Here is a 121,896-nt window from a genome sequence, read left to right as displayed (position 1 = left end):
CTCCTTCCCTCAAGTCCAGGGGAAGAGGACAGAAGCAAACAAAGGAGTGGCAACAGATGGTCTCGGCAGTCTCAGCTAAGGGAGAAAAGAGGGGTTTTCTGCAGAGCAATCTTTTCCGATGGAACTCCACTCCAGCTCATGAGTGATTTCAGGCACAAATGGAGAGAAGTTATTGGGACTTCGAATTCTCTCCATTCCTGGAGAAGCTAGAGAGCATACAGGCAGGTCCAGGTGCTAGTAAGGCAGGGGGCCCATATTCTGGAACTTGGTTTATTCCAGTCCTAATGTTTTTATTTTTTCCCCCAAGGAGAATGAGGTGGCCTGACCTCCCAGGCACCCTGTTCTCTGGTCCACACATTAGGGGTACATCCACTCTGGGGTTGGATATGGCTAAGAATGGAGGTTAGGCCAGAGTGATGACCTTTTGTCATTTATTCATTCATTCAACAAATATTTACCAAACAGCTGCTTTATGCTAGGCACTGTGCTGGGCACTGGGAGCACACTGGTGAATACAGACAGATGTGGTCACTGTCCTCGTGGAACTTTCCATCTGGTGGAGGAAATAGGATTATTATTCAAATGACTGCACAAATAAGTGTGAAATCACTGTGCTAAGCGCTCTGAAAGAATATATAGTACCATGAAAGTATATAATCAGGGGACTTGGCTGAGCCCAAGGAGTTGAGGATGAGCTTGCAAAGGAGACAGAGAAAGAGCAGCCATAGTGGTAGGAGAATTGGGAGTGAAATCACAGAATCAAAGGAGAAGCTGGTCAACTGTGCTGAAAGATGCTGAGAGATCATGAGACACCTATTCACCCTGACTCCTCACCTGCTAGTTGTGAGTACAGGTATGGAAAGGCTCTGGCATTGTGCCTGGCTCACAGTTGGTGCTCTGTATAATGTTAGCTCCCTTCTCCCCCTCCCCAAGCTGAGCATCCCTCCAGGGACCCCAGATTTCTGGAACAAAGGAGCTGCCTAGTCTCAGCCTCCTCAGTCAATTCAGGCCCCAAACCCCAGCCATCCAGTCCACAGTGAGGGACTCTGTGCGCCCCCCCGCCTCTCCTCTACTAGTCCCTTCACATGGAGCCCTACCATTCCCTAATGTACTTCCTCCTTTGCATTGGTTTTCCATGAAGATGGGCTCGGGTCTAGGTCTCAGAGAAAGATGTCACTCTGGCTCTGCTTCTGGGCTGAGTCTGAGAAGGGAAGAGCATTGGAATCCTCAGCAGCTCCCAAAGCTGCCCGGGGTGAATCTCAGTGTCTTAGGTAGGGAGCGGGAGTAGTGGGGAGATGGGAAGGGGGGCTGCCCACCCAAGGCGGCGTAGAGCCCAGAGCCTTTTCCATCGCAGACACCCCATCTGTCTCCCACAGAAGGCTCGGGTTGGAGGAGGTGCTGAAAAGGGGGGTATGGAGGGTGAAATTGTACAGTCTGTGATCTAGCATGACGACAGTGAAGGTGCTGACTGGGAGGGTCAGGGTGGGGTGTCGGCTGGGAGAACTAGAGGTCAGAATCTGCGATTGGAGGTGGGGAAGATGATAGGGATATTCTGTGCTACTTTCCCTAAAGAGCCCTGTGTTTCTGATTTTGATTTATAGCTCCCCATCTGACTGACCATAGAGCAAAGTATCACACCCCTCTGGCCAAGAAACTATTGGTGTTCCTAGGCCAAGGCAAGGTCTGGATTCATGATGCCCCCCTGCTCCCAGCAGTCAGACCTTTTCCAGACCTTAAAATAATATTTATTTAAATTTGGCAGTTTTCAGAGTGTTTCCTTTCAATATCGCTTTAACTGATCCCACTAAAGTCTAGGGAGGTAAACATTTTCTTGATCTATAGACAAAGCAATGAGCAGTTTTATTTTTATTTTTGTTGGAGAGTATGCGTGTGCACGAGTGGGATGGGGGGCTGGGGGGAGGGTTGGAGGGAGAGGGAGAATCTTAAGTAGGCTCCATGCCCAGTGTCGAGACCAAAGTGGGACAATCTCACGATCCTGAGATCATGTCCTGAGCTGAAATTAAGAGCTGGATGCTTAAGCAACTGAGCCACCAGGTGCCCCAACAAGGAGTTTAAGAGATTAAGTGAATAACTTGGGTCACAGGAGAGTAAGGAGAGGGGGCCCTATTCCAGGTGTTCCGACATGCACCCACTAGGCTATACTTATACCTTCCTTGCTCCTCATTTTTGGTGATACTCTATATCCCCCACTGCTGGGTCAGTTGGGGTTCTCTAGTAGATAACTCAGAAGAATTCCTTCCCTGTGACTGACAAACTTTGGGAGAGACCCGGGCCTGGTGGACATACATTTATACAGCCCTCACTCTTGGAAACCAACTTCTAGACACTAGGAAACTGGACATCTCCAGAGGGATGGGCCTCTCATATAAATATGAGGGGGCTCTAGACAGGAAAAGGGGGCAAGGCAGGGGGTGGGGACTGAAAAGGGCCAGCCCAGTTAGTTCTGTTAGGGTCCACTCCAGGTCCTAAGTGGACACTTGGGAATCCCTGCGGACATCCCCTCCCCACATTCCAAGTTCTAAATACTACCCCCTGCCCCCCACCTATATTTAAGAGAATATGATTCCACAGCTTCCCTACCTACTCCAGTCCTTTCTCCCACTCTTCCCTGTTTGGAAGTTCTTCCTAGGATGTAACTTTTTTTCTTCAGGCTGCAGCTTAATCCCTCTAAAAGCCCTCTAAAACAGGTGCCAAGGGAACCCAAGACAGGGCTTGGGTTATTAAATATAAATAGACAGGGGAGGGGAACTGAATATAGACAGATATTTTATCTCTCAGTCCCTGCAAGTTATTGGGAAGAAGGCACTAGTGGTTGCTAAGCAACAGGTCTCCATAGAGGACAAGGCACAGAGGAAAAAGCCTCTTTTGAATATTGAGGTGAAAGGGTAGGGAAGGTGGGGGTCAAAGGGCTATGGACTGGCAGGCAGGGCTGCGGGAATGATTGGTTCGTCCTCCAAGAACAGCTCTATTCCCTCAGGCCTTGGTAAACTCCGCCTTTACAGCCTTCCGGATTGGTGGAAGGAGGAAGGCCTCAGGCTCTCCTCCCTTCCTGCCAGGAGGAGGGAACCTGGTTTCCATAGCAACCCAGAAACAATCCTGGCCTTGTTTTGCTTGTGGCTTTTCTATAACCCCTCATGGAGCACCAACCCACCGTCATGGACTCCCTTCTCTGACTCCCAACTTCCGATTTGGGGGGGGGGGGCATAGAAATATTAAGGGTGTGAGTGCCGCTGAGCTGGCCTCACTGGGCCCTGAAGTGACCTATTAAGACTCCAAAGAGGGAGTGACTTTTTGGGGAAAGGGCTTTCAAGCGTCCTCTGACCTCTGTATCTTCTAAGGGACTGCAAAAAGCAAGGGCAAATGGTGGCATCAGATGCAAATTCTCTGTCCAGGCTTGCTTTCTAAAGAGCGAGTATAAGCTGGGGTTGAAGGTCAGGAGAGAATGAGAGGGCAAGGTATTTTGTGCCCCTTGGCGACCCAGACTCCTATCCTCTCCTCAACCTAAAGTCCACTGTTGTGAAGACCCGAGAATGGAGATATAGAACATTAACGTATGTCAAGTATAAGTGAGTGGCACCGAGGGGCATAATCTGTTTTTCTAATATGACCACAAGCAGAGTGTTAGGAGAATTAGGCCGACAGCTGCTGGTGCCCCCCCTCCCAACCCCCCCTCCTCGCTCTCCCTCTCCCTTCCTCCTCGGCGTTTGCACACACCAATGGCAGCCGAGCCCTGCTCGAGATTTCTCTTAATCTTCCTCCGCCATCCTGCGCTCTTTCCGCAGGCGGTGCTGCGAAGCCGGCAGAGCCCCGCGTCACACCTTACTGCTCTCTGAGATTGCTCCACAGAGAGCTCAAGGAGATGGCAATTCGGCGCTGATGCCGGCTGGCAGCAGTTGGGAGAGGGGAAGGAGGAGAGAGAGGGAGGAGGGTAGGGGGGAAAAAGTTGGCACGGATACCAAGTTTTTCCCTAGAGAGACATGGTGGGGGGGGGTGGCAAGAGAAGAAGAGAGAAAATGACACAGAGAAAAAGAAACAAGGAAAAAGAGGCAGAGAGGCAGAGAGAGAGAGAGAGAGAGAGAGAGGATTAAAGTTCTCAGACATTCACATGTGGGCAACTCTAGCCTACCTCAACTCAGGACCCTCTAAAGATCACACCACCCAGCTGGAGTTCCCAGACACCCACCACCGCCACACACCAAACACGTGCGCGCGCATACACACGTACACACACGCCCAGCCAACCTGGAAGTCAAAGCGGCCCAGACATGTTGTGTGTATTCGTGCAAGTGTGTGTGTGTGTGTGTGTGTGTGTATACGCCTGTATGTTGTCTCTGTTTTGGATCGCAGTAGAATGCAGTATGTAAATGAGATGGTTATTACCGCAATGTTCATCAAGCTGAGCCGAGAAGACATTAATAGCCTGATGAATATGCATGTGAATTTGTTAATTAAGTTAATTATTCTGCTGAAAATGCATTCGTCTTCCAAGGACATTTTCCCAATGATTTTTACATGCTCTAGCCATTAGTCATGCTATATTTTATCAGGGAAATGAGTTTGCTTAAGTTGTAAAGAAAAAAAAAAAGATGGAGTGAGAAGAGAAATAGAGAAAGAAAGAAAGAGGGAAAAAAATGAAAGAGGAAAGAGGAAAATGTGTTGGAGTTGAGAGTGGGAAGGCATCTGAGGCCGGGCTGAAGTTTGAGGCCCAGCTGGGCTTTTGAAGCCTGCCCTCGATTTTTATGGGTATCTCACTCTACAATTTTTTGCCCTTTTTTTTGATGACAAACTTTTTTTTTCCAGTGCCAAATTTCCAACACATTAATTAATTGTTGTAGCCAATTAACTGTAGTTGTGCAAATGAGTTTAGCACTAATTACCATGCAGTGCCTGTAATCACATAAAAAACTTGCTGAGAAAGAGAGAGAGAGGAGAAGAGAAAGAAGGAATGGGAAGGCAGTGGTGGCAGGAGAGAAGGGGACCTGGAGTAGAGGGGCAGCCAAGGGAAGGAAATAAGCAGGCATTCTGAGATTTCCTGGTTAGAAGCCATCTTGGCTTGGAGAAAAAGGAGCTGTCTCCCAGCCACGTTCAGGACCTCCGACAGTCAGGAAATCTCAGTGGGAGTAAGATTCAGTAAAGAATGATCTCCCTTTGTCTAAGAACTTCCAGCCAAAAGACACAAGTTCAGAATGGTATCTCTGGTTGTTTCAATGATACAGCATAGTTCTTATACATTCTGAAGGCCTCAGTGTTTATCCTCCATGGCTGGAATTACTGGGCAATGGTGGTGGGTGTGACTGGGAGATGTGCCATTTCTGATGGGCCAGGGGAGATGGAGAAGAGTGATATGTGCTCTGAGCCTGGTTCTAGAGCCATGAGTACATAGGGAAAATTGTTATGAGTCCACAGGCACTGGAATAGGCCAACGGAGCAATGATAACATCAGCTATAAAAGAGCCAGTTCCAGCAGGAGGTGGGGAGAGGCAGCCTTTGGCCAGACATAGCTCCCAGGAGAGGAGCCAAACCTTCTCTACCACAAGTTGGCATCTCTACCACCCATCATGTCTGGGCCAACTCTAGGTTTCCACCTGTCAGCTTCAACCAGTGCCCACAGGCTGAGGGACAGACCAAATGATTTCTCCAACTCCTTCTGATTTTGCTGTCCGTGACTTCAGCTAGAGGTAAAGAACAGTTGTAAAGCGAGGACTAAGTGCAGGACTGGCCTTTTGCTTCTACTCTGCTTGCCCCCTGTACCATGTATTAGACACTGGGCCTGCCCAAGAGGTGTGTGCGTGTGTGTGTGTACAAATAACCTGTAGCTCCCCCACCACCTCCCAAAAAAGTGCTATTTGTGCCCTTGCTCCTCTAGAACAGAGCTCACTCATCGTGGCCTGCTTCCTCAGACCTCATCAGAGGCACATTCAGCTTCACACTTCCATGGGGGACCTTAGCCACACATCCTCTCCTAGACACCCAAAGGCTTCCTTTCTGATTCCAGGTCCCAGGTTTGTGGGAAGATTGGTCATGGGCTCTATCCACTTCAGCCTTGTTCTTCCCTGGCACAGGTGAAACAATTTCAAAGGCACATGCCATATTGCTCCCTGCTCTATGACACTGCTATTCTTCTAGTCTATGAGTCAAAGTTAGCTGTGAACACCTGAATTGACCCAAGCTGCTCCAGTGCTCTTTTTGCCTCCAACATCTCTCTTTTGGTTCTGCCCACACCCTATTCCCAGCAATGTTTGTCAAGGTCTGAGAAAGTCTGGTACAGTAGAAAGAGCCCTATTAGCTTGGGTTCCAGGCTCTTCTTTGCCATTTAACATGTAATCATGGGAAAATTATTTACTGTGAGCCTCAATTTTCCTCATCTATGAAATGAAAATAATAATAGTGCCATGCGTGAAGGGTTAAAGAAGCTTAATAATTGTGAGTATAAAACAGCACACAAAGTAAAATGAGCTACTTCATTAATTGGTAGTGAGTACAAAGTGAGAGGACAAAGTGCCCTTTAACAGGTGAATGGTTAAACAAACTGTGGTCCATGTGGTCCATGGTATGCCATGGAATAAACAAAAGGAACAAACTAGGATACATACAAAAACTTGGTTGGTGAGTGAAAAAAGCCAATCCTAAAAACTTACACACTGTATGACTCCATTTTTGAAATGACAACATTTCAAAAAGTGGAGGAGATAAGTGGTTGCTAAGGGTTAAGGAGGATGTGAGGTAGGTGTGATTATAAAAGGGCAACATAAGGAATCTTTGTGGTGTTGGAACTGTTCAGTGCCTTGACTCTAGAGGTAGATATACAAATTAACACATGTAAACACCCCTTTGTAGTATTTCTTAAAACTGCATGTGAATCTATAATTATCTCAATTAAGGAAAAAAAAAAGCTAGATTACTAATGTCTCTCTGCTGGGCCTAGGAGAGAAAAGGGGCTGCCCTTGTGTTTCACTGCAGAATTCCAAAGAGAAAAATTTAAAAAACATTATTCTCATTAGTGTACATCTATAAAGTGACCATAACCATAGGAAAGAGGGGATATTTGTATCTGTTGATCTAATAATTCTACTTTTTAGAATTTACTATAAAAATGCATGAAGGGGGACAACTGGGTGGCTCATTCGGTTAAGTGTCTGCCTTTAGTTCAGGTCATGGTCCCAGGATCCTGGGATTGAGTCCTGCATTGGGCTCCTTGCTTGGCGGGGAGCCTGCTTCTCCCTCTGTTTGTGCTCTCTCTCTCTCTCTCTGACAAATAAATAAATAAAATCTTTTTTAAAATGCATGAAGGTTTATGTGTTAGAATGTTCATTCTGGTATTATTTATAACAGTAAAATACTTAAATGATTAAAAATAGGGGATGAGTCTTCTGAATCATGACATATTTAGGTGATGATACTCCATAGACTTTAAATATGCCTAAAAAAATACATTCAGTACAATGCTTGGCACATAGTAGGCACTCAATAAATGGTAGTTCTCTTCACTTCACTGGGATAGGCTGGGTATTAAAAGAGCTAATGCAGGTAAATGTGCTTGACAAACAGTAAAGTGCCTGGCGAAGGCTAGATGTTGCTATCCTAATGGCTGTCTCTCACAGCTCCATCTTAGATGATGAAGCTGTACTTCTAGGCAGAACACTGCCTAATGTGTTCCTGGTTTGAGGCATGGGAATGGCAGAGTCTGAGTCAAGGGATTGGGGCTATTTCCTTTCCAGGAGACTGCCACCCCTTGCTCCACATCATGAAGACAATCATGGACATTCTTCCCAGCGTACCTACATTCAGTTACTTGGCCTGTAATTTCAGAGGACTCATGGAGTCTTTGAAGCAACGTCAGCCCTGGTGACTCCATAAAAGTAACAATTTATTGTATCAAACACACTGAGTACCTAGTAAGTATCAGGCAGTGTCCTAGGTGTTTTACACACATTACTTCATTAAAATCTCTACAACTTTAAGAGGTTGCTTATCTGAATTTTATAGGCAAGGGAAGTAGGGCTCAGAGAAGTTAACCCAGAACGCTTACAAGGTAGCCCAGTTGTTTTGGCAGTGCTGGTGCTGGAACCCAAGGCTTCCTGCCTCCCAACCTTGTGATCTAACCATCAGCTACTGCATTTAGAAGGACTGGGAAGGGGTGCACTCCCAGAGCTAGTGAAAAAATTGCACTGAGGCCCAAATCTGGAGAAGCCACAGAAAAGTAATCCTGTTTTTTCAATTCCCCTTGGTCGGCACAGACTTAAACCTATTCCAGGCAGGCAAAAAAAAAAAAAAAAAAAAAAACAACTCTGAAGTATCCCCATTCTGAAGTTTCTTATCCCATGAGTAAATTTTTCCGTATGCCTGCCTTCTATCTTTTTTTGCTAAAATCTAATCCCTCTTCAAACTCCCTTATTTCCAGTGGGAAGAGCTGAATATATGACATGGTACCCTTCCATGAAAGGTCCTATACAGGAGGGACTGGAGGAGCTTCTCTTTCCCCAATTCTGCTGAGGCTATGACTAAGATGTTTCAGTTCTCTTGGTCTCTTGGATTTAATCCAAGCTATCAAACCAAAAGATAAGCAGGAGAAAATGGGTCAGGAAGAAGAGCAGAAAGGAGTAGCCTAACCAAACCAAGGAGACCAGCTTGGAGAATGGTGTGGGAATCTCTTGGGACCTGAGTGCTGGCTTGGGTTAAAGATAGAGTAGGTAGTTTCTCCCACCTGACTCAGCAACCAGTTTCATGTTTGACATTTACCTAGTTGGGAAGGTCTGGCCAGCATCCCTCATGCCAGAGTCTCTTGTTAGTCTTGATATGACATCTCTACAGAAAGGAGAGGGCTGGGGATTCTGCCTCTCCACATTTATTCCTGTTTTAATACTACCTCACTGTGCTTGTTCAGGACCAGGCAGACCAACTGGAGGGGCTTAGAGATGCCCAGGGAAGAGAATCATCTTATAAGGATGATGCTGGGGTCCAAAGCTCTTTTCTCTCAACATGAGAGCCAGGAGGGCAACCAGAGCCTGAGTCTGGACACACAGATTGGGGAGGGGCAGTGTCCTCCCTCCCTCCCTTTCTCTGCACACCATTCTACCTTGCTGGGCCCTGAGCATGCCCATTGCTCTCTTTGGCTTCCCTTGCCCACCTACCCTATGGACAGGAGAGGGTTAAAGGCATGGTATGGGCAAGCTATAAATTTCCCATCAGTGTGGGGAGAGTAGGACTGTTGGCAGGGAGGGGGTTGGGCTGGGGGGGAGGGGGAGCTGGGAAAAAGCCAGGAGGTTGTCTCTAGGTAACAATAAACACTGCAAGCAAGGAGCAGCTGTTACACTTACTCTCTCTGCATCACAATGCTGAAATAACACTAATAAACCAGTGTGCCCAATGCACAGGCATACTTGCATTTAGGGCTGGGCCTCATTGCACCCTTGGAGCAGCCCTCTGCCTCAGGTCAGGGGCCTAGTTGTTAGTGGACATACCAGTCTTGGCCTGGTTACCCTGGTGGGGAGGGTGAGCACTAAAGAGTCAGTTTCAGAGTCAGAGTGGCATTCTCAGAGTTGGGGGGTGGCGGCAAAGACTGGGGATTCTGGGTTCAGATCCTGATGGCATTCACTAGTACAAAGAGTTCAAATGGGGTAACTCTTGGTTGGGACTTGGGAGTAGAGGAAGAGAGAGAAAAGTGTAGGGAACAACTATTTACCGTATCTTCTCAGACTCAAAGGGGTGAGGTGGCCAGGAGTGGAGCTAGCTGAAGGGGGGTAGAAAAAGAGGGAGGCCAAGGAGAAAGTTTGAGAAAGAGGAAGAGTGTGTGGTATTGAGGAATGATTCTACTATCTATTCTGGGTCTAAACTCCCCACACTTGCCTATACCCACCTGGGGCACCCAGGCTCCCCTCACAGCACCATTTCTATACCAGAGCCCAGTGATGTGTTGGCTCAGTTCAAGACTGAGCTTTATTATCAGTATTCCAGCGGGGGGCCCTGGGCTCCCAATGTTGCCAGGGAGAGCTGGGGGAGTAGAGAAGGTCTGTCTCCCTAGAGGAAGTGTGAAGAATGAAAAGTGGCTGGTCTATCACTTTCTCCAACCAAAACCATCTCTGGATCTCCAGAAGCAGCCCAGCAGAGAGCACCCCCTCACCCCAAGCTGGAGGGCTGCCAGCAATGAAATAGGCAAATGAAAATGGGCTCTGTCAGATAACTCTCCTCCTGCTTAGCCCATCTTTCACCACACTATTGTCTGGATACACTTGTACCAAAGATCCCTGTTTCCCTTTGCTGAAACAAGGAGGTCCCTTGAACTGTGGTCAGAGGCTTGAATGGCTCTCCTGGTCCACCTTCTGGCCCCTTTCTGCTGATGTGATCTCAAATACAATATCCTCTCATCCCCATGACTCAGAGTAGGGAAGATGTATACTGCCCACCTGGACTGTGAGGGAAGAGGCAATTGGCATCTTTGATGATCTATGGTGTCTGTTTCCAGGGAAGAGAGTAATGAGACCAAGCGGCAATCCTTCCGAGGAGGAGTTGTGTCTGCCTGCACATGTGAATGCCCAGGACCCTCTGTGCAGCCAGTGGATATACAGGGTACTACTGGCCTCGCCTATCCTTTCCTCAATGGGAAGCCTCTTTCTGGGAATGCTCAACCTCCCCTAATCTCTTCTGCCCCATTTCCCTCTATTCTTTCATAGCTGGAGCCTCTCCTTGCCCCACAGTTCAGATGAGAACCTCATCCACATAGCTCAGAGTTGGGGAGAACTGGGGTAAAAAGAGAGCTCTAACAAGCCTGGGCCCCCCTCCCCTCTGATGTTTTCATGAGCTGTCCCCATTGCTATGAGTCACCAGAACCCTGAGCTCAGGGGAGCTGCCAGGAGCCTTCTCCTTCCTTGCCCTCCAGTGAGGCAGATATGCACCCAAAGGACCCCAAGCCCACCATCTTCCTATTCACAGGGCCACAGCTTCCTCTTTCATCCTTAGGAATCTGCAACACAGACAGACTGAGATGAGTGAGCAAAGGAGTGTGAGAGACCCCAGCATGTGCTCTGTGCCAGAGCAGAGAGCCGGATGCCTGCATGGCAGAGCAGGACTGCCAGCAGAAGAGCTGGCACACTTGGGCACACAGCCTTGTCAGCATGTGAGAGGGGGTGCCGGAGAGGATGGGATAAAGAGACTGTTTCAAGAGCAGACATCACCTCCTGGTTCCCTCTCTGGTCACTGTTTCTTCTCCTTGGCCTCCTGGGTGCTGACAGATAGACAGCACAGCACTGCCACCTCTGAGATGCCTTCTTTCCCCTCCTCCCTGGCCTGGGGAACTAGAGAGGGGATATGTATAACAACTTTTGAGGTGTCAGGTGGGAGGTTCAGACACCCAGATCTCTCACCAACCCATGGGATACACTGAGGGAGGAGGAGGAAAGGAGGAGTCCCATCAGAGTAAAAGCTAAACCCTGGGCCAATACAGAGCTCCTTTTTCTCCAAAGTGCAGGGCATAATGGGTGCTGCTACCTCTGCCTGCCACTTACTTCAAGTCTGTTCCTCTTTCCCAGCAAAGGCTCAGCAATCTTTCTGGGCTCCAGGCTCTGACTCCAGGGCTGTAGATCTGGCACCTTGCCTAAACCTTGGGCTTGTGAGGCAGGGCCAGTGGGACTTTGCGGAGGGAAGCCCTGTTCCTTAGAGAAACATCCAGAATCTAGATTGAATGCTTTAAGGGCCTTTTGGACCCTCCAATATGCCTCTGATGTTGGAGCGGGGATGGAGCAGGGGTGGAGAAGGGGTAAGAAAGGGCCTACCGAAAGCCTGACACCCTCTCCCCTTCTTCTTTGCTGCTCTTCTCCACTGCTCCTGCTCTGTATTTCAAAGGAGAAACAGTAGCTCTGTAAACAAGAGCCTCTAATAAATCCTGTGAATAATAGTCAGTATGAACGGCCTACCCTGGGTTAGGCAGCCAGCCCCACAGATAGGACTACAGGCCTCAGCTCCCAAATTTCCCCTCTCCATATTCTCCCCCTTTTCAGGCTCCTCCCAGACCTTCCCAAACAAGAGAATCTTCCTTTTCAATTTCCTGGCACAGTTCTCCTCCCAGTTCCCACTACTATAGGCCCTTGGAAGCAGGGGAAGAGGCAGATGGATTCTTTCCAGACTGTCTTGAGAGGATGTGAGGGGTCCTTCTCATTTATTGTTTGTAGAGAAGGCAAGGAGATGATCCTGAAGGTCTAAACGTAAGACAGGGTGAATGTGGGTCACTTACAGAGGCACATCCTGCTTTTCCTCAGGGACTTTGGGGATATAAAATGGGATACTAGGGGTGCCTGGGTGGCTCAGTGGGTTAAAGCCTCTGCCTTTGGCTTGGGTCACCATCCTAGGGTCCTGGGATCGAGTCCTGCATCAGGCTCTCTGCTCAGCGGGAAGCCTGCTTCTCCGTCTCTCTCTGCCTGCCTCTCTGCCTACTTGTGATCTCTGTCTGTCAAATAAATAAATAAAATCTTTAAAAAAAAAAAGGGATACTAAGAAGACAATTCTGGGAGTAGGGGAAAGGTGTGATGGCTTGGAAAGTGTGATGAAGTTTCTATCCACACTGCTTTCCACGCTCTGTGCCCACCCTTGCCTGACTCCAGCTTAATCTCATGAAGCGCAGAACAAAGAATCTTGAATTTTCTTAAGGAAGGAAGAAAATACCAGGAAATGCCACCTTTGGCAACCTGGTGGGAAAGCCCCTTTTCTCCTTCATTCTTTCCCTCCTTAACCCTCATGTCTGAACAGTGAGTGGGGATGTGGACAGCTGGAAACACTCCTTCCTCTCCATTGTGCACCAACACTGCACAAAGTCAGATAGGGCTTGACTAAGTGCTCTGGGGCCATGGCATCGCATGAATACAGAAGATTTCTGACAGCCTTCAGAGCCTTGAATTTTAACCCTCTCTGTTTTAGGCCTAGACATGGGACAAGAGGTGTAAGACCACTCTTTGGCATCATTTTTTCTAGCAGTTTATACTATGACAGGGAAACCTGTAATAAGATCTCAAAAGAGCTCAATATTTAGTCACCTTTGCGAAACTTATTTCCTAGGTAAGGAACTAAGGCAGTTGATACATTGTGGACTTTACAGAGTATAGTAAAATCCCATTAGAGTGGGGGGATCTCAGGGATCTGTCTACTTGGAAGCAGGGGAACAGATGAGATGACTCTGGAACTAAGTGTATGAGGGAAACGTTCCTCCAACAATGCATCTGCCTGACTCCCCTCACTTGCTTCTGTGTTGGAGGCCAGAGATATGAGACTCCAGTAATAATCCTGCCGATTCTCTTCTCTTGACTTCCCTCCCCAAGCCCTACCTACCTACCTACCTTTCCTTGGGTTCCCAGGAACTCTATGAAGCCAGGAACACAAAGCAACTCCAGGACAGGATTCAATTGATTTTTCCCCTCTGGGTCTCCATTTCCACATCTGTAAAGTGAAGTGATCGGCAAGATGAACTCCAAGTTCTCTCCCTTACAGAAGTAAGCTTCTATGAGTCACACCCCAAAGGCATCAGGCCTTACATGCTTTGCATGTAACCTCCAGGGCACTTCTCCTATGTCTAAACATTCAGAAATATCTTTAAACCCTGCCCTCCTCTTTCCTCTCACACAGTCTCTGGTTCTATGGTCCCTAGCTCTTGCCCTCTCTCTTCAAGGACCTCAAAACTCTGACCCTACTTTCCTTTCAGTTTTACATCATTCATAGCGACAGGCCCAACTGGACAAAATCCTAAGAGCAAGAAAACTGCCTTACCTAATATCCTGGCTGCAATTTTGGGCCTCAGACCCAAGTCAACTAGTATAGTTCTATTCTTTTTTGGAGGTCCTGGCAGTTGGGGGTAAATCCTGGCAACTAACCCCAGCACCACCCCTCCTCCTCCACCTCACTATTCCCCATGCCAGAGCGCAAAGTGGCCAGTGATTGATGGGCCTGGGTTCCCAGTAACCGCACCCAGTGGCCCAATCCTCCTCCCTAACCCAATCCCTCCCCTGTCCCTATTCAGAGATCAGATTGTCTCATGTTGGTCCCTGAGGTCCCATTAATTAAAAATACATCCAATTAAATGGCAGGTGAAAACGTGCTATTGGAGCTCTCCACCCCCCTGCCCCAGCTTGGTCTCCCCCCTTCCTTTTAAGGCTCAGCTGTGCTTTGAGCTGAGAAAAAAAAAAAAGAGAGAGAGAGAGGAAGAAAGAGGGAGAGAGAAGAGGAAGATATCGGGGTGGGAGGATGAAGGGGGGTGGTGTTATTTGAACCTCTGCCAGGGTAGCATGTGCCAGCCTGGGAGGGTGGCACTGTGCCCTGGTGTCTAATTTCTGGAGGTGTGAGTAGGTTCAGTCAGCTGGGTACCCACCTCCATTTCCCTTAAAGGGGCAGAGGGAAGTCAGAGGGTGTGGCTGCTGTGCTGCCCTCCTTCTGGGCTTGGTGAATGAAGGGCAGAAGTGTAAATGATAGAGGGCCCTTAGGACAGGGTATGATGTTTGGAGGTTGGGAGAGTCTGAGGCCTCCATTCTTGGCATTTCCCTGCTCTTCCCCAAACTGCAAAGAAGGTAATGAGAAGCCGGCTGGGACCCAGGTGGCAGGGCATGGCGAAGCTCTCAACCTAGGCTGTGCCTACCCCTACCTACAAGAAAGCTGAGAATAACAGAGGGAATGAGGAAGAACAGAGCCATAATTTGGGTGGAAGCAGATGGGTCAGATAGTATAAAATATACAAGGATGGATGTTTGTGTGGGCACCACAACACCCAGCACCTTAGAGGTAAGAGGGTCTGGGTCTGGAGGACTTGTCCTGTTTGCCCTTTCTCTGGGCAAAAAGCAGCAGCAGGCGTGTGAAGTCACCTCAACCTGGCTGCCTGGCACGCTGTGAGCAGGGTGTCTCCCCTGACAAGCACTGATCGCTCATTTTCTTTCACACTTACAGCGTCCCCAGCATTTTGTCAGGTAAGGCATCTGCTCCACCCTCTGCCCCCAGAAAGTCCTGTGGCCCCAAGCAATGCAAAGCTAGTGGGCACTGAGAGCTGTTGGGAGAGGAGCTAGGAAAGAAGGGATGACTGGGGGGTGGCACTCAGAATCCAGGCACCAGTGGGGGTGTCTGCCGACCCAGGGCCCCCGCCTGGCCTCCTTGGCAGCCTCAGTACCTCCTCACTTCACTTTAACGCTAATTGGAGATTTTAATCTGCGCTGCTGCTCTGCTCAGGGTGCTGGGGGGAGCGCCAGCTGTGCAGTAATTCCAGCAGCACCGACTGTTTAATCAAGCTGTCCTCCTGGGGAGGGGCCCTCGGGCACAGGGGTAGAAGGGAGGAGGAGAACCTCTGTCATCTCCCTTAGCCTGTTCAGCCTGGAAGGGCTTCATGAAGACTGAGGATCAATTGTGGGATACCTCACCCCCAAAAGGGCCCCATACAGGGTCAGTTTAAAGCTCACGGGCCGAGGCATCTCCTTCCCCACCCAGCTTTCTGACACCTTTTTTTGAGGTGTCCTCCAGCCACTCAAGCTGCAAATGTCCACTGGACCATCTTGATTTCTCCAGGTCTGTGATAGGGGAGGTGATGGCACACGGAAGGCTGAACTTTCCCATTCTCAGCCCTCTCTCCAACACTCTCTCACTACGAAAGATACTTCTCTCACAATTGTGAGATTTTTTTTCTCTGGAAACCAAAGTCACCCCTACCCTCTGGACTAGAAAGTGACTGTTTAAGAGGCAGGGAGATAGTCAAGGTGTTGGGGACAGCTGAAACCTACTACACCCTGAGGGAGAAAAGCACCTATGCAAGATGTTTGGTGCCCAGAGCTGGAGGCTTCCTGAGTTCAGATGGAAACATACTGAGATGTCAGGCCACTAGGGCAGACTGTTCAGGGTCTCAGGCCATTTCTAAGGAAGAGAAAGTGGTATTAATCATTCTTCTGGCTTCTTGGAGCCTGGCTCTCAGGCTCTCTCAGATTGTTTCTGATCCCTGTCTTGAGGAAAGGGTGCCCCTGTCACCCAAACTCCTGTCTGCTAAGGGGCAGGAGTTTTAATTGGTCAGCAGCACCCTCGTGTGGCAGAAACCAAGACTGCAACTGTCCAAATGGCCCTGCAGCTTTGAGGGATCAGACACCAAGATTAACATCTGGAAGGACAGAATTATGAATGTTGATGATCTCTGAGTCATGAAAGTACTACCACTCGACCACTTTCAGGGACATCTCCTGCATTCCCATCCATCCTGCATCCCAGGTATGTGTCAACCAGGGAGGGTGTACATTATCCAGGGCTGGCAATTATTAGGGCTGCTGCTTGTGCTGTCCGGCTTGCAGGGGTAAGAGAGAAGCTGCTGAGAGAGGAGGCCTAAAAGCAAAAGGTAAGCTGATGTCACATCCAATGGCAGGAGCGGCTCTGGCATCCCTACCAACTTTTTACAGATACCGGATAAGACCTGCCACGTGAACTATGCCACCTGAACTTCAGACACTATCACCTGGTGGTGGGCTTCTTTTCTTTTCTTTCTTTCTTTCTTTTTTTTTTTAAGATTTTATTTATTTATTTGTCATAGAGAGAGACAAGCAGAGCAGCAGGCAGAGGGAGAAGCAGACTCCCCAATGAACAGCGAGCCTGATGTGGGACTCAATTCCACCTTCGATCCAGGTCCCTGGGATCGTGACCTGAGCCAAAAGCAGATGCTTAACAGACTGAGCCACCCAGGCGCCCCTGGTGGTTGGTTTCTGCTGTACAGTAATCCTTTCTTACTCCCCGGAGAGGTCTGCAAATGAATAAAGACAGATTCTCAGAGCCTGAGATCCTTGTCCTTGGGAATAGACACCGGATAAACACAGCTTTCCCTCGAAAGATCCAGGTATTCTCCAAGTATGCCAGGTCACTGGGCAGAATGGATATCTGGGGCTTTAGACTTTCAGCCCCAAAAGAAGTGTTGCCTGTCATTGGACCCTTACACTCCAGGGTGAAATATCATATTTACTGGTCTCTTATTCCCACACCCACTAAAAGGGGGAAATCGTTCTGAACTATAGGAAAGGGATGGATATTTAATCCAGCTAAAGATTAAAACTGGAAGTCACAAGACAGAGAGATGAGTCACTGAGGTCTTCCCCTTATTGGAAATATTTAACAGAGAAAAATACTTCCAGAGAGAAATACAACCCTGTCTGGGGTTAATGGGTAGACAGAAGAGCCACCTACCTGGCAGCAAGAAGGGTGAGGGTGAGCACTGGAAACTCATGACCTGCCTGGTTCTGGGCAATGAGGCTGTAGAGAAGCAGGCTTGTGTCTTGTATATTGTCTGGACAGGTGGGAGCTCCCATCAAATCTGGAAAGGAGAGTTGATGAGAGGCAGTAAGAAGGGACAGCATGCCCAATCCCACTCAGAAAGGGAGAGAAAATAGCTTCTTGGGGAAGAACGCAAGGCTGTGTGTGTGTGTGTGTGTGGTGGTGGTGGTGGTGGTGGTGGTGGTGTGGTGGTGGTGATGGGTAAGTGGGACGAGTGTTGTAGAGGAGAGGCTAAGAGTAACCAACATCAGTATCCCACCAAAGAGGAATACCCATTAGCAAAGTGGGCCAAGAGGAAAGAAGAGGAATGAAATGACTGTCAATATTAATAAAGAGGGTCACCTACTCTAACCAGGGGGAGAAACTGTTAATGAGAAGGTAGGATACCATAACAGCGTCAAATAAAAGTCAGGGAAACTTTTCTGGAGATCTTGGGAATAAGAAACTTCCTTGGGAATAAGAAACTTCCCTGAGACTAGTTGTATGTGGGGGTGGGGAATTTCTTACAGAAGTGGACATGAAACCTCTGATTGGTCTTAGGTCCCTACCTGGCTTTAGAGTCTATGAAAGACTGAACTTGTCAGAGCTCCAGATGCCAGGTGACTCGTGGATTTCACCAAATTCCTCAAGGGCCATCCTTCCTGCCGCTGCTGCCACCTGTAAAGGAAAATAACAGGTTACTTTAGACATGAGACAAGGGACTAGACACCAAAGAGAAATTTGGTCTTTCACCCAGGGAATATGGCCTTAGTAGGTAACAGTGATGGTAATGGTCACCACTCTTCCAATTGCCTCAAACCTGAATTCACAAAGCCTGGAAGGATTAAGATGAACCTTAAGTATGCTCTCAGAGAGAATTATAACTCCTCTAAGAGTCCTACCTCCTGGGAACCAGCTCCCAGTCTGATAAAGTAAAAACAATGATTCCTATACTTAAGAGATAAATTAGAAATTCAACAGAACCAGAAGCTGTGAAACTCAGAATTATAAAGGGTGATGAAGGTTCAAGGTTAATGCAAAGTTAATGCAAAAGATTACTCAAGAGGAGGCCATCTAGTTTTAGATCAGATCATCATCGCCTTGTCCAAAACAGCTTCTTCAAGAAAGACTGGGAGGCAAAAACAAACAAACAAACAAACAAACAAGAAAATCCTAACAGACAGAAAGGAGGTTTGTGAGGGGACAGCAGACTTGATGCAATTTGGACAAGTCAGTGTAACATACATACTCCCTATGTAGGGAGGAATCTGCATGGGGACCAGTTCAAGTTCCCCCAATATTATCAGTTGGGGTGTGATGGAGAAAATGTAAAGGTTATGTACTAGGATCTGTTTCTTTGTCATCAGCATACAATGTTCTTTTTGCAGACCCACTGCCCCTCTGACCGAGGCTCATAACTCTATCTCTAAGCTGCCAAGTAGTACCTTTCTCTCTCCAAGACTCTGATTCCAGCTTAGAGATTCTTCAGCATTTCCCTCTATACACATCACTGGCTCCCACACTCATATGCTCAGAAAATAAGCACTAGAAGGGATACCTCTCAGAGAGGTCCAAAGAGGGATAATCTCAGCACCAAACTGAGATAACTTCAGAACCTGCTGTGTTTGTCAGTTCACTAAACACACTATTTAAGGCTTAGGTCACTGTGGGGCACCACACCACCTTCCTTCTGCCTCATCAAAGGAGAAAAAACAGATAACTCAAACTTAGTAAGGGAGAGGAGTAGGGGGTCCCTCCTCCAACCTCGTTTCCCAGTAATCTCAGAGAATAACTCATTTTACTCACAGTTCCATAATGCCTTTTCTCATTCAGAGACTCCCCTTAGTTTCATAGAAGGTGAGGCATGTTATTCCTCCCTTCCTTCAGATTTTGCTTTTCTATAGCTATATTGTAATGCAAAGAGCCTGAGTTGAGATTTAGGGTAAATTCCTCACTGGGCCTCAGAGGGTTTTCTTCTTCTGCTTTCCAAACACCAGAGCTGGTGGCAAAGTGCTCCTGGAACTTGGGGGTAACTCTGGAGGCATCAAGATCTTCGGCAGTGGCTGCCACTTGCGTCCCCAATGAACAGAGCTCCTGACTACATAAAAATTACAAGTGTACAATTTGGTCATGGAGAGATGAGTCTTTGAGGTAAAAACACATAAAACTTCTCAGTTTTTCTACTAATGTTTTTCAAATCTACCTTTCCCCCTCAAAACCTCACAGCCCCACCTTCCTTTCCTGAGGAAGGTCAGTGCTCACAGGAGTTGGCAGTCTTAAGGTCAGGGGCTCTATACTCAAGTAGGTTAAGATTCTGGCCTCTTGGACTCCAATCTTGGCTGGCTGCCACCAACTAACTCACTATGAGACAGTGGGCAACACATTACCCTTCCCCAAAGCTGTTTCCCACTCTGTATACTAAAAGAGTGAATTAGGTGATCTCTAGGGTTCCTTTCTAGGTCTGGCCCTCTGTGATTCTGTGGGGAAGGAAACCCCTCCTTTTATCAGGAGGTGAGGGGTTCCTGCCCTTCATACCTTCTCTCTGGGCCACTGCAGAAAGAAGCTCCCCTACAGATGCCTGCTTTTCTCATGCTGGCTTAACCAAAGGGACAAATGAGGGAGTCCCAGTAGGAGGCCTTCCTTTCAGTGCCAGACTCCTTCCATTATGAAGAGATGTTAAGAAGGTGATCTAACTCTAACCCTGAATCTTGACAAGGCAGAGAAGGAACAAGGCAGATGTATGGAGAAAGAGTGTGATAATCATGCTGCCCAACATACAACTGAGACTATCTGAGCACACGCTTGGCTTTCCCCTAGGGAGGACCATGTATCAAATACAACTGCATGTGGATGGAAGAAAAAAGCAAGGACATGTGTAAATACATCCAGAGCACTGACATAAATGTCCCATCAGCACAAATACACTCACTACTGTTTTCTCCTACTGTAGGCCTATACCTGCCTTGTAAGAAGCTATGGTGTGGTTGGGGGGGACCACATCCCAGTCTTGCCCCTCCCCAAAGTCAGAAAGGAAGAAATAGTGAGACAGGAGCTACTTGGCTTCCTATAAATTGTTTTGTCCTTCCTCACAGCTGCAATCAGAAGCTAAGGGCTCCCGCAGGCCTTGTTCTGATCTGCTGCAGGCGATGGAGGGTTTTTGAAACGGAGAGGACTTGGCTGCGGCCCCGTTTCAGCTGCCATTGGGGCTGGCTAATGGGCTCATTCGGGAAGACCCCCGCCTGCTGCACTAAAGAGTCCCCCGTGGACCCCCTCCCCAATCCCAACCCAATTAATAAATGGGGGCTCCCACTTTATGGCTCTGGGAGCAGGAACCAGAGATACAAATGACCCCCAGGGAGGGACAGAAAAAGGCCTTCCAAGAAACAAGCCAGAGAATTGTGCATCCACAGGCACATGCTGCCACAGGCTAGTCATATCCCATTTTCAAAGCATTAAAGGGGAAGAAACTGGCAAAAAACTATTTTCCTTCCTAGATCTGGAGAGGGATAGCATTCTTGAAGTCTGCGGGAACACCCCAGCAATAAACTCTCTTTCACCTGGATCTCCCACCTGCCCAGGGCAGAATGCAGATGATCATCTGGACGCACACCACACGCTTCGCTATTTCCTAGGGGTGCTGACCGCTCCCCACCAGACCTTGAAATACTAAAAAAAGACGTATCCTATCAATTGGTTAATGAAGTAAACACTTCCTAATTCTTGAAAACAAAGCAGCTACCTCCTTCCAAGCTCTCATCACCATCAACAGGATTAATGTCCTGGGGTCATCTCTCCGCTCACATCCAAACTATCATCAAGCCTTTTTAACTCCTATGGACCCCCTTCTTTTCTTCTCATTCTCTTTGTCCCACTCTAGTGCGGGCCCTCAGGGCCTCATATCTGGACATGAACAAAAACATCCTACCAAGATAGCCAGCTTCCTTGACCCAGTACATCTGCGAAAGTCCTCAACATCATATTCATTCCATCATGCTCTGCTTCCTGCTAATGCTTACCAAATCAAATCTGAACTCCTCATTCAGGCCCACAAGACTGCTCCTCCAACTTTATTTCTTAATATTCCTCTCCTTTACCACCCTGAGTAGCTCATTCATAGCCTTCTGCACAAAACACACATAAACATTCTTCTGTAAGTTTTCTTCATCTGAACACCTCATCTGTTCCCCTATCTTCTTTACTTTCAAAGAATCTTTTCTGGTTAACTCTAACTTTTTGAATTATTTCTTGGCTCTGGCTACTTCTGTACTAGGTTACTATTTTATTTTATAGCCTGCATTAATATGCTGACTTATAAATACTGATTCCTTACTTCTCACCCAAGTATAAGACCCAACTCATTTGATCCAGAAGCTTCTTTAAAAACTGAGATCCTCCCTTATCTTCCCCAGAAGTTGTCCTGTACTCAGGACATGACTCAGCTAATGACATTACTGGTCCCTACCGAAGCAGCCTTCATGGTACAACACTTGGGATATCATATCAAACAACTACGAGGAATAAAATCTCATTCTCAATAGCAATGTTCAGGCTGCCACCTGCTCCTATCAACATTGAACTTGACAGAGTCTTTCCAAAATTATAAATTGTTTCATGACTTCAAAGTGTGCTACAGCACAAAAACCCAAAAACAAGCACAGTCACCGAAGACATTTATCTCCTTGATTCTTAGGATATAAACACTATTTTCTTTGAACACCCCACAGGATGAGATGCCCCACTTTGTTCCTTATTTGTAAGATTAATCTATATTCTCAGGTTGTGAACTGATTTTCTAGAATGCAAATCAACCCCAAAGCCAAAAGTAATCTTGTTCTCTACTAGCTCTGCCTCTAGCCTACCTCTGACCATCACATTTTTGGAAGGTCCCCTGAAATAGAGAAGTTAATCATGAGTCTCAACTATTTAGTGAGTACTTCCTTAGATTAACCTCACTCTCAAACACTGACTCTTCAATTCCTGTAGTTTAACCCTATGTAGTTAGACAGGAAAAAGTGATCTGCCACTCCCCTTTATCACCTACTTACTGCTCAGAATAATAAGAGGGATTTGCCTTTTACTCCTTCCATCCTTTGGCCTCAAGGTGCTTGATGATCAAGATAATAAAAGTAAAGCATTTAGCACAGTGCCTGACACATGGTGAGTTCCCGGACAACATTAGTTCCTATTCTCTCCCTCCTTCTTCCCCAAACCATAGGTTCTCAACATTTGTGGGCCTATCTGTTCACTGGCTGAAGACAGCATTGAACTAGACAAACTAATGTCCTTTTGTAGCTCTAACAGTCTGTGACTCTAATTCACATATTCCAGTTTGTTTACTCTTTTATGCACTGCCTTCACCTGGATCTGAAAAAAAGGAGAGAGGAATAACCCTGGTTTCCAGGTTAGCCTAAAATACACAAAACCACTTTCAGGAGTTTTAAAACTCCAAAAATACAAAGAACTTTTCTAAAGTGATGCATCCATATCATCCCTTCCTCATTTCTTAATTATTCTCTTGAACTACATAGGTAGCAGTGGGAGGCAAAATTTCCCAAATGTTATTTGCCTGATATAATCAAGCTTCCCTAAGTGAAAACATCTTCAAAGCACCTCCCAACCTAAGGTTCGAAGGCCCATCCTCCAACCATAAAGGTAACACTACTGTAATCAAGAGGAACTCTTTACTCAAGGTGTTGCTTTAATGGGGCCTCCCTAAAATGAACTGTGAAACTTAAGGCAGTTATCCCTTTTAACTAGCCCAACCATAATTCTTCCTTCCACCCCACATCTCTATGTCTTCTTTAAAAGCAATTATACCCTAAGTGTCTTTCTGCAGCCCAGCTAACAAACTGCTCTACAGATCTCCTTCTTCTCCTTATTTACATCTCCTTCTCATATTGCTTCGTATTGCGTGAGGCCTTTGGCTCCCTAACATAAAATACAAATACTGGTAAAAAAAGGCCACACTCAGAAGTTCCTGAATTTATAAGAGGGATCAGACTCCTAAGTTTTCTCTAAGTCTTTGAATTCAGCTTCTTTTTTCCAGGGCCCCAAAGCATTCAAAATTGCATTACCCTTGGTGGGAGGGTTATCTGTCTACAAGCAGATCCTCACCTCACCTACAAGGTATGTATTGTAGTTCTGAGACACAGGAGGTAAAAGGATCCTCTCCCTGAGATAGCCATCAGAACAGGCTCCTGAAGGTAAAGATAAAAACATCCTCCAAGACCCAAGCTTTGTTTTTCACTTAGCTCTGTTACATTGTAGCCTTTGTGGGGTTTCTCCATGCTGCATCCCTGTACAGACGGTTTGGCTTGGATAAAATGCCCTTCATTCCTTTGGAACTATCAACATTATCTATTGTTTACAACCACACCAGAGCAAAACACCTAAAAATCCATCTATTTCCAAGTCCTAGGAAAACTATGTCTAAGTGAACTTGCTTTATGGCTATATTCTCTTATTCCAGAGAAGTATGCTGTGGCTAAGGGCTACAAATTGAGTAAGTTTCACTAACAAGCACCCATCTAGAGAGTATTAAAGACAAACTTCATATCAGCCCCTTTCTCTCAGCCTTGGACTAACTTTTGAGATAGGTAGGAGAATAATTTCGGTGGCCAAAGCGTTTTGGCACTTTAGTGATTAATCACCAGGGCATCAAAGCAATCCTCATCTGCTTTCTTATGGATAGCAGGGCCCTCTTCTCACTCACCAAGCTTTACTTCCCACAGACACCATCTGCAGCTGAGCTCAGAAATGTCATCACCAAAAGCATGTCTCAGGATATGAGGGAAGAGGATGAATTGAAGTGTTGAGACTCCCTGCCCTTCCTAGACCAGTAAAGGAATCTCTTGTACCCCACACAACATAAATTAAAATCTCCTTAGTAATAAGAAAGCATGGTTATTTTGCTTCTTCCCTCACCTCTTGCCCAGTAAGTTGAGGATCTGGAATAGACATTTGTCTTCGGAGTTGCCTCTATTACCCTTCAAAACTAGGAAGCACAAGTACTCTAAATATCCTGTAGGATTAAGCAATCAATACCTCTGGTAGGCCTAATGCATGCAAGGTGGGCAGTGAGTGAAAAACAGGAAATGAAAAGTGGGTGGACAGGAAATGGAGATGGCTGCACATGGGGAGGAGTGGTAGAGTACCACCACCAATTCCTCTGGGTGGCATACTTCCCCCAAAGTCTTTCAACCCTACCTTGAAGTAAATGTTCACTTGAGAGTATTCTTAAGGTTACAGGAACATTAAAAGTATCCCTATAGATGAGAAATGCCACACCTGGACAGTAAAATTAACCAGCGTGTCCAGAAATGCTCACCTTGCCTCCCAGACAACCAAAAGACTTAGCAGTTTCACCTCTCCCCTGGAATGGTTGAATATTTACTCACTTGAGAAACTCCCCACTTCCATTCCACCTAGCCCTTCAGGATGACTAAGTTGTGAACTGAGAAGTAACTCCATACCTGAAACACAGTCAAACTATGGGGAAATCTTTAATAACAAAGGAAATCCCAGCATGAAGAACATTAACTGTTAACTTCCTTGAGGCATTAACTTTACCATTATAGTTAAGGATACCTGTCTGGGAAAAGACAGTGCTTAAGAAATGTATATACCGAAACAGCATGGTCTTTAATTAGAAATAGCCTTGGCTGTGATAGAGAAAAAAAAAAAAGTCCATGTTAGTTAGGTCCTCAGCCTTTAGGCCCAGAAATAAAAAGACTGCCACTGCTATGAAGTGGAAACAATATTATCTAATAGGTTGAAGTTCATACTCCTAGTCATGAGTCTGAAATTATAATAAAGACCAAAAACAAATTCTTTTTCTCTGGAGGCTAACCAGGAATACAGGATTCCAAGAATTGGAACAATCTTGAGCTCTCCATTCTCATTCTGGGTAAAGACAGCCCACAGGCAAGGGAACATCATAAACTTTGGGGATTCATAAACAGACTGGCAACCCTCATCACCAGTATTTGAATTCATCTTCCTAATTTCCTTGTTCTGGTGTACCCTTTAACCTTATATAATTGCTCACCCCACCAACAACTTCCTGATAACCTATTGCTCCTCTTCCTGTCTTCTAATGGGTTTTATTTGCTGTCTGTCTGCCTACTTAGGTCATAACTAGCAGGACTGCAGCATACACAAGGGAAATTTTAGTTCTCAGTGTCCTAAACCATGAAAGAGATGGGAAAACAATTCTCTCCTCAGGTGGAGACAGGAAAGATTTTGAAGATAATAGGAATTTTACCCTTATAAACAACTTTACTCATTTCCTGGATTGGCAACACATCAGGAAATCTCAACAGAGCTAGGAACACTTATCTCCATGCCTACTCTACTCATGGTCACTTAAGAAGTGGTGGTGGGTCGTTATATTTAAGAGACTATTCTAAACAGCCTCTTACCAACTTCCATTGACAAATTTCATTGACAAGTTGAGCTCAAACCCACTTATCTCTCCTTTCAGGAGTCAGGGTACATGAGGCTCAACTCTTTCAATGGCCTGGCACCATCATTTGTGTAACTATTTCTACTTAAAAAGAAAAAAAATCACCTTACAGTTTCCCCAACTTTTTTTCTTCTCTAGTTCCTAGTTTTGTGTTTTGAAGCACCTCTTCAAACCCTGAGAACTTTTTTTTTTTTTTTAGTATTTTATGAGACTATAGAGATTGAGACAAAGAATTCCTAAGATAAAGTGGAGGAAAAAAACCCTTTACATGCAATTAGATCTGCTCAGAGGCTACAGGTTAAGAAGTAAATGCAATGGAGCAAAAGTGGTATAGTAACAGGAAATATTTAATTTTCCAATCTCCACTTTCCATTTTTATAAACTGAAAGAAAAAAATTTAATATATTACAAAATATCTGTACATAGACAAGGTACACCCGATGTGGGGCAAAAACAAGAGAGAGAAGGAATACAGTGTCAGGAACCTAAATCAGGGAGAATGAGGTGGCAACTGACACTTTTCTGGTGCAGCATTCTCTCTCAAAACCTGCTGGTAACCATTTTAGTACTGTAACTATAAATGCATATTACACACACATACACACACACAGTGGCTGGGTGATGTCTATGGCATAACCTAACAAAAAGTCCTACTTACAAATTTGTGCTACTGCCCTGCTTTGAAAAGTATATATCTGATGTCATTTTATCATTCCTATGGACAGTTGAAGAAAAAACTAAGGAACTGGGTCAAACAAAATTGTTTTCAAAACCACAAAAATGATCATGGTCAAACCAGTTTTGCCTCTCATTCACCAACAGCATCAGATTTCTCATCTGTTCAAAATAATGTTTTTAATGGACTTATATCCCATGGTACAATAATTAAACCAAAACAAAAATCACTTTTGAATATATCTGGGTTTGTAATTTTCTAACAGTCAAGTTGAAATTCTGCCAAAACTTTACTTCTACCACATTTATAGGTAACATAGCTGAAAAATTAACAAATACCTTTTCTTCCTCCACAGATTCCAGGATATTTCTTTTTTCCTCTGCTTTTAGAAATAGTCAAAATTACTGAACTTTTTTCATTGTAAAGTCTACACTCCCCAAATGGGGGTAGGGGGTGAGATGGAATCACACACACACACACACACCCCATACATACACTCAACCCCTTCCCTAGTAGTAGGGATGAGGGAATGGAGACTTAAGTATATTATTTAGAATATTTGGCATAATTAAAAATAAGGGATGGGAAGGGGGAAGGAAAAACATTATTGATGACTGCTGATAACCAAAATGTAATTAAAATATAGAGAATTTTATTCATATTTGATGGGAGACCAATTATTTTCACTGAATAGATACCTCTGAAAGTATCCCAGGCTTAAGTTCTTCAATCAAAAATGGGAGTAGGGCCCAATGCCTCAAATTCAAATATTCTAAAATACAAAGGCCCATGTCTGAGGACTAAGAAGTCAACAGACAAAACGTTTAGGTGAACTGTAATGGAATTTTTCAATAGCATGTCAGTGAGCCTAGCAAATCTAATTGGACACACTGGTATAAAAAGCCATCAATGCCAAAATGGCTAGAAGATTCTTCCTCTAATCAATGTTTGCCCATGAGGGCAAGGCCAGACCAAAACCCAGAGAGTAATAAAGAAATACACACACCGGATATCTACCTATTTCAGTAAACAGGGGAAAATAGTCTTCATGTAAGTATCTGAAGAGGGTTCTTCTTTCTTTAAAGTTTTTTTTTTTTTTATTAGTGCACCTTTCTCTTACAAGTAGTTTTTATTTTTTAATATAAGAACTTGGCATTGAAACACAAAACTTCACTTGAGTTCTGAGAACTATTCTCCAAGATGCTGAAGCATGTTTGCCTTTTCTTTGTAAAAGGGCCCTAATCTACGTTTCACAAAGGTCTAAGTCTGTGCAGATAATTTATATGAATGTGTATGTTTTTAAAACACATTATATGCTGGTATTCACACAGAAATGGAAGCCAGAATGAGAAGTCTCCCAAGTTATCCCACCCTGAAAGCCCTTCCCTTTTTCATTTCCTGTTTATAATAAGGCAAAATTCTTGCCATGAAGTCATAATTTAACCCCTTTTACCAAAAAACAAAACCAAAACCAAAATCAAATCTCTCTAGAAGAAATTCCCCAAAAGAATTGGCAGGATATACATGCTGAGATGTGTATATGTCAATACTGTTTCTTTCTCATGGCCTGTTCTTTTAAAATTATTTTTTAAAAAAGGTCTCAGATATTGACAGATTTTCAGAAAAATATGCACCCTAAACTAAGTTACATTTTCATGTATTTTCAGGATGTATTTCTTTTCTCTTTGACAATAATGCTCTGTTTCAAAGGTTTTTTTGACATAAAAATATACGTGTAAACAGTATGCTAACTGCTCTTACTAGCCCTCTAGTTATGGAGGCATCATCTTAAACCCCAGCTCAACAGCAATGTCCTAGGCTGTCTGCATTTATAAATCAACTTCACCATCAGAACATGGTTTTGAAAAAACAAAAACATTTTAGAATTGAAAAGTTACAGAGAACAATATAGGAGTTTGAATTTCCTTTCCTTTATTTCAAAAAAAGTAAAGAATTATCCCAGGTTCTTGGGCATCTCAACGATTAATTTTTTCCAAACAAATGCCTCAAAAAGAGACACAGAGAGAGAGAGAGAAAGAATGAGAAACTCTATAAAGAGGGGGTAAAAAGGGGAAGAGATGGGGTAAATCTACCTACATGCCCAAGAGTGCCTCTTTCTACCACCTGCTTCATGTGCAGGGAGAGGGGCATGTCTTTTGCCAAAGCAGAGCAAACTTTAAGGATGAGTAATTTATTTGGAAAAAAAGTATGTTCAAGATGCTCAATGGGGAAAAAAAGAGTTCACTTGAAAGCAAAAATGTGAGATGGTGGAGAGGAAGGAAACATTTATTTAAATCAGCCAGTCACTCTCTTTCCCTTATAGCAAAAGCCTAAGAGTAGCTCAAATATTGTGAACACTATTATCTTTAAAGGAAAACAAAACAAAACAAAAACAAAATTCAAAAGAAAGAAATCATTAAAAAATCCCCAAATTTTAAAAACCTAAAGAGAGCCTCTCCTGAGCCATCTCAAAATTAAAACTGTTCTCCTTTTCTTCTGCTCAAGAAGTGCAGGCAAATGAACTAATACAACATTTACTTTTCAATTTAATGACCCTCTCCACATTCTCTACTTGTATCTACTAGGTAGAGTTGAAGTAATTGTTCTGGCTGTAGCCCATCCAGGGGGAACTGGTGCCAACATCATTATTTTATAAGTCGCCTGCTAGTAGCAAGTGAGCAAGGAATACAACAGACAGCTTTGCGGTAGCCAAATGCAGATGATTACCTCGCTCTGGCAAATGATTTCATTAATGTTTCAGAGGACTGGATGGAAGGATGAATAGGGAAGGAATCTTTCAGGACACTGAAGTCTCTGGGTTAGTAAGGAACTCCTCTCCCTCTTCCCCCTCTTGGCGGGACTCTTGTAGGCCCCCGATAGAGTTTTCCATAAGCAGAAGACTGAGCTGGGCCCCCCCAGTTAAGGCCTGCTCCTGAACTGCTGGCTCCAGTGTTTCCTGCCCCCAGCTCCCCATAGTTCTGCAATTTGGTCTCTGCATGTACCACAGAGTTGCTGCTTCCCTCAGCCTTCAGGAATGGTTGCCCGACCACTGAGTGTAATGGTAAGGGGACCCTGGCAAAACGGAGGTCCTGGTCCCCTGGGAACTGCACTGACCCTGTGCCCTGGTAACTGCTGGACTCCCCAAGGTGGCTCACAGAGCCTGAGAAGGTCCTGTTCTTCACCAGGGTCTGGGTCAAGGATTCTGTCAAAGCTGGACCAGAGTTGCGTTCATCAGTGTCAGTGGCACTGAACCCTGTTTCAGGCCCATCAGTGTTTCCGTAAGTCCTGTTGGGATGGGGTCGGGTGGAGTATTCCATTGGTCTCAAGGCCTGGTGCTCATGTGGCAGGTGGCCAGGAGGCTCTGCTTCAGGCTGGGATAAAAGTTGCAGCAAGGCGGCTGTCACGGCTGGGTTCAACTCCTGGGGGGCGCTGGAAAGATCGCCTTCAACCAGAGGGGGTGGAGGTGGCGGCGGTGGAGGTCCGGGGGGCTCAGGGGGCCTCTTCTCTGGTGGAAGAATGTGAGGAGGACATGCTGTGGAAGGGTTACTTCTTTTAAACACCATCTTAAAAATCACATGTGATTATAAACACAAACACACACACACATACACACACATACACTGCCCAACATAAACAAATATCAATACAAGTAACCATATATATATATATATATATATAAAGAATAAAATCTTGGGATCAGGAAATTGCAATTTATAAATAAAATCAAGTGATTAAAATAAAACAGTTGCATTATGAATCTAACAGCTGGTGTAAAAAAGCTCGTATGTTTCAAATGATTGTCCTGATTTTTGTCTGAGATTTCCTCCATTTCCTTCCTTAAGGAACTGTTCTAATATGTAGGCTGTTAGCAGCCTTCCCGCCCCTTTTTGCTGTTGGATCAAAACATTAATGAAAATAACGTAGAAAGAAGGAAGATGAGAGGAAATAATACACATGTTGTGGTCACATTTCTAGCACATAATCTTGCTGTACAATAGAAGACCTTGCACGGACTTAGCTAACACATTTTACAGAACATTTGATGATATAAGGTTAACACCTGAAATAGAACTTAAAAGAATATACAGGAGAGATGAAATAAAGTAAAAACCTTTCATCACCGTCACGTATAAATATACACTTGCTTCTCCAAACTTTAGTCCCCTTTCCCCATAATCACATTCTGAAGAAAGGGATATTAACCACCATTCTGTCATTCAGCTTTCTATGTTACAGTAATTATAAAGACTAATCTATCATATTTTCTATTTTGTTTCCCAACCTCTTGCATTTTTTTCCCATGCTATGAAAAAAATCACTATAGTAATGTCATGCAGAATGAATGGGCTATTGATAAACATCTGTTTATCTTGGAGATGGTGACAAGAACTGAGTATTTAGAAATGTTGAACTTATATACTACACTCTGTCTTTCCAAAGATCTTTGTCTTTCTTGAACCACTCCCCACATTCCCATATCCGCATGCCCCAACCCCCCTGTTGGCTAAATTTACCTAAGCATGGCAATCATTGTCTGGTAACTCCTGCCAAGGCTGGAGAGTAGAGATGTAAAATGGTGTGAGTTTGAGGACATACAAAAGCAAGTACAATCAGAACAGTGTTTTTTTAAAAGAGTTAGGAGTCACCCTGCTGAAGAAAAGGTTTAATGTTTTGGGGTATCTTCCAAAGGATTGATTTTTCTGTTCCCTATGGAACTGTATTATTAAATGCCCATATAGTCAACTCTTTATTATCTGAGCTACTGATATAAAAGTCATTACTCAGACAAGCCAAAAATAGTTTTTAGTTATAAAGTATTTTGGTAGCATATTTACCACAATTATATTTTGCGAAGACAATCAGTAAATTAAGTATGTATTCTTTCAGCATGCAGGTGAAAGTACTCTGAAAACACAATATTGTAACGTTGTACCCTGTAAGGATAAGTTCAGGTGCTATATGTAACATACAAGTAGGGGGGCCAACAGTCCCAAGTTGCCCAGGACTGAGCAGGTTTCTCAGGTTGCTGACTTTCAGTTTTAAAACCACGACAGTTACAGAGATGAGTTGGTCACCCTGTATACCGTACCCACCCAAGTTGCTTGTTGACAGATCGGTTGTTTGACTAGGTGGTAGGTAAAAATGAATTTAAGGACAAAAAATTAGCTATAGAAAACTCACAATTGAAAAGAAGATATACTGAGAAAGGAGAGCTAACTGGACTACAAACATCTATAGATTTCGGAGCTTCTTGCTGCCATACTATAGATCTCACTACATAAGAACATCTTAGTACCACTATATTTAAAAGTATTTTTGGACTATACATAAAACACCAGCTTTTTAAATACCAATGGTAAACAACTTTAAAAATGCCTTACTGCAAAAGTAAGCAAAGCTAAACTTATTCTTCCAACTATACTACTTTTCATACTTAAACTTTGCCTTTTATGTAAATACTCAAGCTGTGTTTCAAGAGAACTAATTCTTGAGTTCAAATTCACATGTATGACAATAGAAACTACCTCAACGTAGAAAAGCAGATTGTAAAGAACTATTAAATAAAACTTCTTAAAAAAATAAAGAGCACATTTTAAAAATCATACTATTATAACATTTAGTGTTAATAATATTTCCAATTCTTAACAGTCTGTACTAATGGAGGGAGTTATTAATGAAATGTATAAATAACTTAAATATTTTGATTGATTTATTAAATTCCAATCTTAACCCTTTCCCCACACAAGTAAAGAGTAGCTAAACATAGCCAAAGTGATAGATTTTCACTCTCTCTGGCTTATTCAGTCTGCCCTCTGGTGGAAATGCTATTGAACAGTAAAACGGCCAAAAGAGAGGCAGGAGGTGAGAAACAAAACAGGAAAGACAGGGAAAACTGAATAATCCACGGGTAATAATGAGTGGTATTTTCACTCTCCTCTGAAAAGTAAACCCAACAATTTCTGGCCTTAGGCCAGGCCTTAATTTTAGCTCAATCTCACCATTTGGCTGACAGCTTGTTAGCTCAATTATTGGGTAAATTTCTTTCAATTCCTGTATTATTTAATTTGAACGAGTTCTTCCAGGTATTTTGATTATAGCTGAATTTTTCTGCTGGGGTGGGGAGAAGGAAGGTGTGGGAGAGGAGGCAAAAAGGCCTGCTTTGATTCTAGATTAGCTTTCTCTGTTATTCCGTGTTCTAGTCTCTTAAAAGCAACTGGAATCAGTATGACAGGAAAACAAAGTGAATTAGAAAACACATTAAAAAAAAAAAACATATTAAGAGAAGTATGCCAGTCCTAATTCTGCCTCTGCCAATAATATGGTTCCAGCAATGGGACCATAGGCAGGCTTCTTGGATTTCAGTTTCCCTATCTGTAAAGGGGTTAATTTTATTTATGTTATCTTCCAGTTTTAAAAAGCTTTGCATGTGTGAAAAATAACTTACATATTTGTATACCAGTTGAAAAAAGGCATATACTTTCTGCACCATCCCTTATGAAATGCGAATGTAGGACAACCTAAAGTTGAAGGTTAGTGTACCTCCTCAGCCCTTGTGCCTCTTCTCATTCCCCAATTCATGGGGTCTTCATGGACAGCGAAAATTTCCAACAAGTTGAAAACACTTTCACATAAGTAAGCATTTTGCAAATAGACTGTGAATGAGAATTAGAAAATTTAAACTTTTTTTTCCTCTAATAAAATTGTGTGTGTGGTGTGGTCATGCCAGACCAAGGTATAATATATTTCCTTTTCTTAGATTTTTCTTTATGTAATGCTCACTTCCTAATTTGGGGTCCATTCAATTGTCTCTTTTAGGAACACAGATTTTTAAAAAGCGTTTTTATACACTCTAATTTTGGGGGAAAGGAAATGTATGATGTTAGTTATCTACTTAGAAATATTTCTATATTACTCCTCAGGAGATTAACAATGGCATTTTATTAGAGGTTTTTTTTTTTTTTTTACTATATCTTTCAGGTAAGACTGGTATCCAGTATTCACTACACTAGAGTAAAATTGACTATTTGTACAATCTGATGATGGTTTATTTGGAAGGCAGATTTTCAAGTGCTAGTACTAGTTGGCCACCATTCTCACAGTGATTCAAGATGTATCACTAGGTATGGTTGTGGTTTCCTTGGGTTAGATACAGAGGCTTTACTTACCTACCTCCTAGGAAATGGAAAAACAATCAGTATATGAAAAGTGCTTTGAGAAGCTCTGAGACTTAAATAGAAGCCAGGCAAGTAATACATCATTGGGTGCTATGTTCTCCTGTAGGCTAGGTTACAGAAAACTGAAACTGAGGCCACTGATGTGAAAAAGAAAATGTTAAAGAGATTTTTAAGAGGATCAACAGCACCTGAGCTCAATGAGATTCATGACCGGTCTGTTTACCTGCTGCCTCCTCCTGTGGCATTGTGGGAGTTCTTCGGGGCCCCTGTGGCCCACTGTTCTTGTCACTGCTGTTTTCCTCCAGGCTGCCTGCTGGCTCCTGGGTTTTCATCAGCTGACTCAAAAGAACTGCCAACATATTCTGCATGTCAGCTGGTGTGCTTGAAGCTTCAGAGCCTGTCTGTTCTGCTGAAGGCTGGACCACTAGGGCAGGAGGTGCCTCCTTCAAAGACTCTTCTGGGGCCAAGGGCTCTGAGTCCTGCTGCTGGGAAGTGGCTTCAGTTAGGGCACTGATGGATTGGTTCAGGGCCTCCAGCTGCTGCTGCATCTCTGGGTTGGAGTGGATGTTAAGCAGCTGAGCCATTTGAGGGATGCTCAGGTCGGTCTGGCTCTGCAGCAGATTCAGTAACACTGCCAATTCACTTTGATTCAACTGCTGTGTGATGTCACCGAGGCCTGTGGACAGACAGTGGAGCCAATATAAGAGGATAAGGCAGGTTAAGAACCTCTGGCTTCTTCAACTGGCAACAGCAACTTACAATATTCAAAGTATGAAGTTTCATTTTGAATATCTCATTTTTCATGCCTCAAAGTGTCATGACAATTTGTTATTCTTTATATTTTCACTTCAAAATACAAGAACAAGCTAAAACATCTCTGTACTGTGAGTAAAAGTGATCTCATTTTATCTATATTCTTCAAGATCAGTGACTTACAACCCTTATTGCACATCAGAATTACTAGGAGAGATTGTAAAATTCAGATGCTTCAGTTTCCACCCCCAGAGATCTGGCAATTGTTCAGGAGTATTTACTTTTCAAGCTTCCCAGATGATCTGAATGTGCAGCCAGCATTAAAAACCAATCTTATAGGTGGACAGGGAAAGGAAAGTGAGCCATGGAAAGAATACCTATAGTTCAGAAAAACTGATGGTACCACAGGACAACCACTTTATCATAATTGTTCACTATTACACAATTTTGGATATATATATATTTTTTAATATTTTATTTATTTATTTGACAGACAAAGATCACAAGTAGGCAGAGAGGCAGGCAGAGAGAGAGGGAGGAAGCAGGCTCCCTGCTGAGCAGAGAGCCCGAAGCGGGGCTCGATCCCAGGACCTTGGGATCATGACCCGAGCCAAGGCAGAGGCTTTAACCCACTGAGCCACCCAGGTGCCCCAGTTTTGGATATATTTAGATCAAATAACCTTCCACAGAACTAACTACATTTAACAGCAATTGTGATTTAAATGAGTAGACTCTAAGAAGGTCTTAGCAAATCTAACATAAACAGGGTTCCAAATTACATGTTAGAAAACCATGGTTAAGGGGCGCCCGGGTGGCTCAGTGGGTTAAAGCCTCTGCCTTCGGCTCAGGTCATGATCCTAGGGTCCTGGGATTGAGCCCCGCATCGGGCTCTCTGCTCAGCAGGGAGCCTGCTTCCCTTCCTCTCTCTTTGCCCGCCTCTGCCTACTTGTGATCTCTGCCTGTCAAATAAATAAATAAATAAATCTTAAAAAAAGGGGGGGGGGAGGAAACCATGGGTAAATGAACCTTAAATTTGGCCTATTTACTGATTTATGCTATACATCTAGTTAAGATATAGCATTCCCACTTTCTTGAAAGGAAAATAATCTACTGTAGACTTTCTAGACCACATGTACAAAACTTGGTTTAGCTCCTTCTCCTCATGAGGTCACTTCTTTATTAATGCTTCAGTTACTAAAAACTAAAACACACACGCACGCACGCATTCTTGCACTTGACCATCAAAACCTGCCCTAATGTCCTTAAAGCACAAAAACTCCATCCTAGAACTGACCTATTGCATCCCCAGTCCCAGGCTCCACCTTGCCAGGAGCAGGCTGAGGTGGTGCTGGGCTGCTATTCTTCACAGGCTCAGCACTTGTCCCTGAGGTAGTTTCTTTCCGAGAGGCTTTGGAAGGAGGTGGCTCTTCTATCACAACACCACTCTGTCGCTGTCGTCGCCGTTTCTTACTCCATAATTCATGGCAATCCTGCCAGTGGGGGAGGCTGCAAAAAGAGAAAGCAAAGGGGAAATGTGTGTGGGACTGAAACAGTGAGTGAATGGAGGAACAAGAGATTAAAATGTGAAGGCAAATGTGAGCAGAGGGTAATGGAAAGAATAACATAAATAAAAATAACTAGAAATATTAGTAAATAGGGGCGCCTGGGTGGCTCAGTGGGTTAAGGCCTCTGCCTTCGGCTCGGGTGGTGATCCCAGCGTCCTGGGATCGAGCCCCGCGTCAGGCTCTCTGCTCAGCGGGGAGCCTGTTTCCTCCCTTCTCTCTCTGCCTGACTCTATGCCTGCTTGTGATCTGTCTGTCAAATAAATAAATAAAATCTTTAAAAAAAAAAAGAAATATTAGTAAATAGTAGCACTGTAAAAGGGATCATGGCATATGGAGATATGGAAATAAAAGTCCAAAAGCCCAAGAGACTTCTACAGTAAGAAATGAAGAGGTGCCTGGGTGGCTCAGTGGGTTAAGCCTCTGCCTTTGGCTCAGGTCATGCTCTCAGGGTCCTGGGATCGAGCCCCGTCAGCGGGGAGCGGGGAGCCTCCTTCTCCCCCCTCTCTCTGCCTACCTCTCTGCCTACTTGTGATCTCTGTCTGTCAAATAAATAAAATATTAAAAAAAAAGACACATTTACAGTGAGATATGAGGATCTTGCTAATATCAGAGACATACCTACTATATAAATGCCCACATTCCAAATAGTTAAGTCTTACAACTGTTCTTGCTTTACATAACAAGAATAAAGGAGAACTTTATTGGTCAAGTTTCAATCGGGAATAAACAGGACAGAAATGACATGACCGGCTTGTTAGTATCTACAAAAAAGTCCAGGCAAGGTGGTGGACCACTAAAGGACAGTATTATTAAATCACCTTTGTGAAAAATCAATTTATGTTTTATTTGATCTGTGAGTACCAAAAAACGGGTTCTTTTCTTCTTTCTACCCAATGAATTTCCATGGCTTGATATTTTGCGGGGTTTATTAGTAAAATTAAATATACATTTCCAGATTTCCTCATATTTGATTATGCAAATCTTATTACAATAAAGATTACCAGAGTCAAAATCTCCCTATAATAAGAGCTCCCAAATTTCAGTAAAAAGCTCATGTATTTCAATCCACATTCAATGTATCAAAATTCTAGTGCAGTAAATAAATATGAATAAATATGGACATTTCTTTGAAACAATTAGATTTATGGTTACTACCCACTCAGTCTTTAAATACTGTGTATTTTGGGGCACCTGGGTGGCTCAGTCATTAAGCATCTGCCTTTGGCTCAGGTCATGATCTCAGGGTTCTGGGATACAACCTTGTGTCAGGCTCCCCATTCTCCCCCTGCTTGTGTTCCCTCTCTCACTGTGTGTCTTTCTGTCAAATAAATAAAATCTTTTGTAAATAAATAAATAAATAATTTATCTCTTTAAGACAGTTTCTTTATGTAAGAAAAAAATACCCAAGGACTCTGACATGAAAGCTATAACACTATCAATGATAAATTCAAAGATATAAGACTTTTTATCTGCCAAATGTGAAACATGAGTATAGAACCTTAGAAGATCCTACAGAATACAGAAAATACAGAAGATTCTGTTGAGAGAGACACACACTCAAACACTATTTTCAACATAAAAATTCAGGTTATATGACCTGACAGTGATGCAAACTATTTAAAATTAGGACTGTCTTTCCAAATATGGGATATACATAGTCACCAGACATAGGAGATTCAAGCAAATGAAAAAGGCAAGAGCAAAAACTAGAAGAATACTGTCAAAGAAGTTGTACAAGGCAAAATGCTGGGGATTCAGGGACAAAAGACAGCTTGAGTCAAATAAGAACAGATATCATAACTAAATCTATTCCTTATTTAAAAAGAAAACACAGAGCAATAAAACAAACCTCTTATCAATCATAATATTCAAGGGTACCTTAGTCATTTGGAGTTCCTTCTAAAAACCTATTATTTTGAGTTTCTCATCTCCTGAGGCTTAGTGAGAGGTTTAGGGTCGCTACTTGGCCAGCAGCACTTACTCTGGAGGATCCATTTTGCTGAGCTCAACATCTTTAAGGAAGTCACTCTGTAAAGTCTGTTCAGCTGTGCAACGTTTGCTAGGATCTAGTGTTAGCATGTGGTCCAGTAAATCAAGTGCTGCTGAAGGAATGCTGTGGAAAGAACAAATTCAAAATGACCCCAGAGTTCTTAAACCTGTAGCCTTCTGCCAAAGGTCTCTGAATTTCCAGCTCCATGTGTAACTGTGGAAAGGGAGCTAGAAGCTGGCTAAACAAGCAAGCAGATTTGCTCCCCACAGGATTCATGCAATGCTGTAATACAGGTAGAAAACATGAAGCCAGCAGTTCCATTCTCTTTTTTATTGTGGGAAGATCAAAAGGACAACAAGAAAACTTACATATTGTTCACAATAAAATGATTTTCTATCACCTAAAGCCTTCAGGGGCACCTGGCTGACTTGATCTTGGGGTCATGAGTACCAGCCCCACGTTGGGTGTAGAGAATACTTAAATAAAATCAAAACTTAAAAAAAAAAAAAAAAAAAAAAGTAGGGCACTGGGTGGCTCAGTTGGTTAAGCAACTGCCTTTGGCTAAGGTCATGATCTCAAGGTCCTGGAATCGAGTCCTACATCAGGCTCCTTGCTCAGCGGGGAATCTGCTTCTCCCTCTCCCTCTGCCCAGCCCAGCTCCCTCTCTGCCCTGCTCATGCTCTCTCTCTCACTCCCTCTCTCCCAAATAAATAAATAAAATCTAAATAAATGAATGAATAAATAGATAAAGCAGGGGCGCCTGCATGGCTCAGATGGTTAACTGTCTGCCTTTGGCTCAGGTCGTTATCTCCAGGTCTTGGGACTGAGCCCCATGTCAGGCTGCTATCCCCCTGCTGTCTGTCTGTCTCTCTCTGAATCTCTCTCAAATCAATAAATAAAAAAATAAAAAATAAAGCCTCCATAAGAGAAAATTACAACAGTACTATGGTAAAATTCATACACTGTTCAAAGATAAAATGTTTTCCTGTGGTGTGCTGCCATAAAAAGTTGGGACAAGGGGCGCCTGGGTGGCTCAGTGGGTTAAAGCCTCTGCCTTTGGCTCAGGTCATGATCCCAGGGTCCTGGGATCGAGCCCCGCATCGGCTCTCTGCTCAGCAGGGAGCCTGCTTCCTCCTCTCTCTGCCTGCTTCTCTGCCTACTTGTGATCTCTCTCTCTGTGTCAAATAAATAAATAAAATCTTAAAAAAAAAAGGTGGGACAACACTAACTCCCTATGCCAGGAGAAAGTCAAGTCTAAACACCAGCTAAACACAGAAACCAGATGTAAATTTTTGCCAAACTTACAAAGAGAATTCTTCTCGTAGACGCCTTCTATATTGCTTCTTCGGTTTCATGGTATTGAAGTAGGGCAGCTTGATAACATCAGGCCACACAGCTGGACAAGGGCTACCACAGAGTCGACTGAAAACAAAGCAAAAAGCCAGAACAAGAAGTGAGTGAGTCAGCATTGTGAATTCTGGAGATTACAGAAGCAGAAATTATTACCTCCTGAAGTCTGGGGGAATCTTGGCTTATTCAATTAGAGGGCATGCAGAAAGATAAAACCTGACCTCACTGCTTTAAGAACAGAAGGAATAGGAAACAACTGGTTACAAGATAGTGAAGAGAAAATCCGGCAAAAAAATCCAAAATTAACCATACACTTGGTTTTGTAAAATGTTTTTTTAAACCTCCATAAAGATTTTCATTATCAATTTTGTTCTGTTCAGACGGTATTAATTTCAAAGTGATAAGGTGATCCTATAACGTCCCTATAGGGAAAACTGGCAGAAGAGAGCCTAAGAAATTTTGATTGAAAACTGAATTTAATGCTTAACGAATAATGAGTTATATGCTACCCTTAATTATCTGTTTACATGCTTTATCACTTACTAAATTCTGAGCTTTTTGAAGGCAAGGACCTATCTTATATATTTCTAAATCCTAAAGTTTAACAGAGAAAGGAATTTGTTATAGAACAGGCACAATAATTATTTGCTAAATAAATCTGATCTTAATCTAACCTAGGAATGAAACAGCCACATTGCAAATGGCATGCTTTAATATGAAGAATTAAAAAAAAAAATGCAAAGATCTAAAAAGTCTATAAAGGGGGAACCTAAGAGGTAACACCTTTAGTAAGACCTAAAAAAGGGGATTACAACTTCTTTACATCTATAGCCCATGACAAAATACATGGTGAATCTGACTAAGAAACTTACTTGGACATAAGAAGCATAAACTTACTTCGTAGAATGAACAAAAAATATTAGAAATTAGAAAATAAGATCACCTATCACACCTGGGCACCCAGAGCACATGCACAGCTGTACCTGATCAGCTCCAGCTGAGCCAGTTCCAGATTGGCTTGAAAAATAGGCTTCTTGGTGAACAATTCCCCAAGGATGCATCTAGAAAGAGTAAAACTGAGAGGTCAAGAGAGATATCCCTGGAGCCTAACCTGTGTCTCAATAGACTTTTATAGTCTATCTGGCTGCATCTGATATACCATGTTGTAAATAAGCTCCAACCTGCAGTGTCTTGAGTTTTGTAAAAGAAAATATTTCTTGAAGTGAGAATAGATAGTATAAAGAATTTATATTTGCCAGGAGATCAAATTTTTGCCACCTATAAAGTCTATAAGCAGAGAAAATGAACAGAATCCTTTTCTATCAATTCCATTGTAAATTAAGGAAGTAAAGACTAAAAAAACTCATACTTCAATTTTACAAGATTGCTCAGCAGTTCCTAAAAAGAAATTAGCTTTTCCATTCATTTGCTCTATAGAATATGCAATATACTATTGCCCTCTTATTGTCATCAGATACCAGTTTCAACAGGACTTTCAAACACATTATGCTTAAATGTCTTTCCCATTTTGAAAATGTCTTCCAAAATAATACCGAAATACTTACAAAGTCCCCAGATATGTCTCCACAAATTACTTAATTACAAAAGGAAAACTAGTAACTATTTAATGGGGAAAAAGACAACACCTTAATTAAGTGTCCAAAATCAGTATCACCAATAAGAGGGAAAAAGGGTTTACATAAATACAAACACGGTAACTTAACACTTACGGAGTATTCCAGCCAAAACTTTATAACCTGAATCTACATAGTAGCTAGAGCTAGTGTGACCTTCAAAAATGTAAATGTCATGGAAGACAAAGGTTAACGACTGTTCCAGAGTAAAGACTGAGATCTAGGGGTGCCTGGGTGGCTCAGCCAGTTGGGTGTCTGCCTTTGGCTCAGGTCCTGATGGTCCCAGGATCAAGCCCCACATCAGGATCTCTGCTCAGCAGGGAACCTGCTTCTCTGCCTACCTGTGATTTCTCTTTCTCTGTGTCAAATAAATAAAATCTTAAAAACAAAACAAAACCCCCCCCTCAAAAATGTGAATATCACGAAAGACAAAGGCTAAGGACTGTTCCAAAGTAAAGAATGAGAACTAGAGGTGCCTTCGTGGCACAGTTAGCATCTGACTCTTGGTTTCAGCTCAGGATCCTAGGATCCAGCCCTGCACTGGGCTCCAGATGCTTACCATGGGAGATTCTATCTCCCACTCATGCACTTTCTCGCTAAGATAAACAAATCTTTAAAAAGTTAAAAAAAAAAAAAAAGAGAACTAAATGTAATACATGATACTGGATTAAATCCTCTATGAGGTGAGGTATTGTTTCTAGCATATTATTAGTGTACTAAAAAAATAAGAACATGGAATGTAAGCTATATGACTTAAAAGATAGTGTATCAATGTTAAATTTCCTGAATTTGATAATGGTACTGTGATTATATATGAGAATATTTTTGTTCTTAAGAAATGTACATTAAGGGCGACTAGATGGTTATTATACGTGCTTCTGAAGTCAGCACAAGGGCAACTAGGTGGTTAAACATCTGCCTTCAACTCAGGTCATGATCCCAGGGTCCTGGGATTAAGCCCCACACTGAGCTCCCTGCTCAGCAGGGAGTCTAATTCTCCCTCTCCCTCTGCCTCCAGCTCCCCCCGCTTACGCTCCCTCTCTGTCAAATAAATGAATAAAATCTTTAAAAGAATGTACATTAGGGGCACCTGGATGGCTCAGTGGGTTAAAGCCTCTGCCTTTGGCTCGGGTCATGATCCCAGGGTCTGGGATGGAGCCCCGCGTCAGGCTCTCTGCTCAGTGGGAAACCTGCTTCCCCCCCGCACTTTCTCTGCCTGCCTCTCTGCCTACTTGTGATCTCTGTCAAATAAATAAAGAAAACCTTAAAAAAAAAAAAAAAGAATGTACATTAAACAGTAAGAAGAGAAAGAGTATGATATATACAACTACTTTCGGACAGTTCTGGAAAAAAGATGGGGTGTGCATACACGAATATAAAAGCAAATGTGGCAAGATGTTAACAATTAGTGAGTCTAACATGAATAAATCTCAAAATAATTACACTGAATAAAAGATACAGAGGGAAAAAGAACATATACTGCGTGATTCCATTTACATAAAATTCTAGAAACGGAAATCAATCTACAGTGATAGAAAGCAGAATAGGGGTTGCCTAGGAATGGGATAGTCCCGACGGGAAAGAGATTACAAAGGAACAGAGGGAAACTTTTAGAAGTCATCATTATCTTGGTTGTGGTGATGGTTTCACTGGTGTGTATGTCAAAACTTAAACTGTACACTTTAAACACATGCAGTTTATTATATACTTCAAAAGGTTAAAAAATTTTAGTGAATATGGATGAAGGCTATACTAAAGTTCTTTGTACTTTTCTAGGAACTTTCTGTGCATATGAAATTATGTAAAAATTAATCCAGTTAAATTTTCATAGTGTTATATAGTTTCAGGTGTACAATATAGTAATTCAACATGTTCATACATCACCCAGTGCTCATCACAAGTGAACTCCTTAATTTCCATCACCTATTTAACCTATCATCCCTATCAATATAAATTCAAAACAAATGAAAAAAACCCCATGAATACTCAACATTTTTCTATTCCTAAAATATTTTTTTTTTGAAAAATGGGAAAACAAAGAAAATGGATAAAAAATCTCTTCTCTGGCCTGTGTTTTGAAATCACATTTACAAATACAAAAGCAGTATTTATCATTTCACTCTGAATTCTTTAGCTTAACTAAATTTGAGAAGCAAAACAAATCTAGTTTTCAAAGTTATTAGCACCTTTCTATTAGCATTTGTTAACCTCAAATGACAAATTCTTTTTTTTAAAGATTTTATTTATTTGCCAGAGAGAGCAAGTGAGACAGTGTAACAGCAGAAGCAGAGGGAGTGGCAGGCAGAGGGAGAAGCAGGCTCTCCACTGAACAGGGAGCCCGATGTGGGACTCGATCCCAGGACCCTGGGATCATGACCTCAGCCAAAGGTAGATGCTTAACTGACTGAGCCACACAGGTGTCCCTCAAATGACAAATTCTTACTTTATATTCACTCAAACCTTATCCAGAAATTAGAAAAGTAAATGCAGAGGTGCCTGGGTGGCTCAGTCAGTTAAGCATCCAACTCTGGATTTCGGCTTGGGTCATGATCTCAGGGTCCTGGGATCGATCCTCACGTCGGACTCCACACTCAGCAGAGTCTGCTTGAGTTTCTCTCCTTATGCCCCTCCCTCTATTTTCTCTTTCTAAGATAATAAATCTTTAAAAATATAAAAAAGTAAAATTTAACTCTATTTCTGACATTAACCACTAAATCAAATTCCAAATAGTGTTATCACAACTGATAACATAAGGAAGAAAAAAAAAAAAACCCAGGTGGGTTTTCAGAATCTAGGCATAATTTGTTGTACTAGTTTTTCTAGTTTCTCCTTCACAGAGACATCCACGGATTACCAAGTAGTAAGCTCACATCTAGCAAATTCTTAATTTAGTGAAGTTACTGGGCTTTAAAGTCTAATCTATAATTTTAATTTCCTTGTGTTTTTGTTTTCTTTTATTTCAGTTTCTAGGTCTTTGGTGGGGAAGACATTATTATGTAATCAACACTCTGCTACTACACTGAAGTGGCAGGCTGCTCACTGAAATAATAATACCAACAGAGCTATGAACTTTCCCTGTGTATCTTAATGGGGCGTTAACTTTAGAGCCTAGTTGTGACAATTTAAATGCTAATACTGTTAAAGCAAATAGTCCAGAACACAAACATACCCAGCTTGAGTTAGTAAAATTTAACTAAAGCTTCATTGGAGTTGGGTAGGCTACCATAGAAATTATGCTCTCCTTATCTATCACCCTTTTGAATTTTGAAATAAAATCCCTGCAGTGATCCTTTTAAAGACTGACATTAATACAGGAGGGAATGAATGGGGAAAAAAAGGATATGCTCCACTTGCAAGTATCTATGTCAGAACCCTAAGATATAGAGGTCAAGGACAGAATGTATATGCATAAATCATACAGTATCAAAAACAATTAACTAACTTCCAGGACACCCAGGTGGCTCAGTTGGTGAAGTGTCTGCTTTTGGCTCAGGTCATGATCTCAGGTTCCTGGGATCAAGCCCCGCATTGGGGTCCCTGCTCAGTGGTGACTCTGCTTCTCTCTCTCCTTCCGTATCTCCCCTTGCTCGTGTGCTTTCTTTCTTTCTTTCTCTCTCTCTCTCTCTCCCTCCCTCACTCAAATAAATAAAATCTTAAAAAAATAAAATGATCACAACCCTGAGATCATGATCTGAGCAGAAATCAAGAGTCGGCTGTTGGGGTGCCTGGGTGGCTCAGGTGGTTAGGCCTCTGTATATCTTCCTACAGTAAAAAAAAAACAAAACCCAACAACTATAATTGCTACCTCCTAGGGCTGGCATTTACGTAAGTGTCAGGAAGAAGTATGTAGGTGCTTGGTCAGTGGTGGCTGGGGTGGAACAGCTGGTGAGGCCATTTAGGTAAGGGGGAAATTGTGTGTGTGTTGGGAGGCTTAAACACTACAGTGACATATAATGAAATCACCCAAAAGGTCTGGGTTCAAATGTGAGCTCTATAATTCCACCACCAGGAGACCCAGGGCAAGCTTTCTTAAGCCTAAAGTCCAGGTTCCCTATCTGTGCATAGAATGGGTCATGTCTGGGTGCCTGGGTGGCTTAGTCAGTTAAGTGTCTGCCTTCGGCTCAGGTCATGATCCCAGGGTCCTGGGATTGAGCCCCATGTCCTGCTCCCTGCTTGGCAGGGAGCCTGCTTCTCCCTCTCCTTCTGCCATTCCCCCTGCTTGTGCGTGCTCTCACTCTCTCCATCAAATGAATAAATAAAGTCATAAAAAAAAAAAGTCAGATGCTTAACTCACTGAGCCATCTAGGCACCCCAAAAATGTCTACGTTCCTAACACAAATTGTGGTCCCTAAATATCATTTTCACAAAAGGAACTAAGACTCTTGAGAGAATGGCTGATTCCAGGTGTGGGGCATGAAATGAACAGGACGAGCTTGGAACCAGAAAACAAGCAAGGCTATTTATCAAGTGCTCAGAGTGTTGGAAGGACCCACTAAACTTCTGTGGGCCAAAGACTAGAAAATGTAAATAGGAATAAGATGATAATCATAAGTTTAAAACACATTAAAAAGTTGGGGCACCTGGGTGGCTCAGTCAGTTGAGCATCCGACTCTTGATTTCGGCTCAGGTCATGGTCTTAGGGTCGTGGGATCAAGCCCTACATCAGGCTCTGCATTCTGTGGGGAGTCCACCTGGAATTCTCTCTCCCTCTGCCTCTACCCCCCAACTCCTGCACATTCTCTCTCTCTCAATAAATAGAAGGATCTTAAAAAAGTTTAACCCCCCCCCCCCAAAAAAGTTTAAATCCTTGGGTCCATAATGAAACTAAAACAAAAACACCCTCTCTTTGGCCATCTGTGAAGGATACTAGGAAACCTCCTCATTATATATTTTTTTTAAAAAGATTTTATTTACTCATTTGAGAGAGAGAGACAGAGCATGAGCAGGGGAGAGGCAGAGAGGAAAGCAGACTCTACAGAGCAGGGACCCCGACACGGAGCTCGATCCCAGGACCCTGGGATCATGACCCGAGCTGAAGGCAGATGCTTAACCACCTGAGCAAGCCACCCAGGCGCCCCACTCATTATCTTTTTAAAACTGATAAATAAAATGAAAGAATTAAAGCTTTATCTCTGTCTACTTTTTCTATAGGATTTGTACCCAGGGTTAGTAAAATAGATGTTCTCTTTATTCCAGGAAGGAATAATATAATTATAATATCACCATCACAAAACAACCACAAATGAATGAGTGATAGTGGATCATTAATAACTGATAACACTTTAAAAAGAGATAATTGTATATTGTATAAAGTGGGGCGTGTGTGTGTGTGTGTGTGTGTGTGTGTGTGTGTGTGTGTAAATCTGCCCTGTTAGGAACGAATATTTTAGCATACATTGTTTAGAACTGCCTCTATAACGTGATAAAAAGCACACTAATTTGTAGTGGATTATTTTATTGCTTTTAAATTCTCTACAGATAATGTATCCAGTTATTGTCTGTACTCTGGGCAGAGGTTCCCAATGCCTCCTACCCCCAACTTTGATGTATCATTGGCTATAATCAGAAGTACACAAAACCACCTATAAAGTAGTTTCAGGGTCAGTGGGTGATTGGAAATCAAACTTGAATTCACCTACAATTTACAGGAAATAAAAAGGGACAGAGACCATGCTAAAATAACAACAAAAAACACAGTGAGGATGCAATCAGCAAAATCCAGCCTGTGGGAAACTCTGTAAGACAAATGATCCAGTTTCTTCTAACAAAATTATAAGATGGGGAGGATCCTCCAAGAGATGGAGGAAGAAGCTATAATTAAAAGACCTGAGATAGGGGTGCCTGGGTGGCTCAGTGGGTTAAGCCTCTGCCTTCAGCTCAGGTCCTGATCTCAGGGTCCTAGAATCAAACTCCACATTGGGCTCTCTGCTCAGCAGGGAGCCTGCTTCCCTCTCTCTCTCTGCCTGCCTCTCTGCCTACTTGTGATCTCTGTCAAATAAATAAATAAAATCTTAAAAAAATTAAATAAATAAAATCTTAAAAAAAAAAAAAAAAGACCTGAAACAATTAATTGTAATCTATGGACCTTAACTGAATGTATTTGGACCTTAATTCAGACTCAGTTAAAAAAAAAAAGAAAAAGACATTTGGGGAAATGTTTTTTAAAAAAAGTATGTCTCTGTTATTAGGAAATACTCAACAGGGGTGCCTGGGTGGCTCAGTGGGTTAAGCCTCTGCCTTCGGCTCAGGTCATGATCTCAGGGTCCTGGGATCTTATCCCACATTGAGCTCTCTGCGTGGTGGAGAGCCTGCTTCCCCCTCTTTGCCTACTTGTGATCTCTCTCTCTGTCAAATAAATAAATAAAATCTTTAAAAAAAGGGAAATATTCAACAGATTTCTCTGAATTCTGGCTAAAAGTTTATCCCCATCATTTCAAGCTTAAGAAAAGCTACAAAAAGCCATTGTAGAGAGAAAACAGATAAAAGTTCAACATGTAGAGGTGCCTGCGTGGCTCAGTGGGTTAAAGCCTCTGCCTTCAGCTCAGGTCATGATCCCAGGGTCCTGAGATCAAGCCTCGAGTCGGGCTCTCTGCTCAGCGGGGAGCCTGCTTCCTCCTCTCTCTCTCTCTCTGCCTGCCTCTCTGCTCAGCGGGGAGCCTGCTTCCTCCTCTCTCTCTCTCTCTGCCTGCCTCTCTGCCTACTTGTGATCTTTGTCTGTCAAATAAATAAATAAAATCTTAAAAAAAAAAAAAAAAGTTCAACATGTAAATTACAACCAAAAGAGAAAGCACAGACTTACCCACAGCTCCAAACATCAATGGCTGGTGTATAACGCTCCTCTCCCAGCAGAAGTTCTGGAGGTCGGTACCACAAAGTGATGACTTTGTTTGTGTAAGGGCGACTGAAATGTAAAAACAACCATGATATAAATTTACAATGGGTTCTGATGAAAAAAAAAAAAAAACTTGTACAAATAAATGCAAATAGAACTGAAAAGGGGATTGTCAAAACAGCTCCATAGAATCTTTAGTTCAAAAGTGAACTGGACAGAAGTAGGAAATGAAAAAATAACTTGCATTCCAATTTGGGTTGATTTATTTCAGTCTAAGGCTGATTCAAGAATTTAGACAGAATTAACACATTTAGAAAATTAGAAAGCTCTGAAAATTATTGCAACTTGCAGAATACTAGAATATCCAAGAATAAAAAGGATTCTTTCTTTTTCACACAGGTAATTCTGAGGAATGCCTCACCTCTCTTCAGAATTATAGAGCCGTGCAAGTCCAAAATCTGCTAGTTTGATTTGCCCACTGTAAAAGAAAAAAAAAATCATTTTTATAAAAGTAACAATAGCAGCCTCCTCATTATACCTAAACAGTAAGGCATGAATTTAGGAGTTAAACGAATTACAACAACGAAATTTTAACCTATGTTCTCTTAGTTCTGTTCTTAATGGTCGGTCACTCTCCCAGATTAAGCCTCTTTTGACTACTTTGGTTTACAAAGCCTTATGGCTTTCTCTTTTGAGTACTACTACTGTTTTTGGATTTGACCCTTAAATATTTCTTTTATTTCTTGGCAAATAAGTCACTAAAACCTGCTAGATTAAATGTTTATTATTGGGGAAAAATGTAATGAACTGTTCTAGATTAAGAAAGATTTAAGAGGCCTAACAACCAAATCCAGTTTATAAACTTTGAACTGAGTGTTAGAAGATAATCAGTAATAATCTTCTGGAGCATTTAGGGTCGAACATAATGATGTCTGTAATTTACTTTAAAATAATTCAAGCAGAAAAACTGAAAGGAAGCAAATATAGTAAAATATTAACTGTACATGTTAATTACTATATTAGTGTCTCAATTTTTCCTTGTAATTTATTTTTTCATAATAAAAAGTAAACCACAACAATACCATGGCTATAGCAGATTTTTTCAGAGAACATGACTCTGAACTGAGCACACAATTTTATGATGAATGAGGCCCCTTTTACCAACATATTGCCATCACTTCCTATACCATAAAGATATACAATTATGATCTTAGATGGGTTCTCAAAAACTTTAATATGAAATAAGAATCACTTGGAAAGCTTACTAAAGGTTTCCTGGGCTTCATTCCCAGAGATGCAATTCAGAAGATCTGGCTCATGAATTTCCATTTTTCTTTTCTTTTTTTTTTTAAAGTAGGCTCCACACCTGGCACAGAGCCCAACATGGGGCTTAAACTCATGACTAAAATCAAGACCTAAACTAATATCAAGAATCAGACCCTTAGGGGTGTCTGGGTGCCTCAGTGGGTTAAGCATCTGTCTTTGACTCAGGTCATGATCTCAGGGTCCTGGGATCAAGTCCCACATCAGGCTCCCTGCTTGGCACGGAGAGCCTGCTTTTCCTTGTCCCTCTGCTGCTCCCCTTGCTTGTGCTCTCTCTCTCTCGCTCTGTCAAATAAATACATAAAATCTTTTTTAAAGATTTTATGTATTTATTTGACAGACAGAGACCACAAGTAGGCAGAGGGGCAGAGAGAGAGGGGGAAGCAGGCTCCCTGCTGAGCAGAGAGCCTGATGTGGGGCTCGATCCCAGGACCCTGAGATCATGACCTGAGCCGAAGGCAGAGGCTTAACCCACTGAGCCACCCAGGCGCCCCCAAAAATCTTTAAAAAAAAAAAAAAAAGGAACTTTTTTTTAAAAAAAGAAAGAAAGAAAAAGTTGTAGCCATTCGGGCACCCCTGAACTTGCATTTCTTTTTTCTTTTTTTTAAAGATTTTATTTATTTATTTGGCAGAGAGAGAGAGAGAGAGATCACAAGTAGGTAGAGAGGCAGGCAGAGGGAGAGGGGGGAAGCGGGTTCCCTGCTGAGCAGAGAGCCCTATGGGGCTCAATCCCAGGACCCTGAGATCATGACCTGAGCTGAAGGCAGAGGCTTAACCCACTGAACCCCCCAGGTGTCCCCCAACTTGCATTTCTAAGAAGCCCACAGATGATGCCAATGCTGCTGGTCTGAGAACCACTTTTTTTTTTTAAAGATTCTATCTATTCATTTGACACAGAGAGAGTGAGTGCACAAGGAGGGGGAGTGGCAGGCAGGAGGAGGAGGAGAACCAGACTCCCTGCCCAGCAGAGAGCCCAATGTGGGGATCCCAGGACCCAGGGATCAAGACCCGAGTTGAATGCAGATACTTAACCGAATGAGCCAGCCAAGTATCCCTGAGAACCACACTTTTGAGAACCATGCCCTTAAAGGGACCATAAGTTTCACTCTCCTAAGCATTCTGTCCTTGACAGTGATGTCAAATAATACTTTAATAAACTATAACGTAAAATGTCAGAAAACTTTTTAAACTATTAACTATTCTGGATTAATCATATTTATCTAAATTTTTCACATTTACTGCTTGTGTAACTTCTTGGGTAATGAAAAGCCAGTTCACTCTTTTTAAGGTAATAGGTATAGCTGAGATCGGATAGAAAAGTGAAACAGTAGGGGGAAAAAAAAAAGGCTATGCTAGGTGCTTTGAGGTGCTCCTCAAATTATGAGCAATGGGACAAAATATTAAAACAAAGTAATTTGGGGCACCTGGTGGCTCAGTTTGTTAAGTGTCTGCCTTCAGCTCGGGTCATAATCTCAGGATCCTGGGATTGAGCCCCACATCGGGCTCCCACTCATCGGAGAGTCTGCTTCTACCTCCCCCTTTCTCCTCCCCTAAGCTCATGTTCTCTCTCTCAAATAAATAAATAAAATCTTAAATAAATAAATAAATAAATACAAAGTAACTACCGGCTATACAAATTTATTTATTTATTTTTCCGGCTATACAATTTTAAATTAAACCAACCCTTATCATTCCTAGTAAAGATCATTGGGCACCTTATTCACTTGCCCCAAATATCACGTCATTTTTAAGTTCAATTTACAAGCAAATTCTAAGAAAAGCAAAAATAAAAGGACTAGCTGACTTGAGCCCTATAATGAGACATAAAGAGTTCCTCAAATTTCTCAGCATCCTCACTCTTAGAACCTGAGATGATCCAAGCCTGAAAGCACATAGGACTAGAAGTTAAAATGGCAAGAGATACATAGTTATGGAAAGTTAGGCTAGACCTAACCATCACCAAGCACCTAGCGTATTTTGTAATCTACCCTCTTATCTCCAGTAAATGACCTCCTTCATTAAAAAGAGAAGTCAAGTCATAGGACATCTGGGTGGCCCAGTCAGTAAAGTATCTGCCTTTGGCTCAGGTCAAGATCCCACGGTTCTGGGATCTGGCTCTGCAACCGGCAGCGAGCCTGCTTCTCTCTCTCCTCCCCATTCAGGCTCTCTTGCTATCTCTGTCTCTCTCTCAAATAAATAAATAGTCTTAAAATTTAAAAAAAAAAAAAAAGGAAATTAAAAAAAAAAACAGAAATCATCAGGTGGGAGCTACTTGACATCCTTTTACCCATATAACCTTAATTCCATCTATAACGTTCCTTTTGGAGGGCCTGGGTGGCTCAGTTAAGTGCATACTCTTGGCTCAGGTGGTGAATTCGGGGTCCTGGGATCAAGCCCAGAGTCAGGCTCTCTGCTCAGCAGGAAGCCTGCTTCCCCCTCTCTCTCTGCCTGCTGGTCTGTCTACTTGTGATCTCTCTCTCTAAAATCTTAAAAAAAAGAGGCTTTATTAAAAAAAAAAAAATATATATATATATATACACACACACACATATAACTTTTCTTCTTTCAATTACAGAAAAAGTGTTTCAATTTCTCTTGTTCAAGGATAATCAATACCTATAATTGTGGCCACTACAAGCTGTGGCCTTGATTCCATCTCCTCTAGAACCTTGATCCTTTAAATTATTTTTGTTCTTTCTTTTTTTTTAAATTAATTAATTAATTTTTTTTGGTTCTTTCTTGAATCTTCAATTTCTCCCTACTGATTTTCTTTTCCCTTAGTATTTAAAATATGCTCAAACCTCTGCATCCTTAAAAAATAGAAAGTAGGGTGCCTAGATGGCTCAGTCATTAAGCATCTGCCTTCAGCTCAGGTCATGATCCCACGGTCCTGGGATGGAGGCCCACACCAGGTTCCCTACTCAGCAAGAAGCCTGCTTCTCCCTTGCCTTCTCCCCCTGCTTGTGTTCCCTCTCTCACTCTCTGTCAAATAAGTGCATATAAACTTTCAAATAAATAAATAAATAGTAAAAATTAAAGACACACCTACCATCACCTTCCCATTAACTGTGCTACCCACCAACTTACCACACAGTGTCAATGCTGACCTTTTAATTTTCAGATTCCTTCTCTGGTCTTATCATCTGGCTGCATCACCTGATACATATGACCATCCCTTCTTAAACCTCTTTTTTTTTTTAAAAAGATTTATTTATTTGGGGGCGCCTGGGTGGCTCAGTGGGTTAAAGCCTCTGCCTTCGGCTCAGGTCATGATCCCAGGGTCTTGGGATCGAGCCCCACATCGGGCTTTCTGCTCGGCAGGAAGCCTGCCTCCCCCCACCTCTGCCTGCCTCTCTGCCTACTTGTGATCTCTGTCAAATAAATAAATAAAATCTTAAAAAAAAAAAAAGATTTATTTATTTGACACAGAGAGAGAGAAAGAGTGAGAGTAAGTGTGACGGGGAGCAAAGGGAGAGACTCTCAACCAGATTCTGCATTGAGTGCCACTGGAGCCAGACACCCGGCTCCATCTCAGGATCCTGAGATCCTGACGTGAGCCAAAACCAAGAGTCAGATGCTCAACCAACTAAGTCACCCAGGTGCGCCTAAACCTGCCTATTTTATGTTCACGATATTTCCTCATTTTCCCTGTATCTTTCTGACCATTCCCTTGGGTTCCATCTTCTGACACCTTTTCTCTGCTGTAACTCCTAAACTATACTGCTAGTCTGGAACTTCAATGTGACCATATGCCTATGAGATATCACTACCCTGGATATGCAACAGCCATATCCAAAAGGGATTTACTCTTCACTCACCTGTCCTGCTTTTCCTTTTACATTACCTATATTGATCATTATGCCATCCATCTAGTTATTTTCTTAAGTCAGAAATCTGTGAGTTCTATTAAAGTACTCTCATTCATTTTCTTTATTTTATTTTATTATTTTTAAAAGATTTTATTTATTTATTTGATAGAGATCACAAGTAGGCAGAGAGGCAGGCAGAGAGAGAGAGAGAGAGGAGGAAGCAGGCTCCCTGCAGAGCAGAGATGTGGGACTCTATCCCAGGACCCTGAGATCATGACCTGAGCTGAAGGCAGAGGCTTAACCCACTGAGACACCCAGGCGCCCCTCTCATTCATTTTCTACCACTCATTTACTCACCAAAGTCTATTGATCCACAAAGTTGATCCTGTCCATCTCTATTAGAAAGGCCTTGGTTAGCTGAAACACTGACAATTTCTTATCATATTCTTAAGAGGTCTCCCTGCCTCTAGTCTATACCATATTAGAATGACCATTTAGTGATTTTTCTAAAAGAAAAGACTAATTGTGTCTCTCCACCACCTAAAATGACTTGGTCTCATTTATATTTGTGTAAGGAAGATGTAATGAACATCATGGAGAGCCAGGAAGAGGAGGAGGAGGAGGCGGCGGCGGCGCCGCTGCTCCCCGTAATGAACATCATGGAGCCCAGCTCTGCTTTCCTCCCTCTCTCATCAACTGCCTTCACTTCCTTGTCCAGGTGAGGGCTCCTTACCATTTTCTCCAGGTCATCTCACCCCAAATTCTCTATGTAAACAGAGCCAAACGGGCAAGAGCAAAGGCTGAATGGATCAGATTAAATCATAAGACTCCTGCATCCTGCTTAGCAACCTGAAGAGGAAGTTCAGTTTAGTCTAGAACCTCATCAGCTTCCTGAATATGGGAAGACAGGGAGGGGGCCTGACCTAACAGAAAGGTCACCAAACAGGACTGCAGTTTATTCCCTGACCTGAGACATCCCCCTTACAGAAGCAAAAGGAACCAAGACAAGTATATGCTATAGTCCAGAATGCTGCAAGGCGATAGCCATCATTACGTTCTTGAAGCATTATTACTATGGATGTAGATTAACCAAACCCAGCTCTAATGAAAATTGTGGGTACAGAGATACTGACAGGATAGTCTTTTACCATCACGTTTTGTCTCACAAAGTATTTTAAGTATGACAATATATAATAATTATATACATCATAGAAAATAATTTAAAATAATGCATTAACTATATCATTTTAAAATACAAATTAACTGTGTAATTTATTTTTTGAGAGAGTGAACAAGCAAGCAGGGAGAAGGCCAGAGGGAGACAATCTCAAGCTGACTCCACCCTGAGCACAGAGCCAGATACAGGGCTCGTTCTCACCACCCTGAGATCATGACCTGAGCTGAAATCAAGAGTCAGATCCCCAACAGACTGAAACACCCAGGTGCCCCTAAGTGTATAATTTAAAAACAAAAAATGAACCAAACCAGCACCACTCAATGGCTTTCATCTACAGATAGTGTAAGCTCCTTAGCAAGATATACAAGATTCTTAAATTGGCTCCTTGCAACTATCCAGCTTCATCTCATCATTATGTGCTTCACTCTTCTTGCTCTAGTAGTATTTACCTGTTTACATTTTTCCCAGATACTACATGTTAATTTTCTTATTTATGTGATTTTGCCCATGTAATTTCTTTTACTTAGAAATTTAACCCTCTGTTGTATGTCTTTCTGATAAATTCCTATTTACTCATCAAAACTGCATCTTCCCAGATGCTCCCAGATTCAAGGAGAAAAAAAAAGGTAGGGATGGGTGGGGCTTAGGGGCACTTGGCTGGCTCAGTGGGTAGAGATGCAACTCTTGATCTTGGGGTTGAGACATTACTTAATTAGACATTACTTAAAAAACATGTGTGTGGGGGGGAGTGCTTAATAAATATTTACTGGATTGAGTGATTTATTTGTTTAGCTCCCCTATTAAACTCTAAGCTTTCTAGTGACCAACTATCCCATGTGGGACCTCCAGTGCTAAAACTAGGACAGGGGCACCCAGCTGGCTAAACTGGCGGAGCATGTAACTTAATCCTGGGGTCCTGGGTTCGAGCCTCACATTGGGTGTTGAGGTTACTTAAAAATAAAAAATCTGGGGTGCCTGCGTGGCTCAGTCATTGAGGGGCTGCCTTCGGCTCGGGTTGCGATCCCAGGGTCCTGGAACTGAGTCCCACATCGGGCTCCTGGCTCAGCAGGAAGCCTGTTTCTCCCTCTCCCACTCCTCCTGCTTGTGTTCCCCTCTCGGTGTGTCTCTGTCAAATAAATAGATGAAATCTTAAAAAAAAAAAAATCTTGGGGTGCCTGGGTGGCTCAGAGGGTTAAGCCTCTGCCTTCAGCTCAGGTCATGGTTTCAGGGTCCTGGGATCAAGCCCCGCATCATGCTCTCTGCTCAGCAGGGAGCCTACTTCCCCTCTCTCTGCCTGCTGCACTGCCTCATGATCTCTCTCTCTGTGCCAAATAAATAAATAAAATCTTTTCTAAAAAATTTTAAAAATAAATAAATAAATAAATAATCTTTAGGGGCGCCTGGGTGGCTCAGTCAGTTAAGTACAAGACTCTTGATTTCAGCTCAGATCCTGATCTCAGTGTGTGAGACTGAGACCCGTATTGGGCTCAGCACTGGGAATGGAGCCTGCTTAAGACTCTCTCTCTGCCCCTCCCTCTCCCTGGTTGCCTGCTCTCTAAAAAAAAAAAAAAAAAAAAAAGAAACTTAAAATAAATAAGTAAAACCAGGACAGTCCCTGGGCAACTCTGTGTAGTTGGTTATATCACTCCACAAAGATGAGAAATAAGTCATAATCATTCTATAACTCTTTGAAGATAGTAGATATTTGTTAAATATAACTGAACGGAAATGTATTTAAAAAAATGGGTGAATCAGACAAAGATGGCTATAAACAGCCCAGTTACCTAAAGAACCAAACACTGGTATAACTTCAATAGTATCAGACTTGGGAGTAAGTGCTTGGCAGAAAGGTCAACCACCAGCTACACCTGTGTTTACTCTGAAATGTGATAACGGAGAAAGTCTCAAGAGCAGCTGTAAGAGCAGGCATGTTTCTCCCCACTTAAACAAGGGAGAATTTCACTGAGAACTCAATGTGTGTTTTAATTTGCCAAGAACCACAATAATATTTACTAACTATGGCAAAAATTTCTCTGAATATTCCTGTAGGATGTGAGTGATTTCATAAAATGTTTGCAATTAAAAAACCTTTACAATCCGGGGCACCTGGGTGGCTCAGTTGGTTAAGCAACTGCCTTCGGCTCAGGTCATGATCCTGGAGTCCTGGGATCGAGTCCCACATCAAGCCCTCTGCTCATCAGCCGGCTTCTCCCTCTGTCCCTCGCCCCTTTCATGCTCTCTCTCTCTCTCTCAAATAAATAAAATCTTTAAAATAAAAAAAAAAACAAAAAAAAAACCCTTTACAATCCTACCTCTGTTAATTCCTTACCAACAAGTCTGAAGACTTCTGCTCATAAGAGTAACCCTATCGTAAGATGTTCCTATAGTACAATCATCAGATGTATATAAATGCAAAAAACTGCATCATTGGGTCTACCTGTAACCCCAACTAACCAGCTGGGTCAGAAGAGAGGGAGAAAATGGTTAACCTTATTTGGTTACTACGTTACCTGTTGTTCAGCAAAATGTTAGAACACTTAATATCCCGATGCAGGAAATTCTTTTTGTGACAGTAATCCAATCCTTCCATTAGCTGTTTCATGAATGACTTGATATGGTCCTCAGAAAAGTGTACCAAACCAGATTCTAGCAGTCCCATTAAGTCGTGGTCCATATACTCAAATACAAGGTAAAAGGCACCTATACAAAAATGAAAAGGAAAATTAAAAACAAGAGGAAAAGGACACTGAAATGACAATGCCTCAAATTTTAATATAATTTTGGAGTGCACCATAGGGTTCTCTGAAACAACCACTTAATTTTATAAATGAAGAAACTCAGAGAACTTGAATAACTTGCCCTTTCTAATAATAAATAACAGAAATACTATTTTAATTAATCTTCTGACTTTTAACCCAATGCTCTTTGAACTATTTACTTGAGGAGAACAACTGCCCTGATCAAATTGTACTACTAGTCTTCTACGATCTAAGTCAGTTGGCAAATTACAGGCCTTAGGCCAAATATAGGCTGCTGTTTGTCACTGTAAAATAAAGTTTTATTTATTATAACTATGCCCATTTGTTACTATGCTAATATTGTCTATGGCTACTTCTGTATGTCTTTACCTCAGTTATATTTAATAGGACTCACATAATATGTCAGGGATAGCACAGTATATATACAGTATAAATTACTGGTGAAATTCATAATATTTAAGAACGGAGTGGTGGGTTAAAGCCTCTGCCTTCGGCTTAGGTCGTGATCCCAGGGTCCTGGGATCAAGCCCTGCATCGGGCTATCAAGCTCCATATTGGCTATCCGGCCCCGCATCAGGCTCTCTGCTCAGCGGAGAGCTTACTTCTTCCTCTCTCTCTGCCTGCGTCTCTGCCTGCATGTGATCTCTGTCTGTCAAATAAATAAATAAAATCTTAAAAAAAAAAGAAAAAGAATTGAAAGAAAGGTGAACCTTCTAATTAAACTCCTTAAATTTAGAAGTAGATAAAAGGGGTGCCTGGGTGGCTCAGTTGGTTAAGCAACTGCCCTTGGCTCAGGTCATGATCCTGGAACCCTGGGACTGAGTCCCGCATTGGGCTCCCAGCTCCACGGGGAGTCTGCTTCTCCCTCTGACCTTCTCCCCTCTCATACTCTCTCTCTCAAATAAATAAAATCTGTATTAAAAAAAAAAGTAGATAAAAGATTAAGTATGCTAAGAGAATTGTAAAAAATCTGAAATCCATCCTGTCTTTCCACTTTAGCAGGGTATATGACAAAGACAAATATTGTAACATAAGCAGTTTTAAACCTAGGTTAGACAATTATCTATCCAGTCTAAAATTCTGTCTCCTACCAGCATAAGGGCAAGGATTCTTAATCTAGAGGGCAGGCTTCAAGGATTCTTTGAACTCCCTGAAAGAGTATGCAATATTTTAAACACATAATATGCAACATTTTGAACTTATTTTTTTAAAGTATGGATCCGTAAGATGTTTAAAGAGGTCCATAACCCCCCAAAACTTAAGAAACACTGCATTAAAGGAATATCTTAGATTTAGTCAAGAGCTCATACAAACTAATAAGAAAAACACCCAACTGCAAAAGATAAGTAGATACAGGACACAAAAGGACAACTCAAAGAAGAGACAATAAGTGAAGCTGATAAACATGGAAACATGTTTAACATGTTTAAGCTGATAAACATGATAAACATGGAAAAGAACTCAGAAGTAACAGAAGGAATGTAATCCAAAATAATGACATCATACTCCACCTACCAAAATGACAATTTACTTTTTTTAATATATTTTATTTTTTGAAAGATTTTATTTATTCATTTGATAGAGGGAGAGAGCACAAGTAGGGGAGCAGCAGCAGAAGAGGGAAAAGCAGGCTCCCCGCTGAGCAGGGAGCCCAATGCAGGGCTCAATCCCAGGACCCTGGGATCATGACCTGAGCCAAAGGCAGACGCTTAACTGACCAAGCCACCCAGGCACCTTTGAAATGACAATTTTTAAAAAAGATGTACTCAATCTTAGGGAGGAAAAAGTGGAATGGGCACTCACAGGTGGGCATAAATAATTACTATCTTAAAAGCAATCTAATATTAAATATAAAAATCCATTCCACCAAGTAATTCTACTTCTAAGAACCTATATTAACAAATCAAAACACAAAGATTTATGACCAAAAATGTTCAATGCAGAACTATTACATTTTTTAAACTAGTAACTAATTGGGGCGTCTGGCTGGCTCAGTCGCTAGAACATGTCACTCTTGACCTTGGTGTCATATGTTCAAGCCACACACTGGGCATAGAGCTTGCTTAAAAAAACAGTAATAATAGCACCAGGGTGGCTCAGTTAAGTGTCTGACTCTTGATTTTGGCTCAGATCATGACCTTGGGGTCATGAGACTGAGACCTGGGTTGGGCTCCACGCTCAGCAAGGAGTCTGCTTGAGATAAAGAATCTCTCTGCCTCTCCCTCTGTCTCTCCCACCACTCACGCAAATGTACTACCCTCTCACTAAAAATAAATCTGGTGGGGAGGGCGCATGGGTGGCTCAGTGGGTTAAGCTTCTGCCTTCGGCTCAGATCATGATCTCAGGGTCCTGGGATCAAGCCCCGCATTGGTCTCTCTGCTCAGCAGGGAACCTGCTTCCCCATCTCTCTCTGCCTGCCTCTCTACCTACTTGTGATTTCTCTTGCTCTGTCGAATAAATAAATAAAATCTTTAAAAAAATCAATCAATCAGTCAATCTTGGGGCACCTGGGTGGCTCAGTGGGTTAAGCCTCTGCCTTCGGCTGAGGTCATGGTCTCAGGGTCCTGGGATCGAGCTCCTCTGCTCAGCAGGGAGCCTGCTTCCCCCTCTCTCTCTGCCTGCCTCTCTGCCTACTTGTGATTTTGCTGTCAAATAAATAAAATCTTAAAAAAATAAACAAATAAATAAATCTTTAAAAAATAATAATAAATAAAATAAATGGGCAACTAACTGCTCAAGAGAGACTGATGAAGTAAATGTAGATTCATCTAGCTTTATGCAGTCATTAAAGCACATTAATGACATGGGAAATGACTTACAACCAGTTATAAAACACTAAATATACTTTGATCTCAGTTATGCTAAAATAAATATAACATATTTAGAGTACTTAGAAAGAAATACATCAAAATGCTAATACTATAGTGGTTTTCTATGATGTTGGTAGACTGGGATGGAGTAGGAGAGAAATGATTGCCATTTTCTTTTTCTTACCCTTCCACATTTTTATTTTATTTATTTATTTTTTTAAAGATTTTATTCATTTATTTGACAGACAGAGGTCACAAGTAGGCAGAGAGGCAGGCACAGAGAGAGGGCGGGGGAGGAAGCAGGCTCCCTGCTGGGCAGAGAGCCCGATGCAGCGCTCGATCCCAGGACCCTGAGATCATGACCTGAGCCGAAGGCAGAGGCTTAACCCACTGAGCCACCCAGGCGCCCCACCCTTCCACATTTTTAATTTTACCACAATGGGTATGCATCACATCCATTTATTCACTCTTTTATTATTTTATGATTTTTTTTAAAAGAATTTAAACAGTACATGGTAAACTATTTAAACAGTATAGAATAGCAAAGGAAAATTAAACTCCACTCCAGAAGAAACCAATTAACATATTCTTGTTTATCCTTAGAGAAACTACCTACACATTTTACTATTCTTGTAATCAGAAGAAGTTAAGACACACCCAGTCTACCAGAATACCAGTATTCTTAATTCTATTCTGGTCTAACATCCATAAATTTATCTAACTACTGTTATATAAGCAGAATTTCTTTTCATTTCCTTACAACTACTTCTACCATTTAATAAAATTAAAAACAAACAAAAACTACTTTTACCAAACTTGAGAAGTGCTACTCTCCTAGTGCTAATATCTTTAAGGGTTTTTAAATAAGCCCAGCTTAACTTTACCTATTACCTCCCTAATTTTATGTATTCAATTGTATTCTCTCTTCACATTCCAGACTACATTCACAGATGTCATTTCTTCATAAAAGAAATCTTCAGATTTGCCTTAATAAATGTAGGTTGAATGACATGTATAGACTACTTCAAACATAAGTATGAATGAACAATTTTATCCCCCAAAGAAATAAAAGTTACAAATCCAGGAAAACAAACCAGTATGTGATCTGAAGATTGTTTTAGAAATATCTGCTTTGAATTCTAAACTGTGTAAGTGCAAAACTATGTAAAAATATGGATGCATTATAAGAAGTAACCAGAAGGGATGATGTAAAAATGAGAGTAACTGTGGGCATCTGGGTGATAGTCGGTTAAGTATCCGACACCTGATCTTAGCTCAGGTCTTGATCTCAGGGTCATGAGTTTTAAGGCCCATGCTGGGCTCCATGCTGGACATGGAGCCTACTTAAAAAAAAAAAAAGAGAGGGGCACCTGGGTAGCTCAGTGGGTTAAGGCCTCTGCCTTCGACTCAGGTCATGATCCCAGGTCCTGGGATGGAGCCCCGCATCGGGCTCTCTGCTCGGCAGGGAGCCTTGCTTCCCCCTCTCTCTGCCTGCGTCTCTGCCTACTTGTGATCTCTGTCTGTCAAATAAATAAATAAAATCTTTAAGAAAAAAAAAAAAGAGAGAGAGAGTAACTGGTAAAGCTGGGTTTAATTTCCATTACTATTATTATAATTTGTTAATAAAAAAAAAGAGAGAGAGGGGTGCCTGGGTGGCTCAGTGGGTTGAGGCCTCTGCCTTCGGCTCAGGTCATGATCCCAGCGTCCTGGGATCGAGCCCCACATCGGGCTCTCTGCTCAGCGGGGAGCCTGCTTCCTCCCCTCTCTCTCTCTGCCTGCCTCTCTGCCTACTTGTGATCTCTGTCTGTCAAATAAATAAATAAAATCTTTAAAAAAAAAAAAAAAAGAGAGAGAGTAACTGGTAAAGCTGGGTTTAATTTCCATTACTATTATTATAATTTGTTAATAAAAAAAAGAGAGAAAGGGGTGCCTGGGTGGCTCAGTGGGTTGAGGCCTCTGCCTTCGGCTCAGGTCATGATCCCAGAGTCCTGGGATCGAGCCCCACATCGGGCTCTCTGCTTGGCGGGGAGCCTGCTTCCTCCTCTCTCTCTCTGCCTGCTTCTCTGCCTACTTGTGATCTCTGTCTGTCAAATAAATAAAATCTTAAAAAAAAAAAAAAAAAAAGAGAGAGAGAGGGACTTCAAAGCTAACATCTTCACTCCAGTATGGATTCAAGAAGTTGGGCAAATAGGCAAACAAGCTAAGAGAAAAAAATAAGATATACCAATCTACCCTATAGAAATATGATTCCTTGCTAGTACCTTTGTCCTTCTTGAAATCCAGGGCATCCTGTTTATCCGTAACAATTTCCTTCATGTTAACAACACTTCGGTGGATTAGCTGACGAAGGATTTTGATCTCACGAATGGCTGTGATTGGGAAGCCCTCCTTCTCATTGTCCAGTCTCACCTTCTTCAGGGCCACTAGCTCTCCTGTTAAAACAAATTCAAACTATTACATTATCAATTAGCATTTTTTGGCCAGCCAGTATATGCCCAGAGTTGCTCTGAAAGACAGATTTAGCTTACTTTTAATGCTATATGCCAGATACTTTTATACCTCAAAAAACAAAACCAAACCCCATGTTCCCTTTCTTGCCTTCTTTTTAAGACTTGTATTTCTTAATTCAGTATTCAGCTAGGCCTAAAAATTTTGAATTATTAAAATATGCCAAAAATCCAACTACTTCATTTTATCTTTAAGGACTAACCCCTACCAAAGAGCAACCTATAAATTTTATTTCTACTCTCTTAAATTCCCAGCACGCTTATTATAAAATATTAACAATGGACAACAGATAAAGAGGAAGGTTTTTAAACAGTAATAATAATACGATTCTTTTGGAAAATTTTAGTTTTTTAGTAATTTTTGGAAACCAAATTAGAACTCGAAATTTACTTTTGCTAAGTCTACTTTAGCATTAGTACTGCAAAATTTTTAGACTTCTGACAGCTAGAATTTTGTGGCAATATTTACCTGTGTCTTTGTCCTTGGCTTTATATACTTGGCCATAGGTTCCCTCTCCAATAATCCCAATAATGTCGAACTTATCTACACAGCGTTTTCCCCAGTCACTTTCTGTTTGTCTTCTTTCTCCATAACGAGGACAACAAATTCTAAAAAAAAGGCAAAAAAAAAAAAAAAAGGAGCCCCCCCCCAAGACAAACCAAAAAAAATTATTTTAAAAACTTAAGTCTATTCAAAGAAGAAAACAGAATTCTTTTATGATGATTCTCTGACCCATGAATCTTGTATGAATTTCTTTATTAAAAAGGCAGGAATCAAATGATATGAAATAAATGGTCTCTCACAGTGGCTAAGACAGGTTTTTGCTTCAGGACTGAGGCATAAGATCAAATAATAGATGTGCTACTTACTTTCTTATCTACTGAATGGGAAAAGAATTCCTATATCATAGGGCTACTATGTGTAAGCCTGATGATTCACAGACCTATACCCCTGGGGCAAATACTACATTATACATTAATAAAAAAAATTTTTTAAAGAATAAAAATATATATATATATAAAACTTTGGCAATAATATGTATTTGATAAATGGTAACTATTTTTATTATTAAGAGAGGAATGCTGGGGTGCCTGGCTGGCTTAATCTCAGGATCATGAGTTTCAGCCCCACGGTGGGTGTGGTGTCTAGTTTTTAAAAAAAAGAGGAATGCTAACAATCAAAAGATCTGAGCTAAAATCAAACCCAGATTCCATTACATTTATGGCATGGCAATTTATGTAGTTTAAGAAAAAAAATCCCACATCTATTAATTTTTTATTTATGTGTATATGGTTGATATACCCTGAATAAAAGAGCTTTCTTTTTTTTTAATATTCTAAGTATCAAACTCAAAAGACACATAGGATCAATGTTAATGGTATACCTGGATTTGAGAAATCGTTGCTTTTCTAAAAACACTAGGTATCTGAGGGTGCAGATGAACAGGTCTCCCAGAAAGGCTTTTATCCATTAATATAAAATTTACACATTAGGGGGGGCGCCTGGGTGGCTCAGTGGGTTAAGCATCTGCCTTCAGCTCAGGTCATGATCACAGGGTCCTGGGATCAAGCCCCGCATCGGACTCTCTGCTCAGCAGGGAACTTGCTCCCCGCCCCCACTCTCTGCCTGCCTCTCTGCCTACTTGTGATCTCTGTCAAATAAATAAAATCTTTAAAAATTTATCTATACACATTAGGCCCAATTTTATATAATCCTACTGGTGTAGGTTGTGGAAGAAAGTATGAGATTTAGGCCCAAAAGGAAGGAAGGAAGCTATAATTAAGAATAGGTCCCTCCAGGGGCACCTGGGTGGCTCGGTTGGTTAAGGGTCAGATTCTGTTTCAGCTCAAGTCGTGATCTCATGTCGTGGAGCCCCGAGTCAGGTTCCACACTCAATGCAGAGTCTACTGGAGGTTCTCTTCCTCTCCTCCCTCTGCCACCCCCACCCCTGTTCATTCTCTCTAAAATAAAATAAAATACCCTCTAAAAACTCACTTTGGTCTCTTTTTATATGGTTGCTGAGGTGGTGTAACTGCCTTTGGTTCTGGAGAGTCTGGGGGAGATGGATCCCCACCAGGAAGTTCTGGAGGGAGAGGGAGGTCCGTGAGTAAGTGACGTGGCCTTTGTTCCTTCTCTTTCTTTACAGGTTTTGAAGGTGGAGTTTCTTTTGGACTAAACAAAAGAGGAAGAGAAGAAAAAGATCATAATGACTTAAAAATTTAAAAATAAAACTTTTTAAAGCTTATAATATCTGGCTATTAAAAAGATTATAAAGATTTTACTTTAAAGGGATAAAACCCTGTAATGTAACATAAGGAGCTGGAGTTTATCACAGTCAAAGATACTTGGATTTCACAAAAAGAAATCCATAGAACATAAAACAATAAAAAATTTGGGATATTACTTGTACATCCTATGACAAACTTTTTAATGTTTTTCTTAAGATTCTACTGGAATTTTACCGAGATGAAATAAAATACAGTAAGTAATCATCTTGAATTCCCAAACTACCAGTGCAAGTCATGGAGTCACCAAACCTACTCTATGTATTTTAACCAGCATAAGGAATCAAAGTCCAACAATGTTGGGGTGCCTGAGTGGCTCAGACGTTAAGTGTCTGCCTTTGGCTCAGGTCATGATCCCAGGGTCCTGGGATCGAGCCCCATGTCAGGCTTCCTGCTTCTCCCTCTCCCACTGCCCTTGCTTGTGTTCCCTCTCTCACTGTGTCTCTCTGTCAAATAATAAATAAAATCATAAAAAAAAAAAAAGGAAATGCAATGGTTTCCCACATTTCCAAGGCAAATTTAAAAAATAAATAAATAGATAGATAAAATAAAAATCTAAGTCAAGAGTCCAGCAAACTATTTCAGAATCATTAAAGCAGCTGGTACAGGCCTCTTATGAAAATCAACAAAATGGTGGGGGTGAGGGGGCAGGAAGAAAGGATGTCTTTTCTGAAATACAGTAGGAAAGTCAGTGCTTAGATCCAAATTTTTAAGCACCAACTTATTTATAAAAAAGGATTTTGTGCTATGTACGTCCTCAAAAAAGATAACATACTAATGCATGCCTACAATAAAACCATGCTACATAATAAGTCTTTTCTAGTCTATCACAGTATCAGAAGCTTGAAAACAAGCTGAGAATACTCCTAACCACAGAAGGCGTTTCCTCCACATTCTTTTACAAGTGGTTAAAAAACATGTATTCTTTCATGAATACTTCCATAGAACCATAAAGATCCATCCATTGCAATGTGTCTTATTAAAGATTGCACGTGAAAACAGTCGCAAAAAGTATAACTTTCTACCAACTTTCATCATTTTAATCTCTTGTAAATTAGGCAGAATAGAATCTAGATTAGTTTGTGCATATCAACCAGAACTAGAGTAGTCAACGGAGTCCAAATGGATCATCTGAAACTTTTTGTTCAGTTACTGTTTTGTATTCATTCAGAGATGAATACAAAACATTATTACAATCTGCACTAAGATTTTTCTACCCTGGAAACAAATCCCGTTCCCAGAAAACCTCCAGGCAGGACACAATATAGATTTTTTAAAATTTCCCCAATTTTTAAGACATTCAGGGAATGAAAATTCCTAATTTTTCAACTACTAGTATCAGAATACCCTTTATAAATTTTAATTCTTCATGCTTCAGAAATAGAATACTTCTTGGTTATGCTTCACTAGAACTGAAATATCCAAATTTTCTCACCATCACTTCATGTAAGTTCAGTCTATGTTTTATATTTAGATCTTATTTTCTCCAAGGTTGGCTTTACAAGTTCATGTTCAGTTTGCTACTGTGAAAATGTACATTGCTTCTGAAAAATTACATGTTTAGCATGTTTATTTCATAAAGCATGAGTATTTGCTATGTACTACCAGTTTAGAGCATATAAATTGAATACAGGTCAAATCCTATTTCAACAAATTTCAATGTACCAAACATCGTGGAATAACGATGACTCATAAAATTGCAATGCTTAACATTACAGCCTTTAGCCTTCGGTATACGGCACTCAGTAAAACATAGCTCTATACAGTGCAGAGGACATATGGTACAGAGGTGATCTAACACTGGAGAGCAGATACTGAACATCTAAGTCATTACTATGAGGATTCAGTACCAAGAAGAGCTGATCTTGCCAATGTCAGTATTTCCTGGTTCCCCATTTATGCTGTTGTTCGGTTCACATATGGTGAGTAGTTGTATAAATGCTCATGTATAATAATTTTCTTTCAAAAAAAGTTGCCAAGCTCCACAACTGCTCAAATTTTAAAATCTGTATAGTCTCTTCGAATTTATGATTATGATCTGTACTACAGTATCAATACCACTAATAAGTCTTTATTGTTAATAAAGAATATGAATTTATATAACAATTTAAAAAGACTGATTTCCTAATATTTTCCACAATAGCATAAACAACTCTAAATACGATCATTTACCCTTTTCCCCTTAAAGCAGGTTGTTTAAAAAGTGGTTTACTTTTTCAAACTTCTATTAAAAATTTGAGTTGCTGGGGTGCAACTCAGTGGCTCAGCGGGTTAAAGCCTCTGCCTTCTGCCTGCTTCCTCCTCTCTCTCTCTCTCTCTCTGCCTGCCTCTCTGCCTACTTGTGATTTCTGTCTGTCAAATAAATAAATAAAAAATCTTAAAAAAAAATTGAGTTGTGGGACACCTGGGTGGCTCAGTTGGTTAAGCAGCTGCCTTCGGCTCAGGTCATGATCCCAGCGTCCTGGGATGGAGTCCCACATCGGGCTCCTTGCCCCGCAGGGAGCCTGCTTCTCCCTCTGCCACTCTGTCTGCCTATGCTCGCTCGCGCTCTCTCTCTGACAAATAAATAAATAAAATCTTTTTAAAAATAAATAAATAAATAAATAAATAAAAATTGAGTTGTATACATTAAAAATGAGAACGAAGCATTCCATTCGCAAAACTCTAAATCAAATCTGAATGGTCACACAGATCCTTTCTCTTCTACAACAGCACAATATTTTAAAGTCTTTTTTTTTTTTTAAGATTTTTAAAAAAATTTATTTGACAGAAATAGCACAAGCAAGGGGAACAGCAGGCAGAGGGAGAGGGAGAAGCAGGCTCCCGGCTGAGCAGAGAACACGACTCGGGGCTCGATCCCACAACCCTGGGATCATGACCTGAGCTGAAGGCAGACACTTAACCAACTGAGCACCCAGGTGCCCCAAGATAAAGCCTTAAAGAATAATATAGACTCTACTAAGTTTGATAAACTCCAAATGAACCAAATCACAAAAAAATGGATCAGAAATGAAGATTTTATTTATTTATTTTTTAAGTAAGCCCTACACCCAAAGTGTGCCTTGAACTCTCAACCCTGAAATCAGAAGTTGCATGCTCTACCAACTGAGCCAGGCAGGTGCCCTGAAAACAAAGATTTTAAAAACCCTGTGTGGTTAACTGAAATTTTGTTTTATTAACTGAAGTAGGCTCCATGCCCAACGTGGGCTTGAACTCATGACCCTGAAATTGAGAGATTGAGAATTGCATGATTTACTCACTGAGCCAGCCAAGAGCCACAGTTAACTGAAATTTTAAAAAAAGAGTATACAGGGGCACCTGGGTGGCTCAGTCGTTAAGCATCTGCCTTCAGCTCAAGTCATGATCCCAGGGTCCTGGAATCTACCCCCACATTGGCTCCCTGCTCAGCAGGAAGCCTGCTTCTCCCTGTCCCACTCCCCCTGCTTGTGTTCCCTGTCTTTCTGTCAAATAAATAAATAAAATCTAAGTATACAGATGATCTCCTTGAGAGCAGGCGATCCCCAGGGCATCTGGGTGGCTCAGTGGCTTAAGCATCTGACTTTGGCTCAGGTCATGATCTCAGGGGTTCTGGGGTATAGCCCCGCTCAGTGGGGAGTCTGTCCCTCTACCTCTGACCTTCCTGCCACTCTTTCTCTCTCAAATAAATAAATAAAATCTTAAAAAAAAAAAAAAAAGCAGGTGATCCCGACGAATAGCTATGTTCATGATAAAAGTACTATATTACGAAGAATGGATAGTTTAGCAGCCTTTATTTCTTGAAACAAAGAACTGCAGACCATGAATTAGAAAGGCTCTGGCAATACCATTAGTTAAATCCACTCCTGCATTTGATACCTGGATTAATACACTCCGGGCCCTATAGATATGTTTGAAGAAAAGTTTCATTCTATTCCTAAAGTGACTTTAAAAGAAGACAAATTCTGATACAAGCTTTACATCATCCATGTGCCGAGTGAATTAACCCCATGCCCAGTGTCATCCACATAAGTCCTGATCCTGTCTTTTTCAGTAGTCTTATTCATTCAAATAAGCAGTATTTACTGATCACATTCTGTGTTCTATGTTTAAAGCACTGTATACAACAAAAAGATGTATAAATCTTTCTTAAAAATTAAGCTGCTGCCATCTCACATAATATGATCAAAAATATAAATGAGGGGCGCCTGGGTGGCTCAGTGGGTTAAAGCCTCTGTCTTCGGCTCAGGTCATGATCCCAGGGTCCTGGGATCCAGCCCCGCATCAGGCTGTCTGCTCAGCAGGGAGCCTGCTTCCTCCTCTCTCTGCCTGCCTCTCTGCCTACTTGTAATCTCTGTCTGTTAAAGAAATAAATAAATAAAATCTTTAAAAAAAAAAAAAAAGAATATAAATGAATTCCACGTGCAACTTTCAGATTTCTTCCTGAAAAGTTTTCTGACATAAAAATTTTTTTTCATGTGAAAAACAGGTGCAGCTGGTATGATACAGGGATAGTGTGGCACCACAAAAAAAAAAAAAAATTTAAAGACAAAAACAAAAACCACCCAGAATTTAAAATACATAGTGAAAAAATAAAATTGACTGTGGAAGATATCTTCATTTCCATTTTTCTACCTTTAATAATTTATTTATATTTATGTGGAAAACTAATAATAATCATACATTTAAAAATTACTACATTGGTACTCACTTGAGCAGCACATATACTAAAACCGAACGATACAGAGAAGATTAGCATGGCTCCTGTGTGAGGAGGACAAGGATATTTGTGAAGCATTCATTATTTTTAAAATATTAAAATTTTGCAGACAAGGTCCTTTACTTTTGATCCTCATCTTAAGTCCCATTCACAGAGATAAATTCACACTTTTTGGTGTGAATTTATATGGATATATATGGATCTATGTCTCCATAGAAACTAGATGTTTTGTTTTTATTGTGTATGAGTTCTTACATAATTATCATACTATTAAAATTAAGTACATTGGACTATGAAAGAGTTATACTTTCACAATCAGAACTGATAATATAACAAAAAATACTTCTGTTCACTTCATTCTCTCATACACATTTTTTTTTTAAAGATTTATTTATTTGAGAGAGAGAGAAAGCATGGATGGGCAGTCAGAGAGAGAAGCAGACTCCCCACTTTGCAAGGAGCCCGATGTGGGACTCGATCCGAGGACCCCAGGATCATGACCTGAGCCAAAGGCAGTTGGCTCAACTGAGCCACCCAAGCACCCTCTCATACACATTCTTAAAGATAGCCACACATACTCAAATAACCACTGGATAGTCCTACTTTACCTTTCATCCCAACCTAAAAGATAGAAATTCCTATGTGCCTATCAAAATTATTACACCTCTGGAAATCTGCATTCTATACTGACACAAGGCAGATAAGTTCAATAATTATTTGGTTAGCCAAGTAAACATTTCAAAATGAAGATTCTCAGCCACACTGATACTATTCTAGCCACTAGGTAAACTAATATTTAAACAGGGTTCCTATAGACAGATCATGGCCCAGAGTCCTATTGGATAATGCTCATCTGATATTTCCTTTTCCAACAAAACCCACAGAAACATGTAGTTTGTATCTGTGAGAAGTATACTTTGTACCTAAACAGATTTTTTAACCTAAATTTCAGGTTTTATCCTTCTCCTTTGCAAATCTTAGGATACGGCAGAACTGACAATTATTAATATTAGAAAGAGCAGGTGGAATTTTTCTTTAAAATAAGATTTACCACTATGAATAGTAACAGACTCATTCTTTAAAAAATTTTTTTAATTGCATTTGCACCTTCTTAAAAGGCACAGAGCATAGTCTGGAAAAATAGAGATGTAAAAAGCTGAAATGTATCATCATTCAAATTACTGATGTCACTTGGAAAATAACGGAAGCTTGGGAATTGGTCTGGGATATAAGATCAGTAGCACTTATTTTTATGATTACAATAAAAGTTTGTTGCAATAAATTAAACTCATACCCATGCTCGCTTCACCAGCACATACTAAAATTAAACTCATATCGTAGAGAAGAAGAGGGGAGGATCTCCTTAGAAAAAAACACTAACACAGACTACCATAGCATATGTCACCACTAAATCATATTTGTTTGATGGTATTTGCCTAGCTAGTCCTGCTAAGATATAAATACATTTCCTAATGCTTTCCATAAAATCAGATTCATGTTTCATAATCATTTCACTTCTCAATATTCAGAGGACTCATCAAAATTAGAGCTCTTTCCATCATCCTATTGTGAATTTGTATTCTAATTGGTAAAGATTCTACATACTGTTCTTTGGTTCTTACAGGATAGCTTTTTTTTTTTAAGCAGTGCCTTTCAAGATAAACCTGGTTTATTCTCTTCCTGAATTAGGAGGAAAAAAACCCAGCTATAAAATTTTGGGGGACCCCTAAGGATATTCGATATCATTATCGATATTATATTATTAAATTAGTAATGTTTTTTTGGTGATTAAGGTATTGTGATTCTTTAGGAAAATGTTCTTAGTTTTAGAAGAGACATGCTAAAGTATTCACAAGTAAAGTGTCATGATATCTTAACGTAAAGCAAATGTGGCAAAAAGTTAACTGGTGAATCTTGGTGAAGAGTATAAAGGAGTTAACTGTATTATTCTTTCAATTTTTCTATGGCTATTAAAATTTCAACATAGAGGTGCCTGGCTGGCTCAGTTAGTGGAGCATATAACTCTTGATCTCTGGGTCATGGGTTTGAGCCCCACACTGGGTGCAGGGATTGCTTAAAAATAACGAAGATCTTGGGGCGCCTGGGTGGCTCAGTCAGTTAAGGTGTTCCTGTTGGCTCAGACCATGATCCCAGGGTCCTGGGATTGAGGCCCCCTTGCTCAGCAGAGTCTGCTTTTCCTTCTCCCTCTGCCCCTCCCTTGCTTGTGGTTTCTTCCTCTCAAATAAATAAAATCTTAAAAAAAGAAAGAAAATAATACAAGAAAAAATTAACAGGAAAAAAGAAAAAAATAATTTTTCAACATAAAACTTTAGGGAGAAAAACTTTAATTTTTAAAAACTTGAACCAAATGTTAGCCTTATCAAATAAACTTATGAACAAAAAGGGTTACTAGGCCTCAAATTATAATTTTCTCCTCCTAAATAATAATGTTATAAATGAGAACTTTTGGGGCACCTGGGTGGCTCAGTGGGTTAAAGCCCCTGCCTTCCGCTCAGGTCATGAATCCAGGGTCCTGGGCTCTCTGCTCAGCGGTGAGCCTGCTTCCCCCCCCACCCCGCCTCTCTGCGTACTTGTGATCTCTGTCAAATAAATAAATAATCTTTTTTTTTTTAAGATTTTATTTATTTATTTGACAGACAGAGATCACAAGTAGGCAGAGAGGCAGGCAGAGAGAGAGGGGGAAGCAGGCTCCCTGCTGAGCAGAGCCCGGTGCGGGACTCGATCTCAGGACCCTGAGATCATGACCTGAGCCGAAGGCAGAGGCTTAACCCACTGAGCCACCCAGGCACCCCTAAATAAATAATCTTTAAAAAAAAAAACAAAACACAAAAACTTTTCCACTGAAAACCAAATACCAAAAGCTTTTCCTACTCATAAAAGCATTTTAAACAGCCATGTATTAGAGCAGTTTTGACAGTTTGAGAAGAGAAAATGCGAAACATTTACATCAAGAGGGTAAAGTTTTCCCAGTTAACTATAGGACTTACCTATCCATGTCATCGTCTCCTGGTAATAAGGGTGGGAGGGGCAAAGGAGGCAACGTTGAAGTTTTTAAGTGTGGAATAGCAGCTGTTAAAGATACTTGAGTCTTCACAGAAACCTGTGCAAGGGGCTGAGAATTTGCCTGAGAGGACAGAGTAGATGTCCTTGGGTGAGTAGAAGGGGGCAAAGTTGAAGTACTAGAAGTAAGAACCTGACTAAATGCTGCTTGGGGAGGAGGCAGAGGTGGTTGCTGTGGAATAGCTGGTAGTGGAGGCAAAGGTGGCAAAGGGGGTGTCTGAGGTGGAGGGGTAGTAGTTGGTAAAGGAGGTGGAGGAGAAGTAACTGTGGGGACAGGTGGAGGAGTCTCCTTTTCTGATGTCTCTGTCTCTTTTGGAGTAACAATGTCCTCTTTCAATGCTATGGGTTTAGAGTCTCTTGATCCCTGCGCTTTCACATCTTTAATAGGATGTTTCTCAGAGTTCTCATCCAGCTTTACTTTCCCTGTATCTAAGGAATTTTTGACTTCTGTATTTAGATGTGGTACATTCATCAGTTCAGTATCTGGGGCAGATTTTTCCAATTTTACACCTCTGGTTAACTTTTTAGACTCCAAGCCTGAATCCTTAGCCTCTACTAAACTATTGTCTTTTCTAGGCAAAAATATAGGTGAACCCTTGGATTCCTTTCCATCCATTTTTGCTGCAGCAGCAGCAGCAGCTCTTTCCTTCTTTTTCCTACTGAGTTCAGCTCCCAAGCTGGAATTCAATGGAAGCCTGACAGGTGAGATGCTGGAATGTCGACTGCGTGACCCGGATCTCTTCTTTTTACTATGAGAAGATGAGTGTCTTGAATATGCAGGACTTCTGCTTCTTGACTTCATGGACTTCCTACTGGAAAAAGAAAAAGGCAGTTTAAAATGGATAGCTGACAACAATATGCAGGAAAATACATCAGTTAAACTATGGAGCACTGTAACTTAAAGAACCTACTTTGAGTAATTTAGCAATCTTAGAAATGAATTAGGTACCATCAGACAAGATCGAGCGCGTTCAGCGTGGTATGGCCGTAGACTTGGGTACCATCAAAAAATAACGATGATGATGACAATAATAATAATATCAATATTGGGGCACCTGGGTGGCTCAGTTGGTTGGACGACTGCCTTTGGCCAGGTCATGATCCTGGAGTCCCTAGATCAAGTCCCACATCGGGCTCCCTGCTTGGTGGGGAGCCTGCTACTCCCTCTGACCCCCCTCTTGTGCTCTCTCTCTCTCTCTATCATTCTCCCTCTCTCAAAAAAATAAAATCTTTAAAATAATAATATCAATACTGTTGTTAACTGTAACAAATGTACCAGTTCAATGTAAAACGTTAATAACAAGAGAAACTGGATGCGAGGACATATAATAATTCTTTGTACTATCTTCACAATTTTTTTATGAACCTAAAACTGGTCTAAAAAATAAAGTTTACTTAGATTACAAGGGGGGTGCCTGGGTGGCTCAATGGGTTAAGCCTCTGACTTCGGCTCAGGTCATGATCTCAGAATCGAGCCCCACATCAGGCTCTCTGCTCAGCAGGGAGCCTGCTTCCCACCCTACCCCCACCTGCCTCTCTGCCAACTTGTGATCTCTCTCTGTCATAAATAAATAAAATCTTTTAAAAAAGTAGATTACAAGGAACAACATATTTCAATCATATAACACTAAAATTATCCATTACTTACTTACTACAAGAAGATGGGTGAGTATTTTTTCCCCATGTTGGAAAACACCCATACTCACAACGATTACTTTTTTGGAATTTCGGTTTAAATCTGATAAAATGAAAACATGATTAAAAAAAAAGTCATACATCATACTAAATGTGGGTTATACCAATCAGAAAGTTAAAAGTAATTAGCATGCTTCACCAAAACCTAACTGTTTCAACTAGGGAGCTATTTAATTGACAGATCACAGGAAAATTTTGTTCCTTGTATCCTCAGTCGATAATTAAGTTGTGCCTATACTAAACAACCCCTAAGATACAAGACTCATTAGGATTTGCAAGATAAATAAGTGAAAAAGTTGTCTTACCAAATAATTTATCAGAAGTTCCCAAAACTGTACTGACTTCTGGTACTTTCAAATATAAAATGATTTCCAATCAACTTTTTTTTTTTTAAAGATTTTATTTATCTATTTGATGGAGATCACAAGTAGGCAGAGAGGCAGGCAGAGAGAGAGAGAGGGAAGCAGGCTCCCTGCTGAGCAGAGCCCGATGTGGGGCTCGATCCCAGGACCCCGGGATCATGACCTGAGCTGAAGGCAGAGGCTTAAGCCACTGAGCCACCCAGGTGCCCCTCCATTAACTTTATAGGAACTCATAAAGCAAAGTACTTTTGCATGTTCAATTTATTTTCTTCATTATTAAGAATGTGGAAATCCATGAGGCAGATTATTCTAAATTGAAACCCAACCCTCATTCTTTTTGTCTTTTCATAAAGCCTAATGTGCTCAGACCTCAATGTGAAGGGAGAAAAAACAGCACTAAAAACCTGACTAAACAAAACATTACTTGCCCAGTAGTCTAAAATAAATTGTTCCCACTCCAGATCTTCAATATCTCCCTTTATCTTTGGTCATTAGTAATACTGACGTATTTCAAAAAATGTTTCAAAACAAATAATATATATGTGTAGGCAAAGTAACTCACATGGTATTAGCCATGGTTTTCTTATACCTACACTGCTTTTTGGAAGTTTGCTCCACAAAGTTAGTTAAAATGCAGGTCATTATTGGAATAGAAGTACTCAAAACAGCAATAACAATATATATATGAACATGAGAATATACAATGCTGAAAATGGTTAAGTGGATTTATCAAACTAATACATCTCTTGTAAATAACTGGATGAAACCAGAGGTTTTCTCTCACTGAATTGGAGCTGGGATAAAACTACCATCTCTACTATCCCAGGATAAGATAAACTTCTAAAGTCCCAAACACTAAGTAACGTCAGAACCACATGCTCTAAAAACTAGTTTCTTTAATCATTCAGCATTACTAAATCTTCCTAAGGAACTCTGCTACAAACCCTTCAATTTCTGAACAGAAGCCTACTGTTAATAGAACATTCTGATGGCCATATACTTATGGCATTTTTAGTGATACAAATGCTATATTGAGGGCAAGATCCACTCTTCAAGCAAAAAAAACCAACGTGGGGGGGGGCGAGGTGGTGAGAGGAGACAACCAATAGGTAAATGCAGACAATAATAAAAACTGTTCTCAAAAACAAGTGTATTTTCCCCTGAATTGAGTTAGGTTCTACCCACCTGAAAAGAAATTGCTACCATTAATCACTATTAATTTGGAGGATGCCAAGACATTGCATTTCTGGCAAGGCATTTTCAGTCTTTTAAAACGATATTGCTTGTTTAATTTTGACGTGTCTCCCAAGGAAAAAACAGATATCACAGAAGGGATCTGTATACTCTACTCTAAGAAATTTTTGTATTTACTGTCTGGAAGTCCAGCGAATGAGAAAAAATCTGTAGTGCACACATACAAACATATAATGCTCTCTAAAACCCAACTAAAAATATGCGTGTTGACTCTAAAATTATGTTTATATATTGTGTCCTATGCTATCATACTGTGTCTCCAATTCTTTCCTGATTTACTTTTTACAATTACTGCACTAGTTCCAATTAACTGAGTAGAGGAAGAGAGAACTTGCGATATGAATCCAAAAGGAATCACTGCAAAGCAAGTTCTTTCTGAAAGTCATTCTAGTGTTTTAGTCTCAAGTGCACTTCCATATTCCCCAAACTCACAATAAAAATTCTCCAAACAGCCTTAATGAAACTACTCCCTCAAGAAAACAAGTATTCTGAGAATATTTCTTATGTTCCCTTAAACGACTAAGCTACTTTACAAATGGTACACTTAAAACATCCATTTCACTGTATATAAATTTTACTCTTACCCCTTCAAAGTCAACTCCAGCTAATGTTATACACAACACACTAAAATGCTTACAGTGAAGTGTACTAATGTTTGCAATTTGAGATGAATCAGAACAAAAGATGGATTAATGGAGAGACGGATGGATATGATAAAATATACAGCACATATTAATTGTAGAATCTAGGTAGTACATATATGGATCCTCACTATAATTCTTTCAACTTTTCTGTTTGAAAAATTGTGATAAAATGGGAGGTTTAGGGGTGAGGGGAAGGACTAAGGAAGTTTTAGACCCTCACAGCTAAGAACTCTGCAGTTTGATTAATTCAAACTAATTTATGAATAATTATCAGTTTAAGTCAGCAAAAATTACTCATACTGACATGTAAAAGACATGCATGGATTTTTACTAATTAGCATAATCTCTCCCCTAGTATTCAACATTTCCTCACTCATAAGACAGAATTTACTGACTTGCACCAGGTAACCAGGAATTGCTATACACTTCTTATTTACTAGCTAATTTAATGCTCACAACTACTCTCAAAGTAGGTAGTTATTATTCCCACTTTACATATGAAGAAACATAGGCAGGGAGAAATTAAATTATTTGCCAAAGTTCACAAATCAAGATTAGGATTCCACTCAGGTATAACTTCAAAACCCATCTTCTTTTGTGGACAAAGGTGAGTCCACAAAGAAACACATCTCATCATCTAGGAATAAGAACAGTTCTCAATAGTAATTAGTCTTAACGATTAAATTTCAAACTAACCTGCCTTTTTTGCTAAAATATGGTAAAGGCACTATTATCATTTTTTTAGAGAAAGATTTTGAAAATTGCCAGTGGTCACAGGGTAGGTAAATGGTGATGCTGTTAAAAAAAATCGAATTCTCCTTAGAACCAATTTCTGCTAAGCTGTATATCAACAAAAGAAAAAAGGACTAAACAGCTGAATTTCCACTAGAAACATCAGTTAAAAGACAGGAGTTACCAAAACATTGTCAATTAGGAAATAAACTTACAGCTTTGAAGACTCAGTGGATAGCACACGCACAAATGATAGATGACCTAGGCAAACAGCTTCAAGATAATGCAAATGAAAATTTATAATTTCTTACATCTCCAGTCAGGTCCAGTGAGGTCTAAAGCACGAATACCAAGGTGATTTTAAAACAGTTAAGATAATGCAACAGAAATTGCTTGATAAGCTCTGGATAAGCTCAGTTATCAACCCTGTGTATTCAATAAGCTGGAGCTTATTTTTCTCACAGGAGCTTACAACTGAAGATCTCACCACTGGAAGTACCTACCTTTTAGCAGTTTTAGGTATGCGAACTCTCCACTTCTCAAATTCTGGGTTAAGAGAAGACCAGATTCACCTACTTGAATAACAAGCCAATAGCAAGGTGTTCCAGTCCATGAGGAAGACTGGGGGCTTCAACAAAACATTAACAAGACTAACTGCCAGTTCCTGATGACCCAGCCTAAGTAAGAAAGGGCTATAGGCAAGTAGCTCACCTGGGGAGCGGACTCCGACTCAAAGACCGTTTGCTCATGAAAGGGCTGCTGGACCGTCTGCGACCATACGGACTGGGTGATCTCCCACTGTAAGAGCCACTCCTTTCATAGCTGGAAGAACGTCTCCGACTATATGGACTCACAGATCTTTGTCGTCTACTGTAGGGACTGGGTGACCGGGTGCTGGATTGGTAGGCCGAAGGCTCCTTGTAAGGAGGGCTAATTGATTGCCTTCTTGAGGTACTTCCAGGACTCTTCTTGTAGGAGTCATAATTACTAGAGGTGTGAGATCTTGGGGGACTAAGGTCATAATCTTGGCCATAAGAAGCTCCTGACGGGCTATCATCTTGCTTGGGGCTGTCAGACCATTTCCTATGAGGACTCCTGGATCTCCGTTTGGGGCTGTCCACTGTTTTGTAGCTTTTGGGTGTTTCCCTTTTCCGATGACTTTTACTCCGGTCTTTGTGCCCAGACTTCAACTCACGTTCTTTCCGGGTCTTCTCCTTATGGAGTTTGGATGACCTGGATTCTTTGTTGCTGCTGCTTTTGGATATCTGTGCCTTCCCATAGTCCTCATTCTCTTCATTTGAACGCTTTGAACTTCCTGATACCCGGTCCTTCATCGATCCCGATTTGCTGGAGACTTCCTGGTTTTTTTCTTTTTCTGTTTGTTTAGTTTTTAGTAAGTCCCGGGAACGTCTGTGCTGGTGGTGACGATGTTTGTGCAGGCGGTCACTCCGATCAGTTCCACGACGTTCATCATTCTCCCTCCTGTCCAGTTTGAAGGCCATGTCATCAGAGAAGGTATCTGAATCAGAGCTGATGTCATCATACTCCACCAAAGGCTTGATAATTGTACCCAAAGGTGCTGCTTCGGGGGTCACTAACCCCATGTCTTTGGAGTGCTTGGATTTATGCCGCTTGTGCTTCGACACCAAGCGGTGACGCTCTCTGCTGTTGGAGCTGCCACCTCCCGATGACGGCTGCAAAGTTCCAGAAGCTCCTCCACTCCCGTCCTTCTTGCCCCCATGTCTCTCTGGATTGGGCATTCCCTTTCCCCTAGCCTCAAAAAGGGGAAAAAGTTCCCCAGCACTCCAAAAAGTAACCCCCACCCTCCCCCCCAACCCCACGCCTACCAAAGCGCCCCTAGAACGGGGTGGGGAGGGAAGGGACGGTAGCCCAGGCTCCTCCTCCCTCCCGACGCCTCAGCACCCTCCTACATGAGGTAGGGGGTGAAGGAGCCAGAAAAGAGATGAGAGTTCCTCAGCAGTGGAGTTGCGAGACAACGGGTAGCTGCTCAAGTCTGTTTCCCCTCCTCCCCTCGCCGAGCCAGTCCTCAGGCCCGGGCGCCGGGGAGGTCGAGGAAGTAGGAAGCCGACGGCCTGGGGCTGTGGGGCCGACTCCGGCTCTGGGGCCCTGTGAAGACTGCGCGGGCCCTTCCCCTACCCGGTAGCCCGGCTCGGGGCGGCTTCCTGTCGCTGGGGTCCCGCGGCCTAGGTACCTCACGCCCCCTTTGTCCCTCGCTCCTGAGGGAGACCCTCTTCTTGCCTCCGCCTCACCTTAATACCTCACACACTCACTCGCTCCCTCACACAGACTCAGTCACACACTAGGTTAAACCGAAACGGCACTTAGAGGAGGGGGGGAGGGGGCAAACCCAGGAAATACCGCGAGAATCTTGAAGACTCTCGCGGTATTTCGTGCTTCCCTTTCACCTCTCACCACGGCTCGTTCAAACAACGCGAGAGTAGGTCCTGAACAAGAAACGCCTTCCGCCAGATTCTCGCGATAAGCTCCCCACTCTCCATTTGAGCAAAGCTTTATTGAAACGGCGGTAGAATTTTTTGTTTATTCAAAACTTTATTGGTAACTCATTGAACAAAAACTCCCAGGCCCCGGCACAAAACTAATTTTGCATACTTTATGACAACTTTTTTAACTACCAGTATGAAAATATTGTCAACGGGACAAAGGGCGAGTGTGGGGACACTTCAACCCAAGTCCTTAAGTATTAACAATGCCTCCTTCCATAGCGTATACTATGCGCCTCATCTCTAATTCTCATACTACCCTGCAAAACGCGATATCCTCTTCCCTATTTTACGTATAAGGAAACTCGGAGTCACAGAAGTTAAGTAACTTACTTACGATAACAAAGCTAGTCCAGCAAGTGCCAAAAACGAGATTCAAATTCATGTCTAACACCAAAGCACAGCTCTTAAATAGTGTGGCACTTGCTCTCTCCACTCTGTTTAAAATCTTAACCTGAAAATCATCACCTCTTCGGATCGTCTGTGGCTTTTCTGGAATCATTTAGCCTTTTATCTTCACACAGAAGATTATAATTATGAACAAGTAGAACATAGTATTCATGAGCAAGAAAAAATAATATCCTGCCCTTCATATTTTACTTTTCAGAACTTTGCACACATTAGATCATTCCATCTCTACAGTCATCTGAATAGGATTGTATATGTGAGGAAACTAAGGCACCAAGGACTCAAATGACTTATCCAAAATTCTTCATTCATTTATTCATCAAATTTATCTATGAGACTTTACGGCCCTCCTCTGTGAAATAGTGTCCTTTCTCTAAGGTCATTAAGCAAGATATAGAGAAAATATTCATACCACAGGATATAAGATGATTAATGTCATAAGAATGATACAGAGCACTGCAAAGGTTCTAAAGGAGGATGAGAGTGTTAAGAAAAAGTTTTATAAATGTAGGGCATTTGAATAGGATCACGAAGATTAAATGGGATATGTATAGCAAAAGTGGGAAGACCAGGGTCACATGGGTGGCTCAGTCAATTAGTGTCTACCTTAGGCTCAGGTCATGATCCCAGGGTCCTGGGATTGATCCCTACATCGGGCTCCTTGCTCAGCAAGGAGCCTGCTTCTCCCTCTGCCTACCGTTCCCCCTGCTTGTGTGATCTCTCTCTCTCTGATAAATAAATAAATAAAATCTTTTTTTTTTTTAATGGGTAGATTAGCCAGTAAATTAGGGCCTAGAAAGTACCCTGAACATAGGCAGAAGAATCTACTCTCGGAATCACTCCTGGAAAATGTTCTTGTTGGGGAGCCTGAGTGGCTCAGTTGTTAAGGGTCTGCCTTCCACTCAGGTCATTATCTCCCTGTCCTGGGATTGATCCCCACATTGGGCTCCCTGTTAGGCGGGAAACCTGCTTCTCCCTCTTCCATTCCTCCTGCTTGTGTTGCCTCCCTTTGTAAAATAAATAAAACTTAAAAAAAAAAAAAAAGGAAACAAGTGCTGACAGTTCAAAAAAAAAAAAAAAAGGAAAGAAGATGTTCTTGTTGCTTTTGGTCACATGGGTACCAAAAAGAAAATTTTTTACCTGCTGTTGGAGCTGCCACCTCCCGATGACAGCTACAAAGTTCCAGAAGCTCCTCCACTCCCATCCTTCTTGCCCCTTTCTGAGTCTATAAACATTTGCTAAAAATGAAAAAGGTAAACTTTTAAATTAACCATGGGAGGAAGTTTAATGCTATCAAGAAAAAAAGGATAGACGTAAGTACTAGAACTCAGGTATAGTAACTCCCCATTCATTGCTGCAAGAGAGCCTGGATATAAAAGTCCAGTGTCTAACATGATGGCCAGTGGGATGACTTAGCAGTCAACTAGATGAAATGACTGAGCCACCTTATCAAACACTGGCATGAGTTTAGCAAAATCACTCTGATTTTTAAAATATTCTAAATGAGATTAAGTTTTTGACCCAGGATACACTCACACCCACGGTAAAATGGAAAAATGGGAACAGCAAAAGGAATTAATGGTAATGTGTCAAATGAAATCTTGAATAAAATTCCTCTAAATTAAACAGTAGTGAAGCTTTCTTAATTATTGGTTACCTATTGAAGACTAGAGACTCCTAATGAATGAATGAATAAATGAAGATTTTACTGAATTTTTCTATTTCTATAGTACTGTTCAATTTTCCACAGAACTCTTTTAAGTCTGTCAGTAGATATCAGTTGAACAAAAAATCCAGTGAGATGGCCAAGATTGGTATTACTACATCCATCTACTAAATGTTAAAACCAAGACTCAGGAGTTGGAATACACTTCCATTAAGTGTAGGAAGGGCCAGGAGCAGAGAAAGATCTTTCTTTAATCTTAAACCAGTACTCTTTTTTTTTTTTTTTTTAAAGGTTTTGATTTATTTATTTATTTGACAGACAGAGATCACAAGTAGGCAGGGAGGCAGGCAGAGAGAGGAGGAAGCAGGCTCCCTGCAGAGCGGAGAGCCTAATGCGGGGCTTGATCCCAGGACCCTGGGATCATGACCTGAGCCAAAGCAGAGGCTTGAACCCACTGAGCCACCAGGTGCCCCAGACCAGTACTCTTTCTATTGCAGTACACTCTCTCTTTTTGGTGTATACATTTCTACTCTAGTCTCAATAATCTCTAAATAAAGCTGGGAAAAAATTTTTACTCTAGGAAATATATTTTGTCCAAGTGTTTAAATACAAAATCAAGTGTAAACTGCAGAAATTTGTCCAACAATTGGTGAAAATAGTGCTTTTTATAAAATAAGGGTTGCTTCACTCTACAGAAAAACTTTGAACTGAGAAATTCCAGGACTGCACGATTTGCTTTATTTGCATGACCTCCTAGGACAGGGAGTCAGGGCAACTTTATGAACCCCAAGGTAATCAGTTAGATGAAGGCTATACTTTCCCTGTAAATCCCTCAAAGCAAGTCAGAAAGCATCTCTTTAGGCTGTACTCAAGAGGAAATATTTAACTAAAGTCAATGACTCCCCATCCCTACCCTGGATCAATTTATTAGTTTGGATTTTAGGTTTAAAGAGTCCTGTGAAATCTCCCTCAAAGCTTAGTCATTGCGGCACCTGGGTGGCTTAGTCGTTAAGCGTCTGCCTTCAGTTCAGGTCATGATCCCAAGATCCTGGGATCAAGCCCTGCATTGGGCTCCCTGCTCAACGGGAAGCCTGCTTCTCCCTCACTCACTCCCCCTGCTTGTGTTACCCCTCTTGCTGTGTCTCTTTCTGTCAAATAAATAAATAAAATCTTTTAAAAAAACTTAGTCATTTAAAATTTGACCAATGTCCCCTTTATGCCATATACAAAGATTGCTCCTATGTGCACCTTGAATTATTTTCTTGTTTAATGACATGTCTCTCCTTTCTTTACTTTTGGAGTACAAATTTTTCAATAATGTCATTTTATCCGCATTTTCAGATGAGAAATAACTTCTTATTCTATTCTGTAACCAAATTTTGGTAAAATATACTTTATTTTCAAGCTTAGAAGCTTTAAAATTACCTAGCTACACTTGGTATAGACATTATTGTGTACAGTTTCCATGAGGAAATGTAGCTGTATATCTAATATTGATATTTTGGGCACAATAATAAATTAACAAAAATTTGGGGGTACTGATTATTGTAACCAATCATATTTTCAGAATTCTAAATCAAATGAGTCCATCTAAGTTTGGGGCTGTGTTTGTATTACCAGCTCCTATCTAATACACAAGTATTAGGATTCCATTGATGCTTGTCAGCATTTTATTTGATTTTATTTGATTTAAAGATTTTATTTATTTATTTGACAGACAGAGATCACAAGTAGGCAGAGAGGCAGGCAGAGGGAGAGGAGGAAGCAGGCTCCCTGCTGAGCAGAGAGCCTGATGCGGGGATCATGACCTGAGCCGAAGGCAGAGGCTTTAACCCACTGAGACACCCAGGTGCCCGCTTGTCAGCATTTTAAATATGAATTATCTTTCAGGGGTGCCTGGGTGGCTCAGTCGGTTGAGCATCTGGCTCTTGGTTTCAGCTCAGGTCACGAACCCAGGGTCGTGGGATTGGGCTGTGAGATGGGCTCCACACTCAGCGGAAAGTTGGCTTGAGAGGATTCCCTCTATCCCTCTCCCTCTGCTCCCCCCCTCCCAATTTGTGCGTTCTTGTTCTCTTTCCCTTAAATAAATAAATAAATCTTTAAAAAAATAAATATAGGGTGCTGGGTGTCTCAGTCCTTAAGCATCTGTCTTTGGCTCAGGTTATGATCCCAGGGTCCTGGGATCGAGCCCCCATATCAGGCTCCCTGCTCAGCAGGAAGCCTGCTTCTCCCTCTCCCACTCTCCCTGTTTGTGTCCTCTCTCTTGCTATCTTTCTCTGTCAAATAAATAAATAAAATCTTTTAAAAAATAAATATGAATTATCTTTGAATATTCTCACTTCGATAAAATGCTTTCTGTACCTCAATTTTAAGGTTGCTAGATTTGTATTATATAATATTCGGAACACACTTTTTAAAAAATATTTTATTCATTTATTTGAGAGGTAGCAAGCAAGAGAGATGGAGAGCTAGTACACACAAGCGGGGTGAGGGGCAGAGGCAGAGGGAGAAGCAGGCAGCCCGATGTGGGGCTCAATCCCAGGACCCCAGGACCGTGATCTGAGCTGAAGGTGGACGCTAAACTGACTGAGCCACTCAAGTGCCCCTGGAACACATTATTATATTAGAAGTATTTATTGATTATCTGAAATTCAAATTTAACCGAGTGTTCTGTATTTTATCCAGCAACCCTATCAATTTATCCCAGCAATATGCACTCTCTGACATGTATCAGGGGCTGGGCTAGGCAATGTTGTTAGATAGTAGTGAAAGAAGTGGACCAGGTTAAAGCTTCCTGGAGGCAGCAATCTTTTTTTTTTTTTTTTTAAGATTTATTTATTTATTTGACAGAGAGAGAGATCACAAGTAGGCAGAGAGACAGGCAGGGGAGGAGGGGAAAGCAGGCTCCCTGCTGAGTCCGATGTGGGGCTCGATCCCAGGACCCTGAGATCGTGACCTGAGCCAAAGGCAGAGGCTTAACCCGCTGAGCCACCCAGGCACCCCTGGAGGTAGCAATCTAACAGGGAAGATAGGCATTGAACCATCATGTACTTAATACATTTAAATGGCGAAAGTGCTATTAAAGAGAAGTTTGAGGCGCACCTGGGTGGCTCAGTCGGTTAAGCGTTGGAGTCTTGATTTAGGCTCAGGTCATGATTTCGGGGTTGTGAGATCCAGCTCTACATTGGGCTCTGCGCTCAGTTTGGGGTCTGCTGGAGATTCTCTTTCTCTCCCTCTATCTCTCCCCACACCTTGCACACGCAGGCACATATACTCTCTCTCTCTCATATAAATAAATACCATCTTTAAAAAAAGAGAGAGAGGCTTGAAATAATGTAACAGAGGACTTAATCAAGTCAGGGGCTAGAGGAAGACAATTAAATTGACATCTGAATAAGAAGGCCTTAGTGAGATGGAGTCAGTTGGAGGTAAGCTTCTCCTAGCACTTAAAAAGTCCTGTTCAAGCACATTGGGAGAGAAAGTAGCGCAGGAATTTTCTTTTCTTTCTTTAAAGATTTTATTTATATGACAGAGAGAGGAAACAGAGAGCACAAGCAGGGGGAGCAGCAGAGGAGAGGGAGATGCAGGGACCCCACTGAGCAGGGAGCCCAATGCAGGGCTTGATCTAAGGACTCTAAGATCATTACCTGGGCCAAGGCAGATGCTGAACCAACTGAGCCACCCAGGTGCCCAGAGTGCAGGAATTTTCTGCATGAGAAAAGAGGCTAGCATGGCTGGGGATTGACAAGGGAAGAGGAGGTGGGTCTAGCAAGGTTTTGTAGGCCCAGGAAAATATTTGTCTACTGGGCCCAAGTATAGTTGTAGGTAGGCAGTGGGGATTCAGAAATGAAGGCCAAATCCTGCCCTAAGAAACCCACTACATGGTGACTAACAGGAATGAGGATTAAGAGGAAAAGGTAAGAAATAAAATTTTCAAATCCTACTTTCAAGGAGCATGGTTATAGATATCTCTGTGGTAGTAAACATGTTCCCAGACACTTAAAAGATTTGCTATTAAATTTACAGTGCTGTGCCTGCTCACCTGATCTGTAGTTATCTGCTGAAATATTTTTGGAAGATATTTGAATAACATTTTTGAAATGTGGCAAGTCTGAGACTGAAAAGTCAGTAGAGATCCACCACTTAGTATCACTGCAGGGAACTAGGTAAAATCCAACTTCATCGCAGCTATTTTCAAAGACGTTTGGAAAAAGAACATTAAAACAAACCAAACAAGACAAAACAAAACAAGCCTTGACTATGTTAAGAACTTTCACCGAATACTAGCTTTGTATTTTAGCCAGCTTCTTCAGTTGCAGTTGTGACAAACTTCTCAGCATTACTCCAGATTTCTCCTTGTGTGGATTTACGGAAAATCGTACTGTGGAGTACAAACTAAACTGCTTCTTTTTACTGTGATTACAAAATAGGGACGCTACCAATTGTGATACACCTTGGTATATAATTAAAACCATCTGATGCCCCTAACTGCTACAAGTTTACCTTAATCCAAATGTAATCCTAATACCAAATCTCCCAGATCTTCAAAAAAATTGGCATTGCGTGAGAAATATTTCTGAAATTTGAGAAAAAAATTAGGAAATGGGAATTAAGTGAATTGGGCTGGCTTGGAACGTCGGGTTACAAAGAGCCAATATCATTTTAGTTTTTCCATCTAGTATCTCAAGAAAGCGTATTATTTTTAATAAAACATATCTGATACCAATAACTAGTCCTTCAGTAAAGAGATGCCGGGATTTTAATTTACAAACTCCTTTGCCATCCCGAAAAAGAGTCAAGCGCCGACAGACAGCGTAAGTATGTACCATACCCAGCGGCACTAAGTCTTGAAACAACCGAGAGCTAAGGAAAGGCGTGATTGGAAAAATCTCGCGAGAAGCACCGCATTCACTATTTTTCGCGATATTTTGGTGCCCAGCCTTTTTCCTATCTCTCTCAGGATCACGGTTAATCTCGCGATATTTGGGAAGTTCCGTTGGGAAGATGGCGGCGGCCGGGAGCACCCTTCTCTTCTTGCCGCCGGGGACTTCAGACTGAGCCTTCCCGGGAAGAGTGGGGACGGCTTGTGCCCTGCGTCCCGGGAGCCCGAACCAACTTGGTTCCCTCGTTAGTGGTGGGGAAGGGCTTATTCTCTTGTGTAGGACTCAGGACCTCCCCACCGTCAGGATGAAGGCTCAGGGGGAAACCGAGGGTGAGTGACTTGAGGGGGAAAGCAGGGGGCGGGACACCGCTTGGGGGAGCCAATCTGTGAGAGGAGCTGGGGGGGCCGATGCTTCCGCGAGGGCAACGCTCCCGAGGTCGTGGAGTCCAGGAGGCGGGATAGCTTCTGACTGTGCCGCCTTTGGTGATTGAGGGCTCTGACTTTGGTGTGATGGGGGCTCTCAAGTTCTGTGAAGGTTTCCTGCTTAGCTAGGGACAATCAGTTGGGCCTCAGGACATTTTTAGCCTAAAGTTGATGGAAGACCAGGCGAGTGAATCTAAAACTTGCTTACACCTCGTGGGTGTCAAGTATTGGAGGATGTTTTGGCATGAGTGAAATGATTAGGACCTCATGGTTTTAAAACCCACTAGTTTCATAGAATGTCACAATGTTCAGATCTTGTATCACACTGTATATTTGTAAAATGCGCTGCTTTTCATCCTTTCAATGGCTGGACTAACTCACAACGGCTGAAAAAACAACTTTTCTGTGGAACCTTACTTAGATTCTCTGAAGTTCTACAATCTTAAATGCTTCCTTAGCATTTTGGATATAGATCTGTTGATAAGGATCACTGTATTAATGTTTACCCATCGGTCTTCTCCACTTTCAGCTTTGTTAGATCAGGGAGCTTGCCTTACTCATCATTGTGTAGTCCCTGGCACAAAAAGTGGTAGAGCATTCGTGTAAAGTAATTATCCTCAGGCTTTTTGAGGAAAAGGGGGGTGGGGAGTGTATTTTAAAGGAGAGGAAAAAGAAAGGTTTACTTCTTGGGTGCACGGGATTGGTGAGTGTAAAATGGAAACTGGATGAGGCAGAAATTTTGTCTAATTTGCCCATTACTATATCTCCAGCATATAAAATAATGCTTGAATGAGCGAGTCTTGAAAGTGGAATTGTCAACAATTTGTCCAGAACTGTAAGCTGGCTGAAATAGCCTCCAAACTTGTTTTCCAGAAGATGAGGACATTGGAGGAAGGAATTTGAATCTTGATTTAGAAAATGTCACTGCCTTGACTGTGATTGCTGATACTCTATTCATCTTTTTTTTTTTTTTAAAGATTTTATTTATTTGACAGACAGAGATCACAAGTAGGCAGAGAGGCAGGCAGAGAGAGATGGAAGCAGGCTCCCCGCTGAGCAGAGAGCCCGATGCAGGGCTCTATCCCAGGGCCCTGGGACCATGACCCGAGCCGAAAGCAGAGGCTTTAACCCACTGAGCCACCCAGGCACCCCTCTATTCATCTTTCAATGCCAACATCACCAGTCACCTTTTCTGTAACATCCCCAGGACTGATACTGAACTTTTCCTTTTTTGCGTTTCAATTGTAATGTGTCTGTTTTTAACACCGTATCTCATTTTTGCTTTCTGTGATGGTTATTTCCACTTTCACTTATGCACACCTCCTCACAGATACCATCTCAGGGGTATTGTGTGTTTTTGTATTGCCAGTGGTCTCTAGAACAGGTTCTCGTTTATACTAAAAAGTATAAGAATTAGATGAAGGATCAACTGTATTTCAAAAGTAAAAATGTTAATTAAAACTAATTCAATAAAGTAATACAAATTCAAAAATAAAAAATCAACTAAATGTCAGTAATGGAAATTATAATTCAGTAATAAAAATTAGGAGGGCTGGAGAGCACAAGAGTTGTTCAGTCCAGGAAACTGAGGACTTTTCTACCTTTCTCTAACCTCTGCTGGAAACTCATCTTTTAGTCATTGACATATTCCGTATCCATATAGTTCTAGTTTGGTTTCAAACTGGAAAAATTAAAATGGCAAATATAGCCTGTTCTCTTTCTTTCTCTCTTTCTTCCTTTCTCTCTCTCTTTCTCTCTTTCTTTCTTAGATTTTATTGATTTATTTGACAGACAGCAAGAGAGGAATACAACCAGGGGGCATGGGAGAAGGAGAAGCAGCTTCCCGCTGAACAGGGAGCTTAATGCGGGGCTCCATCCCAGGACCCTGGGATCTTGACCTGAACCGAAGGCAGACGCTTAACGACTGAGCCACCCAGGCGCCCCTACAGCCTGTTTTCTTGATGATACTTATACACTAATCTCTTAGAATTATGTCAAAAAATTAAGAAAGTCTGTATTTCACATTGAAAGCCAACTGACTATAGTAAGGCCATGGTCTACATATGCTCTGCATATATCATGCAAGGGATTTCATGCATATCATGTAATGATTTTGTCACTAAACGTAGTCTTGATCCTGAAACATAATTAGAGGTGGTTCTTTTTTTTTTTTTTTTTTTGGGCTTTCATTAAAAGACTGAATAGAAATAATTTATATTCTGTGGTGTTCATTTGATTAGACCCCAATTTCTGTGTCTTCTTGTTATTAAAACTGAAGTATTTGTATATTTTGAAGTAAATGGTATTAAAAAATATTTTCACTGAGTTTGTTACCAGGATGAGGTATGTGGGGGTTTTTTGCAAGTAAAATTGTGGAGGGTCTTGAAAGAAGAATTCCTAATGCTGTTTTCTGATTTATATCGTAGAGTCGGAGAAGCTGAGTAAGATGAGTTCTCTCTTGGAACGACTCCATGCAAAATTTAACCAAAATAGACCTTGGAGTGAAACCATTAAGCTTGTGCGTCAAGTCATGGTGAGGATTATGCTGGTGGATAAAGTGTCATACTTAGATAAATATTTAATAAGCTAAGCTCCCTGTGTAGATTTTTTCCAAGTTAGTTATCATAGTATGTCCTCAGTTTTTTATCTATTTGTTTAAGAGTGAGTGTGAGAGCATGAGAGGGCAGGGCGGTGCGAGGGCAGGAATTTCAGAGAGAGAGAGAATCTAAGGCATGCTCTGTGCCCAATATGGAGCCTGATGTGGGGCTCGATTTTTTTTTTTTTTAAGACTTTATTCATTTATTTGACACAGAGAGAGAGGGATCACAAGTAGGCAGAGAGGCAGGCAGAGAGAGAGAGGGAAGCAGGCTCCCTGCTGAGCAGAGAGCCCGATGCGGGGCTTGATCCCAGGACCCTGAGATTATGACCTGAGCTGAAGGCAGAGAGGCTTGACCCACTGAGCCACCCAGGTGCCCCTGTGGGGCTTGATCTTATGACCCTGAGATCATGACCTGAGCTGAAATCAAGAGTCAGATGCTTAACTGACTGAGCCATTCAGGCGCCCTCAGCCACTTGATTCTAATGAGATGGTAATTTCATTGTACCTATACTACTAATAGAGTTTGCAATTGATTTTTTTTTTTTTTTAAGATTTTATTTATTTGGTGGAGGGGAGCTGCATAAGCAGGGAGAGCAGCAGAGGGAGAAAGAGAAGCAGGCTCTGCTGAGCAGGGAGCTTGATGTGGGTCTGGTTCCCAGGATCCTGGGATCATGACCTAAGCCAAAGGCAGACGCTTAACCAACTGAGCCACCCAAGTGCCTTGCAGTGGATTAAAAAAAAAAAAAAAAAGATTTATTTATTTTAGAGAGCTTGTGAGCATGGAGAGAGTGGAGGGGCAAAGGGATAGGGAAAGAGAGGTTTTTTTTTTTTTTTTTAAGATTTTATTTACTTATTTGACAGAGATCACAAATAGGCAGAGAGGCAGGCGGGGCGGGCGGGGGAGGAAGCAGGCTCCCCGCTGAGCACGGAGCCTGATGCAGGGCTCGATCCCAGGACCCCGAGATCATGACCTGAGCCAAAGGCAGAGGCTTAACCCACTGAGCCACCCAGGTGCCCAGGAAAGATAGTCTTTTTTTTTTTTTTTTTTTAAATAAAGATTTTATTTATTTATTTGACAGACAGAGATCACAAGCAGGCAGAGAGGCAGGCAGAGAGAAGGAAGCAGGCTCCCTGCTGAGCAGAGAACCCGACGCAGGGCTCGATCCCAGGACCCTGGGATCATGACCTGAGCTGAAGGCAGAGGCTTTACCCCACTGAGCCACCTAGGCGCCCCCCCGGAAAGATAGTCTTAAGCAGGCTCTGTGCCGGGCTCTATCTCACTGAGATCATGACCTAACCTAAAAGCAAGAGTTGGATGCTTAACTGACTGCACCACCCAGGCACCCCTGGAGTTTGCAGTTGAGTCTTAATTAGCTTCACCTGTTCACTCTATCTTTTCCTCTATAGTACTACTTCTTGAGTCATTTACCATTATGGGGAGCCCTTACGTGAAAGTTAAGTGGAAGACGGGGTAGGGACTGGCTATTAAAAGTTCGTCCATATGAGTCCAGGGGTAGTCAAATGATGTAGGAAAACTTTACTTCTTTTTTTTTTTTTAAAGATTTTATTTATTTATTTGACAGAGAGAGATTACAAGTAGGCAGAGAGGTAGGTGGGGTGGGGGGCGGGGGAAGCAGGCTCCCCACTGAGCAGAGAGCCCGATGAGGGGCTCCATCCCAGGACCCTGAGATTCATGACCTGAGCTGAAGGTAGAGGCTCAACCCACTGAGCCACCCAGGCGCCCTGGAAAACTTTACTTCTATGATTTGACCTGGGCGATGGTTATATGGATGTATTCACTTTGTGGTAATCTCTTCACTTAAAATTCATATACTTTTTAATATTTATTTTATACTTCAATGAAAGTGCCCCCTCCTCCCTACCAAATCTTACTTTGGATCCAGAGTAAGTTCAGTTTAGTAGATTTGTGTTTAAAATGATCATATCAGTATAGCCCTAGCAAAAGAACTAAATTTGCTGTCAAAAGACCTATATTTGAGGTACTTAGTACCTATGTGACTTTGAACAAATTATTGACTCTCTGAGTTTCCTCATCTGGAAAGTAGAGACACACAGTACTGTTTACTTTTCCACATAGTTTTGTTGTAAGAATCAAGTGAAATAATGGATATTATAGTTTGTGTTGCTAAAAGATTTCTGTAGGAGTGCCTGGGTGGCTCTATGGGGTGAGCATCTGCCTTCGGCTCAGGTCATGATCCCAGGATTGATCCACATGTCAGGCTCCCTTCTCCCTCTGCTTGCTGCTCCCCCTGCTTGTGCGTGTGCATGCTCTCTCTCTCTCTGTCGAATAAATAAAAATCCTTAAAAAAATATAAAAGATTTCTGTAACTGTAAATTTGAGAAATGTATATATATCTTCTGGCTGAGGATTATGTACATAGAATGTGGCTTTTTTTTTGTATTATTTTGTTTAATGCCTTAAATAAAAGAATGGCGGTTTTTCCAGTCTGGGGATTCAGAGGTTGTCATTTTTATACTACCAGGTAGCCATATTCTACTTCGACGTACGGTCTGTAAATGATATTGTCATTAGAGAGACATCATGAGATAAAGGAATTCCAGGTGGTCACTAAAATCCTCTCATGGGGAACCAGTGTCTGGTTTGGTTACCATAGCTTCTGCTGTCTACTTCTCACTTTGCATATTCAGATACCTAATTTTTTTTTAATACTTTTTTTTTAAAGATTTTATTTATTTGACAGACAGAGATCACAAGTAGGCAGAGAGGCAGGCAGAGAGAGAGAGAGGGAGGGAGCAGGCTCCCTGCCAAGCAGAGAGCCCGATGCGGGGCTCGATCCCAGGACCCTGGGATTATGACCTGAGCTGCAGGCAGAGGCTTTAACCCACTGAGCTGCCCAGGCGCCCCTCAGATACCTAATTTTATTGGTGTACTGAGACTTTGGAAGTTTTCAACAATTGTCATAGTAACAAAATGTCAGTAGACTAAAATGGAAATGAGATTGTCCATTTATTAGTTTACCACAGAGGGTTTATCTTTCCACTTAGCAAAATATTGGTATTCACTGTCCAGAGCAATTCCTTTTCTATTCAAGGTACAAGAGAAACCCTGTTATTAATTCATCAGATGTTTGTTTTATGAAGATGGAATGAGAACAAAGAGATGGATTTAGGGCATAGAAAAGCCTGAAAAACTATCCTTGTATCATAAAACTTCACATTTTTAGGGACTGGAATGTTGTGGAGAGAGAAACTTCCTTGGACAGAGTTAGAAAAACTGTCAAATCTTTTGCTCTTCGGGAGTCCCTTTTTCTAGACTACACATTCTGTTACTTAGAGTTAGTCTAATTTTACTGAGTTTTGGTTTTATTAGATTACATGCGAATCACCTTGTTAGATTCAGGAATTTCCAAATATCCTGAGCCACGTCATTTAACTGACTATATTTAGGATGTAGTTACTTTTGCAGGAGGCTGATCTCATTTATTATATTTGATTCTTCCTAATTTTTGATTCTTCCTAATCTAAAATAAGATCTGGGCATACCTTTTTCTACCTTCATGTATATGGATATGGAAGTATCCATGTTTATGAACTTTTCTTTGTGGATGAATGGATAGAGTAAAGGGGGTCTATAGATTATCTTGAGTATATAGAATATATAGACTATAGCATTTGGTCTGTAGATTATCCTGAAATATTACTACTAGGAGAAGTACATTTACCTGAAACACTGTTGACTTTGTTAATTTCTACCTCAAGTGTTTTCTTAACAGGAGAAGAGGGTTGTGATGAGTTCTGGAGGGCACCAACATTTGGTTAGCTGTTTGGAGACTTTGCAGAAAGCTCTCAAAGGTTTGTAATATGAAATATGCTTTGAAATATGGTTTTGAAACATGCTTTCTTAAAATGCCCAATGTAAAAAGACTGTTTTATACTTAATAGAAGAAATGTAAATTGAGATAGATCTACTTTCTATGTTAGGTATTACTCTTGCTTTCACTATGGAGTTGAGATTAGGTCTTACCTGAACTTTTTTTTTTTAAAGATTCTATTTATTTATTTGAGAGAGAGTGAGAGAGAACATGAGAGGGGAGAAGGTCAGAGGGAGAAGCAGACTCCCTGCGGAGCTGGAGCCCGATGTGGCACTCTATCCCAGGACTCCAGGATCACGACCTGAGCCGAAGGCAGTGGCTTAACCAACTGAGCCAACCAGGCGCCCATTACCTGAACTTTTGAAATATATATATTTTTTAAGATTTTATTTATTTATTTGACAGACAGAGATCACAAGTAGGCAGAGAGGCAGGCAGAGAGAAGAGGGGAAGCAGGCTCCCCTCTAAGCAGAGAGCCCGATGTGGGGCTCGATCCCAGGACCCCGGGATCATGAGCTGAGCCGAACGAAGGCAGAGGCTTTAACCCATTGAGCCACCCAGGCACCCTGAAAGATTTATTTATTTATTTATTTATTTAAGAGTTTATTTATTTATTTATTTGACAGACAGAGATCACAAGTAGGCAGAGAGGCAGGCAGAGAGAGGGGGGGAAGCAGGCTCCCCTCTGAGCAGAGAGCCCGATGTGGGGCTTGATCCCAGGACGCTGGGATCATGACCTGAGCCGAAGGCAGAGGCTTTAACCCACTGAGCCACCAGGCACCCCGAAAGATTTATTTTTGATTCATCTTGGAGGCTGGTAGAGATTCAAAAGTTAATTGATGGAGGGTAACTATAAGATAGCAGGGAAAAGTTCTTTTTTTTCTTCACATGTTCTCTTTTAATTAACTCATGGTAAGAAGATGGACATTTAAACTCTAATAAAAGAGTTTTACATTGTTTATGGACAGTGTTTCAGGGAAGGAAATAAAATTTAAATCCTGAGCTTAAATATTCATACTTAAAATTACTAGTTCTGTGTATTTTCGGGGAAAAAATTAAAAACCGATTTTACTCTGATCCATCACAAATGAACCTGATTCAGCTGAATATTGTTTTTTTCCCCCTTGGGTTTCCTTTGAAATCTCGAGTCTGAGAGTGGGTTCCTACAACCTTCATCGCCCCTTCTAACATTTCCTTCCCTAATGGTTAATAATCCTTGTTTAGTTCATCAGAATGTAGAGGATCCCACTTTTGCTTCTTCCATCTCAACACAGCGTCTCAATGTTGAAAAACTCTGGTAGCCCTTCCCAGTCCGTGGAAATAACCATAGTATACAGAGGCAGAAGCTGGTACTTTTTAAAAAAATTGTGGTAAAATATACATAACATAAACTTCACCATTTTAACCATTTTAAGTTATAGTTGAGTGGCATTAAGTACATTCACATTGTGTGAAGCCATCACCACCACTGTCCATCTTCAGAACTTTTTCATCTTCCCAAGATGAAACTCTGGGCTCATTAAACAATAACTTCTTTCTCCCTCTCCTCAGCCATTGATTACCATCATTCTACTTTCTTCAATAATTTGTCTACTCTAAATACCTCATATAAGTGGAATCAAACAGTATCTGTCCTTTTGTGACTGGCTTTTCAGTTAGCATACTGTCTTTAGTGTTCATTCATTTTGTGGCATGTATCAGAATTTCCTTTTTTTGAAAAAGCTAAGTAATATTTTTATGTATATATATTTTATTTCTTCATTTCATCCTTGAATGGACATTTGGTTTGTTTCCACCATTTGGCTATAGTGAATAATGCTGCTATGAATATGTTAACTTTTTAAAAAAGATTTTATTTATTTGTCAGAGAGAGAGGGAGCACAAGCAGGGGGAGTGGCAGGCAAAGGGAGAAGTAGGCTCCCCGCTGAGCAAGGAGCCCAATGGGGACTCAATCCCAGGACCCCAGGATCATGACCTGAGCCTAAGGCAGGCAGATACTTAATCACTCAGCCACCCAGGCATCCCTTGAATGTTTGTTTTAATGCTGGTTTGGTTTTGATGTTAATCTTCCTTACTCTAGTGTGAACAGATACATGTGTCTTTTGAAGTTAAAGATAACTTATCCCAAATGAGCAATGCAGAAGGGAGAGGAGAAAGGTCCAATGATTTTTTCAAATAGAGGTCTTTTTTTAAATAAGCATTCCCAACATGGGGCTCAAATTCACGACCGCAAGATCAAGAGTCACATGCTTTACCAACTGAGCCAGACAGGCGCCCCTCAAATAGATCTTTTTTTTTGACCCTTATTACTGCCTAAGTCATAGCTGAGTCTTACTAATGAACTTGTATAAATTATAAGCATTTGAACTATTGAATGTAATGGCTTGGAAGGATGGATATAATCCTTAGGATGTTTTGGTCTTTGAAGAATAAAATTTAAGTTATTTGGAGCATTTTGGTGATATCCCTTTTTTACCCTTTCCTAGTAACATCTTTACCAGCAATGACTGACCGCTTAGAGTCTATAGCAAGACAGAATGGGTAAGTAGTCTATCTTTGGTAGAAGTATTTAACTTAGTGTTGACTTTGGGTGGCTTTATTTGTGTCTTCTATTAATTTTTGTTTTGATTTGTTCCTGCTAGACTGGGCTCTCATCTCAGTGCCAGTGGCACTGAATGTTACATCACGTCAGATATGTTCTATGTGGAAGTGCAGTTAGATCCTGCAGGACAGCTTTGTGATGTAAAAGTGGCTCACCATGGGGAGAATCCTGTGGTATGTGTTGTTGATATTTCACTGGAATCTGTGGGGTTTACTTAGGGACATTAATTTTAAAATGAATTGTTGGGGTTTGAAATAGCTTGGGTTTAGATTTTTTCATGAGCCACTGTAGCGATGGTGTGATGGGCTATAATACCCATAGCTCTAGAATTTAGAATAACATGGGTCCATCTCTGACATCATCCAAAGGCTTTGACAAGTGGAGACACTAGAGGAATGCTTTCCATTTCATATCAACAAACATGAGCCGCAGTTGGAACAATAGGTGCTGGGGATACAAAGTTCCTTAAAATTCCTGTCCTCAACGAGCTAATAATCAAGGACAGATAATCTTACACATAGCTAACGTCTCTGAAAAAGCCTGTAATAGAGATTAATGTTTAACATTGTGTAACCAGACAGTTGAATATGGACTCCAAGGATGGCATTAAAAGGAGGTCCTAATGTTCTAAACAAGCTATTGAAAGTTGATTCCTTTATAAACTAGTTCATATATTTTGATCTTTAATTTCCCACCCCAACCCTATGGTTTACTAAGTAGGAAGAAGATGCTTTTTGATATCTTAATATAAGGATTTTATGTAGTTTTAATGTTTTTGTTATAAAGCATGTGCTTTTAACAAAAGAGAAAATTTTTTGATGTCTTCAGAGGCCTTAAAGTAGTTTAAAGTTTTAACATGATTTCTTTAATTTCAGAGCTGTCCAGAACTTGTACAGCAGCTAAGGTAGGCAAATGACATTTATATTCTGATATTGGCAGACAGTGCTCTTCTTTATAGCTAGTCTTGAGGCTGATCAGAAGTTACTCTCCTGAAGAAAATATTTTATTTTCTTGGATCAGGATTTTTCAGAGTCTGTTATTTGTTCACTTTCAGAATTGACTTACCTTGGGTTCTTTTTTTTTTTTTTTTTAAGATTTTTATTTATTTATTTGGCAGAGAGAGAGATCACAAGTAGGCAGAGAGGCAGGCGCGGGGTGGGGAGCAGAGAACCCGATGTGGGGCTTCATCCCGGGACCCTGAGATCATGACCTGAGCCGAAGGCAGAGGCTTAACCCACTGAACCCAGGCGCCCCTTACCTTGGCTTCTTTTTTTTTTTTCTTTTTTAAAGATTTTATTTATTTATTTGACAGAGAGAGAGATTACAAGTAGGCAGAGAAGCAGGCAGAGAGAGAGGGGGAAGCAGGCTCCCTGCTGAGCAGAGAGCCCGATGCGGGGCTCGATCCCAGGACCCTGGGATCATGACCTGAGCCGAAGGCAGAGACTTAACCCACTGAGCCACCCAGGTGCCCCTTACCTTGGCTTCTTAACCTGCTCCATCTATCCCAGGGTTTCTCAGCCTTGGTAGCATTGACAGTTTGGATTGGAAAACTCTTTGCTCTGGGGGCTACCCTGTGCATTGTAGGATGTTTAACTGCATCCTTCATCTCTCCCCACTATTTGCCAGTAGTATCTCCTGACCTGTGACAATCAAAAATATCTGTCATTATTTTCATATGTTCCCTGGAGGACAATCACTTCGGGTTGAAAACTACTGATCTAGCCTCACGAATTCTGTGTGCAACAAAAATAAATAGAACCTAATTATTGAATCAGAGAAGGCTTGAGAAAATTGAGTCTATACCACGGAAAGAACTTTTTTTTCACTTTGAGAAAAATTGTTCTACATTTAAGGTATATGTGTGATAAACTCCCATCATAGTAGAAGTGCCAGACTTCAAGAGTTTCTTAGTAGTAGATGGTATTTCCCCCTGGATTATCCTTTCCTTTTAAAGATTTTTATTTATTTATTTGACAGAGAGAGATCACAAGTAGGCAGAGAGGCAGGCAGAGAGAGAGAGAGAGAGAGAGAGGAGGAAGCAGGCTCCCTGCCAAGCAGAGAGTCCGATGCGGGGCTTGATCCCAGGACCATGGGATCATGACCTGAGCCAAAGGCAGAGGCTTTAACCCACTGAGCCACCCAGGCACCCCTATCCTTTCCTTTTTTTTTTTTTTTTAAAGATTTTATTTATTTATTTGTCAGAGAGAAAGAGAGAGAGTGAGCACTGGCAGACGGAGGCAGAGGGAGGCAGAGGGAGAAGCAGGCTCCCCGCTGAGCAAGGAGCCCGACGTGGGACTCGATTCCGGGAACCCGGGACCACGACCCGAGCCGAAGGCAGCCCCCCAACCAACTGAGTCACCCAGGCGTCCCACCCCTATCCTTTCCTTTTAAGTCGAGTAGAAATTTACTTTCTGGGATTTTGAGAAAGTCATGATATCAATTTTATGTCTTAAATACAGCAAAGTTTTTAGATTACTACATGGAGATTGCTTAAGATGTTAATGTTGAGGAAATAAGTTTTATACTTGGCCTTTGCAGTGATCATTTTAACGTATTCATAGCCAAATGTGCCAAATTTGAACCGCTTTTTAAAAATTGGCAACATGGGGCGCTTGGGTGGCTCAGTGGGTTTTAACCCACTCTGCCTTTGGTCATGATCCCCGGGTCCTGGGATCGAGCCCCGCATCGGGCTCTCTGCTCGGCAGGGAGCCTGCTTCCTCCTCCCTCTCTCTCTGCCTGCCTCTCTGCCTACTTGTGATCTCTATCTATCAAATAAAATAAATAATTTAAAAAAATCTTTAAAAATTGGCAACATAAAGGGACGCCTGGGTGGCTCAGTTGGTTAAGCAGCTGCCTTCAGCTCAGGTCATGATCCCAGTGTCCTGGGATCGAGTCCCACATCGGGCTCCTTGCTTGGCAGGGAGCCTGCTTCTCCCTCTGCCTATGCTTGCTCACTCTCTCTCCCACTCTCTCTCTGACAAATAAATAAATAAAATTAAAAAAAAAATTGGCAACATAAAAACACCCCTTTTATGAGTTCATTGAATCAGTTAAGTCTAGCAAAGGTATGTTGCCAGAATAGTCCAGAAAGCCAATATTTCTGGTTCTAATCTGAAGTAGGAAACTGCACCAATTTATGAACTGGTGGTGTTTTAAAGTTAATTTGTAAGTATGTTTTGAAGTGGGAAGCTCAGAAATAATATTAGCCTTTACATGCTATTTTTAGTCACTTGGTATAGTGATTTTAAGGTAGGGGGTATTTTTGCTCTTGTTTTGTTTTGTTTTACTGTCTTCATGGCATTTTGGGCACTAAGTGTTCAATTTTTGCTCAGTAAATACCTGACCAAATATCTGACATTGTTAGGGCAATTTAGCTTTCAAGAGACTTTTTTTCCCTTTTTTTTTAGTTTGAAAAAAAGATACAGAGAATTAGAATTGTTGAGTTTTGTTGGATTCCTGAGCCTGCCCACAGGACCCAATTGACTAAGCATCCAAGCCTGAATATTGAGTTCTAGGATGCGAGGCGTCTAGGTAGTAGTTTCTTTTTCCTGGAGCAGGTCTACTCATACGAACATTTTGTGGTTTGCCTCCACAGTACTCATCTCCTTTACTCTAGGTCTCCCCACTCTCTCCAGGTGTTCATTTTCCTCTCTGCTTTTAGGTTGCCATATACATTCATGCAAATGTCCTATCTTCCCCCATTTATTTATTTCCATTTCCTCTCCAGTCAAAAATTTGTTTTCCTCATGACATCCAGTCATCTTAGTTACATATAAGGGGAAAAGAAAGTGATTTATTTCAACCAAGTCTCATTAGTTAGGATTGAATTATTGGAGTATATGAATTATTAGGTCTTTTTGACTTATTGACTTATTGATTTATGAATTATTAGGTCTTTTATAGGCTTATGAGTATCTTCTCTAGATAAATGGGATAGAGAAAGGAAAACATTTCATTTTCTTTTGCTACTTTTGATTGATTCTAGAAAACTTTGAGGGGAAAAGAGTAAACCAGATTATTAAAATTAGTTTAGGTAGCCATGATTTTTGGTGCTTTGCATTAAGATTGAGTAGTAATTGTATGTTTCATTCTCTTCCTTCTCCCCTGAACTCCTTATAGGGAAAAAAATTTTGATGAATTTTCTAAGCACCTTAAGGGTCTTGTTAATCTTTATAACCTTCCAGGGGACAAGTAAGTATTTTTTAAATTTTTTTGCTTTTGTTGGAAAAATCAGTATAGATGTAAAACCATTTTGTGCTTGGAAATTTACCAAGTCTTCTGCCCTATCTTATTTGTGATTTCTTTTCATACTGACAACCTGTAGCTTCCAACTTTATATCTTTTGAAAGTATTTGAAGTAAATAATTTTTGTATTAATGGATATAATGCTAAAAGAGACTAAATCCTTGAGATGGCTTCAACATATTGATTTTTAAGCTGAAAAGTAATTAGTTGTGGAACTGGCTCATCATTTTTATTTTTAACCTACCTGGGATTCTGTTAACTAGCCTGGCTCTTTCAAACAGAATTGCCCTCTAGGCTATGTTAATGTTTGTTTGTATGTATGTGTAAGTATATATTTTTCAACTGTTTGACTCTTGTTCTCTTCATCTACGTTCTAGCAAACTGAAGACTAAAATGTACCTAGCTCTCCAATCCTTAGAACAGGACCTATCTAAAATGGCAGTTATGTATTGGTAAGACTGGCTGAAGTGTCAATTCCATATGACCCTCTGGATACTTTGTTCTCAAAGCTTTTCATCTAGGCGGTTGCTAGGGTACTATATTACCTTATAGCTGCATATTATTATGTATTTTACCTATATCGTATATCTTGTCTATCTCCTTTTACTTTCCAAATGATTGCATTTCATTTTCTCAGTATGTCTAAGTTGTTGTTTGATACTCCATCAGTTTTATTTGAAGACTTGTCAAACCCAGCCTCACATCTGATAAATAATAGTCTAGTTGTAATTTTTGTTCACCATATTACAAACTGGTTTATACTTGTAAATAATCTCTTTACCTTGAAAGTGAAATACAGTTGTTATATGTCCAGTTGTAGGACAACTTATTAAGATAGTATTCTAAGACTTTTAACAGCTTCTTATTGGGACATTGTGCACTAATACCTTCAGGGCTTTAATACAAGCAAACATAGATCATTTGTCTCACAGGAAGGCAACCAATGCTGGTCCCTTGGATAAGATTCTTCATGGAAGTGTTGGCTATCTTACTCCAAGAAGTGGGGGTACGTGATCCTACGTTGCTTACTTTGAAAAATATTTATTTATAAAAGATTTTATTTATTTATTTGTCAGAGAGAGAGAGTACAAGTAGGGAGAGCAGCAGGCAGCGGGGGAAGCAGACTGCCCACTGAGCAGGAAGCCCAAGGCGGGGGACTCAATCCCAGGGTCCTGGAATTGTGACCAGAGCCAAAGGCAGACATTTAACCAACTGAGCCACCCAGGCGTCCCAATTTCATTTTACTTTTTAAAGACTTTACTTAGGGGCGCCTGGGTGGCTCAGTGGGTTAAGACTTTGCTTTCATCTCAGGTCATGATCTCAGGGTCCTGGGATCGAGCACTGCATCGGGCTCTCTGCTTAGCAGGGAGCCTGCTATCCCCTCTATCTCTGCCTGCCTCTCTGCCTACTTGAGATCTCTGTCTGTCAAATAAATAAATAAAATCTTAAAAAAAATAAAGACTTTATATATATATTTGTCAGAGAGTGAGAGCAAGAGAGAGCGTGCACACAGGCAGGGGGAAGGAGAAGCAGGTTCCTTGCTGAGCAAGGAGCCCAATGTGGAACTCCATCCCAGGACCCCAAGATCATGACCTCAGCTGAAGACAAGACACTTAACCGACTGAGCCATCCAGGCTCCCCTATTTATTAATTTATTTTTAAAGATTTATTCATTTATTTGAGAGAGACACAGAAAGAGTGTTCAAGTGCATGTGTGGGGGAAGGGGCAGAGGGAAAGGTAGAGATAATCTCCAGCAGACTTCCTGCTGAGCACGGAGCCAAGATCATGATCTGAGCAGAAATCAAGAGTCGATCACTTACCCCACAGAGCCATCGAGGCACCCAGAAAAATGTAAAAATGTTTTATTTTAGTTAAGGAGTCATTCATTACATTTATACCTTGGGTTATAAGCAGAGGGAGAAAATTACCAGTCATTTGTGTATTTTTAAATGGTTTCTAAGGTGTTAATACCTGCCTTTCCCCAGTTACATTTTTATTTTATTATTATTGTTATATATATATTTTAAAATATTTTATTTATTCAAGAGAGAGAGTGAGTGAGAGAGAGCATGAGAGGGGAGAGGGTCAAGGGAGAAGCAGACTCACCACTGAGCTGGGAGCCCGGACTCAATCCCAGGATGCCAGGATCATGACCTGAGCCAAAGGCAATCACTTAACCAACTGAGCCAACCCAGGTGCCCTCTACCCCCATTACACTTTTAAATTGTGAAGTAAATTATTGCCACTAGATTCAATATTTAGACTTCCATCATATTTCATAAGTTGTTTTGGAGCATATGAAATTACTTTCTCATATATAGTTTTGTAAAAATGGGAACGTTTTTATTTGCAGTTTACCTAATAAAAACAGTGATGTTTTATTTTGCGTAGGTCATTTAATGAATTTGAAGTACTATGCCTCTCCTTCTGACCTGCTGGATGATAAGACTACATCTCCCATCATTTTGCATGAGAATAATGGTAAGACTTTAACTGAAAAGCAAGTGAAGGTTTTGTTCAGTGTTTTAAAAATATTTAAAATAATTTGAATGCCTGAGCCTGGCTGTGTATTTCCTGATTTGCTACTTTGTAATAAGTTTGCCATCCTACCAAAGTTTGCTGTTCCTGTCAGATTTTGCATCTTATACACACACACACACACACACACACACACACAGTCTTAAGTACATATACATGTATGTGTACATACATACAATAATAAAAGCTTAACAGGTGCTTTTAAACAAGTAAATGAATGAATGAAAAGGTGTAAACCATTTGACATGAAATAATCCCCTTTAATCATTACTTCAAAGGTGAAGAGATTAGCCAACTCACTAAAGAATACAATAATGAATGTTATTTTCTATTTGCATTTTTTATTTTTTATTATTATTATTTTTTAAAGATTTTGTTTATTTATTTGAGAGACAGAGATCACAAGTAGCCAGAGAGGCAGGCAGAGAAAGAGGGAGGGAAGCAGGCTCCCTGCAGAGCAGGGAGCCCGATGCGGGGCTCGATCCCAGGACCCTGGGACCATGACCTGGGCCGAAGGCAGAGGCTTTAACCCACTGAGCCACCCAAGTGCCCCTCTATTTGCATTTTTAAAATTTTATTTCTTATTAGAACAAAGGGGAAGCCCATTGTGGGGCTTGAACTGACAACCCTGAGGTTAAGACCTTAGATGAGATCAAGAGTCAGATGCTTTACCAACTGAACCACCCAGGCACCCCCTATTTGCATTTTAATACACTGAAACAGTGAGAAACGGCTTAATACTTCATTTGGTCCCCTTGTGACTTAAGTCATTGACTATCCTATAATCATAATTCTATTTAAATGCATTCTGGAATTGGAGAAAATAATTAAGTGTTGGTAATGAGCCTTTAAATTTTTTTCTTCTTTGGACTGTGTTGTTTCCTATATTTTGTTTTATTTACTGACAGAAATATTGGTTGTAGAAGGTAGCTTCTCACATTTCTAAATCATATAGGTATTATCTGGCAAATTAGGGCTGACAAATTAGCAGAAGTTAGCCTGATTTTTGTTTTTAAATGTTAAGATCCTTGTAATTTGTGTTACTTTGGAGAATACTCTTTTTCTTTCCTATTCTCAGTTCCTCGATCATTGGGCATGAACGCATCAGTGACAATCGAGGGAACGTCTGCTATGTATAAACTCCCAATTGCACCATTAATTATGGGGTCACATCCAGTTGACAACAAATGGTAAGTTAAGTATAATCCTAGCAAAGTTCATTTTTTGAACTTCAAGCCCAGTATGAAACAAGTATTACTTTGACTTGCCTCTTTCCTCACTTGACTTTCTAGAGATTGACTTTTTATTTTATCCATTTAATTTCTCTTTTCATTATCTATTTGAATGTTCCTCTGTGAAGTCTGTTTATAGAACACATTGTCTATCCTGAGAGAGAAAGAGAAGAACTGTACTACTTCTAATTCCACTGGTTTAATGACTGCTTTTTTTCCTTATGTTGATCATGGGACTTCTGTTGATTGGAGTACTAACTAGAGACTCAAGATAGATGCTTGATTAAATACTTTAGGATTAATGGGCGCCTGGGTGGCTCAGTGGCTTAAGTGGCTGCCTTCGGCTCAGGTCGTGATCTCGGGGTCCTGGGATCGAGTCCCGCATCGGGCTCTCTGCTCGGCAGGGAGCCTGCTTCCCTCTCTCTCTCTGCCTGCCTCTCTGTCTACTTGTGATCTCTCTCTGTCAAATAAATAAATAAAATCTTTAAAAAAAATTTAAAAAAATACTTTAGGATTAATAAATAGGATGTTTTGCAACTGGGGGAAGAAAGTTGAAAGAGTGAATTTTTTTATGATTTATTTATCATTTATTTATTTGAGAGCACATGTGTGCGTGTGTGCACACTAGCAGGGGAGAGGAGCAGAGGGAGAGGGACAAGTAGACTCCGCACTGAGCACAGAATCCGATGCTGGGCTCATTTCGGAGCTTGATCCCATGGCCCTGAGGTCATGATTTGAGCTGAAATCAAGAGTCGGGTAGAGGGGCACCTGTGGTGGCTCAAGCCTCTGCCTTCGGCTCAGGTCATGATCTCAGGGTCCTGGGATCAAGCCCCGCATTGGGCTCTCTGCTCAGCAGGGAGCCTTGCTTCCCCCTCTGTCTCTCTGCCTGCCTCTCTGCCTACTTGTGATCTCTTTCTCTGTCAAATAAATAAAATCTTGAAAAAAAGTCAGATGGATGCACTCAAGTGCCCCAAAAGTGAACTTTTTTAAACCTTTTTTTTTTTTTAATTTATTTAAGTAATCTCTACACCCAGTGTGGGGCTCATACTCATGACCTCAGGACCAAGAGTCCCATGCTCTAGCGACTGAGCCAGTCAGGTGCCCCAAAAGAGTGAACCTTTGGTAGGCTTTTGTTAAATGATATGGGCATGTCCAAGATTGGGTGTTTAGATTTTTCATTTTTATATGAAGTCAGAATCCAACCAATCCCCTCCGTTTTTTTTTTGAAGGACCCCCTCCTTCTCCTCTATCACCAGTGCCAACAGTGTTGATCTTCCTGCCTGTTTCTTCTTGAAATTTCCCCAGCCAATCCCAGTATCTAGAGCATTTGTTCAGAAGCTTCAGAACTGCACAGGTGAGTTTTAAGCATCAAGAACTAATTCTTGTTAAAAATTGGAAAAACAAACTTCAAATTCAGATGATCTTAGACTTTCAGTCTTGGCCTCAAAGAAGTACTGATGGGTATAAATGTCATGGTGCTTTGTACTAGTAAATGCTCAGTAAGTACTTTTTCAATAAATGGATGAATGAAATAGAAGTCATGAAGGGAAAACTGAGCTGTCAACATTTTGATGTTATTGTGATCATTATGTTGATCCTTATTTTTCCAGGAATTCCATTGTTTGAAACTCAACCAACTTATGTACCCCTCTATGAACTAATCACTCAATTTGAGCTGTCAAAGGACCCGGACCCCATACCTTTGAATCACAACATGCGATTTTATGCTGTAAGTAAGGCTCCATAGATTGTTGTAGGTTATATTTGAACCTATGATCAAAATTTTCCTTTATAGGATTACGGAGGTCAAACGTTCTTTTGGACTACTGGATCATATCCTAGTTCCTCAATCAGGCAGGAAATTACAGAAATTTCTGAAACATACTGAAGAAAAATAGCATGAGCTTCCAAGTCAGGAAGTAACAATGTACATTTCATGGCCAAAATTTCAGATGAAAGTCTCTTAATAGTATCCTGAACTTTTTTAAGTTTGTAAGTAGCTGTTAAGAATTCTGAATGTGTAATTCTTTCAAGTATCATGAGCTTTAATCTGAAAACATCTTTCAAGTACTATAGAGAAGAAAGTGCTAGAATGAATAAAATAAGGAAGGTTCCAAAACCTCATCTGGACTTGAATTTATTTGAATGTTTGAGGATAGTCTAAAGTAGTAGTTCCCAAATTCTGATTGTGTTACAAATATATTATACAAGGTATTTTATTTTTAAAAATAGGGATTTTGCATTTATGGTTTAGGGGCTCTTTTATATAGATTTTTATATAGTGTTATAATTTTGTTAGGTTAGGAAACCACTAATAGAACATTTATAGAAAAGGGGTCTTTTTGGCCAAGTGAGTAATTGGCCTTTATAACGTTAGCTGACCAAAGAATTCGCTGGGGAGTTTTATTATTCTCTGAGAAACTGCTGCTGATTTTTGAGGAGTAGGGGTTTTTCCCAGGATATTTTGTGGTTGGAGCATGATGGGTGAGTAAATAGTGTTCATTTCCTTTGTTCTTTTTGCCCAGGCTCTTCCAGGTCAGCAGCACTGCTATTTCCTCAACAAGGATGCTCCTCTTCCAGATGGCAGAAGTCTACAGGGAACCCTAGTTAGCAAAATCACCTTTCAGCACCCTGGCCGAGTTCCTCTTATCCTAAATCTGATCAGACATCAAGTGGCCTATAACACCCTAATAGGAAGTTGTGTCAAAAGAACTATTCTGAAAGAAGGTATTGCCTTTCCTTTTGATATACCTACTGGCAAATGGAAATTGTTTGTTCTCATGGTTCTCTAATTTGGTGGCTTATCATATCTCCTGTGGAGCTTTTATAACTGGTTTCCATTTGCAAGTGAACTGAATTAGAACCTCAGTGGGAGGAGTTGGGAATCTAGTTTAAGCTCCACATATAATTATGATGGAACTAATCCATAAATTGGCATTTAGAAACCACTGGTTTTTTTTTTTTTTTTTTTATAGTGGACTTAACTCTTTTTCTGCATATAGTAATATAATTAGGTACCTACAGGCCTGAATCTTACGATAGGTATAGAAGGTAGAACTTGGGTTGGTATGGGAAGAGATGATTTCTTTCTTTCTCTCTCTCTCTTTCTCTTTCTTTCTCTCTTTCTTAAGGAATCTCTAATTCATAACCCCGAGATCAAGAGTTGCATGCTCCGCCAGGTGGCCCAGAGACGATTTCTTGAGATTTAAATTTTAGGTGGTTATGACAGTGCTTGCCAGCTTTTAGTCCTACCTGAGTGTTTCCTGTCCCCGTTTGGGGAACTTAAGCGTATAGCTTAAAAAGGGGTAAGACCCATGCCCTCTTCTTTTTCTCCCAAGATTCTGGAATGCTGATATTTTTCAAACAGTCTGCTGTTAGAATCCCTGATGAAACTTATGGCTGCTCTAATTAACTGTAGTTAATTTTTTACCTTAGTTGTAAAGCACTTCAGTGAGAGAGCTGTATTAGTGTGAATGGCAGGCAAAAAGAAACAAAGAAGGCAAATCAGGAAATCTCTTTTTTGGGAATAAGAATTGTTTTAGAGGGGTGCCTGGATGGCTCAGTCAGTTAAGTGTCTGCCTTCAGCTCAGGTCATGATCTTGGAGTCCCAGGATCGAGCCCCATGTTGGGCTCCCTGTTCAGCGGGGTATCTGCTTTTCTGTCTCCCTTTGCCCTTCTCTGCTGTGTTCTCTCTCTCGCTCACTTTTTCAAATAAATAATAAAATCTTTAAAAAAAAAAAGACTGCTTTAGAAATGAGAAATATTAGAGAGAGTAATGACACTGAGTGTGTGCAGGTGTGCTTATGACCTTTCTACTTCATGTATTTGAATCCTGGGAGAATCCTCCAAGTAGTTTGAGGGCATCTGGAAATAGTTTTTGTAAGATAGTTATGAAGTTAGTCCTGCAAGATGTGTGCTTTTTCCCAAGAAAGTATGTGATCCTTTTCTCTGGGCTGCCAGTATGTTTGGCTTAACGACCTGTGATGATAGTTAGGTATTATATGTGTATTTGGCATAAGGATGTCATTTTATTTACTTACTTACTTATTTTACAGATTTTTTTATTTTAGAGAGACTGCAAGCAGGGGAAAGGGACGAGGGAGAGGGGGAGAGAACCTTCAAGGAGATTCCCTGCAGAGCCCTGAGATCATGACCAGAGCCAAAATCAAGAGTTGGCTGCTTGACCAGCTGAGCCACCCAGGCACCCCATGGATATGATTTTATTTTTTAAAGATTTTATTTATTTATTTGACAGAGAGAGCACAAGCAGGGGGAACAGCAGGTAGAGGGAGAGGGAGAAGCCATCTTGTGATCTCTCTCTCTGTCAAATGAATAAATAAATTTTTTTTAAAGATTTTGTTTATTTGACAGACAGGGATCACAAGTAGGCAGAGAAGCAGGCAGAGAGAGGGGGGAAGCAGGCTCCCCGCTGAGCAGAGAGCCCGATGCAGGTCTTGATCCTAGGACCCTGGGATTATGACCTGAGCCGAAGGTAGACCATTTACGACTGGGCCACGCAGATACCCCTGGGATTTAGTTTCTAAGGAGACAGAATTTCGTTCTGATACTTAGGGATTATTATTTACTAGTGTCTAGTCTTATATCTGGTTGATTATTTTATGATCCTTTACTTTGCCTTTTAGATTCTCCTGGCCTCCTCCAATTTGAAGTATGTCCTCTCTCAGAGTCCCGTTTCAGCATATCTTTTCAGCACCCTGTGAATGACTCCCTGGTGTGTGGTGAGTTGTGAGGGGGTTAGCACTATTCTTAGGGCAGTGGTTTGGTCCGTTTATCTTCTTTTTGAAGTCAGAAACTGAATTTCTTTCAACTCCTATATATTTTGTCTTTCAGTGGTAATGGATGTGCAGGACTCAACACATGTGAGCTGTAAACTGTACAAGGGGCTGTCAGATGCACTCATCTGCACAGATGACTTCATTGCCAAAGTTGTTCAAAGGTAGCACTGGCCCTTTTCCATCAGAGTCCCATTAATGCTGTTTTGAGTATCAGAGTGAATGGGAATTTAGGAAGAAAGAATTTATTTATTTTTTTTAATAACTTTTTTTAAAAAAGATTTCATTTATCTATTTCACAGACAGAGATCACAAGTCAGAGATCACAAGTAGGCAGAGGCAGGCAGAGAGAGAGGGGGAAGCAGGCTCCCCGCCGAGCAGAGAGCCTGATGCGGCGCTTGATCCCAGGACCCGGGGATCATGACCCGAGCTGAAGGCAGAGGCTTTAACCCACTGAGCCACCCAGGCGCCCCAGGAAGAAAGAACTTAGTCACCACTTTGAATTCACCTTTCTCTGCTTTGAGATTCAAAAGCAATGTGAGCTTTGGTTTTTTGATTATCTTTATGAGAGTAATAGGAAATAAGGTAGGTAACTTTAGGTCCAGTGTTAGGGTTGTTTTAGGAGGAGACAGCTGAAATAAGATGTAGGGTCCCTCCCCAACTTTGCAACACTTTTTAACATACGTAGTATGTCAAATGTTGGCATGTGGGAAGATACTTAAGCCAGTCAGCTTCCCAGAAACATTAATATGTAATTTTGGATTTTTCTAGAGTAGGTGCTTGTGTTCTGTTTTAAAAATAAATTTTATTGGACCATAGCCCCATCTGTTCATTTACATATTGTCTGTGCCTTTTTTTTTTTTTTTTTTAAAGATTTTTTTTTTTTTTAGAGTGAGAGTGTGTGCGGGGTGGGGAGGGGCAGAGGGAGAGAGAGAATCCCAAGAAGACTCCCTGCTGCGTGAAGAGTCTGATTTGGGGCTTTATCTCAGGATTCTGAGATCATGACCTGAGGTGAAATCAGGTTAACTGACTGAGCCACCCATATGTCCCTATATATTGTACATGGTGCCTTTTTTTTTTTCCCCCCTATGGTGCCTTTTGAGCTAAGATGGCAGAATAGCTGGACAGAAACCACGTGATATTCAAAAGCCCAAAATACTACTATTTGGTCTTTTAAGAAAGGTTGCTAAAATGTTCTAGAGCAGAGTGTTTTAGAAAATACATTATTAAATTTATTTGTAAGATAGTGCTTTGCTTTAAAATAATCAAGATTTTATACCAATAATAGCATTTTTCACAGTATAGGTTTGGGATGATCTTTGCCATTAAGGTTTAGAATTTGTTGGCTCAAGGGATTATCCTAGTGGTTCATTAATTAAGAGAAATAGCATATCCCATTAATCACATGTGAAGCCCCAAAGGAAGGCATTTTCTTACTGAGTTCATTTTTTTTTAAGATATTTATTTATTTATTTGACAGAGAGAGATCACAAGTAGGCACAGCAGCAGGCAGAGAGAGAGAGGGGGAAGCAGGCCCCCTGCTGAGCAGAGAACCCAATGCAGGGCTCAATCCCAGGACCCTGGGATCATGACCTGAGCTGAAGGCAGAGGCTTTAGCCCACTGAGCCACCCAGGCACCCCGTCTTACTGAGTTCATTATTATCAGTTTTCTTTTAGTTCAGTATGACATCTAATTTGGACTCTTGTTTATGTTTGTGGTTTGGTTGGTTTTTGGTAGTGCTTCAAAAGAGGTTTTGAGATTGCCTACTGATACAGATTCTTTTTAGAATGAATTTGCCTAAAGCTCTGGCAATTTATTTTATTTTATTTTATTTATTTATTTTTAAAATTTATTTATTTTTTAAAAAAGTATTTATTTATCTAACAGAGAGAGACACAGCGAGAGAGGGAACACAAGCAGGGGGAGTGGGAGAGGGAGAAGCAGACTTCCTGCTGAGCAGGGATCCCGATGTGAGGCTCAATCCCAGGACTCTGGGATCATAACCTGAGCCAAAGGCAGACACTTAACTGAGCCACCCAGGTGCCCAGCTCTGACATTTTATAGAACTGTTTCTGCCTTTCAGGTTATTTGCCTTACCTGAGAATTGCGTGTTGCAAATCTCTGAGGGCATATCTGAATCTCAGGCAGAATTAAACCCTGCTTTCCCAAATAAGAATTGTTTTCCTTTAGCAGCTAATACACTGCTAATTTTGTTTATTCTATCTTATCTTACAGATGTATGTCCATCCCTGTGACGATGAGGGCTATTCGGAGGAAAGCTGAAACCATTCAGGCCGACACCCCAGCACTGTCACTCATTGCAGAGACAGTTGAAGACATGGTGAAAAAGAACCTGCCCCCGGCTAGCAGCCCAGGGTATGGCATGACCACAGGCAACAACCCAATGAGTGGTACCACTACACCAACCAACACCTTTCCGGGGGGTCCCATTACCACCTTGTTTAATATGAGCATGAGCATCAAAGATCGGCATGAGTCGGTGGGCCATGGGGAGGACTTCAGCAAGGTGTCTCAGAACCCAATTCTTACCAGTTTGTTGCAAATCACAGGGAACGGGGGGTCTACCATTGGCTCGAGTCCGACCCCTCCTCATCACACGCCGCCACCTGTCTCTTCGATGGCCGGCAACACCAAGAACCACCCGATGCTCATGAACCTTCTTAAAGATAACCCTGCCCAGGATTTCTCAACCCTTTATGGAAGCAGCCCTTTAGAAAGGCAGAACTCTTCTTCCGGCTCTCCCCGGATGGAAATATGCCCGGGAAGCAACAAGACAAAGAAGAAGAAGTCATCAAGATTACCACCTGACAAACCCAAGCACCAGACTGAAGATGACTTTCAGAGGGAGCTATTTTCAATGGATGTTGACTCACAGAACCCTATCTTTGATGTCAACATGACAGCAGACACGCTGGATACGCCACACATCACTCCAGCTCCAAGCCAGTGTAGTACTCCCCCAACAACTTACCCACAACCAGTACCTCACCCCCAGCCCAGTATTCAAAGGATGGTCCGACTATCCAGTTCAGACAGCATTGGCCCAGATGTAACTGATATCCTTTCAGACATTGCAGAAGAAGCCTCTAAGCTTCCCAGCACTAGTGATGATTGCCCACCCATTGGTACCCCTGTTCGAGATTCTTCAAGCTCTGGGCATTCTCAGAGTGCCCTCTTTGACCCTGATGTCTTTCAAACCAATAATAATGAAAATCCGTACACAGATCCAGCTGACCTAATTGCAGATGCTGCTGGAAGCCCTAGTAGTGACTCTCCTACCAATCATTTTTTTCCTGATGGAGTAGATTTTAATCCTGATTTGTTGAACAGCCAGAGCCAAGGTGGTTTTGGAGAAGAATATTTTGATGAAAGCAGCCAAAGTGGAGATAACGATGATTTCAAAGGATTTGCATCTCAGGCACTAAATACTTTGGGGGTGCCAATGCTTGGAGGTGATAACGGGGAGACTAAGTTTAAAGGCAACAGCCAAGCTGACACAGTTGATTTCAGTATTATATCAGTGGCTGGTAAAGCTTTGGGTCCTGCAGATCTTATGGAGCATCACAGTGGTAGCCAGAGTCCTTTATTGACTACTGGGGACTTAGGGAAAGAAAAGACTCAAAAGCGAGTAAAGGAAGGCAACGGCACCAGTAATAGTAGTCTGTCAGGGCCAGGATTAGATAGCAAACCAGGGAAGCGCAGTCGGACCCCTTCAAATGATGGCAAAAGCAAAGATAAACCTCCAAAGCGGAAGAAGGCAGATACTGAAGGAAAGTCTCCATCTCACAGTTCTTCTAACCGACCTTTCACTCCACCTACCAGTACAGGTGGATCCAAGTCTCCAGGCAGTTCAGGAAGGTCACAGACTCCCCCAGGTGTTGCCACACCACCTATTCCCAAAATCACTATTCAGATTCCTAAAGGCACCGTGATGGTGGGCAAGCCCTCCTCCCACAGTCAGTATACCAGTAGTGGTTCTGTGTCTTCCTCAGGCAGTAAAAGCCACCATAGCCATTCTTCCTCCTCCTCGTCCTCATCTTCTGCTTCCAACTCAGGCAAGATGAAAAGCAGTAAATCAGAAGGTTCATCAAGTTCCAAGTTAAGCAGCAGTGTATATTCTAGCCAAGGGTCTTCTGGATCTAGCCAGTCTAAAAATTCATCCCAGTCTGGGGGGAAGCCAGGCTCCTCTCCCATTACCAAGCATGGACTGAGCAGTGGCTCCAGCAGCACTAAGATGAAACCTCAAGGGAAGCCATCATCACTTATGAATCCTTCTTTAAGTAAACCAAACATATCCCCTTCTCATTCAAGGCCACCTGGAGGCTCTGATAAGCTTGCCTCTCCAATGAAGCCTGTTCCTGGGACTCCCCCATCCTCTAAAGCCAAGTCCCCCATCAGTTCAGGTTCTGGTGGTTCTCATATGTCTGGAACCAGTTCAAGCACTGGCATGAAGTCATCTTCAGGGTTAGGATCCTCAGGCTCATTGTCTCAGAAAACTCCCCCATCATCTAATTCTTGTACAGCATCTTCCTCTTCCTTTTCCTCAAGTGGTTCTTCCATGTCATCCTCTCAGAACCAACATGGGAGTTCCAAAGGGAAATCTCCCAGCAGAAATAAGAAGCCGTCCTTAACAGCTGTCATAGATAAATTGAAGCATGGGGTCGTCACCAGTGGCCCTGGAGGTGAAGACCCAATGGATGGCCAGATGGGGGTGAGCACAAATTCTTCTAGCCATCCAATGTCCTCCAAACATAACATGTCAGGAGGAGAGTTCCAGAGTAAGCGTGAGAAAAGTGATAAAGAAAAATCCAAGGTTTCCACCTCGGGGGGTTCAGTGGATTCATCTAAGAAGACCTCAGAGTCAAAAAATGTGGGGAGCACAGGTGTGGCAAAAATTATCATCAGCAAGCATGATGGGGGTTCTCCCAGTATTAAAGCCAAAGTGACTTTGCAGAAACCTGGGGAGAGTAGTGGAGAAGGGCTCAGGCCTCAAATGACCTCTTCCAAAAACTATGGCTCTCCACTCATCAGTGGTTCCACTCCAAAGCATGAGCGTGGCTCTCCTAGCCATAGTAAGTCACCAGCATATACCCCCCAGAATCTGGACAGTGAAAGTGAGTCAGGCTCCTCCATAGCAGAGAAATCTTATCAGAACAGTCCCAGCTCAGATGATGGTATCCGACCTCTTCCAGAATACAGCACAGAAAAGCATAAGAAGCACAAAAAAGAAAAGAAGAAAGTAAAAGACAAAGATCGGGACCGGGACCGGGACAAAGACCGGGACAAGAAAAAATCTCATAGCATCAAGCCAGAGAGTTGGTCTAAATCACCCATCTCTTCAGACCAGTCCTTGTCTATGACAAGCAACACAATTTTATCTACAGACAGGCCCTCAAGGCTCAGCCCTGACTTTATGATTGGGGAGGAAGATGACGATCTTATGGATGTGGCCCTGATTGGCAATTAGGAACCTTATTTTTTAAGACAAAAATGGCCAGAGAAAAACTAATAAGTTTATAGGCAAACCACCATAAGGGGTGAGTCAGGTCTGATTTTGTGTTCAAGAATCTTAAATGGCATGGCTTTGACACAGAGCTGGGTAAATTTTAGAAAGGCATAGCCAGACCCTACTAAAGAGATCATAGGGTTTGATTTTGGTTACCAAGAATCACTTTTTCCTTTGCCAGAGAAAAAAGAGGAAAAAAAAAAAGTTAAAATACTTGCTTATGAATGGGAGGGGGTGGGTGGGGCATAGGGAGAGGGAAGGGTGGGAAACAGTTTTGTGGGAAATATTCATATATATTTTTTTCTCCCTTTTTCCATTTTTAGGCCATGTTTTAACTCATTTTAGTGCATGTATTTGAAGGGCTGGGCAGCAAATGAAAAAGCAATACATTCCTTGATGCATTTGCATGAAGGTTGTTCACTTTGTTTGGATAGTTGTCCATTTGAGGCATGGGCAAATGAAGGACTTTGGTCATTTTGGACACTTAAGTAATGTTTGGTGTCTGTTTCTTAGGAGTGATTGGGGGAGGGAAGATAATTTTAGCTATTTATTTGTAATATTTTAACCCTTTATCTGTTTGTCTTTATACAGTGTTTCTAATTCTATAAGGTTCAGGGTTCAAAGTAATGGGAGGTGGGGAGAGCAAGGCTTATTTGGTGGTAGGGAGCCTGTAGCTTGTGCTGGTACTGTAGCATTAAGCCCAAACAGATTAGTCAGAGTCCACCTTTGGAGTTAAATAGAAAAACCAAAATGGTATTTTTGTTTTAGGAGGTTTATCGTAGGGTTCAGACATCATAGGAATGTTAGGAGTTACCTCTCTGTGGAGGTACTGATTTATAGTCTCTTTTGTCCTTTAATAAAGGCTGGGCTGGCTTTTTGGGAAGTAAACATGTTTTCAGATGCAGTAAGGTTTAATGTACAGCCTCCCTGACCCAGTGGCATGAAAACCATTACAGAATTAATAGTTCTCCTATTTCCACAATGTGCCAAAAGTCCACATCCCAGCATTTTGTTTGTAGGAGAACTGATGCCATTCCTGAGAGCTGGGCTCCTTGTTTCTCTGCATCACATGGAGGAGGAGTTCAGACTTCAGTCACTCCACTGTATGCTCCCTTAAATAAAACAGTAAAAAAATTTGCAGCCATAGTTCACTTAAAACAATTTCAAGCTCACTTGAAGTAATGGGGGCCTGGAATGCTAGGTGGGCATGAAGATACACCCTTGCTACTATGTAGCAACCCAATTGGACCTTTTTGGAGGAACAGGTCTGAGTCTGGATTCTGGGGGACATCAATAAGAAGCCCTTCTCATAAATATAGAAATCCAGGAGACCATTTGAGTGCAACACAAGTTCTCAGTATTTGGAGGGTCCTCTCAAAATTCTGCGGCCTTACTTTGATTTTGACACCTGCACTGTGCCATTCCTGATGATTCCATTCAGGATCTGTATCAGCAGGACGGGGCACAGTCCCCAGCACAACTCTTCTGGATTTAAAAAAAAAAAAAGCCAGGTGATTCATTTGTGTGTGTGTGTGATAAATGGAGTGACTTCATCAGATATTGAAGAAGATTTCTATATTCAGCTCTTTCTGCAGGTTGGAGTTAGCATAGAGTTGGAAAATCAGCTTTGGCGTTCTTTCCTGACTGTCTCTATTTCCTCTAGTGTTCTCCCTTTTCTGGTCATCAGCTCTCAACAACTCTGCCACTTTTGTGTCCCAAGGTAATAAGAAGTAGGAAACGAAACATTGCAAAGTGGAGCAAGAAAAGTTATCGGTTACCGTATCAGAGTCAAATGTCTTGGGTGACACTAAGGAGGACATGGGCAAGGTGATACCAGAGTGCTTTATCTTGTGATGCTGATACAGTAGCAGCCTCTCAAACATATAACCAGGTTGGATTTCTCACAAGTTTCTCACCTAGTTTTGAATCCTATCCCATTGGTTTCTGCAGAGGAAAAAAAAATGTTACGTGGTTTTTAAGTTTGTTCTGGGTGGGGAAGATCTTATGGGGAATGTACTACATATCAGGGGCTCAGCTTCCCCAAGCAGAGCCAACAGATACCAAAATGAGTAAACTGGGAAGCTTTTTCTCTCTTTCTGTCTTCATCCCAGATCAAAGAATCCCGAGTTAGGATCTGGATGAAGGATAAGCCCCTGAATTGTCGATGGGCACACCCCACACACTGACCCAGCATCTGAACTTGCTTAACAGGGAGCCGGGGCTAACCTGCTTCACCCTGCCTGAGAACCAGGGAGCACTGCATTTCTCCACAGGGTGGAGGAGAAGAGGCAGAATAAACCAAGCCTGGGACACCTCCCTCCTGTCTAGGTGTCCTCACTCTCCTGTTTCAAAAGACTGCAAGGACATGAAGTCAACTTCTACCTGTCTGCTGCTGCTGGTGTCTAATGTATTCTTAGTTTGACCTGATTCCTCTTCTGTCTTTTGGCTTCATGTTAGGGGTTCTTGGTCAAAACCTGCTCTGATGTACATGAAGATTTCAGGTTCAAGATCCATGTGTTTTAAAACATATTTTATAAACAGGGGAGAATTGAAGCAGGATATAATTGCCAAAACTGGCCTTGAGGTTAGTGACTCTTGGAAAGATTTTTCCTTAAGGCCTAGGTGTGAAAATTTAGTGCAGCAATATCATGAATTCTCAGAAGCAACCCTTTCAAGGGAGGCAGTGAGTCATACAGTATCCAGTCAAGTCACTTAAAGCAGAGGACAGTATAGGGAACTTTCACAATCCCTGGGCAATCTCATTTTCTTTCTCCTTTTTTTCCCTCCCCTTTTCAACTCTTCTACCCCTTTATTTCTACCCTTGAGTTAGTTTTTTGAGGGGTAGGAAGTACGTAACATCTCAGAAGCTAGGTTGGGAAACATGCTTAGCTGTAAAAGCTGGGCTTTATAATTTTGTGTTTTAGAAATGTACATCAGGAGCAGTTGGGGAGGGGCTTTTCTAAAAAAAAAAATCTTTCAAATTTGATTTTCTGTGCGTATGGCCGTTCTGTAAATACTTTGGGGTTTTTCATTTTTTTGAAAGTAGACAAAATCTGGGATTTTTCCCCCCAAAACATTACAAAAGAACCTGTTTATTTACATGCAAATAAACTTATTTGATAAAAAGTAATATGCCTTCGTGTAGTAAATTTTTAACCTTTGAGTAATTTTCATTCGGCTTTTTAAAGGATTTTGTTTATTTTTAGAGGGAGGAGTTGGGGGAGGGGCAGAGAGAAAGAGAGAGACAAGCAGACTCCCCGCTGAGCAGGGACCTAGGCAGGTGGCTCAACCCTGAGATCATGACCTAAGCCAATCAAGAGTCAGCAACACAACTTACTGAGCCACCTAGGTGCCCCTATTTGGCTTTTTAGAAGTCCACCAATCAGAAAAAGTTCAATCACAAAGTAAGTCTTTCCTGAGTATTACTCAGGTTAGCTGGAAAAGATAATTGAAACCTGAAAAAAGACCTGTGAAAGTTTTCTTCATTTGATTTATCTGCTTGAGCCAGTTTTATTATCTTTTGCAAAACTTAGTCAACAAATTCATCAATAACTGGGAGAAAATTGTTCTTAGATCAGATGGGACTGAAAAAGCTGTATTTATCTGAGTGAAGTGAAATAACATTAAAAGTAGCAGGCAGAGAATATAACATCTAGACCTGGGTTTGTAGGCCTGAGAGTTTCTGAAGCTAGGTTCCTTGGTTAAGAAGCCCTTTCTGGGACAAACATTAGGAAGTTAAAAAAATGCTTGAAGAGTTAAGTAATAAAGCTTCCAGTTTGAATATGCCTTTTTTATTTTTCGTATTTTATTTTTTATAATTTTTACCTTTTTTTTTTTTAAAGCAGGGGTGGAGCTGGCGGATGGGGAGGGTCAAAGGGAGAGACAATCTATTTTTTTTTTTTAAGATTTTATTTATTTGACAGAGATCATAAGTAGCCAGACGAGCAGAGAGCCGGATGTGGGGCTTGGTCCCAGGACCCTGGGATCATGACCTGAGCGGAAGGCAGAGGCTTTAACCCACTGAGCCGCCACTCAGGCGCCCCAAAGGGAGAGAGAATCTTAAGCAGGCTCCACGCCTAGCTGCGAGCCCAAGAAGGGGCTGGATCTCACCACCTTAAGATCATGACCTGAGGGGAAATCAAGAGTTGGATGCTTAAAGGACAGAGCCACCAAGGTGTCCCAGAATATGCCTGTTTTTAAAAAAAATCTCCAGCACAGTTGCTCTTCAATAAGCTCCTCTCTTTTACACATATTTTATTTTTTAAAAGATTTTATTTATTTATTTATTTGACAGACAGAGATCACAAGTAGGTAGAGAGGCAGGCAGAGAGAGAGGGAAGCAGGCTCCCCGCGGAGCAGAGAGCCGGATGCGGGGCTTGGTCCTAGGACCCTGAGATCATGACCTGAGCTGAAGAGAGAGGCTTTAACCCACTGAGCCACCCAGGCGCCCCCACGTATTTTAAGTACTCTCTACACCCAAGGGGGCTTGAACCCACAACCCCCATATCAAGAGTGGTAGGCTCCACCAACTCGGCTAGCCAGGTGCCCCAATAATCTCTCTTAAATCAGATTCTTAACAATCCAGTCACTAAAGCGAATTAAAAGAGGTATGAAGATAAACACACTTACTTTGGAAATACAATCAGGGGCAGTGATCCTGCCAGGACTGCTGGAATTTATGATACAGTTTCTAATACTTCATCTTTGGTACATGATTTTGCAGTTTGTCTCTCTAAAAGAGGGTAAACTTATTCCTTAATCCATGGAAATTCGATCATAAATTTCAAGACCTTGAGGGCTTGCGTTGCTAAAGTATAATAATATGATGACACAAAGTAGCTTTTATGGAAGGAGCCTAGGAGTCAGATGAATGTCGTAATTTCCACTAGCCAAGCACCCCCCGCCTACTCGTTAAGACACGCTTGTTTCTCCCGCCAAAGTGACGTCAGGATCAGGTTCTCACCAACCGGAGCCCTGATTGGAGGATGAGAAGGCACTAGAGCCCATTGGGCGCCAGCGGCAGTCTGGTGGCGGAGGGGCGGAGGAAGCCAAAGGCACTTCAGCCTCGCCGGGCCCCCCCAACCACCGAAGCGCGTCCCTCCCCCAGCTAAAAGGAGTGGTCGCCCAGCTTCTGCGCTGCACCCCCTGACCCCAAGGCGCGAGGTGCGGTCTCGCTGTATATTCCTGGAGCAGAGGGTAGCGCAATTACCCCCGCCCCCGTCCTCCTGATCCATGCACAGGGAGACCCACGCCCTGCGGCGGCCCCCCAGGCCTCCCTGCAACACCCGGTAATGCAATCCACGGGGGCGGGGGAGGCGGCGGCAGCGACAGCAACGACGGCGGCGGCGGCAGCAGCAGCACTGCCTCAATCTAGAGACAACCAGAAAGCGGAGGAAAATGGCTCCGAGCAGGGACCGCCTGCTGCACTTTGGGTTCAAAGCGACAGTGAGTGATAGGGAAAGGGAGTTGGGTGGCCGGGAAGGACATATGTGGCTGCACAGGCTACCGGGGAAGAAGCGACAAGTCTTAGGGGGCTGGGAGGACTTGACAGAAAGCTCAAGTGCTTGCTGGGTGGGTGCGTGCTGTCTGCCGGCGAAGGGGATTAGATGGGCTCCAGTACTATGTGCAGTTGTCCTGCTTTCCTCACTCGCGAGCACGCGCGCCCTCACACCCTCCCCACAGCCCCTCCCATACACAAATACACACAGACAGATAGGCACTTCCCTTCCTCTCCTTCTCGCGGTGGGCTTGCGTGGCTCGGAGGCAAGAGCCGGCTCGCTCCGCCGCCGCCGCGCTCCGGCTGCTCCCGGGCGGACAGTCGCAGACTGCGCCCGGGAGTGGGGGAGGGGTGGTCCCGCGCCGCCGCCGCAGCCGCCGCCGCCGCCGCCACAGCCGCGCGCTCCTCCTCCTCCCCTCCCCACGCCGTTCCAGGGCCCGGGCGGCTCTGCCCAATGAGGAGCGGCGTTGCTGGCAGGTGGGGAGTGTTTTTGTTTTGGGTTGAAGTTGAGGCTGAGGAGAGAGAAGAGCTAGCGACGAGCAGTCGTCGCCGCCGCCGGCTCTGCGGGAGGTGGAGGAGGCCCCGCCGGAGCCGAGAGGTTCCCCCTCCCCGCGGACGGCCCCTGCCCGCCGCTCCTCTACCTCTTCCCGGTCCCGGAACTCCGGGGCCTGCCCGGGGCCCCAGTCTTTGCACTCCGCACGCCGCAGCGCCCGGCCCCGGCCGCACCCGCCGGCCCCATGAGGAGGGACGTGAACGGAGTGACCAAGAGCAGGTTTGAGGTGTGAGCCTCGTGGTGGTGGTGGGGGTTTGGGGCGACGTGAGCAAGGCGATTCCCGCTCTTGTGCCCCGAAAATTTCGCTCCGCACGGAGCCTCCTCCCTTGCCTGGCGCCGTCACCCACCGACCGCTGGGGTTGCCAGACTTCTTTCCCCTTTCTCGCGACCCGAAAGCCGGGTGCAGCCCGGCTTCTCTAGTCCTCCGGGCTGGTCGCCTCCAGCCTGTTCCACCAGCGGGCCCCGGCTAGGGATTAGCTCTGGCGCCCTAATTCCCCCCTCCCCCCAGTATCACTCAGCTTTCCATTCTTTACACAACCCTTGGCTTGCCTCCCTCCACCCGGCAGAAAAAGCATCACGGCTCCGATCAACCGGAGCTGGCTTCTTTTCTTTCTGCCACCTTCTTCGCGAAGCGAGAGGGAAATTACGGGCCAGAGGGCCATTTTTCAGAGTTTCAGAGACCTTGGTTAAACTGGGGAAGTGGGGGGTGGTAGACAGGGATGATAGAGACGACCACGAGTTTTCGGTGCTGTGTTTGGTTTGGGTATTGTTCTGATACTTCCTCTTCTTTCCCGTTTAGTCTGTACTTTTGTAGCTCATTGTTTCTGGGAACTCTTAGATGTGTACGGTCTTTGAGGTTGGGACGAAAGTCGGAGAGACTTCAGAAAATCCGTTCTTTAAGAACTTTTTCTCCTCTGGCAAGAAGGGTTTATAGCTAATGGAATGGATGTTTGAATGAGGAAATAGGAAAACACCCGAAAGCGTCTTCAGTGAGTAGTTACCGTGTTAAGGAAGTGATTCCTTTGGGAAGTGAGGTATTCTAACTGCGGGTGAATTGCAGTAGTGTTTACTGAGGGGATAAGGGAAAGAAACTTCTACAACTGGAAGAGTAAATGTTACCTAGCCCTTTCTGGCAGAGAATCAGACTGACCTAGGATCACTCACAGCTCAGTGTACATCTCAGTTGGTGTTTTTCTTCATTTCCATTTGAAGGATGAAATTGTAAGACCCCGAGACAAAAGTTTAAGGAAACTTGCCCACCAGGTGCCGGGCATGAAACTGTACCTAAGGGTAACCTAAGGGTGGTCGTCTCTATTTTATTTTTTTTTAAAGCTTTTATTTATTTATTTAACAGAGAGAGATCACAGTAGACAGAGAGGCAGGCGGAGAGAGAGAGAGAGAGAGAGAGAGAAGCAGGCTCCCTGCTGAACAGAGAGCCCGATGCGGGACTTGATACCAGGACCCTGATCATGACCTGCGCGGAAGGCAGCGGCTTAACCCACTGAGACGCCCAGGCGCCTCGATACTATTTTACTTTATTCACGAAGATCTGGGTAGAAAGTGTTGGGGAGAAGTTTAAATTCAGAGTGCTACAATACTACTGTTGGAGGTGAGGAGTGGAGAAAAATGAAGAAATTGGCTCCTTCAGAGTTTTCGTATTTAATTTAATCATAGGAAGAAAATATAGTAGATATGATTTGGTGTTTCCTTGAACAGAACT

General features: G+C 41.8%; 3 protein-coding genes across 10 annotated transcripts in view; 2 read left to right on the top strand and 1 right to left on the bottom strand.

The window, feature by feature from the left end:
* Positions 1-415: 415 nt before the first annotated feature.
* Positions 416-79,167, bottom strand: CDK12 (cyclin dependent kinase 12). Of its 6 annotated transcripts, none has more exons than XR_013968124.1 (17): positions 77,545-79,167; positions 72,074-72,958; positions 64,080-64,256; positions 62,553-62,692; positions 61,838-62,008; positions 56,518-56,707; positions 48,120-48,176; positions 47,666-47,767; positions 40,216-40,293; positions 39,188-39,304; positions 37,874-38,005; positions 35,622-35,833; positions 33,798-34,250; positions 17,829-17,937; positions 17,194-17,320; positions 13,344-13,443; positions 416-553 (listed from the first exon to the last, which is right to left on the bottom strand). XR_013968124.1 is itself a non-coding variant. In XM_080825988.1 (15 exons), exons 1-14 carry the CDS (start codon positions 78,591-78,593, stop codon positions 30,927-30,929), a joined length of 3,789 nt encoding a protein of 1,262 aa, XP_080682114.1. In that variant the 5' UTR covers positions 78,594-79,167; the 3' UTR covers positions 29,892-29,931; positions 30,914-30,926. The 6 variants fall into 6 exon arrangements, 4 of the variants coding, with proteins under 4 accessions (XP_080682113.1, XP_080682111.1, XP_080682112.1 ...); XR_013968125.1 differs by having other exon boundaries at positions 72,074-72,955; XM_080825988.1 differs by lacking the exons at positions 416-553; positions 13,344-13,443; positions 17,194-17,320; positions 17,829-17,937 and adding exons at positions 29,892-29,931; positions 30,914-30,952.
* Positions 79,168-86,407: 7,240 nt separating this feature from the next.
* MED1 (mediator complex subunit 1) lies at positions 86,408-117,256 on the top strand (the record flags this gene model as incomplete). 3 transcript variants are annotated; one of them, XM_080826427.1, is made up of 18 exons in its annotated part: positions 86,417-86,641; positions 89,161-89,267; positions 93,089-93,167; positions 95,674-95,728; positions 95,830-95,962; positions 96,665-96,693; positions 99,909-99,980; positions 100,412-100,486; positions 100,967-101,040; positions 102,427-102,516; positions 103,652-103,763; positions 105,035-105,159; positions 105,416-105,534; positions 106,331-106,532; positions 108,449-108,544; positions 108,657-108,762; positions 110,835-110,975; positions 116,238-117,256. In XM_080826427.1, the coding sequence occupies exons 1-18, from the start codon at positions 86,617-86,619 to the stop codon at positions 116,266-116,268; spliced, it is 1,671 nt and encodes a 556-aa protein (XP_080682553.1). In that variant the 5' UTR covers positions 86,417-86,616. The 3 variants fall into 3 exon arrangements, with proteins under 3 accessions (XP_080682552.1, XP_080682553.1, XP_080682554.1); XM_080826428.1 differs by lacking the exon at positions 116,238-117,256 and adding an exon at positions 111,170-111,284 and having other exon boundaries at positions 86,486-86,641; XM_080826426.1 differs by lacking the exon at positions 116,238-117,256 and having other exon boundaries at positions 86,408-86,641; positions 110,835-114,303.
* A 2,836-nt stretch (positions 117,257-120,092) lies between these two features.
* The window catches only part of FBXL20 (F-box and leucine rich repeat protein 20), a 96,982-nt gene continuing 95,178 nt past the window's right edge, over positions 120,093-121,896 (top strand). Inside the window, 1 exon segment of the mRNA XM_080825819.1 lies at positions 120,093-120,402. Within this exon segment, the coding sequence (XP_080681945.1) occupies positions 120,361-120,402 (42 nt within the window). The 5' untranslated portion in view covers positions 120,093-120,360.

The sequence above is a fragment of the Martes martes genome (genome assembly GCF_963455335.1).
Source record: "Martes martes genome assembly, chromosome: 16".
NCBI classification, from domain to species: domain Eukaryota; kingdom Metazoa; phylum Chordata; class Mammalia; order Carnivora; family Mustelidae; genus Martes; species Martes martes.
This window is presented reverse-complemented; position numbering and strand designations above follow the sequence as displayed.

Bases quoted from the DNA above. Each gene is read 5' to 3' on its own strand.
- CDK12 (XM_080825985.1), bottom strand. From the start codon at position 78,593: ATGCCCAATCCAGAGAGACATGGGGGCAAGAAGGACGGGAGTGGAGGA. The intron at 47,768-48,119 runs GTGAGGCATTCC...TTTACATTTCAG, and splicing joins CTCTATAATTCTGAAGAGAG to TCGCCCTTACACAAACAAAG. The intron at 29,932-33,797 runs GTAAACAGACCG...ACCCTTCCACAG, and splicing joins GCCACAGGAGGAGGCAGCAG to CATGTCCTCCTCACATTCTT.